General features: G+C 42.2%; 6 protein-coding genes and 1 long non-coding RNA gene across 7 annotated transcripts; 2 read left to right on the forward strand and 5 right to left on the reverse strand.

Annotated features, from left to right (window-relative positions):
- Positions 1-47,524: 47,524 nt before the first annotated feature.
- Positions 47,525-48,373, reverse strand: LOC137629210 (octapeptide-repeat protein T2-like). The gene has a single exon (XM_068360472.1). It carries the CDS (start codon positions 48,371-48,373, stop codon positions 47,525-47,527), a length of 849 nt encoding a protein of 282 aa, XP_068216573.1.
- Positions 48,374-53,985: 5,612 nt separating this feature from the next.
- LOC137629211 (octapeptide-repeat protein T2-like) lies at positions 53,986-54,396 on the reverse strand. The gene has a single exon (XM_068360473.1). The coding sequence runs from the start codon at positions 54,394-54,396 to the stop codon at positions 53,986-53,988; it is 411 nt and encodes a 136-aa protein (XP_068216574.1).
- Positions 54,397-55,617: 1,221 nt separating this feature from the next.
- Positions 55,618-55,986, reverse strand: LOC137629212 (high mobility group nucleosome-binding domain-containing protein 5-like). The gene has a single exon (XM_068360474.1). The coding sequence runs from the start codon at positions 55,984-55,986 to the stop codon at positions 55,618-55,620; it is 369 nt and encodes a 122-aa protein (XP_068216575.1).
- Positions 55,987-58,411: 2,425 nt separating this feature from the next.
- Positions 58,412-59,113, reverse strand: LOC137629213 (octapeptide-repeat protein T2-like). Its single transcript, XM_068360475.1, has one exon. It carries the CDS (start codon positions 59,111-59,113, stop codon positions 58,412-58,414), a length of 702 nt encoding a protein of 233 aa, XP_068216576.1.
- Positions 59,114-59,259: 146 nt separating this feature from the next.
- Positions 59,260-73,763, reverse strand: LOC137629214 (axoneme-associated protein mst101(2)-like). The gene is made up of 7 exons (XM_068360477.1): positions 73,622-73,763; positions 66,223-66,310; positions 65,379-65,490; positions 64,891-65,205; positions 62,129-62,477; positions 61,703-62,029; positions 59,260-59,471 (listed from the first exon to the last, which is right to left on the reverse strand). Exons 1-7 carry the CDS (start codon positions 73,761-73,763, stop codon positions 59,260-59,262), a joined length of 1,545 nt encoding a protein of 514 aa, XP_068216578.1.
- A 3,085-nt stretch (positions 73,764-76,848) lies between these two features.
- Positions 76,849-99,703, forward strand: LOC137628999 (uncharacterized). Its single transcript, XR_011041424.1, has 4 exons — positions 76,849-77,002; positions 86,603-86,840; positions 92,937-93,174; positions 99,595-99,703. It is a non-coding gene; the product is annotated as an uncharacterized lncRNA (long non-coding RNA).
- Positions 99,704-139,833: 40,130 nt separating this feature from the next.
- On the forward strand, positions 139,834-140,292 carry LOC137629215 (uncharacterized). Its single transcript, XM_068360478.1, has one exon. It carries the CDS (start codon positions 139,834-139,836, stop codon positions 140,290-140,292), a length of 459 nt encoding a protein of 152 aa, XP_068216579.1.
- The last annotated feature ends 3,887 nt before the right edge of the window (positions 140,293-144,179 follow it).

A 144,179-nucleotide genomic window follows, 5' to 3' on the forward strand; every position in this document is an offset into this window, starting at 1 on the left:
GGGGATTCAAAAGCCTCTGATAGCAGGTTAGTACATACAGCACATACCTGCGGATCCCAGTAACGATGTTCATCATTGGAGGCTGCACAAGCCGCGTGCCTCCTACACGAGGTATGTCCGCAAAAGTTCTTACTGCGGACATTGCAGAAGACACTATCACACTTCGGATGCTCCTCCTGTAAAAGAAGAAAATTTCCATGAATATCAAGTGAATTTTAATTCACATGTAACAAATGAGTATTCAACAAAAGAATAAGGGAAAGACACCTACTTGTGAAACCCACACAAACACCTGTGGAAGCCCACCGGCCAAGTCACATAGTTAGTCTTTACTAGAATAACCAGAGAACGTATTTCCAAAGGAAATTAGGTGTAGCTCACACCTAAGGTAAAATAATACCATTCTGGCCAGGAATAAAAGAATTATCTTTTATCCTTGTAAGGCGACACCAGGTGATTATACCAGTAACACAAGTAAGATAGAAAAGACAGTGTTGTAACCTACTACATCATGAACTCCCTTGGTTGAATATACCACCAAGAGAGGACTGATACAGTACCTGAGGGTGGTGTGCCAGCCGGCTATTGCCGCTCAGCACCCCCCCCCCCTTGTTTTCGAAAGGTAGATCTCAAGTACACAACATCAGATCACCTTTATTGGGGAGAACTCCAGAACCCATGCCTGAACCGGCCGGCAGTGGTTGCCAGACCGTAGCCACCCGGTTTGCACTGAGTTGCCGGCCATCATATTTAGTGGCCGGCTGACTGGGCAGTGTCGCGGGCCGGCCGGCAGCAGTAAACAAACCCTGCCGGCTGGCCCCCACACACTAGGCAGCGCTCGGCTGCCGGCCCCACTTGTAGTGGCCGGCAGATGAGCAATAGACCGGCCGGCAAAGGTATACACCCAACGCCGACCGACAGCAAGAGAACTGGAGAACACCCCTCCCCACCGACGGCCGGCAGACGGCAAAGACAACACATACTAAGACAAAAGAATGAGTGCCGGGTTAAGAGACTAAGTCTCTGGGCCCGGCACCCGAAAGAGTGCCGAAAGGAAGGGGAAGACACTAAGTCAAGCTTCCTAACCGCTGCCTACTGAATTTTCAGACGGCAGCGATAGAGGGACCAAGAAAGGACCGGGCAGCACTCACAGTAATGGTCTCTGCCGGTTGGCACACTTTGCCGGCCGACAGGAGACCACGTCAGTTTCTCATCCCAACCTAGGCTAGGCAAGGATGCAGACGACTGACACAATGAACGGAAAAAGAGAAGGGAAGGACAGAGGGTCCTATCCAACCTTACCTTGGTTAAGGGTCATTCCCAACTAAGACAGTTCATCTCAGTTAGAGAAAGACCCGAGATTGAGGCCGGCACTACTGGCTGCCTCCCACGAACCACGGCAAGGAAGGAATTGCCTTTCCAGAAAAGGGAACATATCCCGAGACCGGAACGGCAAGGACAGTCTGATGAGTCACCGAGTAAAGGGATCACTACTGGAACCCAACAAGGTGGACTAAGGGGGGAACCCTTAGTGCCCGAGTCAATCGGCAAGGGAGACTCTGCCCCATGCCAGACAAACCGGGCTCAGACTAAACACTGTTGTACTGTCACCCTCTGAACCAATACTGTTGGAACGGGAAAGTACAGTACTACTCCAGCATAGATATATTTGAAGATTAATTCAAATAAACCACTAGAGTTAAGCCTAAGGCTTAAACAGAGGGAAAGGGTTTGCCCCTTCCCCAAAGAGAAGGGAGCAAACGGGGAACAGATAATATTATAATGACCTAAGACAACCTAGCCTAGGCACTAAGAGAATCGATTACCTAATTCACCGAAACTCACATCAATACTATCTTGGAAGGTACTCGAAAAGGACTAATATGTATAACGTTGCCTAACGCTTAAAGCAATAATTTCACATTTGGAAGACTAATTATCATGCAGGAAGTACATAGGCCAACAACTAGCCTACGAAGACTAGTGTTGGTAGCCTTGGCAATTTCGCCAGGCACACTACTATCGCATCATAACAGAATTCCTAAATAAGCTAAGTAGCTAATATTTAAGCGCAAAGGGGGCTGGGAACGTCGCTCTTGCTAACAAATAAATCCTATTCTAGCGAGCGACAGCATCCATGATGCCTCCAGCAGGCAACAGCTCTTGTATCAAAGATAACTCTTTTAATAACTTTAATTTTAACCAAGAGCCTACATTTATACATAAAAGAAATAATACTCAACTTATCCGAGGCAGAAGAAGTTGGAGAAAGCATTATTAACGAGAAAATTCCAAGATTGGGTAGTAAACAGGGAAAATACACCGAGTCGTAGAGCTACGCAAAAAGGAATACAGATGGCGCCGTGAGCGGCGCAGGGCACGCTTTCGAAACGGGGAGGAGGGATGCCTTATGAACGGCTCCCCCCTTTCTTATCGTTTTCGTTTTCTTGCCATTTTACCCCTACGAAGTGTTAACTCTATTCGGGGTATAGATTGCTATGAGGCGTGTCAAGAATACGTCCACTGATATTTACGATATCCCTAAGGTCTTTTTTAGGGATACTCGCTCCAGGAGTTAGAATTCTGGGTACCTGAAGGTAAATTCTCTGGGAATATCGCTGTAGTTGTAATATACCCTAGGAAGCTGCCTTTAAGGAACTTCCATCAGGACGACATGGCTTGAGCCCAAAAAAGTCATCAACAAAGAATCCGATATAAAAAAAGAGTTCAAGGATTTGTGTGAAGAAAAACCCTGCACAGCGAAAGCTCAAAACTATAATATAGTACTTCACCAATTAGATGTGAAAAACTCCAGTTTAGCAACAGCGAGTAAAGTACGTCTTGTCGACACGTCGACAGAGAGAAAATTGAGTCTTTGTTTACATGAGAACTGGGTATCTGGTCGACAGATGGCGCTGTTGGGCACACCCGCAACCTGTGTAGCGATCGCTGGCGAGTTTTTCCGTAGAGTTGTCTGTCGAGCAACAGAGTTGCAGCTATATATTCACCGGCTAAGTTAAATATTGAAAAATACAAATTATCTACGAATTTGTCATTTTTGTTATGGAGTCCTTACCTTCGAGACAGACGGTAGAGGCTAACAGCGGTATATGGGGAGGAGGAAGAGGGGAAGTAAAGTACATTTTTTACTTTTAAATATCTTAGCTCTTTTTGCCTCACTTTCACCTTTGCTGCAAGCTTTTCAAGAAAACCTACTGTATCTAAGGAGCATTGTTTCTGCCTCCCTTTCAAAATGAGAAAATGAGTCGGGCAAGTGTTGTTAAATAAGAGCTGAAGCACGACCAATACATAATTTATCAGGGTGTTTCTTTTCGATGTAATCTGAAAAATCCTGCCACTTAACCACCACTTACGTAACCTCCCTTGAAGAAATAAATTCCTCTGGTTCAACCTCCTCCTTGCTACTGATCACTTACAAAACCTCCCAATGTTGTATCATCTGTAGCTTGATGAACTTCACAGTAGTGAGTTCTTCTTGATGCTTTTTGACGAGATCATTCACATCTACCTCCAGACCCTAGGACTCTGCCTCATCTACCTCCAGTGCCTTGGACTTTCCTAGAGAGACAATCTCTTCCAACACAGCAGGCTCGGTCTAAGGCTGCAGATCGAACCCTTTAAAATCCCTTTCAGCTACAAAATCTGGCCACAATTTCTTCCATGCTGAATTTAAGGTTCTTCGCGTTACAACCTGCCATGCATCATCAATAATTTTCAAACAATATGACAAATTCGGAGATAATTTGTATTTTTCCTAATGATACAAACCTTTAGCTATTCATTAAGGGTATTACTTACAGCGAAGCTGAAAGGACAAGCCATTAAGATTTGGCAAAGGCTATCTACCCATTTCGCTAGTTACTGAGATTAGGGGGTGGGAGGGTTAGCTTGCTACTTCCCACACCTGTGATTTAGCTCACTTTGCTTGGAGGTAAGACTTCGAGGGGGATAGAGCTGGCAGGTAAGTTTGTATAAATAGCTAAAGGTTTGTATCGTTAGGAAAAATACAAATTATCTACGAATTTGTGATTTGTTCCCTAACTGGAATAAAAACCTATGCTATTTATTAGGGGTGATTTAGCACTTCGCTAATCCTGCTACGCAAGGTCCGCACCCTATGCAAGCTGTGTGTTGAGATATTTTGTAATGTAAGTGTCCAGGTGAAAGTTATTCCAAGTCTTTGTAGGAAAAACTTTTGTTACCAAGACTTTCCCAATATCACCTCGCTAGGATATGGGGGACATAGCAGTATTAGCTTAATATGACAAATTCGAAGATAATTTGTATTTTTCCTAACCATACAAACCTTAGCTATTTACACAGGGTTTACCTTTTAGCGCAGCTGAAATGGCGAGCCATTAGAATTTAACGAGGGTGTATTACCCCCGCGCTAGTTAGTGGGGGGGGGTAGGGGAGTGGTAGCTAGCTACCCCTCCCCTCCCTCACACACAGATGAATGCTCACTTTCACTTAGAGGTAGGACTTGTCTTGGGGGACAGGGCTGGCGGGCAAATGTGTGTAAATAGCTAAGGTTTGTATGGTTAGGAAAAATACAAATTATCTTCGAATTTGTCATTTGTTCCGTAACCGAAATACAAACCCACTATTTACACAGGGTGACTTACCCCTTTGGTAGGGTGGAAAGTCCCCAGCCATACTGGCTTTGGCTTTACCCGGGGACTCAGAATCCGAGTGAGTAGCACTCGATAAAAGGAGTCCCTGCACCTCACAAGTTCCTTGCTTCGCAAGGAACCATGTGGCCTACGTAAGCTTGTGTGTGAAGGAAAAATGTGACCCGTCCTAGGCAGTTGACCTGGAGTTCCAGAAGGAACTCTGGGTTAGGACGTTCCCAATACCACCTCGTCAGGGTATGGGGGACGCGACAGTATTGACTCAATACTCGGAACACAAGGAAGCATGGTTTACCTGCAGAGGTTCGAGGTCAGCTATGCAGAGACCAGGATGCTGCTTCCCCGTAGAGGGGATGATGAAGAAAGAAGAAAGGGCCAGATATACTTCTTTCGTTCATGCAGACTAAAACCTGATAACAACGCCCTCAACCTTCTGCTACCTGTCCAAAAAGGAGCCTGAGGTTAGACCAGCTGTTGTGTAGCCACCACAGAGCGATAGAAAACGTATCGAGACTCCTGTGGGTCACGCCCTGCAGGAAGCGGGCTGCGAAGGTCATTAGACGCTTCCAGACTCCAGCTCGTAGCACCTGCGTCACAGAGTAGTATTACTCGAAGGCAAGGGACGTTGCGATGTATCCAACATCGTGCTGTAGGGCGACGTGACGGGGGAGGGTCTGGAGACAGGTCGAGATGAATGTCCTTGAGTTCGGGCTGAAGAGGTATACTGGTGACTCTCCCCCATGTCCTCCTTGTGCTCCCAAATCGGCTGCAACTGAGGACAATCTGCAGCTGTTCCCAGCGCTAACCTCTCGATTCCTTTACTGGCAAGAAAGAGAAGGTCTTGGGACATCAGATACAGAATGGAGACTCGAAATCTTGAATGAATCGGACCGAAGGGCCGGGACCCCCAGATTCTGAGTCTAGCCAACAACTCAGAAGTGAGCCTGAATGTTGCCTTCCCCTCTTCCTTAGAAGGGGGGAGTCGTAAGAGACCAAGAAGATTGCTTACACACTGGCCGTGGCCAGAGTGAGCAGGAGACCCAAGGCGGAATACAATCCGAGGCCTGTCGTAAAGGGTCTTGAGAAGATCTCTTAAAGGACTAAAAGTCCGAACCATGTTCCAAGTTGGAGGTCTTCCTCCGACTAGGGCAGGGACGATCGTAGCTTCGCATGAGCGAGGATAGATCCAGCAGGCAGGAAAAAGTTATTCCTTTAAGCCTGAAGATCAGGGAAAGGCTGAGCGACAGGCTTCATTGCCGAGAGCGGAAAGGAGTTACCTCCCGCCGAAAGGCAATAAGACCGTTATTGCTGGAGAAGAGGCCTCAAGGGAAGAGGTATATCTCCCACGGCACCAACCACCTTAGACTCTTCACTTTGCCTGGGAGACCCCTGTGGATGACTATCGCAGATGACGCGACCTCCGTACCGCGACTGTAGCAGGTTGTCTCTTCTTGAGGAGGAGGCGTAGTGTCTCCAGGCATGAAGCCGAAGCGACGTCCAGGTTCGGGAGAGATGTCGCAGTGTGGTTGCTTGAGTAGTCTGCGCCGTGGGAGAAGCTCTCCCGGGAGTTCCGTCAGGGGAAGCAGAGGGTCCAGAAACCATTCTGCGCAAGGTCCCAGTGGAGCTCTCCCATTGAAAGGTTGACAGACAACCTGGTCTTGTTGAGACCCATTGTCCACAGACAAAAGGGAGGGAAGACGCAGGTGTCGAAGTTGTCCCACCATCACCGGAATGCATCTTGCCAGAGTTTCGGGGTCTGAGACTGGGGGGAAGAATAGCAGAAGCTTGAGGTTCCAAGCTGTCACGATCAGGTCCCCCAGACCAGTACTTGCTGGTTACCCAAGGTCAAAGACCCCCAGGTACACTCTCTCTACGAGGATCTGCTCGGATAGTCTGAGAGAACATTCCCCTGCCTGGAATGAGAGAGCCGATGGTGGTATTGAGAGAATCTCAATCATCCCGGTATCTCTACTGCAAGATGTGAAGGTGTGAAAATGCGTCCCCTGCTGGTTAGAATACGCCAGAATCATGAAGTCGACGCGCACGGGGCGACTCGGCAGGAGCTGTAGGATCTGTAGAGGGGCCAGACCAAGGCCCCTAAGCCTGCCTGAATGATGGAGAGGTATCCTTCAGGTCTTGACCATAGGCCTGGACCGGAACATGCCCCCCTCTTTCCTTTGACGAGTCCGAGAACCGCATCAAGAATGTGGGGAAAGGACGAGAATATCCACTACCATCAAGAGGCTCCATAGATCAACACCCATTGCAGGTCTAATAGTTCCGCTGGTCCCATAGGGGCCAGGAAGTCCGGTTAAACATTGCCTGAAGCCACCGGAACTTGGATCGCCCCACATGGACCTTATCCTGAGGCGACCGTTCGGACTATAGATGGGTCAATGAGGAAAGGAGAACTAGGAAACGTTCCAAGGTAGGGCTGAAAGCTCTGCTTGACTGAGAACAGGTACTGCGACTCTCCTCAGTCTTGCCACAGTCAACCGAAAGGAAGGCTCGGAGGATGTGGTAACAGAATCTGGCGTCACCCGGTGGTCACCCATCCAAGTACCGACGTTGCTTAACCTCGCTGGACGGACGAGAAGCGGGGTTTCCAACGTGGTAAGGCCGTTGACTCAATATCATGGCCAGATACTCCAGATGTTGAGGCAGAGGAAGAGAAGGCTCCAAGCAAAATACCATGAGCCCACACTCGTGGTAAGCATCCGGAAGCTTGTCCCGGCGCTGAAGAAGGTCGAACCCGAGCCTACCGAGTTGACCAGCCCTCCAAACAACAGAGGAGGCGGAAGCCTGCACCTGAGCGGCCAAGAGGAAGGCAGGGAGAGTTCTCCGGGCAAACAAACCTGCTATGCCACGGCGGGATAGCCACACTGCATCATAAGCAGGAATACTTGCAGTCTAGGCTGAATTCGACGAGCACCCTGGAAGATGGAAGGAATGGAAACTGAAAGTACCCGTCCTTCCGATCCAGTGTTTAAGGAGTCCTGTCGCCTCGTTACCAGTCTGATCGATTCTGCTGGTCTACGCCGGCCGAAGTTTGTTCGACAAACTTGATCAGGGCTGAGAGGTCGACTAAGGACATCCCCTCTCAGATCCTTTCTTACAAGAAAGGATCGACTGAGGAGGCCGGGGGTGAAGCCGTCGATGATCCTAAGGAAGACCTTCGCCTAAGGTATGGATCATTCTGCCCAACCGGGCAACTCTGCTGACGCTATGGCATAGAGGTTCAGAGACACTGAATTCGCTGACAGAGACGGCAGGCGCGATATCCTTGGCTGATCACAGAGATTGTGCGGGAATGGGCATCGGGAAGCTGTCATTCGGAGGAGTAACCTTAAGCATCCTCCCAGAGAAAAACCTGCAATCCTAGAGTTCGTGAACTCCTTTTAGGACTATGCCCCCCCGGGGGAGTCTCCCGTGCCATCTGTTCCTGACAGGAGGAAACTGCAATTGGACACCTTGTCCCAGTTGTCGTAGCCGATAACTTAGGCCGACGTGATTGAAAGAAAAGGGCGCTGGAGCCCTGCAGAGTCTGGAAGAAAGCGCCTTGGAGGAGTGAAAACGGAAGTCGATTTCCTCTGCACAGCCGCTGTCTAAGTCTCTGTCCTTGGGCACAAACAAACTCTTCTCAAGGATGGAAGGGTGTCTGAGGTCGTCGACCTCCACAGATGAGACACCCGAAGGAAGCCCTCAGTCAGCGCGTCCAGGTGGTACAACATCGAGCTTGTCCCCAAGTTAGATACTTAACGATGAAAGGCCAAGGTGCCTGAGCTCGAGAGGAGGAAAGTACCCATGCTCTTCCTGTAGCTTCCTTGAACCAACCCTCGGGCCGTAACCGAGGAGGGAAAGAACCTGGTAAGCTCCCAGAGGAAGGGGTAAGCAGTCACCCCTTGTCCGATGGAGAAATCTCGAACGGAGATCCCCCCCGCCAAAAATCCTTCCAGGGAATGACGGGGAAGGGCTAACCAGGTTCAGGAAAGAGGAGTGTTGCTCAGATCTCCCTTAAGTTTCTCCTATTCTTGCAAGTGCCATGCTCTGCGTTTACAGGGTGAGGCCGTGTTCTGGAAATATGCTCCAGAAGAACTCGCCAGGCTGGCCATGCTGCGAAAACCCCATAGGGAATCGTGGTCGCAATCGCCCTGGAGCTCGCGCGACGGTAATTCAAAGATTTTTCGCGTGGGCGAACGTGGAAGGGCCCATGCGCGGTAACGCAAACGAAGGTGAGCGAAGGAGCGCAGAAGGAGGGCGAGCGTGGTAGGAAGGGCGAGAGCTGGTGGTCGGCGAGCGATAACCCATAGACGAGCAATGGATACTGCAAGAAATAAGCCGACGTTTGTGCGAAGAAACACTGTAGGTTCGCGCGACGGAACACCATCCGTCCGCGTGATGGAAAACCGTTGGTTCGCGCGTGGGCGAACATTGGAGAGCATGGGCGCGGACGCGCATGAGCGTAGACGTGCAGGCACGTGGGCGTGTGGGCGCGCAGGCGAATGGTCGCGCGGGCGCACAAGCAAGCGGTCGCGCGGGCGAGCGGTCGCGCGGGCGAGCGGTCGCGCGGGCGAGCGGTCGCGCGGGCGAGCGGTCGCGCGGGCGAGCGGTCGCGCGGGCGAGCGGTCGCGCGGGCGAGCGGTCGCGCGGGGCGCGCGGGCGCGCAGGCGAGCGGTCGCGCGGGCCCGCAGGCGAGCGGGCGCGCAGGCGAGCGGTCGCGCGGTCGCGCGGGCGCGCAGGCGCGCAGGCGAGCAGTCGCGCGGGCGCGCAGGCGAGCGGTCGCGCGGGCGCGCAGGCGAGCGGGCACGCAGGCGAGCGGGCGCGCAGGCGAGCGGGCACGCAGGCGAGCGGGCGCGCAGGCGAGCAGTCGTGAGGGTGGGCAGGTGGATGAGCGCGAGTCCGAGGCGGCGAACGCAAGCGGTAGCGCGATGGCGAGGAAACGCGCTGCCGCGTGGGCGAGGAAGACCGCTGGCGATATGGATCAACAAGCGATCGGTGGTGAGCTGGTGAGCGCTGACGCGCAGGTTGGCGATGGCGCGTTGTGTTATGCCGACGCGATGGTCGAGCAGCATGCGTAGGTGAGCGATCGTGCGTTGGCGAGCAATATGCGAAGGTGAGCGATCGCGAGCAGCATGTGCAGGAGGGCGATCGCGCGATAGTGATCAGCATGCGCAGATGGGCGGTTGCGCGATGGCGAGCAGCCTCTGCAGGTGGGCGATCGCGCGATGGCGATCAGCATGCGCAGGGTCGCGCGATGGCGATCAGCATCCGCAGTTGAGGGTCGCGCGATGGCGATCAGCATCCGCAGTTGAGGGTCGCGCGATGGCGATCAGCATCCGCAGTTGAGGGTCGCGCGATGGCGATCAGCATCCGCAGTTGAGGGTCGCGCGATGGCGATCAGCATCCGCAGTTGAGGGTCGCGCGATGGCGATCAGCATCCGCAGTTGAGGGTCGCGCGATGGCGATCAGCATCCGCAGTTGAGGGTCGCGCGATGGCGATCAGCATGCGCAGGTGAGCTAGTAGCTGGCGAACCATGTTCCTTCAGAAGAGTTGGAGAACGTTGGCGTGCCGGCTGTAACACACGTGGGCGAACCGGAGATCGCCGAGAGACAGGTAATCGCTGGCGAGCTGATGATCGCTGGCGAGCTGATGATCGCTGACGAGCAGAAGGCTACGCGTGGAAGCCTGCGTATAGAAGAAGAGTCCTTGGCCCTGACCTGAACCGAAGTTCTAGATCGCGAGGGCGAACGTGGGCGCACAGGGCGCGTAACAGGAACCAACAGGAACAGCAGGGATGATCATCATGAAAGCGCTGACGAACAGGAGAGCGCTGATGAGCAGAAGAGCGCCTGTGCGTTAACACTGAGCAGGAGCAGGAGAGAACACAGCAGAAGGGCGCGCAGGGAAACCCTGACACGCAAGGGAAGAACCCCCGTGGGAGGCAACCCTTTGCCCCGAAGGGATCGTTGTCCGCCGGGAGACTGATGTCCGTCGGAAGACCGCTGTCCGTCGGGAAGACCGTTGTCCGTCGGGAAGACCGTTGCCCGTCGGAAGACGAGATCAGACTGCTGTCCATTTGCACCAAGGCGGAAGATCGAGAAAAAGGAGTTGTAGGCTGCAAACGGAGATTCAAAAAGGCGCCTCAAGCACCCTTATAGGGAGATGAGAGGCCCTTACGACGAGGCGGACGGTGGGCCTTACGGGGAGGGAGGCCAACAGCAACAGCAACAGAAGAAACCTCCGAAGAGGAGTCTCTATGAGTGTACTCTCTCGCGAACGAAAGAGAAACACTTCGTAGAAGAGACTGGTCAGCAGTGACCTAAAAGGAGGAATCCTCCGAAGAGGAGCTCCTGCAGTTGCCCAGCCCCATGAGCGAAACTGCAGGTGTGACCGCTCAGCACCAAGAGCATAGTCCCACGAAAAAAAGGCAAGAGGAGAACCCTCCATAAGGGGAAAAACTCAAGCCTGGACAGGAAAAACTTCCCTCGGAAGGAAAGTTACCTGCCCAAGGAGGCAAGCCTCCTGAGAGTTCTAAAATGAACTGGAGAGCTGTCCGTCGTCACGGGAGTACTTCCAGTAGAAGGAGACACGCCCCTGACGAAAACACAAGGGGGGAGGCAGCAACAGCCGAATCCCCAGGACTCAACAAGACAGCTCACACCGTTGCCATATTACAGAAACAAACTAGATCGGTAACTGTAAAAAAAAATAAAACAAAAAAAACATTAGTACACATTCATTCCCCGGGAAGGCTCCGAAGAGGAATCCCGAGGGAAAGGAAACAAGAATTACACAACAGGCACGTGCCCTCACAACCACTTATACTCATGGAAGGAGAGCTGTAACCAAAACAGAATTATAACAATTATAATTATGTAACTATGTAATTATGTAATTTAAAAATGAATGAACACTAAAGAAAGAACGAAAACCCCGAAAGGAATCGTTCTACAAAGCTGAAAAATCAACAAATACAATTAGATTCATAAACTAATTGAGACAAACGTACGGCGTAGCAACCCCCCCACACGGAATGGAAGCTACAAGGGCGTAGTAACACGTAGTAAAAGGGTGAACGACCTCAAGAGAGAGAGAGAGAGAGAAAGACATAAGTCAAACTCGATCGCCACCCATAACGCCGTGGCGGCCAACTGCCGAGGACACCACGCGGATAAGTACACTACACACAAAAATCTGAAAAGGAAACTTACTGATTTCTATACTCAAATATGTATACAAACATGAAAACATGTTTACATATATATTGAGTAAATGAAAAGTAAGCGATTAAGTAAAGACAAAACAAACAATGGCTGCCAAGAGAGGACCAAGACAGAGACGTCTGTCACAGTCCGAGCCAAAAGTGAAAGTGAGCATTCATCTGTGTGTGAGGGAGGGGAGGGGTAGCTAGCTACCACTCCCCTACCCCCCCGCTAACTAGCGTGGGGGTAATACACCCTCGTTAAATTCTAATGGCTCGCCCTTTCAGCTGCGCTAAAAGGTAAACCCTGTGTAAATAGCGTGGTTTGTATTTCGGTTACGGAACAAACTAGGTACACAACGAAGCATGGTTTAACTGCAGTGGTATGAGGTCAGCTTGTGCAGAAAACCCAAGATGTTGCTTTCCCCAAGAGATCGGAGGATGAAGAAAAGAATAAGAGCCAGTCAAATCTTTTCATTCACGCAGATTAAAACTTGGTAACACTGCCTTCAACTTTCTGCTACTTGTCCAATAAGGAGCTTGACGTATTATACCAGCCGTTGTGCAGACACCAAAGGGCCAATAGAGAATGTATCGAGCCTCCTGTGGATCCCGTCCTACAGGTAGTGGGCTGTGAACATGTGCTGACGTTTCCAAACCCCAGCCAGTAGAACCTGTGTCACCGAGAAATTTCTCTTGATGGCCAGGGACGTAGCTACACTCCTGACATCGTGAGCTCTGAGGTGACATGAAGGAGGATGATCTGGATTCAGCACATGGTCTATGACCTTGCAAATCCAAGCAGAGATGGCGTTCTTGGTAACCCTACTCGTTCCTCCCTGTGCTGACAAAAAGTGCAGGTACACAGGGACGGGCTGCAGCTGTTCTCTTGAGATACACCCTCAAATTCCTCACTGGACAGAGTAAGGGATGATCAGGGTCATCTGTTACGGAGTGGAGACTCAAAATCCGGAAAGAGTTGAATCAGGGATCCGCCACTCCCGGATTCAGTCTTGGCAATAAACTCAGGGACGAAGCTGAACGTTAACTCTCCCCATTCCCTTGAATGGGCAATGTCATATGAGAGACAATGAAACTCACTGACTCACTTGGCCGAAACCAAAGCTAGTAGGAACACGGTCTTCAGAGTCAGGTGGCGATCAGTTGCCTGGCGTAATGGTTCATAGGGAGGTTTCTTTAGAGACCTGAGAACTCAAACTAAAAGTTCCACAGGGGAGACCTCACTTCAGACTCAGGACAGGTAAGTTTGTAACTCCGTATGAGTAAAGAAAGTTCTAGAGATGAAGAAATGCCCATTCTGTTCATTCTAAGGGCGAGGATTAAGGCTGAGCAACAGCCTTTTAACGGCGAGACTGAATGGCGCATTCCTTCACAAAAATACACGAGGAACTCCGCTATTGCCAGAATAGTGGCATCAAAAGGAGAGATACCCCTTCCACGACACCAACCACAGAAGACTTTCCACTTTGCCTGGTAGACTGCTGCTGGTGATTTCCGCAAGTATCCAGACATCCTGCTTGTAACTTGTGAAAATCCTCTCTGAGTGAGGAAGTGCTGGATAGTCTCCAGGCGTGAAGTTGTAGCGAAGCTAGCTTTGTGGAATATGTTGGCATGTGGTTGTCTGAGTAGATCGTGTTGTGGAGGAAGCTCTCTTGGAGACTCCGTCAGGAGTTGCAGAAAGTCTGAGAAACATTCCGCATGATGCCATAGCGGAGCTATGAGAGTCGTTGAGAGGTTGACCGATGTTCTGGCCTTGTTGAGTACACTCCTCATCAGACAGAACGGGGAAAGGCATAAATGTCGATGTTGTCCCACCATTGTTGTTGGAGTCTGGGACTGGGGAGCAGTACAATAGAAGCCTGAAGTTCAGGTCCATTGCGGAGAGATCCAGAGTCGGAGAACCCCACAAAGTCAGGACTTTGTTGGCTACTAGATAAACCATAGACCACTCAGTACTCACTATTTGATATGCTCTGCTCAGACTGTCGGCGAGTACATTCATTTTGCCTGGAATAAAGTGCGCCAATAGTAGTATCGAGTGAATCTCGGCCCATTTCAGTATGTCTACTGCTAGATGGGATAGGGGCTGCGAAAAAGTACCACCTTGTTTAATGATGAGAGCCACTACCGTGGTGTTGTTGCTCATCACTACCACTGAGTGGCCCGCCAGGAACTGAGTGGCCCACCAGTTCCTGGAGGAACTGTTGAAGAGCAAGAAAGATGGCCTCCATCTCTAGGAGATTTACGTGGAGGTACCCTTCTGACTCTGACCAGAGGCCTGAGGTCAAGTGGTGCAGCACGTAGGCCCCCAAACCTTTTTGTGAAGTGTCTGAAAACAGCATCAAATCTGGGAGGAGGACGAGACGATCCCCTCTCTTTCATGGATTCTCCTCTGACACCCATCATTCGAGGTTCGTCTGTTCCACTGCTCCCAGGGGGATCCAGATGTCCGGGGAGTCGAAGACCTGATTCCACCTGGACTTGAGTCGCTACTGGAAAGATCAAATCCTGAGGCAACCGTTGGGAACTAGACGGGCCAGAGATGAAAGGTGCCCGAGGAGACGTAGCCACGTTTGGGCTGGAAGTTCTTCTCGTCTAAGAAAGTGTCTTGCAACCTTTCTCAGCCTCATTATCCTCTTGTCTGATGGTAAGGGTTTGTGGAGATTGGTGTCTATTATCATGCCTAGGTATACCAGTCTTTGCGTAGGAAGCAGAGAGTACTCCTCAAGGTTTACCATGATCCCCAGATCTTGGCAAAGCCTCGGAAGTTTGTCTCGGTGTTGAATTGGATTTGTTATACGGTACTGTAAAAAATGTATTCTGTTGGCATGACCCCAGACTGACACTAGGGTGAATCCCCTATTGAAAACCTGAGGTACTGTCGACAGACCGAAACAAAGTACCTTGAATTTGAAGACTGTTCTGTACTACAAACTGGAGGTACTTCCTGGAGAAAGGATGTACAGGAACATGAAAGTATGCATCCTTCAGATATAATGGCATCCTAAGTCCAACGGCTCGATCGCCTTCCTGACCGTGGCTATGGTCTCCATCTTGAATGGAGTTTCCAGAACAAACTCATTCAAGAATGAGAGGTCTATTATGGGTCTCCAGACTGCAGATGCCTTTTTAACAAGAATGAATTGACTGAAGAAACCTGGGGCCCTTTGACAACCACCTTAGAAAGCATCCTTCTCTATCATGGTCTGGATTTCCGCGGCTCCTTCGTCAACCCCTGACGAGAGGACAATGACTTGGTCACTGTAGGAATTAGAGGAGGGAGAGAGCTGATGAATGGGACGCAGAACCCATAATATACAGTAGTACGTTTACTTCCTATTGTCCTGCCCCATGATGTAACCACCTCGTCCATCTGGGTTGCAGGCATCCCCCCCTTCCCCCCCGTTGGTACTTTGGAGGGACTGACCTCCCCTTGCGGGGACATAGACCTCGCTTTTTTCCTCCACTCTCTCGACTCTGTCTAATAAAAAAAAAATAGGAGCTTGCTTTTGTGGTCCCTGTCTAGGGGAAGACTGAACAGGATGGGAATCTTCTTTTATTGTCACATTATATGCCTGCCTTACTACAGGTGAAGGTTTCTGATGGCAAGAAGTTGAAGTAGCCTGTGGTTTTCAGAATGAGATTGCTCGGAGCAGGAGGGAGTCTTGACTCACCTTCTTTCACTTTTCTGCTACTGCCACTTCAGAGGAGAACAAGGAACCTCACCACAGTCGTTCACCTTCCGAATGGAGACGAGAACCTGCAGGAAGGTGGACTTGGATATTCACCCCCCCCCCCCTGGGCCAGCTTAGGGTTCTCTTCAACCTCAACCAAGATAGTTTCCTTGCGTGACCTGAGAGACCTGAAGCCTGTAGTTAGATGCATGTATCATAGTCAGATCTAGACATCTGTGGCAGAAAACTCAGGTGTTGACAACCTGACTCATGATAAGAGTCAGCTGAAGTATAACACACAGTAGGTGAGCACGCTGTAACAGCGATTGCTGCAGGTGCCTGCATCGATATAGCACGCTGATGGATGACGTGCGTCACAGCGCATCCCTTTCCTTCCGAGTCAGAGGACTGAGGAAGTGCTGAGATACCTGGTGCATGAGCATATTTAGACAGGTGCGCTCATGAGCATAAGCGCTACTATAATCCAGAGAGTGTTAACAACTCTTGTATAGCTCACACTAGCTAGAGAATTAGGGAAGAGTGTGCACTGGTAAACTTGTTCTAGGTGATGATAGTGAGACAGCTTCGAATAAATAGGGGGTCTCAAGCACAGGTGGGCACTGATGCTTCTAAGCTTCTTGTGAAACAGCCGAGATTCCCATGGGTGAGGACAGGTACGCATATTTGTATTTCTGTCATCCATCCGGCACCGAAAGGCCGACTAGAGGAGCATTGTGCAGAGAGAGCACTACCGAGGGAGACTCCTGTAAGAGGCTCTACAGGAAAAGCTCCAGCTGAGGATGATCCCGGCTCTAGGAACAAGAGACCAAGGAGAGACTGTTCCTCCATGAATAGACACCTACACTAGCCTATTCATGAAGGGAAAACCCTTCAGGCACAATGAAGGCCTCTAAGGTAAATTAATGTAATAAACTTTGTACATATACAGTGGTTTGTTAAGCTTTAACTTTCTATTTGTTTTTCCCATGCTCTAATAGTTTGAAATAGTTCAGTTATATGTACCATTGTTTGTCTAGGAAAGCATGGGTGATTACCATCCTACTTTATAGGCAGATAAATAATCTTATAAGGTATCACCTATTTAAAAAGATGTGGAGAGACATCTCCATCAGTTTCTCAATCAAATCATATGAATTTGCCGATTGTTCAAAGTACTACAAAAGACTTCAACAAAGTTAGAAGCGTATATTTAGTATGACCCACGAAAATACTCTTTTCTTTTATCCATCATTAGACATTAGAACATTCTATAGAATACAAGATTGAAATCAATGATAGGTGAAACAGTCCAGTTTATTGATTTCAGGAAACATCTACTTTACAAATGGTTTACAAATGGTTCTAACAGCAAACATGAATAAAGGAGCAAAGGTTTTTTTTTTCATTTATATAAGTGTATTCTATGGGACAAATGAATTTTGTGACCAAGCAATGGTGGCTGAAATAGCTATACAAAAGTGATTGGCATTCTCTGTAGAGTAATGCAAATATAACAGGGGTAAAAGGAAAGCATGCAGGGGTAAATATATTGTACTGAAGTGCAAATAGCGGATCTCGTACGTATCGAGGATTAGACTTTGGATGGGAACAAATACACCCTCTAACTAATACTATGTGTATGCTCTAGCTGAGGAGTGAGAAATTATATGCTTATTGACTTAAATGACAGTGAGGGAGATGAAGGATTAGAAATTGATGAGGAATTTATTTGACTAGGGGTGCAAGCAGATAATGGAAGAATTGCACTGATATGCATAAAAATTACTGCTAGAGTGATTTTGATAGGTTACCTCATCTCTTAAAAAAAGATGAGGGGGGCTGTAAGTTTCATATTCAGATTATTTTCCCTAGATATTAAAAGACAGCGACAAAGAGTGACATGAAAGACTATCGAGGTTTAGTATATGCACATTCCCTGTCAATAATCATATTATGAAAAGGGATATAATTTAGGAATAAGAAAAAAATACTTAAAACTTACAATGACTAACATCAGCTACTTGAGGACTTACCTCATGAGGGCAGAAAGAATAATTTCCCAAAAACAGGTTACTGTACTGTGCAATGCATGACAATTCCAGATCAAAACTCAAGCTTAGAAATCTTAGTTAGTAATTACAAACCTGGAAAAAAGGAAGAACACAACTTGTAAGGATATTTGTAAATGATATTCTTAAATTCATCTCTATCTATCTCTCTCTCACACACACACAAAATCAATAAAATTTGTGAGTAGTCTGGCATTTTAGAAGTAAAGTTATTAGTTTAGTTCATTTAAAAACATCACACATTTTTAAAATCAATTTGTATTTATCCCATCCATAAAAATTTGAGATCTTTAATAAGGAGTATGACTTCAAAAAATATGGAATCTCCATTTAAGCTTTCAACAAGGTAGTAGCAGTAGCTGGCAGGTGGAGGGTAGGCCCCGCCTGCCAGCCAGATAGCGTAACCTTCACTATAACCTTAACCTAGAACTTGGCGAGTGGTTGAGGCAGGCAGCATAAATTAAAGGTCTCAGCTTTGTATGACTGGGAATAAATGACAAATTTGGAAATAATTTGTATTTTTCCTAACCATACAAACCTGAAGCTCTTTACTATGGGGATATATTTTGGTGACAGCTGAAACCATCCGTAAAACTTTTAGCGAGGTGCAACTACCCTCTGCTAGTTAGTATGGACGGTAGCGGTGGGTAGGACCAACCATCCCGCTCACACACGTAGTAGCCAAAACAAGCCACTTTGCAATTGCAGGAAGGACTTCCGAGGATAGGTGATGGAGGGCCAGTATGTGCAAAGAGCTTCCGGTTTGTATGGTTAGAAAAATAAAAATCATTTCCAAAAAGGTGACACAGTACTGAACCTCCTTGTTGGTTTATGTAGGCCACCACAGTGGGAGTTGCTGCTCCTGAATACCACTGAGTGACCTGCTAGAAGAAGGCAAAAATGCTGAAGAGCTAGGAAGGTTGTTTTCAGTTCTAAGACATTCATAGGGTCTTGGCACTCCTGCTAGGACTAGAGATCTGACACCAAATGTTAATAGAAGTGAGCTCCCCAACTTTTCTTGGATGCGTCGTGAATAAACTTTCTGGAGGTTTAAATCATCCAACCACCATCGTAGATCCCTTACGGCATCTTATCCTATCGGCTCTAGTGAAAGAGGATGGTCAAAATGTTGGGACCACTGCCATTTCAACTCCTACTGAGGCGACTGAAGGCGAAGATGACTGCCAAGTATAGGCACTACATGGTTATAAGGTGCCCTAAAAGTTTCTGCCACCTTTTGTAGTCGGGATAACCTTTCCTGAGAATCTTCTTGAGGACTGTGTCTATATCCATTCCAAGGTATGTTAAGTCTTTGCATGGGCACTAGCACAGACTTTCGATCCATCATGAACCCTACATTGAGACAAGAAAAGGAGCCTGTCTCGGTAGAGAAGAAAGGTTTCCTCCGAGTCTAGAATCAGCCAGTTGTTCAGGTAACAAAAGAGATGAATGCTGTTGGCCTGTTCCCATACTGCAAATAGAGTGAAGACTCTTGTAAAGATTTAAGAAACTGTTGAAAAGATTTACTAAAGTATTTTACCAGGAACTGGAATACTCTGATAGCTTTTACTACTTGTTGGTACTTCCTGGAGGATGGATGGATCGGGATCTTGAAAGCTGATGTTCAGGAGGTATCTGGCTCGAAGGACATCCACAGGCCATCTTCCCTGTCTGAGATACTACCACCTCCCCCAATTGGACTACAGGCATCCCCCCAAAGGTGGTGTAGTGGAAGGAATGAGTCCCCCTAAGGGGGTCGTTGTCTTCGAAGCCTTCTTGAGGATTGATCCCTCAGGTCAAATGTTTCCCCTCGGAGCTTACTTATGAGGTTGTGGTGGCTGCGATTTTCCTCTAACTTGACGTGAGGTGGAGGCGGCCTTTGGTTGTTGAAAGGAAATGGCTCAATACAGCAAGGAGTTCTGACTGATCTTCCTCCAATTCTCAATTGTCGCTTCTACCTGTAAGGGGAGAGTTACGAAGGTTTAATACCTTCCAGCGACTGGTTTGCTTGTGAAATTTGGAAGTCACGGCAGTAGAGTTCCTAATGCATCAGCGGCTGATCGATGGGCCAATTTGGTGCCAAAGGGTCGCACTTTGGCACCTAATTCACCCATCGATTAGCCACTGATGCATTAGGAACTCTACCACCCTTTCCCTCGTCAGAACAATGTCTTTCACAGCTTGCCTCTTGTCTGGGTAGGGCAAATCATGTGTCAGCTAGGTACCTGACTGCTCCTGACCAGTGATCGATCCACAAAGCTACTTTACTTACACTGATGCTTCCATACTCAACACCTCTGTTGCTGAAAATGAAATGGATGCTGCTGCCAGCCACTGTCATTAAATCTGGCGTCAAAGTGGAAACCACATGATGCAGAGGAAGAGGGGAAGGGAGAGCCTCCTGCATACAGTACTAATTCTGCCTCGCAAAAACCATCGGAATCAAGCAGGAGTATCTCCCTGCCCTCAACGAGTCTCTCTCTCCAGAAACTTGCACATCTACCTTGTCCAAAGCTTCTTTGGCCAGGATCAACGAAGGAAGCTCAAGATGAGATCTAGAGTTAATTAGTGCTTGGCAAAGATGGTCAATAGCCTCCTTCCTTCCCTTTGGAGGAGACAATAAGGATTCTACTAGATCATTGACCCTTCGAATACATCAAAAGACCTGGAGGAGGGTTAAGTTGGACACGTTGTTTGTATCCTAAGGTTTCATTCTTGCTGGCTAGGGATGAATCCCCTCAGACTCTTACGAGTCATAATAGTGTTCACCCCTCTTGGAAACTGTTCCTGGGCAGCCCCGGGGAGAGGCTGTCCTCCAAAAACAATGTCTCTCCCCACCACCCTGACGCATGACTGAGAGGAGGGGAGGAAAAAATGAAGCATTCTTGGTGATCTCCCCTACGGAATGAGTGTCCTGGATCCATACATCAGGATGTCTTGGGATTGTCTTTCAGTCCATGCTCTCTTTGCCCCAAGAGACTACTACTAAAGGACATAAGTGACTAGAGAACCCTCTTGTTCCTTGGGGGATCTATAACCTGGCAAGACTGTCGGTCACCTTCAATGCTTTATTTATCTCTTGAGCAATGATGAGCGAACAGAAGTCTGAAAGTCAATGGGTGAGAGGCAATAGTTGTTTATTTGGAAGATCTCCTACTGAGAGAGAGATCCACCAAGTCCTACTTTGAGTATCTACTTTAGGCGGCATCTCCAGCGTCTTTCCCCTATAACATCTCCTAGTGTCCAACTTAGGGCATCGGATAATGGTCCATGTATCTGGCATTAACTCTGGAGGAACCGCTGGTCTGGTTGCTTTCAACTCTAGAGCTGGAGATGCAATAGGGGATGGACACCTGATGAGCTTTGATCCCTCGCGTCTTGTCAGCAAGGGTCCATGAGAAGTGTCTTCCAAAGAAAGTGAGGGTTCCAGTGAAGAACGTTCCTGTGAAACATGCCTAGAACATTCCGGTGTGCATTCCACTTAGGCACACTTAGCCCATTCAGAGGTAAAATATCTATTAATCCCATTCAGTCTAATAAGACTTGGCTCAAGGCTGAGCGATACACTTTACTGTTGAAACTGACTTGAGATTTCCTCTCGCAGTTCAAGTAAAATTATAACGATTAGGGGTATAGTGCTTCTGAATGAAGAGACTACTTACACGACAGTAACCACAAAAAATCACATACTTTGCTGGGAAAATTAGGTCGAGGACCTCTTGACGTAACCAAACATGACAAAGTCATAGATAATTTGTATTTATCGTATCGATACAAACCTTTATTTATTTATTAGGGGGTATCACTTTGGGCGAAGCTGAAATGACGAGCCATTAAAATTTAGCAGGGGTTAACTACCCATTCCTCTAGTTAGCAGGGGTAAGGGAGGTAGTTTGCTAGAGCTCCCACTCACACACTGGTGATTTAGCTCACTTTGCTTGGAGGTAGGACTTCATGGGGTATAGGGCTGGAGGGTAAGTTTGTATAAATAGCTAAAGGTTTGCATCGTTAGGAAAAATGACAAATTCGGAGATAATTTGTATTTTTCCTAACTATACAAACCTTAGCTATTTAATATGGGTATTACTTTCGGCGTAGCTGAAAAGACGAGCCATTAGAATTTTAACGAGGGTTTACTATCCCCTTCGCTAGTAGGGAGGGGTAGCTTGCTACCCCTCCCCCCTCACACACCTGTGTGCTGAGCTCACTTTGCTTAGAGGTAGGACTTCACGGGGGATAGGGCTGGCGGGCAAGTTTGATTAAATAGCTAAGGTTTGTATAGTTAGGAAAAATACAAATTATCTACGAATTTGTCATTTGTTCTGTAACTGAAATACAAACCACGCTATTTAATATGGGTGACTCAACCCTTAGGAAGGGTGGAAAAGTCCCAGCCATACTGGCTTTTGGCTTTGCCCAGGGACTCATTATCTGAGTGTGTCAGCACTCAACAATAAAGAGTCCCTGCATCTCGCTCGCACCTTGCTATGCTAGGGCTGCGGCCTACATAAGCTGTGTGTGAAGGATTATGTGTGACTCGTCCTAGGAAGTTGACCTGAAGTTCTTTAGATGGAAAACTTTAGGCAAGGACTTTCCCAATACCACCTTGTCAGGGTATGGGGACGTGACAGTATTAACTTAATACTAGGAACGCAAGGAAACATGGTTTACCCGCAGTGGTTTGAGGTCAGCTGTGCAGAGAACCCAGGATGCTGCTTTCCCCAAGAGAAGGGAGGATGAAGAAAAGAATATGGGTCAGACATAACTTTCCTTTCATGCAGACTGAAACCGGGTAACAATGCCCTCAACCCTCTGCTACTTGTCCATTAAGGAGCCTGAGGTTTAAACCAGCTGTTGTGCAGCCACCACAAACCCGATAGAGAACGAATCGAGCCTCCTGTGGGTCACGTCTTGCAGGTAGTGGGCTGTGAAGGTCGTCTGACGATTTCACACTCCTGCTTGTAGAACCTGCGTCACTGGGAAGTTCTTCTTGAAGGCCAGGGGCGTAGCTACGCCCCTGACATCATGCGCTCTAAGGCGACATGACGGAGAAGGGTCAGGATTCAGGGACAGATGGATCGCCCTACGAATCCATGCGGAGATGGTATTCTTGGTGACCCTCCTCTCTGTTCTCCCAGTGCTCACAAACAAAGCTTGCACTTGGGGACAAATGCAGCCGTTCTTTGAGATATAACCTCAGACTCCTTACTGGACACAGTAGGGGAAGGTCTGGGTCATCTGTTACAGAACGAAGACTCGAAATCCGGAAAGAGTCGAATCGAAGATCCGGCACAACCGGATTCTGTGTCTTAGCCACAAACTCAGAGATGAATATGAACGTTACCTCCCCTCATCCCCTTGCATGGGCGATGTCAACGAGAGACCATGAAGTTCACTGACTCGCTTGGCCGAGGCCAATGCTAGTAGGAACACCGCCTTCCACGTTAGGTGGCGATCTGAAGCCTAGCGAAACGGTTTGTAGGGAGGTCTCTTAAGAGGCCTGAGAAATCGAACCATATTCCATGGAGGAGGTCTCACTTCCGACTGAGGGCAGGTAAGATCATATCTTCGTCTGAGTAGGGAAAGTTCCAGCGAGGGAGAAATATCCACTCCTTTGAGCCTGAAGGCTAGACTTAAGGCTGAGCGATAGCCTTTCATTGCCGAGACTGAAAGGCGCATTCTTCCCGCAAATATACGAAGAACTCCGCTATTGCTGGAACAGTGGTATCGAGTGGAGAGATACCCCTTCACGACTCCAACCACAGGAACTCGCCACTTTGCCTGGTAGACCCCTGCGGATGATCTACGCAGGTGTCCAGACATCCCGTTCGCAACTCGTTGCGACAATCCTCTCTTAGCGAGGAGATGCTGGATAGTCTCCAGGCTTGAAGTCGAAGCGAAGCTACGGCTTTGTGAAAGATGTTGGCATGTGGTTGTTTGAGTAGGTTGTGCCGTAGAGGGAGTTCCCTCAGAAGTTCCGTTAGGAATTGCGGAAGGTCCGGAAACCATTCCGCGTGATGAGCCACAAAAGCGTCATCGAGAGATTGACCAATATTCTGGTCTTGTTGAGTATCCTCCTCATCAGACAGAACAAGGGAAAAGCTTACATGTCGGTGCTGTCCCACCGTTGTTGGAAGGCATCTTGCCAGAGTGCCTTGGGATCTGGGACTGGGGGGCAATACAGCGGGAGCTTGAAGGTCAGTGCTGTAGTGAACCGATCCACAGTCGGGTAACCCAACAAAGTCAGGATGTTGGCTACTGGATGATCTGAGGACCACCCGGTACTCATTATCTGAGAAGCTTTGCTCCGACCGTCGGCGAGCACATTCCCTTTGTCTGGGATGAAGCGAGCCGATAGAGGAATCGAGTGGACTTCGGTCTATCTCAGTATCTCTACTGAGAGATGGGATAGCTGCTTGAAAAGGTACCTCCTTGCTTGTTGATGTAAGCCACTATTGTGGTGAAGTAGCTCATCACACCACAGAGTGATCCGCCAGGTCCTTGTTGGAACTGTTGAATGGCCAGGAAGACAGCCTTCATCTCTAGCAGATTTATATGGAGGCACTTTTCCGATTCTGACCACAGGACAGGGGTCCTGTGGTACAGAACGTGGGCTCGCCCCCAAGACAGCCTTCATCTCTAGCAGATTTATATGGAGGCACTTTTCCAATTCTGACCACAGGCCAGGGGTCCTGTGGTACAGAACGTGGGCTCGCCCCCTTCCTTGAGGTGTCCGAAAACAGCATCCAAACCGGAGGAAGGAACGAGAAGATCCATTTTCCTTCGTAGGTTCTCGCTTATCACCCACCACTGGCGATTCGTCCATTCCGCAGGATCAATAGGGATCATGGTATCCGGGGAATTGCAGCCTTGATTCCACTAGGACCTGAGTCGCCCCTGGAGAGACCTCATCCTGAGGCGACCGTAGAGAACTAGACGAGCCAAGGGTGAAAGGTGACCGAGGAGACGTAACCATGATTGGGTTGGAAGCTCTTCTTGTCTGAGGAAAGGGCTTGCGACTCTTCTCAGACTTGCTATCCTGTCGTCTGATGGAAAGGCGTTATGGAGATTGGTGTCTATAATCATGCCCAGGTGAACCAGTCATTGATTGGGCAGCAGAGCGGACTTCTCGAGACTTACCATGATCCTTAGATCCTGGCAAAGTCGTAGAAGTTTGTCTCGGTGTCAAAGAGGGAATGACTCCGAGTCTGCTAGGATCAGGCAGTCATCCAGATAATGGAGGAGACGGAAGCCGATCCTGAGTGCCCATGATGAAATTAAGGTGAACAGTCCGGTGAAACCCTGTGGTGCTGTGGAGAGACCGAAACATGGCACCTTGAACTGGTACTCCTTGTAGTCTATGCTGAATCCTAAGTACTTCCTTGAAGACGGATGAACTGGGATCTGGAAGTACAGGGCCTTCAGGTCCAGAATACACAAGAAGTCTTGCGGTTTACTGCCAGACTGACTGTGTCTGCGGTCTCCATGCTGACTGAAGTATGCTTTAGTCTGGACCTCTGCCCACAGAGTTCGCCGCCTTGCTGATCCCATGACAAGGGTATTAAATGACATCGGATTCGTCCTCAGGGGAGGTAGAGATAATGTGAACAGGATGCGATATCCCTGACTGATTACGGAAATCGTCCAGGAAACGGCCCTGAGTTGCTGCAACCTGTCTGCGCAACCTTGTAGGTATCCTGCCACTGGCAGACATGCAGGGAAACTGCCAATCCTAGCATTTGCGGCCTCGGTTGCTCCTTCTAGGATTCTTCCCTCCCCTGGGGGACTTCTTGCCTTTCTTGTCCTTGACCGGAAAGGGCTTAGACCCCACTGTCTTACCTTCCTTTGATTTGGTAGGACGTGGCTGCTGATTGATTGATTGATTTAAAGTTTTCAGGCATCCTGACATCTAAGGTCATTGATGCCAGTAACATTTAATTTATGTATACAAAAATAAAAAATAAAATGAAATAAAAATTAAAAGAGTATTTAATTAAAATCATAAAAGTTGAATGTCATAAAAGTTAAATAGTTTTCAGAAGACCTGCTTCTGAAATAAATCTAAAAATGCCACTTGCATGGTAGGACACATCATTTCCAAGAATCTTGGCAAGGATGAACCTGCCACCCTCACCTCGAGCCTCAAACAAATATCTATTCCTTAAGTTGTTATAATTGGGGCATTCGGTCAACAAATGCCTCACTGTTAGAGGTACTAAACAGTCATCACAATACGGTTGGTGTTGGCCCTTCAGCAGAAACTCGTGTGTCAACAGTGTGACCAATACGGAGACGACAAAGAGACGTCTCCCATTTTCGGGGCATCATATTATACCTCCAAGGAGATATGACATTTGTTACCTCTTGCATTTTATTCCCATCTAGGCTATCCCATTGCTGTTGCCATTTATTGCAAACCAATTTCTTGATGTCAGGTAAGAAATCATTACAGGGAATGGGATACCTTCTTGGCAGCAACTCGGATGCAGCCTTCTTAGCCAGTGAATCTGCCTTCTCATTCCCACACACACCTACATGTGCTGGAACCCAACAAAATTAAACTGTTATACCTCTCCGTCCAATAATAAAAAGCCATTCTAAAATCTTTAAAACTAGAGGGTTATTAGAATTAAAAACTTCTATAGCTTGAAGGACACTCCTTGCATCACTAAAAATTGTAAAATTACCCTCCTTCTCCAATGCTATTTTCTCAATAGCGGTTAATATGCTATACAGTTCGGCAGTAAATATGGAAGCGGTCAGAGGAAGTGCACCTCTACAATTAAAACCATTACTATGTACTCCAAATCCAACGCCAGCATCAGATTTGGAGCCATCAGTATAGATAAAAGTTGATCCTCTATGTTCTTTAACATGTTCAATAAAAAGAGACCTGGCTTCTAGGTCTGACATATTCTTCTTATCTCCAATAAAATATTTACAAAAAGATATCTCTGGTAACTTCCATGGAGGCATTGATGATACCTTGAATGGAAGTACCTTATTTCTAATTATATCCAGACTATTTAATAATCGTTTCACCCAAAAGCCATAAGGTTGAGGAGATTTTGGGTGCAACTCAAAGTATGATGCGTGTCTTACAAGGCTTGCAGTCTGAAAGGCTAGAGAGTTGGGGAGTCTTTGCAATCTAAACCAATACTGAATAATGGAAGACATTCGGTAAAGGTCTAGAGGTAACTCTCCAGCATCAACAAGGAGACTTGGTATAGGCGAGGTTTTAAAAGCTCCTGTAGACAATCTAATACCTGCATGATGTATCGAGTCTAATATTTTTAACCGGCTTGGGGTGGCTGAAGAATATATTTCACATCCATAACTAATTTTGGAAAAAATCAAGGCCTTGTATACTGTAATTTTAAAATAGTATTGCGGTCTGCCCCCCATGATGTATGGGACAATACTTCTAAGATATTCAGAGCTTCAACACATTTAGCTTTTAACGCTTTTAAGTGATAAACCCATGTAAGCCTACAATCAAATATCAAACCTAAAAATTTAGCTTCACTTGCACATGGTATCCGTTGACCTTTAATGTATATATCCGGGTCTGGATGTACTCCCCGGATACGACAAAAATGTTATTTTGATAATAAAATAAATTTTTGAATATACTTACCCGGTGATTATATAGCTGCAACTCTGTTGCCCGACAGACAACTCTACGGTAAAAACTCGCCAGCGATCGCTACACAGGTTGCGGGTGTGCCCAACAGCGCCATCTGTCGTCCAGATACCCAGTACTCAATGTAAACAAAGACTCAATTTTCTCCTCGTCCCACTGCGTCTCTATTGGGGAGGAAGGGAGGGTCCTTTAATTTACAATCACCGGGTAAGTATATTCAAAAATTTATTTTATTATCAAAATAACATTTTTCAATATTTAACTTACCCGGTGATTATATAGCTGATTCACACCCAGGGGGGTGGGTAGAGACCAGCAATATATGTTTACACTTTTATGAGCTAAGAGTTTTTATTTCATTTTAGAAGTTATCAAAATAACAAAAACAAAATAAATAGGTACCTGGTAAGGAAGTCGACTTGAACAATTTCTCTGCCTTTTAAGTACGTCTTCCTTACGGAGCCTCGCGATCCTCTTAGGATGCTGATCGACCCCTAGGATCTGAAGTATCAAGGGTTGCAACCCATACAACAGGACCTCATCAAAACCCCTAATCTAGGCGCTCTCAAGAAATGACTTTGACCACCCGCCAAATCAACCAGGATGCGAAAGGCTTCTTAGCCTTCCAGACAACCCAGAAAACAACAATAAAAACATTTCAAGAGAAAGATTAAAAGGGTATGGAATTAGGGAATTGTAGTGGTTGAGCCCTCACCCACTACTGCACTCGCTGCTACGAATGGTCCCAGTGTGTAGTAGTTCTTGTAAAGAGACTGGACATCTTTCAAGTAAAATGACGCGAACACTGACTTGCTTCTCCAATAGGTTGCGTCCATTATACTTTGCAGAGATATATTTTGCTTAAAGGCCACGGAATTTGTTACAGCTCTAACTTCGTGCGTCTTCACCTTAAGCAAAGTTCGGTCTTCCTCACTCAGATGTGAATGAGCTTCTCGTATTAACAATCTGATAAAGTCTGACCAAGCATTCTTTGACAAAGGCAAGGATGGTTTCTTAACTGAACACCATAAAGCTTCAGATTGGCCTTGTAAAGGTTTAGTACGCTTTAAATAGAACTTAAGAGCTCTAACAGGGCATAAGACTCTTTCTAGTTCATTGCCTACGATCTCCGATAAGCTGGGGATATCGAAAGATTTAGGCCAAGGCCGAGAAGGCAGCTCATTTTTGGCTAGAAAACCAAGTTGTAGCGAACAAGTGGCTTTTTCTGACGAAAATCCTATGTTCTTGCTGAAGGCATGAATCTCACTGACTCTTTTAGCCGAGGCTAAGCATACCAGGAAAAGAGTCTTAAGAGTGAGATCTTTCAGGGAGGCTGATTGTAACGGCTCCAACCTGTCTGATATGAAGAATCTTAGTACCACGTCTAAATTCCATCCAGGGGTAGCCAAACGACGCTCCTTCGTGGTCTCAAAAGACTTAAGGAGGTCTTGCAGATCTTTATGTTTGGAAAGATCTAAGCCTCTATGCCGGAAGACCGATGCCAACATGCTTCTGTAGCCCTTGATAGTGGGAGCTGAAAGGGATCGTCCTTTTCTCAGGTATAAGAGAAAAACAGCTATTTGAGCTACAGAGGTACTGGTCGAGGATACAGAAACTGACTTGCACCAGTCTCGGAAGACTTCCCACTTCGATTGGTAGACTCTAATGGAAGAAGCTCTCCTTGCTCTAGCAATCGCACTGGCTGCTTCCTTCGAAAAGCCTCTAGCTCTCTCGAGTCTTTCGATAGTCTGAAGGCAGTCAGACGAAGAGCGTGGAGGCTTTGGAGTACTGTACCTTCTTTACGTGTGGCTAACGTAGAAGGTCTACCCTTAGAGGAAGACTACTGGGAACGTCTACTAACCATCGAAGTATCTCGGTGAACCATTCTCTCGCGGGCCAGAGGGAAGCAACTAACGTCAACCTTGTCCCTTCGTGAGACGCGAACTTCTGCAGTACCTTGTTGACAATCTTGAACGGTGGGAATGCGTAGAGATCCAGATGTGACCAATCTAGGAGGAAAGCATCTATATGTATTGCTGCTGGGTCCGGGACTGGAGAGCAATAGATTGGAAGCCTCTTGGTCAGCGAGGTTGCAAAGAGATCTATGGATGGTTTTACCCAAAGTGGCCCAAAGTCTCTTGCACACATCCTTGTGGAGGGTCCATTCGGTTGGAATTACTTGCCCTTTCCGACTGAGACAATCTGCTATGACGTTCAAGTCGCCTTGGATGAACCTCGTTACTAGGGAGATGTCTTGACCTTTTGACCAGATGAGCAGGTCCCTTGTGATCTCGTACAACGTCAGTGAGTGGGTACCTCCTTGTTTGGAGAAGTACGCCAAGGCCGTGGTGATGTCCGAGTTAACTTCCACCACTTTGCCTCGAAGGAGAGACTTGAAGCTTTTCAAGGCCAGATGTACTGCCAACAGCTCCTTGCAGTTGATATGCATGCTCCTCTGACTCGAGTTCCACAGTCCTGAGCATTCCCGACCGTCTAGTGTCGCGCCCCAGCCCACGTCCGATGCGTCCGAGAAGAGAACGTGGTTGGGAGTCTGAACAGCCAGGGGAAGACCCTCTCTTAGGTTGATATTGTCCTTCCACCAAGTCAGACAAGACTTTATCTTTTCAGAAACCGGGATCGAGACCGCTTCTAGCGTCTTGTCCTTTTTCCAGTGAAAAGCTAGATGGTATTGAAGAGGACGGAGGTGTAGTCTTCCTAGTGACACAAATTGTTCCACGGATGACAGCGTCCCTACCAGACTCATCCACAGCCTGACTGAGCAGCGTTCCTTCTTCAGCATCTTCTGGATGGATAGCAGGGCTTGATCTATTCTGGGGGCTGATCGTCTTGCTGTTCAGCAACGTCCTCATCAGAGGGTTCCTCATCCGAAAACTGATGAGGAAAACGGCAACGGAGTGGGCAACGTCTGGCTCGCTGAGTCCGGTCGCACTGGTGGATGCGTGACGGAGCCGGACGCAATATCATGGAACTGCTGCACAGTCTGAGAACTGTCAACAACCATGGGTGCGCGAGGAAGCACAGCGTCAACCCGAGACTGTCTAGACCGTCTGGGTTGTGCAGTCAACACCCTACCGGGTTGCTGAGGTTGACGCACTGCGTCAAAACAAGTCACCTCTGCTGGTTGTTGAACGTCCTGAACGTCAACAACCACCTCCGAGCGTCGCTTAACGTCAACGTGCGGCTGGCAACCCACACTGGGTCGCATCGGTGGAGGAACCACCTCAACTGGCAGACGCGAGTAGGTTACCTCAGCGTCAACAGGGCGCACAACCGACCGGTTGGAAGGTTGTTGGCCAGAAGGTTCGGTAGCAACCTTCTCCGCATTAAAGTCCTCTATCAAGGACGCAAGCTTGGACTGCATGTCTTGCAGCAAAGCCCATTTAGGGTCTACGGGAGCAGGTGTGGCAACAGACGGGGTTAGCGACTGAGGCGGTACTGTTTACCATCCCTGAAAGCCTTGTTATGCGTGACATAATTGTACAGCAAAACTTCAAAGGCTCGAAAACAGCTGTGAAGTTGACCTGTAAACAACTTGGAGCGTCTCCTGGCCAGGCGCCAGGGAGAGTCTACGAGAATTGAGAAGTCTATCTGGGCAGAGGCATGAACTCCCAAGCCGAGAACTTCTCTCGTGTCATATCAGACTCTCGCTCTATAAACCAGTTTAAAAGAAGGGAAAGCAAAGGCTGTATCCCCCAAACTCCTCCTGGTGAAAAACCAGTCGCCTAGCCAACGTAAAGCTCTCTAGGAGAGCGAGAGAGCACTAGCTTAAAAACAACGGCTTCGAAATAGCTAGGCCTAGTGTAAGCTCTGACGTTTAGGCGAACGAGGAGCAGCAGTTACAAAAAGATTAAATCATCATGATTTAATTAAAGTCCATAGGAGGCTAAGCAGCTTTAGGCTCCTCTTCATCTGACAGAGTCCTCAAGGGAATATCAGTAGGAGGGGGAACAGCAACTTCCTCATCTACAGGAACCTTGTCCGATAAAAGCTGAGTCTCAAGCAAGGGAGAGACCTACCGTGGTGGCAATGCTTTACAAGCAGAGTCCACACTCACTGGTGCATTAGTAGCGGACCAGAACGCAACGTCATGTAACTGCTTGACAGTCTGTGAACTGTCAACAACTGAACTGTCAACCACAACAGGTGCGTGAGGACGCACAGCGTCCACTCGAGACTGCTTTGACTGCCTAGACTGAGCAGTCAAAACAACTCTAGAATGCGGAGGTTGACGCACAGCGTCAAAACAAGTCAACTCCGATTGTTAGTGAACGTCTTGAACGTCAACAGGAGCCTCAGCAAGTGGCCTAACGTCCAAATGCGGCTGAAAAACCACACGAGACCGCATCGAGTGTGGTTCTAAACAACCTGACTGACGTGACTAAGCTACGCCAACGTCAACAGTAAGCACAAAGGAACGTTAGGTTGGCTGAAAGCCAGGATATCGATGAGATAAACGGCTAGACTCAACGGACTAATCGGCAGAATAGTCTTCCATAAGGGAGGCAAGCATATACTGCATGTCTTGCCATACAACCCATTAAGGATCAACGGAAATGGTTGTGGTAAGAGACGAGGGTAACGTCTGTGACCGCAACACTTTGCCTACAAAAAAAGACTCTCGGAGTCTGTGTTACGCTTTTGTTAGGCGGCGAGCAGTTATCCGACGACTGCATAGGGTCAGAGCTGTCCTAATGGTTGTAACCAGGACGCTGGACCTGTCCTGAAAGGACTGACTTTCGCTTAAGGGCTTCGAAACCTTGTGACAGGTTTCTTATGCGAAAAGCCTTCGGATGACGAGGAGAAACAACGTCTCTCTCGTCTTATGGTAGGGGAGATCTTGGTAAGATACACCCGATACCATAGAGGGAAAACGTCTGTTCGTTGGTCAAGGCCTCTCGAACCCATAAGTCGTTTGACATTACTTCTCCCCTGGGCTTGGGAGCATGTAAGAGGTCCCGGACTAGGTGAACGACAGGCACAAACAGACGAACCCTCGGACGCAACACTGTAACACTTTGCGCATATCACTTTATCACTTCGATTTTCTGTTTTGCACTTATTTCACTGAAATCGAAACTTTTACTGATTTCTACCTGAAACACGCAATTCTACCCTTCATTAAAAGGTAGTAATTGCGAAATCAGTCGTATAATGCAAGCTCATTAATACCAGCAAAAAACAGAAAACATATTTTAAGATAAAAAAATCAGTGGCTGGGAAAGAGACTAAACACTAGTTCATATAAGTACGTTTTCAATCTCTCACCGCACATAGCCTGGGGACGAGAATAAAAAACTAAAACGATTTATCCTTCCTCCCCGTACAGCGACTAGGGACGAGAGTAACACGAGAACAACGTTACCCGCTTGAACGGAACGTTTTCTCTCCTCTCTCTCCCTCCGTCTCTATCTCTCTCTCTCTTTCTCTTGATTTCGCACCTAAGAGAAGAGCCCAATTATATTTCGTCAAAAAAACATGTTATTTGACTAAAGGAAAAAACTGAAAGGTTTTTCAAATAAAAAGTTCCTTTAAAATAGAATTTAAAACATTTAAGCTAAGAAAGAATGAACAAAACGTCAGAATCGATTTACTCTTACTGCAAAGTGAAACCGTGATACACTCTCTCTCTATCGTAACGATAGAGCGCATGTTGAACGTCCTGAACGTCAACAACTGCGTAGCATAAATAAACTAAACATTAGTTCATCTTTGAAAACAGTACGAAGACTATCAAAGAAATTCTTTCATAAAATATTACATTTAAAAAGTTTTAAATCCTTAGCTCTTTAAAAGCTACGATATAAAGGGCTCAACGTTGATTAACTTCGGTTTCCAAGTTAGGACCGCCTACTCTCAGGAAAGGTCTATATAAACAAAACATTAAAATTATTTCTATATGTTTATAATAAATGGAAAGTTAATCGAAGAGGCCTAATATAGGCGGAGAGATATAAAATATATAGAGGAAAATCTATAACGTGATATAATTACTAAAAGCCTAAACACACTTCCGTCTAAGGGAAGGGTCGGCCATTTAAAAGTGAAAGAAAGTCCATACTCTCTTTGTCACCATAATTAAATCTATCCAAAACGAGTTCAAGATTTAAGATGAAGATAAAACACCTGCATAGCGAAAGCTCAAAACTAGAATAAAGTACTTCACCAATTAGTTGTGAAAAAACTCCAGTTTAGCAACAGCGAGTAAGTACGTCTTGTCGATAGCTCGACAGAGAGAAAATTGAGTCTTTGTTTACATTGAGTACTGGGTATCTGGACGACAGATGGCGCTGTTGGGCACACCCGCAACTTGTGTAGCGATCGCTGGCGAGTTTTTACCGTAGAGTTGTCTGTCGGGCAACAGAGTTGCAGCTATATAATCACCGGCTAAGTTAAATATTGAAAAATGGACAATGGTAGTTTTACTTGTCGAGAACTTAAATCCATTCATGTCAGCCCACTGGATAATTTTATCAATAGAGTGTTGGATTTTTCTCTCAACCATTGCCATTCTAGTGCCAGCAAATGATATTGAGAGATCATCCACAAATAATGTTGAGAGAACATCCTGGGGAATGACTGAGGATATCCCATTAATTACTAGTGCAAACAGGGTTACACTCAGCACACTCCCCTGAGGAACTTCTTCTTCCTGACACTTACTCTCTGATAGAGTTTCCCCCACTCTCACTTGAAAAACTCTATGCGAAAGAAATGACTGAATAAATAGTGGTAGTTCTCCTTTTAATCCTAGTTCATGATTTGTTTTAAGTATACCATATCTCCATGTGGTATCATATGCCTTTTCAAGGTCGAAAAAAACTGTCACATGGTGCTGTTTGGAAGCAAAGGCTTCACAAATAGAGGACTCAAGTCTTATTAACACATCAGTTGTTGAGTGCATTTTTCTGAATCCACATTGAATCGGTGATAAAATACCCTTCTTTTCAAAGTACCACATCAACCTTACATTGACCATCTTCTCCATGATTTTACATAAACACGAAGTCAATGCAATAGGTCGATAGCTTGCTGCTAAAAACTTCTCCTTACCGGGTTTTAAAAAGGCTAAAATAATGGCTAGTTCCCAAACACTTGGGTAACTATAATCATGCCATATTCTATAAATAATACTTGTGCGGAATCAAGTTCTCTTTCAGTAAAAGGAGAATTATACGATTCTTCCCTTCCTGTTGCAAAATTTAAAATTTTCTTTTCTTCAATGCTCCTGTACTGGTGACCAGGAGCTACTACACTCTTGTACGATACATTTGAAAAATGGTCAGCCAGGGCATTGCTAACTTCATATCCTTCAGTCACAAACTGACCATTCACTTTCAACACTGGTGGTGGGTTTGGGGTAAATTTGCCTGCAATTTTTTTTATTTTCCTCCATACAGAAGATGGTGGTGTTCTACTATTAATGGAGGAAACAAAAGCCACCCAAGGTTGGCGTCTAGCTTCTTTCATGGCACGACGGAACTGTGCTCTACACTTTTTGTATGATATCAAATTTTCATCAGTACGGTGTCTACGCAATCCTGTTAATTCTGTGGACCACCACGGGACTGGTCGTCTTTTGAATAGTCCTGTGGTTTTGGGAATTGAATTGATTCCTGCTGTATGAAGAGTTCCATTCAGTAGGTCTATGGCATCATCAATACTTTCAAACTGTTCTGCTCTCCCTTCGATTTCACTTAGCTCAGAAAATTTAACCCAAAGATTCCAACGTGGCGATCTTTGCAAAGGCGGACCCTTGTTGGTGTTTATAATGATTGGTGCATGATCACTAGCATGCCAATCATCTAATGTCCTCCAATCAAAATCAAGAAGGCAGTTAGAGCTTGCAATTGAAAGGTCAATGCATGACAAAGTACCTGTCTGAACATGGAAGTGCGTGGGCTCTCCTGTATTAAGGAGTCCCACACCCTCATTCTCCACAATTGATGAGATAATATTGCCCCTTGTGTTGGCCAAAACATCCCCCCATAAAGGATGTCTACCATTCATATCTCCCAGTAAGAGAAAAGGTTGAGGGAGTTGTTGAATGACCTCTGCTAAATCATCATATAAAATATTATCATTTGGAGGTAAGTACAGAGACCATATTGTATATTTTCTCCCAATATCAATTTGTACAACAACTGCCTGCAGGGTTGTACGTATAGACATAGGTATTTGGGGAACATCTTGACGAATGTACATGAGACTTCCGCCATGGCTCCCTGCTTGTTGATTATATGGTGTTCTATAGCTAATATACTCTCGAGGACTAGGAGTGTTAGAATCAAGCATACTTTCCTGTAGACATACAATTATGGGGGAATGCTCATGAATTAGGAGCTTAAGTTCTTCATATTTCGCCCTCAAACCCTGACAGTTCCATTGCAAAATGGAGGAGAAAACTATGGATTATTTCTGGAAGACATCTTGGATGAGGTCTTCCCATTAGCAGTTTTTATTCTAACATTATTACCTGTAGGTTTCTTCAGAGGTGGTCTTGTTATGTTGGGTTTTACGTTTGTGTTTTTCTTCTTATCCTTTTGATCTATTTGTTGAGGTGGATTGTGGACCTCAACTTGAATTTCTGATTTATTCAGTTTCTCTTCTGGTTCATTAGAAACATCAACAGACAAAACATCAAATTTATTTGATGTCATAACCTTAACGTTTCTAATGGAGGGTGGAGAGAGAGATGGAGGTCTCTCTCTTTTACGATTAATAGATGGTGGGATTCGAGGTTTTTGCACCTTTCCCACTACAGGTGCATCAGGTAAGTTAGTCTTAAGTGGAACCTCCATCAGATCAGGCAAGGACATGGCCTGAGAGAGGTTTGTATTATTTTTTGTAATGGCGGCTGAAGGCTGTACAGCAATGGGCAATGACCTAGTGTTAATGCACTGTGGTAAAGCCTCGGGCGGTAATATGGTTACCTCGTTATTTGACATTTTGTCAGATGGTATACTTTTTTTTTAGCTATTGGCAGCGCTAGGTTGGTTTGATTTTAATGCCTTAGCATATGTATTTGATTTATTTAATAGTCTTTTGGCATGGGTCACACTTATATGTTCTAAGTTTGATTTGTTGAGGGCAGCTTCCTCCAACTTATATAGCTCGCAGCTCTTGTCTGTGGATTTGTGATTCGAGCTGCAATTTAAACACCTGGCTCCAAGTGCACACTCTCCATGGTAAGATTTGGAGCAAATACCACACATCTCATTTTTGCAAACTTTGGACGGGTGCCCAAATTTAAAACAATTAAAACATTGCAATGGCTTCTGCTTGAAGGGTCTTACTTTAATCCTTTCGTTCTCGATAATAATATGAAAAGGTACATCAGCATCCTGGAATGTAAGGATTATCATTGATGTACCTGGGACTTTGTGAACTTTCCATACATTTAATGGACACATGGCCAGTATCTCCTCCTCTGTAAAATCATATAGATCTCTGTTAAAAACTACGCCCCTTCCGTAGCTAAAATTTAGGTGGGGTTTGACATCTAACTTAATGTCATCATTACTCATTTTCATATTGGACAATATTACCGACTGTGTACTGGATTTGGCATGGATAAGGAAACTATTTTTTCCAAAACGAGATATATCGCCTGGTGCAATAGTTCCTACTTTTTTCTGAATCAATTTGCATATTTTAAAATAATTCCCTGTAACCCCCTTTGATTCACCTATAAGCCACATCGGTGGTTTTGGATTTCTCTGGGAGGGCACAACTAAATCTGCATCTTTTTCCAACCAATCGGCAGACCTATACACATCCAAATCTTTTGGTACCTCATCGCAGAGAGCAGCCGCGACATTCAAGTTATTAATTTTAATATTATTAAAGTTACTTATTGCACTAAATGCTTCATCATAACTACTATAAGATATCCATGAATCCCAAGTTTCAGCTTCAAGTTTCATCCTTATCTCTTTTATGCATCCATAGCATTCAAATGCTTTACAAAGATTATCATAATTTGTCTCTATTGAAATTTGTGTAACATGAAGGATTCGAAGTTTCCTCGTGTTACCTAAATTACTTGATTTTGAAATATTAGTAGAATGGTCCTTTCCCGTTCCGAGGTCATCAACAGAACTTTCCCTTATCACATTAGCAGAGGTCGTCAACAGTACCGGGGGAGAGTCAGCGTATCCAGGGGATGGGAGTTCGTTACTTAAAGAATCCATTAGACGAGAGAGAGAGAAAAGGGTTAGTTTGATGTACCTGCTCGAGAATGTTAGGCCATCACACGTCAGAGAGGAAATTTGCACTCTCCACTATCGGCACAATGAGAGTATACTTCCCAGATGGTCCACTCCATATCCTACCTATCGCGGCCGGGTCTGGAACCTATCTACCGCAATAAACGAGGGTTCACTGTACTAACGTTACCATAACGTGAGTGAAGTGATATAACAGAGGCCATTATATTGGGTTTGTGACCTGAGAACTACTAGGTTAGGTTAGGTGGGTTTGTTAGGTTCTGTACCCATTTTGTACATTTTTATATATTGTGTAAATGGTATATGGAAAAATTCTTTAAAATACACACGATAATACTGTATCATTGCTAACATTAGTAATTCCACCGTAACGTTGGTAACGCTGTGTATCACCGTAACGTTGATAATGCTGTGTACCGTTGGTAACATTGCTAATGTTATCGTTCACAGTACTACGTGTGTGAAGTGACACCGAATTTAAACAAGTCATTATATTTAAGTATCTTAACAAAATATATATAATAAAAGACATTATATTTAATCATTTTAATAGAAAATATGTTTTCCTGTAGAAAATAACGCGGTAAATGTGTAGGAGAGCTCCGCGGAAGATCTTGAAGAATTTAAACACCTACAATTCACTATTATATCATATAGAACGCTTATATAATAGTCAATATATGAGCAGCTTCTATTTAACGAAGATATTCGTGTGTATAGTTATGTTTCACCTGGATTTTTTCTAAGTGTTTGTTTTTGTTTACTGTGTGATGTCTTGGCTAAAATGAGCTGTTTCACCGCCTTACTGCGTATGGCAAACTATTTCTCAATGCTATTCTAACCAATAACAGGTGTTTTCTTGACGTCACACTGTTTGAAAACCAATCATGGCGGTTTTTACAAATCTAGCCAATGCTGACACTTATTACTTCACTTATCCCTGCTATTTTTCCACCAGTTACCACAGTTTACGTGAAGTTCCGCGGAGGAATATTTTTGCACGTCTCGGATCTCCCTTCAAACTAAAAAGCTCATTTTGCCGTAAAGTATGGAGTAGTTAGCAGGACCTTCATCCCGTTCCGACTGTGTCACTTGTGACAATTGCTTTATTTCTTATGGGGATTTTTGTGTACATTATTCAGGGAAAGTTGATTTGCTAATTGCATTTGCTCAACGTCATGGTTTGATTTTGGCAGAGAAAAAGTGCCCTAATTGTGAAAATGTGTGCCGTATAGATTACAACAAATTAGCATTCCGGTGTGATCGTAGTGTGGTTACTCGTGGGAAAAGGAAGAGGAGGTGCAATTTTTTCGTGTCTTGTTTCAAAGGTAAGTTAGATATTGAGACTAATTTGAAGTTTGTGTTCCTTTTTTTGCAAAAGGCGTTTTCATTTGAATTTGTTTCGTTTGAACTGAAACTTAATGTGGCCTTAAGGGGGGGTCGCAGGGGGGGCGGAGCCCCCCCCCCCCTCCCGGTAGGCCTAGGTAGGGGTACAGGGCCCCATAGGCTAGGTTAGGTGGGTGTCTTAGGTTCGGTGGTGTCCTGAAAATTACTGTGGCCTTAAGGGGGGGTCGCAGGGGGGGCGGAGCCCCCCCCCCGGTAGGCCTAGGTAGGGGTACATGGCCTCCAGGGTAGGGTAGGTAGTTGTATTAGGTTCGGTAGTGCCCAGAAAAATCACTTTTCTCCTCCTCCCCCCACCCAAAAACCCCGCTTCCCACTGGGGTCCCCCATAATTGTAGTAGTAGGTTTATGCTTACATTTTCTGTGTAAGAGTTAGGTGGTTGTAGGAGGATTATCTCACAGTTTCAAGGTAACTGTAGCTCTAATTTACTGTTTTCTTTCGTTTTCTACTTTTAGAAACTTTTAAATCGAGCGCGGAGCTCTCCTACACATTTACCAATAACGCGATTTAACCGGTTTTCACTTTCATTTCATCCGTAATAACAGCAACCAGTCCGGATTGATTGTTCTGTTGGTTTACAGTTGAAATGAAGGTCAAATTCTGTCAAATCACGTTATTTACTACAGAAAAACATATATTTTCTGTTCGAAATCAGAACCTGTAATACAGTACAATTTTACCAAAATCGATTTGTTTGCAGGTAATTGTCACTTAGCCTATAGCTTTTCAATAATGTAATATAGAGGTGTCATTCCCCACACTCCTTATTAGGGACAGTGTGTTGTAAACATTCAAACCCATTAATATACAGCATATATGGCTCATTGTAACCACACAGCTATTTTCTGCTGCGCACCTTTTGGTGCATGGGGCGTGGACCTGCTGGTATTGACATATATATCACTATTAACTCAATTGCTATTTTGTGCATAATAACCAGATTACAATCTATGTACAAAGATATTTAAGGTAAGTGGAAATCATAAGGGATACATAATTGTACGTCAATGTGACAGGCACCCACCGTTAAGTATGGAAACGGACTCAGTCCCTAAGTTAGATTAAGCAGGTGGGTAAATTTTTAGTTTCAGCCAAATTTGGAAAAATGCAATAAAAATATATTTGTTGCATCAGAAATAGTGTGGTTTCAATGAATTTAACGTTTATTTTGACTGCAAACCAACCGATTTAGAGATTTACTATGTATACCCTAGTTCATCCCACCAATTATGGGGGACACCCTTTGGGAACCGGGGTTTTGGGTGGGGGAAGGGGGGGGAGGGTGTTGGGGCATTGAATGATATTTGCAATAAATGAATAATTAATGTTCCAGCACCCCTCCCCCATACCCCTAACTAGGCCTACCGGGGGGAGGGGGGTAGGGCCCCCCAGCGACCCCCCCTTAAAGCCACAGTAATTTTCAGGGCACCACAGAACCTAACAAACCCACCTAACCTAACCTAGGGGCCCTGTACCCCTACCGGGGGGGCTTCGCCCCCCCTGCGACCCCCCCTTATGGCCACAGTAATTTTCAAGGCACCACAGAACCTAACAAACCCACCTAACCTAACCTAGGGGCCCTGTACCCCTACCGGGGGGGGGGCTTCGCCCCCCCTGCGACCCCCCCTTAAGGCCACAGTAATTTTCAGGGCACCACAGAACCTAACAAACCCACCTAACCTAACCTAGGGGCCCTGTACCCCTACCGGGGGGGGGGGCTTCGCCCCCCCTGCGACCCCCCCTTTAACCAGGGGTAAATTTGAATATATATATTTTGTTAAATCACTTCTTACCTTAAACGGAAGATGACGATGAAGATGTGGAAGGTTGTGGTTGACCCTCCTTTACAGATTTGGTACAATACCACACGTCTATCCTCACGAAAATGTAAAGCCGAATCACATTTACCACACTGGACACTTAAAGGTAATACGGAATGCTCCCTTAGAAAACGATTCACTACTTCAGGAGTTCCATTATAATTCCCATGAAATCTGCCGATCACATCAAAATAGGAATAACGACATATTTCACACAACCGTACCGGAGGATCCATGACAGTCAAGTGACGTGTGATGAAAATATAGAAACCGGAACTTTTGAAAACCGAAAACAAACGACAATCACGGGTTTCTCCCATAATGAAATAGGGAAAAAAACAAAATACTATCGTTTACAATGTTATATTGCACGAAAAACAGATCCTTGAAACAAGACTGAGAGACCAATGAATCGTCCAATAATAACCCTTGAAAAGAACCCAGTAGTATTTAGATTGGAGGAGCGACATTAGTGGGAGGAGCAAATGCGCATTCAAGCAAATATTGTCACATTGCGCAATGGGGAGGAGCCAAGTAAGATGAAAACAGATATACAAACGAACAAGAGCTACCTTGCGTGCCCATGGAAAGATATACACTAAACTTAGAAAAAGTCAAGACCTTCAATTCCTGAAATATTTTTTTTCTCTGTAAGTATGCATTAGCGACAATAATGTATTGAGAAGAAGTGTTTTGTTATCACGTGCTTTACTAGGAAAATATATTAATATAATACATTTCCCAATTTGGTTGAATCCAAAACTTTACCGATTTCCCATGCAAGACACAAACCTAGACCTATGTATTTTTCATACTGTTTCAGCCGAGGTTTGTACAATTTCATTAAAAGTGCATGGCGTAATCCACTTATCTATAGTTTCCCAAACACAAACAAACTGATTTCCCTAAATAATAAACTAATATTTTACATAGTTGAATGATTTGCACAATATATAATTGTCATAGATACTTAATGCACAGGTTAGGTTAGGTTAGATTGGGAATCACATAATTGAATGTTTTGCACAATAAATAATTGTCATGGATGCTTAATGCACAGGTTAGGTTAGGTTAAGTCAGGTCAAGATAATCTAGGCAAAAAAAATATATGGTAGCGTTCGTTTACCTTGAAAACTGTCGTAAATAGCTGACTCCTTTCCTATACGTTTAAGTGGCTTTTCACATTTCTTGCGTATTTGCCCCTGCCTTCATGACACTAATGTAGATCCGGTTTAATTCAAGGCTTGTGTTGATTGTAAAATGCATCACGGTAAACTTGCGCATCAATATTATGCAACTTTGATTACAACGATTCACTGCACATACAAATAAGACTTCAGGCGGTACAGCAACTAGTCTTGTTTGACTTTCACTGTCACACAGTGTTACCAATGGGAACATTCACGACGTATCCCAAATTATTATTATTATTATTATTATTATTATTATTATTATTATTATTATTATTATTATTATTATCATCATCTCTTGCTAAGCAGCCTAAGCTACAACCCTAGTTAGAAAAACAGGATGCTATAAGCCCAAGGGCTCCAAAAGTTCAAAATAACCCAGTGAAGAAAGGAAATAAATAAACTACGAGAGAGTCAATGAACAATTGAAATAAAATATCTTAAGAACGGTAACAACATTGAAAAAAATCTTTCATATTTAATCTACAAAAACTTAGAAAATTAGAGGGAAGAGAAAATATAAGTGTCAAGCAATGGACATATGTTAGGCATTGGAGTTTTTGGCTCCTTTGATTTTAAAGATATTAGTCCAAAGTGATATTATGTAATGGCAAAGGAATCATCAGAAATAAATTGATTAATGTAATAAAAAGACAAGAGGTATAATGGTGTGGTACAGAGACAGTAAACTCGACAAAAAACTTGCGGAAAAAAGGTAAAAACCAAACAAATAGTATCCTAAATCATACTATTTTGCCATTTCGTATCCATTTTCTCGGTCTCGTAAGAGAGTACTGTCAAAAAGTATACAAAGGATATATTCGTTTTCATACTGGGAACACTGTCACTTGCATAAGTAGGCTTGGTAGTGGTAGGTGGGAGATTTAATCAATCTGGAAGTATCCGGCAACTTTTCGTTACGTGAGCGCAAGGTTACAATTCAAAGACAATAAATAGGCTTAAATATAGTACCTTTATATCGGTACTCTAGGCTTAAATGTTTTCCAATTTATCTACAAAGGCGATTTGGCATTTATCTGTGTTGGTATTAAGAGTTATATTAAGTGACTGGTGCATGCAATCTTTCAACGTGAAGATGACAACGATAAAATCGTGTTGGTTGCAATCATTTTCCCATGTATGTTTTAATGGTGAATAGAAAAACGACTGCATTGATAACAGCCTGTGGCAAGACAGACGTTTGTGGTTAGAGCTGATTGACATCAAGGAACGATGATTGATGCCCTTCTATTTGTGTGTGTTATTGCGTGTACAGAGTGAAGGTGTTGCTCTGGTAGTTACCAAAGATGCTGGTGAATCATTGCAGAGAGGGATAAGATCGACAGGAATCTCTCCAATCACGTGGTACAAAGGTGGGTTATGTGTGGGTGAAACCGAGATTGTCTAGCTAGCAGGGAAGGGATATAAGATATAAGAGGACTTGATTTTAAACAATTCTTCTTCACTCAGGGGGTTTAACTATTGCACGGTAGTTGTTCAGTGGCTACTTTCTCTTGGTGAGGGTAGAAGAAACTCTTTAGGTATGGGAAGCACCTCTTCTAGGAGGACACTCCAAAATCAAACCATTGTTCTTTAGTCTTTTGGTAGTGCCATAGCCTCTGTACAGTGGCCTTCCACTGCTGGATTAGAGTTCTCTGGCTTGAGGTTACACTCGGGCATACTATTCTATCTTATTTCTCTCCTCTTGTTTTTTTCTTTTTTTTCTTATAGTTTATATATGAATTTATTCTATTGTACACTGTTATATTTAATAGTTAATTACTTCTTTCCTTTCCTCACCTCTATACTCCTCCCTCCACACTCCTTCTGCCTTCCACACTCCTCCCCTCCACACTCTTTCTCCCTCTCACACCCCTTCTCCCCTCCACACTCATTTTCCCTTCCAAACTCTTTTTCCCTCTCACACTTCTTCTCCCTTCCACACTCCTTCTCCCCTCCACATTCTTTCTCCCTCTCACACTCTTTCTCCCCTCCACACTCCTTCTACCCTCCATACTTCATCTCCCTTTCAAACTCCTTCTCCCTTCCACACTCCTTCTCCCCTCCACACTCTTTCTCCCTCTCACACCTTCTCCCTCCACGCTCCTCATCTCCACATTCTTTCTCCCCTCCACACTCCTTCTCCTCTCCACACTCCTTCTCCTCTCCACACTCCTTCTCCTCTCCACACTCCTTCTCCCCTCCACACTCCTTCTCCCCTCCACACTCCTTCTCCCCTCCACACTCCTTCTCCTCTCCACACTCCTTCTCCCCTCCACACTCCTTCTCCTCTCCACACTCCTTCTCCCCTCCACACTCCTTCTCCTCTCCACACTCCTTCTCCTCTCCACACTCCTTCTCCCCTCCACACTCCTTCTCCTCTCCACACTCCTTCTCCCCTCCACACTCCTTCTCCTCTCCACACTCCTTCTCCCCTCCACACTCCTTCTCCTCTCCACACTCCTTCTCCTCTCCACACTCCTTCTCCCCTCCACACTCCTTCTCCCCTCCACACTCCTTCTCCTCTCCACACTCCTTCTCCCCTCCACACTCCTTCTCCTCTCCACACTCCTTCTCCTCTCCACACTCCTTCTCCTCTCCACACTCCTTCTCCCCTCCACACTCCTTCTCCTCTCCACACTCCTTCTCCCCTCCACACTCCTTCTCCTCTCCACACTCCTTCTCCCTCCACACTCCTTCTCCTCTCCACACTCCTTCTCCTCTCCACACTCCTTCTCCCCTCCACACTCCTTCTCCTCTCCACACTCCTTCTCCCCTCCACACTCCTTCTCCTCTCCACACTCCTTCTCCCCTCCAAACTCCTCCCTCCACACTCCTTCTCCTCTCCACACTCCTTCTACCCTCCATACTTCATCTCCCTTTCAAACTCCTTCTCCCTTCCACACTCCTTCTCCCCTCCACACTCTTTCTCCCTCTCACACCTTCTCCCTCCACGCTCCTCATCTCCACATTCTTTCTCCCCTCCACACTCCTTCTCCTCTCCACACTCCTTCTCCTCTCCACACTCCTTCTCCTCTCCACACTCCTTCTCCCCTCCACACTCCTTCTCCTCTCCACACTCCTTCTCCCCTCCACACTCCTTCTCCTCTCCACACTCCTTCTCCTCTCCACACTCCTTCTCCCCTCCACACTCCTTCTCCTCTCCACACTCCTTCTCCTCTCCACACTCCTTCTCCCCTCCACACTCCTTCTCCTCTCCACACTCCTTCTCCCCTCCACACTCCTTCTCCTCTCCACACTCCTTCTCCCCTCCAAACTCCTCCCTCCACACTCCTTCTCCTCTCCACACTCCTTCTACCCTCCATACTTCATCTCCCTTTCAAACTCCTTCTCCCTTCCACACTCCTTCTCCCCTCCACACTCTTTCTCCCTCTCACACCTTCTCCCTCCACGCTCCTCATCTCCACATTCTTTCTCCCCTCCACACTCCTTCTCCTCTCCACACTCCTTCTCCTCTCCACACTCCTTCTCCTCTCCACACTCCTTCTCCTCTCCACACTCCTTCTCCCCTCCACACTCCTTCTCCTCTCCACACTCCTTCTCCTCTCCACACTCCTTCTCCCCTCCACACTCCTTCTCCTCTCCACACTCCTTCTCCCTCCACACTCCTTCTCCCCTCCACACTCCTTCTCCCTCCTCTCACACTCCTTCTCCCCTCCAAACTCCTCCCTCCACGCTCCTTCTCCTCTCCACACTCCTTCTCCCCTCCAAACTCCTCCCTCCACACTCCTCATATCCAAATTCCTTCTTTCCTTCACACTCTTTCTCCCTCTCACACTCCTTCTCCCCTCCACACTCCTTTTCCCCTCCACATTCTTTCTCCCTCTCACACTCCTCCCCTCCACATTCTTTCTCCCTCTCAAACTCCTTCCCCCTTCCACACTCCTTCTCTCCTCCACACTCTTTCTCTCTCCCACACTCCTTCTCCCTCCACACTCCTCATCTCCACATTCTTTCTCCTTCACACTCTTTCTCCCTCTCACACTCCTTTTCCCCTCCACATTCTTTCTCCCTATCACACTCCTCCCCTCCACACTTCTTTCTCCCTCTCACACTCCTTCTCCCCTCCACATTCTTTCTCCTCTCACATTCTTTCTCCCCTCCACACTTTTTCTCCCCTCCACACTCGTTTTCCCTCTCACACTCCTCCCCCTCCACATTCTTTCTCCCTCTCACACTCCTTCTTCCCTCCCCGCTCCTTCTCCCCTCAACATTCTTTCTCACCTCCACACTTTTTCTCCCCTCCACACTCGTTTTTCCTCTCACACTCCTTCTCCCCCTCCACATTCTTTCTCCCTCTCACACTCCTTCTCCCCACCACACTTCATCTCCCTCTCAAACTCCTTCTCCCCTCCACACTCCTTCTCCCTCTCACACTCCTTCTCCCCTCCACACTCCTTCTCCCTCTCACACTCCTTCTCCCCTCCACACTCTTTCTCCCTCTCACACTCCTTCGCCCCTCCACACTCTTTCTCCCTCTCACACTCCTTCTCCCCTCTACACTCCTTCTCTCCTCCACATTTATCTCCCTCTCACACTCCTCCGCTCCACACTCTTTCTCCCCTCACATCCCTTTTCCCCTCCACACTCATTTTCCCTTCCACACTCCTCCCTTCCACACTCTTACCTTCCACACACTTTCTCCCTCTCCCACTTCTACTCCCCTCCACACCCATTCTCCCCTCCACACTCCTTCTCCCTCTCACATTCCTTCTCCCCTCCACACTCCTTCTGACACTCCTTCTCCCCTCCACACTCTTTCTCCCTCTCACACTCCTTCTCCCCTCCACACTCTTTCTCCCCTTCACACTCCTTCCCTTCACGCACTTTCTCTCTTCCACTCTCCTCCCCTCCACACTCTTTCTCCCTCTCACACTCCTTCTCCCCTCCACACTCCTTCCTCTCGCACTTCCTCTCCCCTCCACACTTTTTCTCCCTCTCACACTCTTTCTCCCCTCCACACTCTCTCTCCCTCTCATACTCCTTCTCCCCTCCACACTCCTTTTCCCTTCCACACTCTTTCCCCTCTCACACTCCTTCTCCCTCTCACACTCCTTCTCCCCTCCACATCCTTTCTCCCTTCCACACTCCTTCTCCTCTCACACTCCTTTTCATTCCCTCCTTCTCCCCTCCACTCATTCTCCCTTCCACATCTTTTCTCCCTCTCACACTCCTCCCCTCCCCATTCCTTCTCCCCTTCACATTCTTTCTCCCTCTCACACTCCTTCTCCCCTCCACACTTCTTCTCCCCTCCACACTTCATCTCCCCTCACACTCCTCCCTCCACATTCTTTCTCCCTCTCACACTTTCTCCCCTCCACACTTCTTCTCCCTCTCACACTCCTTCTCCCCTCCACACTTCTTCTCCCCTCCACACTCCTTCTCCCTCCACACTCCTCTCTCCACATTCCTTCTTTTCTTCACGCTCTTTCTCCCTCTCACACTCCTCCCCTCCCACTCCTTCTCCCCTCACATTCTTTCTCCCTCTCACACTCTTTTCCCCTCCACACTTCTTCTTCCCTCCACACTTCATCTCCCTCTCACACTCATTCTCCCCTCCACACTCCTTCTCCCCTCCACACTTCATCTCCCTCTCACACTCCTCTCCCCTCCACACTCCTTCTCCCTCTCACACTCCTCCCCTCCACACTCCTTCTCCCCTCCACACTCTTTCTCCCCTTCACACTCCTTCCCTTCACACTTTCTCTCTTCCACTCTCCTCCCCTCCACACTCTTTCTCCCTCTCACACTCCTTCTCCCCTCTACACTCCTTCTCTCCTCCACACTTTTTCTCCCTCTCACACTCCTCCGCTCCACACTCTTTCTCCCCCTCACATCCCTTTTCCCCTCCACACTCATTTTCCCTTCCACACTCCTCCCTTCCACACACTTTCTCCCTCTCCCACTTCTCTCCCCTCCACACTCATTCTCCCCTCCACACTCATTCTCCCCTCCACACTCCTTCTCCCTCTCACATTCCTTCTCCCCTCCACACTCCTTCTGACACTCCTTCTCCCCTTCACACTCTTTCTCCCTCTCACACTCCTTCTCCCCATCACACTCCTTTTCCCCTCCACACTCTTTCTCCCCTTCACACTCCTTTTCCCCTCCACACTCTTTCTCCCCTTCACACTCCTTCCCTTCACACTTTCTCTCTTCCACTCTCCTCCCCTCCACACTCTTTCTCCCTCTCACACTCCTTCTCCCCTCCACACTCCTTCCTCTCGCACTTCCTCTCCCCTCCACACTTTTTCTCCCTCTCACACTCTTTCTCCCTCCACACTCTCTCTCCCTCTCATACTCCTCCCCGCCACACTCCTTTCCCTTCCACACTCTTTCCCCTCTCACACTCCTTCTCCCTCTCACACTCCTTCTCCCCTCCACATTCTTTCTCCCTTCCACACTCCTTCTGCCTCTCACACTCCTTTTCATTCCCAAAATCCTTCTCCCCTCCACACTCCTTCTCCCTTCCACATCTTTCTCCCTCTCACACTCCTCCCCTCCCCTTCCTTCTCCCCTTCACATTCTTTCTCCCTCTCACACTCCTTCTCCCCTCCACACTTCTTCTCCCCTCCACACTTCATCTCCCCTCACACTCCTCCCTTCCACATTCTTTCTCCCTCTCACACTTTCTCCCCTCCACACTTCTTTTCCCTCTCACACTCCTTCTCCCCTCCACACTCCTTCTCCCCTCCACACTCCTTCTCCCTCCACACTCCTCATCTCCACATTCCTTCTTTTCTTCACGCTCTTTCTCCCTCTCACACTCCTCCCCTCCCCACTCCTTCTCCCCTTCACATTCTTTCTCCCTCTCACACTGCTTTTCCCTCCACACTTCTTCTTCCCTCCATACTTCATCTCCCTCTCACACTCATTCTCCCCTCCACATTCTTTCTCCCTCTCACACCCTTCTCCCCTCCACACTCCTTCTCCCCTCCACACTTCTTCTCCCCTCCACACTTCATCTCCCCTTCACACTCCTTCTCCCCTCCAAACTCCTTCTCCCCTCCACACTTCATCTCCCCTTCACACTCCTTCTCCCCTCCACACTCCTTCTCCCCTCCACACTTCATCTCCCTCTCACACTCCTTCTCCCCTCCACACTCCTTCTCCCCTGCACACTTCATCTCCCTCTCACACTCCTTCTCCCTCCACACTCCTCCCCTCACACTTCATCTCCCTCTCACACTCCTTCTCCCCTCCACACTCCTTCTCCCCTCACACTTCATCCCCTCTCACACTCCTTCTCCCCTCCACACTCCTTCTCCCTCCACACTTCTCATCTCCACATTCCTTCTTTTCTTCACGCTCTTTCTCCCTCTCACACTCCTTTTCCCCTCCACACTTCTTCTTCCCTCCACACTTCATCTCCCTCTCACACTCATTCTCCCCTCCACATTCTTTCTCCCTCTCACACTCCTTCTCCCCTCCACACTCCTTCTCCTCTCTACATTCTTTCTCCCCTCACACTCATCCCCTCCACACTCCTTCTCCCCTCCACACTTCTTCCCTCCACACTTCTTCCCTCCACACTTATCTCCCTCTCACACTCCTTCTCCCCTCCACATTCTTTCTCCTCTCTCACACTCCTTCTCCCCTCCACACTCCTTCTCCCCTCCACATTCTTTCTCCTCTCACACTCCTTCTCCCCTCCACATTCTTTCTCCCTCTCATACCCTTTTCTCCCCTCCACACTCCTTCTCCCCTCCACACTTCATCTCCCTCTCGCACTCCTTCTCCCCCTCCACATTCTTTCTCCCTCTCATACCCTTTTCTCCCCTCCACACTCCTTCTCCCCTCCACACTTCATCTCCCTCTCGCACTCCTTCTCCCCTCCACATTCTTTCTCCCTCTCATACCCTTTTCTCCCCTCCACACTCCTTCTCCCCTCCACACTTCATCTCCCTCTCACACTCCTTTCCCCTCCACATACTTCTCTCCTCCACACTCTTTCTCCCTCTCACACTCCTTCTCCCCTCCACACTCCTTCTCCCTCCACACTTCTCATCTCCACATTCCTTCTTTTCTTCACGCTCTTTCTCCCTCTCACACTCCTTTCCCCTCCACACTTCTTCTCCCTCCATACTTCATCTCCCTCTCACACTCATTCTCCCCTCCACATTCTTTCTCCCTCTCACACTCCTTCTCCCCTCCACACTCCTTCTCCTCTCCACATTCTTTCTCCCGCTCACACTCATCCCCTCCACACTCCTTCTCCCCTCCACACTTCTTCCCTCCACACTTCTTCCCTCCACACTTTCTCCCTCTCACACTCCTTCTCCCCTCCACATTCTTTCTCCTCTCACACTCCTTCTCCCCTCCACACTCCTTCTCCCCTCCACATTCTTTCTCCCTCTCACACTCCTTCTCCCCTCCACATTCTTTCTCCCTCTCATACCCTTTTCTCCCCTCCACACTCCTTCTCCCCTCCACACTTCATCTCCCTCTCACACTCCTTTTCCCCTCCACAATACTTCTCTCCTCCACACTCTTTCTCCCTCTCACACTCCTTCTCCCCTCCACATTCTGACTTCCTCTCAAACTCCTTCTCCCCTCCTCATTCTTTCTCCCTCTCACACTCCTTCTTCTCTCCACACTCCTTCTCCCCTCCACACTCCTTCTCCCTCTCACACTCCTTCTTCCCTTCACACTCTCTCTCCCTCTCAACTCCTTCTCCCCTCCACATTCTTCCTCCCTCTCACACTCCTTCTCCCCTCCACATCCTTCTCCCTCCACACTCTCTTCTTCCCTTCACACTCTCTCTCCCTCTCACACTCTTTTCCCCTCCACATTCTTCCTCCCTCTCACACTCCTTCTCCCCTCCACAGTCCTTCTCCCTCTCACACTCCTTCTTCCCTTCACACTCTCTCTCCCTCTCACACTCCTTCTCCCCTCCACATTCTTCCTCCCTCTCACACTCCTTCTCCCCTCCACATCCTTCTCCCTCTCACACTCCTTCTTCCCTTCACACTCTCTCTCCCTCTCACACTCCTTCTCCCTTCACACTCCTTCTCCCCTCCATATTCTTTCTCCCTCTCACACTCCTTCTCCCCTCCACACTCCTTCTCCCCTCCACACTCTTTCTCTCTCTCACACTCCTTTCCCCTCCACACTCCTCCTCTCCACACTCTTTATCCCTGTCACACTCCTTCTCCCCTCCACACTTCTTCTCCCTTCCACACTCCTCTCCCTCTCACATTCCTCCCCTCCACACCTTCTCCCCTCCCCACTCTTTCCCCTCTCACACTCATTCTCCCCTCCACACTCCTTCTCCCTCTCCACTCCTTCTCCCCTCCACATTCTTTCTCCCTTCCCCACTCCTGCCTCTCACATTCCTTTTCTTCCCTCCTTCTCCCCTACCCACTCCTTCTCCCTTCCACATTCTTTCTCCTCTCACACTCCTTCTCCCCTCCAACTCTTCTTCCCTCCACATTTCATCTCCCTCTCACATTCCTTCTCCCTTCCACACTCCTTCTCCCCTCCACACTCTTTCTCCCTCTCACATTCCTTCTCCCCTCCACACTCCTTCTCCCCTCCACACTCTTTCTCCCTCTCACACTCTTCCCCTCTACACTCCATCTCCCCTCCACACTCCTTCTCCCTCTCACACTCCTCCCCTCCACACTCCTTCTCCCCTCCACACTCTTTCTCCCCTCACACTCCTTCCCTTCACACTTTCTCTCTTCCACTCTCCTCCCCTCCACACTCTTTCTCCCTCTCACACTCCTTCTCCCTCCACACTTTTTCTCCCCTCACACTCCTTTTCCCCTCCACACTCTTTTCCCTTCCACACTCCTCCCTTCCACACACTTTCTCCCTCTCCCACTTCTACTCCCCTCCACACTCCCTCTCCCACTTCTACTCCCCTCCACACTCCCTCTCCCCTCCACACTTTTTCTCCCTCTCACACTCTTTCTCCCTCCACACTCTCTCTCCCTCTCATACTCCTCCCCCCACACTCCTTTTCCCTTCCACACTCTTTCCCCTCTCACACTCCTTCTCCCTCTCACACTCCTTCTCCCCTCCACATTCTTTCTCCCTTCACACTCCTTCTCCTCTCACACTCCTTTTCATTCCCAAAATCCTTCTCCCCCTCCACGCTCATTCTCCCTTCCACATCTTTTCTCCCTCTCACACTCCTCCCCTCCCCATTCCTTCTCCCCTCACATTCTTTCTCCCTCTTACACTCCTTCTCCCCTCCACACTTCTTCTCCCCTCCACACTTCATCTCCCTCTCACACTCATTCTCCCCTCCACATTCTTTCTCCCTCTCACACCCTTCTCCCCTCCACACTCCTTCTCCCCTCCACACTTCATCTCCCTCTCACACTCCTTCTCCCTTCCACACTCCTTCTCCCCTCCACACTTCATCTCCCCTTCACACTCCTTCTCCCCTCCACACTCCTTCTCCCTCCACACTTCATCTCCCTCTCACACTCCTTCTCCCCTCCACACTCCTTCTCCCCTCACACTTCATCTCCCTCTCACACTCCTTCTCCCTCCACACTCCTCCCCTCACACTTCATCTCCCTCTCACACTCCTTCTCCCCTCCACACTCCTTCTCCCCTGCACACTTCATCTCCCTCTCACACTCCTTCTCCCCTCCACACTCCTTCTCCCTCCACACTTCTCATCTCCACATTCCTTCTTTTCTTCACGCTCTTTCTCCCTCTCACACTCCTTTTCCCCTCCACACTTCTTCTTCCCTCCATACTTTATCTCCCTCTCACACTCCTTCTCCCCTCCACATTCTTTCTCCCTCTCACACTCCTTCTCCCCTCCACACTCCTTCTCCCCTCCACACTTCTTCCCTCCACACTTATCTCCCTCTCACACTCCTTCTCCCCTCCACATTCTTTCTCCTCTCACACTCCTTCTCCCCTCCACACTCCTTCTCCCCTCCACATTCTTTCTACCTCTCACACTCCTTCTCCCCTCCACATTCTTTCTCCCTCTCATACCCTTTTCTCCCCTCCACACTCCTTCTCCCCTCCACACTTCATCTCCCTCTCACACTCCTTCTCCCCCTCCACATTCCTTCTCCCTCTTACACTCCTTCTCCCCTCCACATTCTTCTCCCTCTCACACTCCTTCTCCCCTCCACATTCTTTCTCCCTATCATACCCTTTTCTCCCCTCCACACTCCTTCTCCCCTCCACACTTCATCTCCCTCTCACACTCCTTCTCCCCTCCACATTCTTTCTCCCTATCATACCCTTTTCTCCCCTCCACACTCCTTCTCCCCTCCACACTTCATCTCCCTCTCACACTCCTTCTCCCCTCCACATACTTCTCTCCTCCACACTCTTTCTCTCTCTCACACTCCTTCTCCCCCTCCACATTCTTCTTCCTCTCAACTCCTTCTCCCCTCCTCATTCTTTCTCCCTCTCACACTCCTTCTTCCCTCCACACTCCTTCTCCCCTCCACACTCCTTCTCCCTCTCACACTCCTTCTCCCTTCACACTCTCTCTCCCTCTCACACTTCTTTTCCCCTCCACACTTCTTCTCCCTCCACATTTCTCTCCCTCTCACATTCCTTCTCCCTTCCACACACCTTCTCCCCTCCACACTCTTTTCTCTCTCACACTCCTTCTCCCCTCCACACTCCTTCGCCCCTCCACACTCTTTCTCCCTCTCACAGTCCTCCCCTCTACACTCCTCTCCTCCACACTTTTTCTCCCTCTCACACTCCTCCCTCCACACTCTTTCTCTCTCTCATACCCCTTCTCCCCTCCACACTCATTTTCCCCTCCACACTCCTCCCTTCCACACTCTTCCTTCCACACACTTTCTCCCTCTCCCACTTCTACTCCCCTCCACACTCCTTCTCCCCTCCACACTCTTTTTCCCTCTCACACTCCTTCTCCCCTCCACACTCCTTCCTCTCACCTCCTTCTCCCCTCCACACTTTTTTCCCTCTCACACTCCTTCTCCCTCACACTCCTTCTCCCTCTACACTCTTTCTCCCCTTCACACTTCTTCCCTTCACACACTTTGTCTCTTCCTATCTCCTCCCCTCCACACTCTTTCTCCCTCTCACACTCATTTCCCCTCCACACTTCTCCCTTCTACACCCTTCTTCCCTTCACACTCTTTCTCCCTTTCACACTCCTTCTCCCCTTCACATTCTTTCTCTCTCTCACACTCCTTTTCCTTTCCACACTCCTTCTCCCCTCCACACTCTTTCTCCCTCTCACACTCCTTCTCCCTCCACACTCCTCTCTCCACATTCCTTCTTCCTTCACACTCATTCTCCCCTCCACACTCCTTCTCCCCTCCACACTCCTTCTCCCCTCCACACTCCTTCTCCCCTCCACACTTCGTCTTCACTCCACACTTAATATCCCTCTCACGCTGCTTCTTGCCTCCATATTCTTTCTCCCTCTCACACTCCTCCCCTCCACATTCTTTCTCTGTCTCACATTCTTTCTCCCCTCCACACTTGTTTTCCATCTCACACTCCTTCTCCCCCTACACATTCTTTCTCCCTCTCACACTCCTTCTCCCCTCCACATTCTTTCTCCCTCTCACACTCCTTCTCCCCTCCACACTCCTTCTCCCCTCCACATTCTTTCTCCCTCTCACATTCTTTCTCCCCTCCACACTTGTTTTCCATCTCACACTCCTTCTCCCCCTACACATTCTTTCTCCCTCTCACACTCCTTCTCCCCTCCACATTCTTTCTCTGTCTCACATTCTTTCTCCCCTCCACACTTGTTTTCCATCTCACACTCCTTCTCCCCCTACACATTCTTTCTCCCTCTCACACTCCTTCTCCCCTCCACACTCTTTCTCCCTCTCACACTCCTTCTCCCCTCCACATTCTTTCTCCCTCTCACATTCTTTCTCCCCTCCACACTTGTTTTCCATCTCACACTCCTTCTCCCCCTACACATTCTTTCTCCCTCTCACACTCCTTCTCCCCTCCACATTCTTTCTCTGTCTCACATTTTTTCTCCCCTCCACACTTGTTTTCCATCTCACACTCCTTCTCCCCCTACACATTCTTTCTCCCTCTCACACTCCTTCTCCCCTCCACACTCTTTCTCCCTCTCACACTCCTTCTCCCCTCCACATTCTTTCTCCCTCTCACATTCTTTCTCCCCTCCACACTTGTTTTCCATCTCACACTCCTTCTCCCCCTACACATTCTTTCTCCCTCTCACACTCCTTCTCCCCTCCACACTCTTTCTCCCTCTCACACTCCTTCTCCCCTCCACACTCCTTCTCCCCTCCACATTCTTTTTCCCTCTCACTTTCCTTCTCCCCTCCACACTCTTTCTCCCCTCCACATTCTCTCCCCCTTTCACACTCCTTCTCCCCTCCACACTCCTCCCCTCCACATTTTTCTCCCTCTCACACTCCTTCTTCCCTTCACACTCTTTCTCCCTCTCACACTCCTTCTCCCCTTCACACTCTTTCTCCATCTCACACTTCTTCCTTTCATACTCCTTCGCCCTTTCACACTCCTCCCCTCCACACTGCTTCTTGCCTCCACATTCTTTCTCCCTCTCACACTCCTTCTCCCCTCCACACTGTTTCTTGCCTCCACATTCTTTCTCCCTCTCACACTCCTTCTCCACTCCACAGTCCTTCTCCCTCTCACACTCCTTCTCCCCTTCACACTCTTTCTCCCTCTCACACTCCTTCCTCCCTTCACATTCTTTCTCCCTCTCACACTCCTTCTCCCTTCACATTCTTTCTCCCTCTCACACTCCTTCTCCCTCCACACTCCTCATCTCCACATTCCTTCTTTCCTTCACACTCTTTCTCCCTCTCACACTCATTCTCCCCTCCACACTTCTTCTTCCCTCCACACTTCATCGCCCTCTCACACTCCTTTTCCCCTCCATATTCTTTCTCCCTCTCACACTCCTTCTCCCCTCCACACTCCTTCTCCCCTCCACACTTCGTCTTCACTCCACACTTCATATCCCTCTCACGCTGCTTCTTGCCTCCATATTCTTTCTCCCTCTCACACTCCTCCCCTCCACATTCTTTCTCTGTCTCACATTCTTTCTCCCCTCCACACTTGTTTTCCATCTCACACTCCTTCTCCCCCTACACATTCTTTCTCCCTCTCACACTCCTTCTCCCCTCCACACTCTTTCTCCCTCTCACACTCCTTCTCCCCTCCACATTCTTTCTCCCTCTCACATTCTTTCTCCCCTCCACACTTGTTTTCCATCTCACACTCCTTCTCCCCCTACACATTCTTTCTCCCTCTCACACTCCTTCTCCCCTCCACACTCCTTCTCCCCTCCACATTCTTTTTCCCTCTCACTTTCCTTCTCCCCTCCACACTCTTTCTCCCCTCCACATTCTCTCCCCCTTTCACACTCCTTCTCCCCTCCACACTCCTCCCCTCCACATTTTTCTCCCTCTCACACTCCTTCTTCCCTTCACACTCTTTCTCCCTCTCACACTTCTTCCTTTCATACTCCTTCTTCCCTTCACACTCCTTCGCCCTTTCACACTCCTCCCCTCCACACTGCTTCTTGCCTCCACATTCTTTCTCCCTCTCACACTCCTTCTCCCCTCCACACTGTTTCTTGCCTCCACATTCTTTCTCCCTCTCACACTCCTTCTCCCCTCCACACTGTTTCTTGCCTCCACATTCTTTCTCCCTCTCACACTCCTTCTCCCCTCCACACTGCTTCTTGCCTCCACTTTCTTTCTCCCTCTCACACTCCTTCTCCCTCTCACACTCCTTCTCCCCTCCACATTCTTTCTCCCTCTCACACTCCTTCTCCCCTCCACACTGTTTCTTGCCTCCACATTCTTTCTCCCTCTCACACTCCTTCTCCCCTCCACACTGCTTCTTGCCTCCACATTCTTTCTCCCTCTCACACTCCTTCTCCCCTCCACACGGTTTCTTGCCTCCACATTCTTTCTCTCTCTCACACTCCTTCTCCCCTCCACACTGCTTCTTGACTCCACATTCTTTCTCCCTCTCACACTCCTTCTCCCCTCCACACGGTTTCTTGCCTCCACATTCTTTCTCCCTCTCACACTCCTTCTCCCCTCCACACTGTTTCTTGCCTCCACATTCTTTCTCCCTCTCACACTCCTTCTCCCCTCCACACTGTTTCTTGCCTCCACATTCTTTCTCCCTCTCACACTCCTTCTCCCCTCCACACTGTTTCTTGCCTCCACATTCTTTCTCCCTCTCACACTCCTTCTCCCCTCCACACTGTTTCTTGCCTCCACATTCTTTCTCCCTCTCACACTCCTTCTCCCCTCCACACGGTTTCTTGCCTCCACATTCTTTCTCTCTCTCACACTCCTTCTCCCCTCCACACTGCTTCTTGACTCCACATTCTTTCTCCCTCTCACACTCCTTCTCCCCTCCACACTGTTTCTTGCCTCCACATTCTTTCTCCCTCTCAAACTCCTTCTCCCCTCCACACTGCTTCTTGACTCCACATTCTTTCTCTCTCTCACACTCCTTCTCCCCCTACACATTCTTTCTCCCTCTCACACTCCTTCTCCCCTCCACATTCTTTCTCTGTCTCACATTCTTTCTCCCCTCCACACTTGTTTTCCATCTCACACTCCTTCTCCCCCTACACATTCTTTCTCCCTCTCACACTCCTTCTCCCCTCCACACTCTTTCTCCCTCTCACACTCCTTCTCCACTCCACATTCTTTCTCCCTCTCACATTCTTTCTCCCCTCCACACTTGTTTTCCATCTCACACTCCTTCTCCCCCTACACATTCTTTCTCCCTCTCACACTCTTTCTCCCCTCCACATTCTTTCTCTGTCTCACATTCTTTCTCCCCTCCACACTTGTTTTCCATCTCACACTCCTTCTCCCCCTACACATTCTTTCTCCCTCTCACACTCCTTCTCCCCTCCACACTCTTTCTCCCTCTCACACTCCTTCTCCCCTCCACATTCTTTCTCCCTCTCACATTCTTTCTCCCCTCCACACTTGTTTTCCATCTCACACTCCTTCTCCCCTTACACATTCTTTCTCCCTCTCACACTCCTTCTCCCCTCCACACTCTTTCTCCCTCTCACACTCCTTCTCCCCTCCACACTCCTTCTCCCCTCCACATTCTTTTTCCCTCTCACTTTCCTTCTCCCCTCCACACTCTTTCTCCCCTCCACATTCTCTCCCCCTTTCACACTCCTTCTCCCCTCCACACTCCTCCCCTCCACATTTTTCTCCCTCTCACACTCCTTCTTCCCTTCACACTCTTTCTCCCTCTCACACTCCTTCTCCCCTTCACACTCTTTCTCCATCTCACATTCTTTCTCCCCTCCACACTTGTTTTCCATCTCACACTCCTTCTCCCCCTACACATTCTTTCTCCCTCTCACACTCCTTCTCCCCTCCACACTCTTTCTCCCTCTCACACTCCTTCTCCCCTCCACACTCCTTCTCCCCTCCACATTCTTTTTCCCTCTCACTTTCCTTCTCCCCTCCACACTCTTTCTCCCCTCCACATTCTCTCCCCCTTTCACACTCCTTCTCCCCTCCACACTCCTCCCCTCCACATTTTTCTCCCTCTCACACTCCTTCTCCCCTTCACACTCTTTCTCCATCTCACACTTCTTCCTTTCATACTCCTTCGCCCTTTCACACTCCTCCCCTCCACACTGCTTCTTGCCTCCACATTCTTTCTCCCTCTCACACTCCTTCTCCCCTCCACACTGTTTCTTGCCTCCACATTCTTTCTCCCTCTCACACTCCTTCTCCACTCCACAGTCCTTCTCCCTCTCACACTCCTTCTCCCCTTCACACTCTTTCTCCCTCTCACACTCCTTCCTCCCTTCACATTCTTTCTCCCTCTCACACTCCTTCCTCCCTTCACATTCTTTCTCCCTCTCACACTCCTTCTCCCTCCACACTCCTCATCTCCACATTCCTTCTTTCCTTCACACTCTTTCTCCCTCTCACACTCATTCTCCCCTCCACACTTCTTCTTCCCTCCACACTTCATCGCCCTCTCACACTCCTTTTCCCCTCCATATTCTTTCTCCCTCTCACACTCCTTCTCCCCTCCACACTCCTTCTCCCCTCCACACTTCGTCTTCACTCCACACTTCATATCCCTCTCACGCTGCTTCTTGCCTCCATATTCTTTCTCCCTCTCACACTCCTCCCCTCCACATTCTTTCTCTGTCTCACATTCTTTCTCCCCTCCACACTTGTTTTCCATCTCACACTCCTTCTCCCCCTACACATTCTTTCTCCCTCTCACACTCCTTCTCCCCTCCACACTCTTTCTCCCTCTCACACTCCTTCTCCCCTCCACATTCTTTCTCCCTCTCACATTCTTTCTCCCCTCCACACTTGTTTTCCATCTCACACTCCTTCTCCCCCTACACATTCTTTCTCCCTCTCACACTCCTTCTCCCCTCCACACTCTTTCTCCCTCTCACACTCCTTCTCCCCTCCACACTCCTTCTCCCCTCCACATTCTTTTTCCCTCTCACTTTCCTTCTCCCCTCCACACTCTTTCTCCCCTCCACATTCTCTCCCCCTTTCACACTCCTTCTCCCCTCCACACTCCTCCCCTCCACATTTTTCTCCCTCTCACACTCCTTCTTCCCTTCACACTCTTTCTCCCTCTCACACTTCTTCCTTTCATACTCCTTCTTCCCTTCACACTCCTTCGCCCTTTCACACTCCTCCCCTCCACACTGCTTCTTGCCTCCACATTCTTTCTCCCTCTCACACTCCTTCTCCCCTCCACACTGTTTCTTGCCTCCACATTCTTTCTCCCTCTCACACTCCTTCTCCCCTCCACACTGTTTCTTGCCTCCACATTCTTTCTCCCTCTCACACTCCTTCTCCCCTCCACACTGCTTCTTGCCTCCACTTTCTTTCTCCCTCTCACACTCCTTCTCCCTCTCACACTCCTTCTCCCCTCCACATTCTTTCTCCCTCTCACACTCCTTCTCCCCTCCACACTGTTTCTTGCCTCCACATTCTTTCTCCCTCTCACACTCCTTCTCCCCTCCACACTGCTTCTTGCCTCCACATTCTTTCTCCCTCTCACACTCCTTCTCCCCTCCACACGGTTTCTTGCCTCCACATTCTTTCTCTCTCTCACACTCCTTCTCCCCTCCACACTGCTTCTTGACTCCACATTCTTTCTCCCTCTCACACTCCTTCTCCCCTCCACACGGTTTCTTGCCTCCACATTCTTTCTCCCTCTCACACTCCTTCTCCCCTCCACACTGTTTCTTGCCTCCACATTCTTTCTCCCTCTCACACTCCTTCTCCCCTCCACACTGTTTCTTGCCTCCACATTCTTTCTCCCTCTCACACTCCTTCTCCCCTCCACACTGTTTCTTGCCTCCACATTCTTTCTCCCTCTCACACTCCTTCTCCCCTCCACACTGTTTCTTGCCTCCACATTCTTTCTCCCTCTCACACTCCTTCTCCCCTCCACACGGTTTCTTGCCTCCACATTCTTTCTCTCTCTCACACTCCTTCTCCCCTCCACACTGCTTCTTGACTCCACATTCTTTCTCCCTCTCACACTCCTTCTCCCCTCCACACTGTTTCTTGCCTCCACATTCTTTCTCCCTCTCACACTCCTTCTCCCCTCCACACTGCTTCTTGACTCCACATTCTTTCTCTCTCTCACACTCCTTCTCCCCCCCACACTGCTTCTTGACTCCACATTCTTTCTCCCTCTCACACTCCTTCTCCCCTCCACACTGTTTCTTGCCTCCACATTCTTTCTCCCTCTCACACTCCTTCTCCCCTCCACACTGTTTCTTGCCTCCACATTCTTTCTCTCTCTCACACTCCTTCTCCCCTCCACACTGCTTCTTGACTCTACATTCTTTCTCCCTATCACACTCCTTCTCCCCTCCACACGGTTTCTTGCCTCCACATTCTTTCTCCCTCTCACACTCCTTCTCCCCTCCACACTGTTTCTTGCCTCCACATTCTTTCTCCCTCTCACACTCCTTCTCCCCTCCACACTGTTTCTTGCCTCCACATTCTTTCTCCCTCTCACACTCCTTCTCCCCTCCACACTGTTTCTTGCCTCCACATTCTTTCTCCCTCTCACACTCCTTCTCCCCTCCACACTGTTTCTTGCCTCCACATTCTTTCTCCCTCTCACACTCCTTCTCCCCTCCACACGGTTTCTTGCCTCCACATTCTTTCTCTCTCTCACACTCCTTCTCCCCTCCACACTGCTTCTTGACTCCACATTCTTTCTCCCTCTCACACTCCTTCTCCCCTCCACACTGTTTCTTGCCTCCACATTCTTTCTCCCTCTCACACTCCTTCTCCCCTCCACACTGTTTCTTGCCTCCACATTCTTTCTCCCTCTCACACTCCTTCTCCCCTCCACACTGCTTCTTGCCTTCACATTCTTTCTCCCTCTCACACTCCTTCTCCCCTCCACACTGTTTTTTGCCTCCACATTCTTTTTCCCTCTCACACTCCTTCTCCACTCCACAGTCCTTCTCCCTCTCACACTCCTTCTCCCCTTCACATTCTTTCTCCCTCTCACACTCCTTCTCCCCTCCACACTGCTTCTTGCCTCCACATTCTTTTTCCCTCTCACACTCCTTCTCCCCTCCACACTGTTTCTTGCCTCCACATTCTTTCTCCCTCTCACACTCCTTCTCCCCTCCACACTGTTTCTTGCCTCCACATTCTTTCTCCCTCTCACACTCCTTCTCCCCTCCACACTGTTTCTTGCCTCCACATTCTTTCTCCCTCTCACACTCCTTCTCCCCTCCACACTGTTTCTTGCCTCCACATTCTTTCTCTCTCTCACACTCCTTCTCCCCTCCACACTGCTTCTTGACTCCACATTCTTTCTCCCTCTCACACTCCTTCTCCCCTCCACACTGTTTCTTGCCTCCACATTCTTTCTCCCTCTCACACTCCTTCTCCACTCCACAGTCCTTCTCCCTCTCACACTCCTTCTCCCCTTCACATTCTTTCTCCCACTCACACTCCTTCTCCCCTCCACACTGCTTCTTGCCTCCACATTCTTTTTCCCTCTCACACTCCTTCTCCCCTCCACACTGCTTCTTGCCTTCACATTCTTTTTCCCTCTCACACTCCTTCTCCCCTCCACACTGCTTCTTGCCTCCACATTCTTTTTCCCTCTCACACTCCTTCTCCCCTCCACACTGCTTCTTGCCTCCACATTCTTTTTCCCTCTCACACTCCTTCTCCCCTCCACACTGCTTCTTGCCTCCACATTCTTTTTCCCTCTCACACTCCTTCTCCCCTCCACACTGCTTCTTGCCTTCACATTCTTTCTCCCTCTCACACTCCTTCTCCCCTCCACACTGTTTCTTGCCTCCACATTCTTTTTCCCTCTCACACTCCTTCTCCACTCCACAGTCCTTCTCCCTCTCACACTCCTTCTCCCCTTCACATTCTTTCTCCCTCTCACACTCCTTCTCCCCTCCACACTGTTTCTTGCCTCCACATTCTTTTTCCCTCTCACACTCCTTCTCCACTCCACAGTCCTTCTCCCTCTCACACTCCTTCTCCCCTTCACATTCTTTCTCCCTCTCACACTCCTTCTCCCCTCCACACTGCTTCTTGCCTCCACATTCTTTTTCCCTCTCACACTCCTTCTCCCCTCCACACTGTTTCTTGCCTCCACATTCTTTCTCCCTCTCACACTCCTTCTCCCCTCCACACTGTTTCTTGCCTCCACATTCTTTCTCCCTCTCACACTCCTTCTCCCCTCCACACTGTTTCTTGCCTCCACATTCTTTCTCCCTCTCACACTCCTTCTCCCCTCCACACTGTTTCTTGCCTCCACATTCTTTCTCTCTCTCACACTCCTTCTCCCCTCCACACTGCTTCTTGACTCCACATTCTTTCTCCCTCTCACACTCCTTCTCCCCTCCACACTGTTTCTTGCCTCCACATTCTTTCTCCCTCTCACACTCCTTCTCCCCTCCACACTGTTTCTTGCCTCCACATTCTTTCTCTCTCTCACACTCCTTCTCCCCTCCACACTGCTTCTTGCCTCCACATTCTTTCTCCCTCTCACACTCCTTCTCCCCTCCACACTGTTTCTTGCCTCCACATTCTTTCTCCCTCTCACACTCCTTCTCCCCTCCACACTGTTTCTTGCCTCCACATTCTTTCTCCCTCTCACACTCCTTCTCCCCTCCACACTGTTTCTTGCCTCCACATTCTTTCTCCCTCTCACACGCCTTCTCCCCTCCACACTGCTTCTTGCCTTCACATTCTTTCTCCCTCTCACACTCCTTCTCCCCTCCACACTGTTTCTTGCCTCCACATTCTTTTTCCCTCTCACACTCCTTCTCCACTCCACAGTCCTTCTCCCTCTCACACTCCTTCTCCCCTTCACATTCTTTCTCCCTCTCACACTCCTTCTCCCCTCCACACTGCTTCTTGCCTCCACATTCTTTTTCCCTCTCACACTCCTTCTCCCCTCCACACTGTTTCTTGCCTCCACATTCTTTCTCCCTCTCACACTCCTTCTCCCCTCCACACTGTTTCTTGCCTCCACATTCTTTCTCCCTCTCACACTCCTTCTCCCCTCCACACTGTTTCTTGCCTCCACATTCTTTCTCCCTCTCACACTCCTTCTCCCCTCCACACTGTTTCTTGCCTCCACATTCTTTCTCTCTCTCACACTCCTTCTCCCCTCCACACTGCTTCTTGACTCCACATTCTTTCTCCCTCTCACACTCCTTCTCCCCTCCACACGGTTTCTTGCCTCCACATTCTTTCTCCCTCTCACACTCCTTCTCCCCTCCACACTGTTTCTTGCCTCCACATTCTTTCTCCCTCTCACACTCCTTCTCCCCTCCACACTGTTTCTTGCCTCCACATTCTTTCTCCCTCTCACACTCCTTCTCCCCTCCACACTGTTTCTTGCCTCCACATTCTTTCTCCCTCTCACACTCCTTCTCCCCTCCACACTGTTTCTTGCCTCCACATTCTTTCTCCCTCTCACACTCCTTCTCCCCTCCACACGGTTTCTTGCCTCCACATTCTTTCTCCCTCTCACACTCCTTCTCCCCTCCACACGGTTTCTTGCCTCCACATTCTTTCTCTCTCTCACACTCCTTCTCCCCTCCACACTGTTTCTTGCCTCCACATTCTTTCTCCCTCTCACACTCCTTCTCCCCTCCACACTGTTTCTTGCCTCCACATTCTTTCTCCCTCTCACACTCCTTCTCCCCTCCACACTGTTTCTTGCCTCCACATTCTTTCTCCCTCTCACACTCCTTCTCCCCTCCACACTGTTTCTTGCCTCCACATTCTTTCTCCCTCTCACACTCCTTCTCCCCTCCACACGGTTTCTTGCCTCCACATTCTTTCTCTCTCTCACACTCCTTCTCCCCTCCACACTGCTTCTTGACTCCACATTCTTTCTCCCTCTCACACTCCTTCTCCCCTCCACACTGTTTCTTGCCTCCACATTCTTTCTCCCTCTCACACTCCTTCTCCCCTCCACACTGTTTCTTGCCTCCACATTCTTTCTCCCTCTCACACTCCTTCTCCCCTCCACACTGCTTCTTGCCTTCACATTCTTTCTCCCTCTCACACTCCTTCTCCCCTCCACACTGTTTCTTGCCTCCACATTCTTTTTCCCTCTCACACTCCTTCTCCACTCCACAGTCCTTCTCCCTCTCACACTCCTTCTCCCCTTCACATTCTTTCTCCCTCTCACACTCCTTCTCCCCTCCACACTGCTTCTTGCCTCCACATTCTTTCTCCCTCTCACACTCCTTCTCCCCTCCACACTGTTTCTTGCCTCCACATTCTTTCTCCCTCTCACAATCCTTCTCCCCTCCACACTGTCTCTTGCCTCCACATTCTTTCTCCCTCTCACACTCCTTGTCCCCTCCACACTGTTTCTTGCCTCCACATTCTTTCTCCCTCTCACACTCCTTCTCCCCTCCACACTGTTTCTTGCCTCCACATTCTTTCTCCCTCTCACACTCCTTCTCCCTTCCACACTGCTTCTTGCTTCTTGCCTCCATATTCTTTCTCCCTCTCACACTCCTTCTCCCCTCCACACTGTTTCTTGCCTCCACATTCTTTCTCCCTCTCACACTCCTTCTCCCCTTCACACTCTTTCTCCCTCTCACACTCCTTCTCCACTCCACAGTCCTTCTCCCTCTCACACTCCTTCTCCCCTTCACACTCTTTCTCCCTCTCACACTCCTTCCTCCCTTCACACTCTTTCTCCCTCTCACACTCCTCCCCTCCACACTGCTTCTTGCCTCCACATTCTTTCTCTCTCTCACACTCCTTCTCCCCTCCACACTGCTTCTTGCCTCCACATTCTTTCTCCCTCTCACACTCCTTCTCCCCTCCACACTGTTTCTTGCCTCCACATTCTTTCTCCCTCTCACGCTCCTTCTCCCCTCCACACTGCTTCTTGCCTCCACATTCTTTCTCCCTCTCACACTCCTTCTCCCCTCCACAGTCCTTTTCCATCTCACACTCCTTCCTTTCACACTCTTTCTTCCTTTCACACTCCTTTTCCCTCCACACTCCTTCTTTCCTTCACACTCCTTTTCCCCTCCCTCACTCTTTCTTCCCTCTACATTCTTTCTATGGAAATAAGAACTATTTTCATCGTTATAGGTACAATTATTTCTCAAAATTTCAGTTTCATGTCTTTTTTTCTAAGCGTCTTATAAAGATAAAGCTCAAATTAAAAAGTAGCAAAATGTTACTTTCGTAAACGCCACCGGGACCTAACCTTGTATTAAAGGCAGCTAGCTTGGGAAAACAAGTGAGTAATGTTGCAGTACAGTTTGGCCGCCAGTAAGTTTATTCAACACCACTACTGCTTCACGAGGCTGATACATGAACCATAAGCTCTGCTTCGTATAGGTAATCATATACATTAGAACTTTATCAGATATTTTAAGTAAAATCAATGAGAATTTAATTTGTGTAACTTCTCGTTTACTTTCGTAAAAAACATTAAACAAATAAAGATGGTTCTTTTGTTCCTTATTTTGGGGAACTGTACTGTACGTCATTGCCATAACTTGTTTCCCAGAATTATTAGCAACACCGCAATTTTCTGATCCATAAGGCACAATTTGTTGTTGAATAATTTACTGCTCAATAGAACTTTTTATCGTAACTCAGTAGATGAAGGAACTACTTTTTCTTCATTTATTTACTTATTAGAAAACAAAAGTTTTTGGTTTTTAGAATTTGTGCTATTCGTTTCCAGTTATTATTTTTCATAATCTATTGCTATACTGGTCACCCAATAGATGGCGGTAAATGCTCTATTTATTGTCCTTGTTTCGTATTTTATAGACTTACATTATATACGACGGGGGTGTAAAGGTTTCAGGTGAATTATATAAGCGTCTTCTTATAACTGGAATCCCGTTTTTGGTATATTCCTCTTCTTACAGAAATATTTTAGATTAAACTCCACTTTATATTACAATGACCATAATGGACTTGCCGGAAGAAAACATACAATTTCACGTTTTCTTTGAAGCAATGATTATGAATGTCGTTTTCGTACAGGAGCGATTTGGATTTTTCTTTTGATATTGAACATGTTCAGGAAAATCATGATAAGATGTTCCTTCTATAATGATCTTTCACGAAATCTAATTTTCATAATATTGATGACAATTGGAAGGAGGCTTGTACCCTGATCATTATTTTATTGAAACTGAAAACAAAGACACAACATCGTGGCAATGGAATCAGGATATCAAGTATTAGTATTCGTAACAATTTTTGTTTTTATTGTCAGTTAATCTGTTCCGTATCTGATATGTCAGTGGAATTTTCTGAAAGTAGGCCTATGTCTTAATTTCAGTTTTAGTTTTTGAGCTTTGAAGTGTTGATGACTTCCGAATATTTAGTTTAAACCATAATACAAAGTTTGATGGTAATAAGTGAATACTTCCTCAATCCCCATGACAACAGTTTCAAGGATTTTAAGGTTCCCATGAATGATCTCACAACTTTATTAATATTCTAAATATATTGGAGTATATGATTTAATGTGATAGGAGTATGTATCAGCCTACTGTTCTAAGAGATAGGTTTAAATCTATAGTTCTAGTGTGACAGGAAGTAAGCAAAGGCTTTTCTGTATCGTAAATTTTAAGCCTAGATATGAAAAAGGACTCAAAAGAGTTCATGTAAATTGAAAGAAATGCTAAGTTGTCGTCTGCTTCTGCTCAGAATGGCCAACTCTGAAAGCTTCTTTAAGCCCAAGAATACGTTAAAAGCTGTGCTTCGTATAGGTAATCATATACATTAGAACTCTATCAGTTAGTTTAAAGTAAAACTAATGGGAATTTCGTTAGTGTAACTTCTCATTTACTTTTTCATTTTTTTATCTTAATCGAATAAAAATGGTACTTCTGTTCCTCTTTTTGGTGAACTGTGCGTCATTGCCATAACTTGTTTCCCAGAATTCTTTGCAACACTCCAATTTTCTGATGCAGACGGCATAATTTGTTGTTTAACAATTTATAACAAAATAGAACTTTCATCTTAACTCAGTCGATAGAGAAATTACAGTTTTCCTATTAATTTTAATATTAGCAAAACAAAAGTTTTTGTTAACTAGAAGCCATGCAGTTAGTTTCCAGTTATTATATTTTATTATCCATTGTTATATGGGTCAACCAATAGATGGCGTTAAATGTTCTTTTTCTTGTCCTTGTTTCGCATTTTACAGTTACATTATTTGCGGCGGGGGTGGAAGGGTTGTAGATGAATCATATACTCGTCTTTTTTTTACTGTTATCTGGATTTTTTATATATCCCACTTTTTACAGAAATGTTTTAGATTAAATTCTACATTATATGTAGCATGATGAATCCATTGATATATGTTTTAAGCATTTAGAACACTTGTTCACTTTAATTTTCACCCTCAACCATAATGGACTTGCCGAAAGAAAACGTGCGTTTTCACGTTTTCTTTGAAGGAATAATTAGGGGATTCTTCTTTATATGCTAGCGATTTTTTTATTCCGTTAGAATGTACTAATTTCTCATTTTATGGAGTCCTTTGATGTTCAATGTGTTCATAAAATCCATGCTGAATTGTTGCTTCAACACTGCACTTATATGAATTATAATTTTCTTGAATTGAATGCTATTGGCAGGAGGTTTATAACTATTTTTTTTTCTTTTTTCAATGCAAACTGATGTTACCTTGCCGCATGAACACAGCAACGGGGTTATTGGATCAGGAAAATTGCCTTGTCTCTGTGAGAATATTTGCATGTATCGACAATTAGAATGTCCTGTGTTCGATATTTCACCAAAAATTTCTAAAGGGATTACTTTATATCAGAGATTCAATCAGAATTTGACTTTGCGTAGATACTTATCATTTATTTCTGTGATTTTAAGTTTTGATTGCTGGTTTGAAAAATATGTCTGAGTAAAACGAGTGACACTTTAGTATACTACATCTGGTACAGAACGTGATCATTTGATGGACAAAGAAAGATTTCTGTATAAACGGCATAACTCGAGTTTAAGCTTCATAAAAGTTGTACACCAATATACAATTGTACATTATAGAGCTGATTCCTAAAGACAGTCTTTCTGTGTCAATGTATGCTGTGTTTCTATTTAATATCTATAGTAGACTCCAACAGACTTTTGTGTTCGACAAATATATATTCTCTCACTAAACATTAACCTCACCCATTCCTAAATGACCAACATTTCAACGGAATAGTGATAAACTAAGCGTTTGATTTACTAAGGAAATAGTGGACACAAACATATGTTATTGCTTTTATACATAAACCTCCGAATATTTTGTATATTCTTTAAGAATAAGTTTATTGGTGATAAGTGAATAATTCGTTAATTTTCATAACATCAGCTTAAGGGATGTTAGATGCCTGTGAAAGGCGGTGCCTTATTAATCTAAATATCATCGTATTTATAGCGTAATAAGATATGGGTATGTTTACTGTTATAAGATATATTATTATTATTATTATTATTATTATTATTATTATTGTTATTATTATTATTATTATTATTACTTGCTAAGCTACAACCCTAGTTAGGAAAAGCAGTAAGGAAATAACTAGAAGAGAAGCAACTAACGATCAAAATGAAATATTCCAAGAACAGTAACATTAAAATAAATCTTTCAGATATAAGCAAGCTACAACCCTAGTAGGAAAAGCAGGATACTATTTATATTATCCATAGTAGAAGGATATAAGCAAAGGATTTTATGTATTAACCATTTCAATTCTGGATATGAAAAAGAAATCGAAAGAAATCTGGTAAACTGAAAGAAATGTTTAGTTGTCTGCTTCTGCTTTGAATGGCCAACACTGAAATCATGTAAAGACTAAAAATACATCATAATCTGGCTTCATATAAAGCTTGGTACATTGAAAAGTTATCAGATAGTTAAAGCAAACACAAATAGGAATTTCGTTCGTTTAACTTCTTCATTTGCTTTCTTTTTTCATAATTCCATAAACAAATAATGATGCTACTTCAGATCCTCTTTTGGTAATACTGTGCGCCATTGCCCTAACACGTTTCTCAGAATTCTTTATGATATCACCAATTTTCAGATTAAAAGGCATAAGGTGTTGTTCAAAATATATAAATCGGTAGAGTTTTATCATCACTTAAAACATTTGAAAATTGGAGTTGTTTTTGTGTATGTTCTAATTAGTAAAACAATAGTTTTTTTTTTTTTTCATTATTCAGACGGCATTCCAACAGTTACTAGTTTCACTGACCAACCAATAGATGGCGTTAAACTCTAGTTTCGCTGGTCAACCAATAGATGGCATTAAATACCTCCTACATAGTCATTGTTTGTACTTAATAGACGTATTATGCCACGTGTGTGGAAATGTTGTAAATGAATGATATAGGCCCCTTCTTTTAAATAAACTCCTGTCCTCAGTATATCCCATTCTTTATACGAATATTTAAGATGAAAATCCACATTATATGTACTACGATGAATCCATCATTATACGCATTAACGCTTTAGAATACTCGTTGATTTTTTATTTCCACTTTTGTCCATAATGAATTTCACGAAGGAAACCATAGAATTTAATTAAGTTTTTCTTTGAAGAATAGATCATGGGGTCTATTCTATATGGGAGGTAATTTTTCTATATAATAATGTACTCATTTCCATCTTATGGAGTCGTATAATGTTCAATGTGTTCATAAAATTCATGATAAATTGTTACTTCAACAAAGAATCTTTTACGAATTCATGTGTCCTACATATTTATCACTATTCAAAGGAAGCTCGTAACTACTATTACCCTTCCATAAAGATTCAACATCGTGGTTATAGAACCAAGAATTTAACCCTTTGCTTTTATGAGAATATTTGTATGTATTGTCTATAAATCTGTCCTGTATTCGACAGTTCTCCGGTATTTTGTGAAGGGACTCCCGTATTTCAGAAATTTAAACAAAATTCAACGTTTCACATATATTTATCATTAGTTTTTTTATGTTTAAGTTTTAATGACCCGATAGATGCATTGTGTGAGTAAAATCCAGTGATATTTTATAATACTTCACTGTTGAAAAAACGTAACTTTATTTTGAAATTCTCCGTAAAAACATAGTTCTCAGCCGTATTTCGTAAAATACAGGTGGCCGTAATTTTTACCCTACTTTGTTATCTTTTATGGGATGGTGACCGTATATCAATCCTTAACGTCAATATATTCGTTTTTAAAACGTTAAATTCCCGGCAACATTATTCCAGGATTTTTACCGTTTTTACGGCAAAATTTTAACGGTGTAACCTACATGGGGGTAAAGAACGTGTAATAAATTGATGGTTACAGAAAGAGTTCTGTGTAAACTACATAACTTACTCGATTTTAAGCATCTTAAAAGTCGTACACCCATATCAATCAAATGTACGGGGTTTCAAGACAGGCATAGTGTCAATGTATAATGCATTGTCATTCAAAATTGACCCCAATAAACTTTGTGTTCGTCAAAATATGTATTCTATTATTGAAGAATAAACCACAGAAAACCCCAAATGGCTGAAATTTCAACGGAATAATGAGAAACATCCTCAGTTCGGACGCATTCTAATGCTGAGTTTTGAATATCAATATTTAGGAATGCAGGTGAATCTGGCTTAACTTACAATGAAGGAAACCCACTAACACATGCCATTGCTAATGAAAATAAATTTAACGCATTGCAGGGCCATTAGACATTGTTTGGGAACACCAATTGGAATTTGGGCATAAAGATTATAGATATTATGGGCATAAACGCCAATATGATCTGACGGTGAATAGCTCTGTCACCGAGACCAAAAATCTCATGTGCCTGTCGGAAACGTCCATGCCTGGTGTTCTGCTGGACTGGGGTTCGAGACAAGTTCAAGAGCTATAGTTTCTTTTAGTGTCTACAACCACACCATCCTTGTGAGCTAAGGGTGGATTGGTTGGGGGAGCCTATAGGTTTACATGTGAGTCATCAACAGTCATTGCCCGGGCCTCCCTGGTCCTAGCTTGGGTGGAGAGGGGCTTATAAGCTGATTGAGCTGATAGTGTGCGTATATATACATATATATATATACGTATATATATATATATATATATATATATATATATATATATATATATATATATATATATATATATACAGTATATATATGCGTAAAAATCACAGGAAAACGTGATGCTCAGATGCAGAAGAACCACAGGGAAAATGAAAATACAAAATATACGATTAAGTCTTGACTAGTTTCGTGATACTTCTTCAGAGGACTGATCAGTCCTCTGAAGAAGTATCACGAAACTAGTCAGGACTTAATCGTATATTTCGTATTTTCATTTTCCCTGTGGTTCTTCTGCATATATATATATATATATATATATATATATATATATATATATATATATATATATATATATATATATATATATATATGTGTGTGTGTGTGTGTGTGTGTGTGTGTGTGGTCAGTTTCTAGGGCATTGTCATTGCCCTGTGCTTCTGTAGTTCATAAGCGACCTTTAAAGTGTCCAAACTCCCATATCATCTAAAGTTTTGAACGTCTTTAGGCAAAACGTCTAAACAGCTATGCTGAAAGCAATAATATGTTTGCCAATCTGCAGTTTGGCTTTCACAAAGACCTTCGCATATTGATGCCCTTCTTGCAATCTCCAACGCTGTACAGAATATTCTTCGTATGATTGACCTCGATTTTTGTACAGTACTGCCTTTGATTGTGTTAATCATAAGGCCATTGTTTTCATACTTAAATAGATAGGGATAGGTGGGTGTTTTCTTGGCATCATCGCTGAATGTGTAAGAAATGGAATGCGAGATTAGTTGTTGATGGACACCATATTGACTAAAGGACTGTGATATTTAGTGTCCGTCATGGCAGTGTTCTTGGTCCACTACTGTTCATACCATATACGCATGATATGTGGTTTGCCCTAGAAAACAAGCTTGTTGCATATGCAGATGATGCTACTCTCTTTGCATCAATTCCATCTCCTGAATGTAGATTTGAGGTTTCCGAGTCCATTAATAGAGATCTAGCTTAAATTAGTGCATGGTGCTAGTTATGGGGCATGAAGTTGAACTGTAACAAAACTCTAAGTATTATTAGAAGTAGGTCAAGAACGTTGACTCCACATGTAGATCTACATTGATAATGTCTTTAACTATATAAAATTCATTTAAAATTCTAGTTGGGATTCTTGATTACAAATTTACTTTTGAGAAACAAATCTGATCAGTTTCTTCATCAATTTAAAATATGGCTAATTGAGAAAGACTTTTAAGATTTTCGGAGATCAATCCATTCTGAAGAAGTGTTTTAATTTTTTTTAAATCTACCTTGTTTCGAGTGTTTTCTCCTGTCTGGTCTTCAGCTGCTGATTCTCATCTTGCTTAACTTTTTAAGCAGGAACTTACGGTCTATTAAATTCCTCATTCCTGATCTGGATATTAATCTCAGACACCGTTCTTCAGTTAGTTTTTTATGCATTTTGCATATTCTTCTTTTTTAATTGAGGCCATCCTTTAAATTCAGATCTTTCTAGAATATACTGTACCATTATGTGCGTACTAGGTATGCAGTTAATTCTAATAGTCAAGCTTTCTCCATTATGAAACACAATACTACACAGTATTCTAGAATTTTTTATTCCAACTGAGACCAGAATTTTTATTCATGACTAGTATAAAGTTTGCCTTTTCCTTATTTCCTTTCCTCACTGAGCTCCTTTCCCTGTTTGAGCCCCTGGCCTTGTTAAAGTCTGCTTTTCCAACCACGGTTGTAACTTGGCTAATAATAATAATAATAATAATAATAATAATAATAATAATAATAATAATCAATGCGTCTTCACACTTTTGACTCGAACGATGAATCAATATACCTGATAACTGCTTTCCTATAAGATACTTTTTTTTTTCTTTACTCCTATCAACGCAATGTGTCCATGCATATAAAGTTAACTTGCCAAAGACAACATTTTAGGTCATCCGCTTGTTTTCATCAGCATTTCAGTTTGGTGAAATAAACCACAATTTCATCATTATCGTCATCATCTCCTCCTATACCTAATGACAAGGTCTAAAGAATACCTTGCCTAATGACGCAAAGGGCCTCGGTTAGATTTCGCCAGTCGTCTCTATCTTGAGCTTTTAATTAAATACTTCTCCATTCATTAGCTCTTACTTTGCGCTTGATAGTCCTCAGCGATGTAGGCCTGGGTCTTGCAACGTGTTTCCCCACCGTTTGAAATAGTAAGTGTAACTGCCGTTACATACCACCATTCGATTATTCCGCTAAGGCGATTATAGGCATCATTCTTGTTCATTTTTGTAAGCTATGCTTTTGGAAATCGCTTTGGCAATCATGCAGGTCCAATTTGCTTCTATGTTAATCTGTATTTAATCCAGAAAAGGGTTCATTCAAGTCTATTGATGCGTTCTGTCGTAGGTTATACTTATGTAAGCGGTCTTTTAGATGTTTCTCTATCTTATTCCTCATTGTGATGAACCTCAGTACATACATATTAAACTGAATTTTGTAGGTATCAAAGGAGGTTTACTTATGATGGAAGAGACCATAGTATGTATTAACTGTCAATTGAATTGCTTTGTTGATTAGATAATGCAGCTTCCTGGGTAGGTATGTATTAGAGCGACCTGCACAGAAAGTGCAGGCCACTGGCTCTTGCGCTAAAGCAGTCCGTAATGCATCTTCCTTGGTAAATGACTTTGTATAGCATTTCAGACCGTGATGCAATAATTCAGTAATTAGATGACTTAGTAATGCTACCAGACAAGCAGATACACTATGGAATTTTACAACAGACAGATACAGTATCGGAGTCAATCACGTTTATTTCTTCCCATTTTTGTTTCAGAATTAAATCTCCACTATATCATTATTATTATTATTATTATTATTATTATTATTATTATTATTATTATTATTATTATTATTATAGCAGCGCACAGCGTTATATCTTGTAGTCACTTAAATAATAATAATAATAATAATAATAATAATAATAATAATAATAATAATAATAATTTTTACCAAGGGCAGAAGGAGGGCTAGGAATGATGAATATTGTACATAAATCGAAAGCTATTATGTTCAGAACTTTTAACAAGATTTCTATGAGTAAGTGTTATGGTTTTGAGATTATGTATTATTATTGTAAAATAAAAGCTAGTGTTTTAATGGAAGCTGACAAAACTTATAGAGATTGTACTATTTTTATCACATCATATTATAGTGAGATGACAGATGTTTTAAGGAAAGTATATGGTTTAAAGAATTATCCTAAGGTGTCTGTTAAAGAAATATACTGGTTACTAATGAACTGTAAAGACTATAAACCAAAGATAGAGTTATTGTACCCGCTTTTTAATTGGAAACAGATTTGGAAGCATGTAAATAATAAGTATATTGATAAGAACAGCAGAGATATAGTTTATAGATACGTTAATGAAATACTTAATACCAAAGATAGGCTTCATATGATGAAAATCTCGAATGAAGATAAATGTCTCTTTTGTGGATGTATTGAAAATAATATGCACATATTTTATTTTTGTCCCTCGTCAAAAAACATTCTGATTTGGTTAAAGTCAATACTAAATAGCTGTTGTAAAATTGAAACAGATAGTTTACTAAGAATTCTTAAGTTTGATTTTAAGACACCTTCGAAGAAAGACGAAAACACTGCAATGGTGTTACTATCAGATTTTGTAGCAGGAGTGTGGTTGGGTCGATCTTTGGGTCTTTTGGCAGACGACCCAAACCTAATAACTTATATAGTGAATAAAATGTCAGAAACCAAGTTTATATTGAGTAAAGTTTATGTGAATAAATTAGACAAGCTCTTTACCAAAGATTATGTACTTAATGCTATTGTAAAATAAAGAATAAAAAGAAACATAAGTTACTCTATAGGATATAAGGCTTACTTACTTTGTTATTTGTAAAGGATGTAATTTATTATTATTTTATATTGTATATAGGAAGTCATTGTATTGATCCTTTTGTAAAATTTAATAATAAAAAGATAAAAAAAAAAAAAAAAAATAATAATAATAATAATAATAATAATAATGTATTACTTTCATGGACTTAAGGTTGCTAATTCCTTTAGTATCCCAGCTTCCTTTTTGATACATATCTTGATTTCCGTTAAACTACACTTATAGACACTTAGGCCTGTATTGTAAATGAGTTGCAGTTTTTCATGCCAAAGACACGTGCATTCTTTGAACATAAAACGACTAGATAATTATGTAATTATCCGTTAATCGTATATGGTATTTACTTTTCCTCTTATATAATACAATGAGCCTTCTTTGCTTGAATTGTTTGACATTTTATTGAAAACTGCATTATTAGGCTTTGCTGTATTTAAGATTTTGGTCGACCTTTTTCTGGATGTATTACTAAACATTGGAAAAATACATTGATTTATTTCTACAAATGGTTTTGCTATCATTGTTATTTGTAGTCACACCATGAAATAAATTTTATTAATTTGTGCGATATTCGGACATACTACTTTTTGGGGTAATTTATTAAAACACTTGCAAAACTTTGTTGAATTAAATTTGACTTTTATTTGATATATAAGTTATTTCCTTTCAATAATAATCCTCCGTGGGCTTATGTGAAGAATATATTTTCCTATCGTCGTGCAATACTTGAAATTTCTGCCTAAACACTGTCTGTGTGTATAGTATATGAATTTCACGAGTTATATATATATATATATATATATATATATATATATATATATATATATATATATATATATATATGTATATATATATTTATATTTGTGAGAAGCAAGATTTTCTTATATTGTGATATTTACGCTGATTCATATATGAGACATTCTACCCTTCAGAGAGGCTTTCTTAATTATGTATCCAAATGGTTTTCTGGAGAGTCTTAAATCTATCTTTATATGATGTTTCCATCTTACACTTGGTATAGGAATAAACTAATTGATTAGTGGAGAATTATTCATCATCTCCTCTTACGCCTATTAATGCAAAGGGCCTTGGTTAGATTTTTATCATCTCTCTCTCTCTCTCTCTCTCTCTCTCTCTCTCTCTCTCTCTCTCTCTCTCTGATTTAATTTTTTTCTCATTGCATAATCGACTAATTTATTTGGAATAAGCCCACGACAAAGACTAATAATAATTAAAACAGAGTTTCAGAATGAGCGAAACTATTGCCCGCTTGTTAAATGGGTTATTGGTGCTTGGAATGATGATGGAGGCTACTCGTGACTGCTTCCCTCAGCCAATCAGGAGCCATTTCTCCAGTTTTCTTCGCCTGAACTGATTTGGACCTTTGTGATTGGCTGAAAATCAGTTTGGAGTTGTTACTGGCAAAACTCAAAACTGACTTTGAAAGTGGGCGCAACTTTCCGCTGTTTGGTCTGTGGTGTCCGTGGGTGAACGTCAGAATGATCTTTGATGTTAAGATTGCATTTCGTATTTGAAACCAATTTTTGAGTATCTTTGGTTGAATATCGGGGTAAAAGTTTTTCATCACTAGCCATGGTTAAAGGTAAGGAATTTGTGCTTCCACTTTTTTTGTGTATATTTTGTCGCAAGTGCGTAGTCATTAAAGTTTTTTTTTTTTTTTTTTTACTGCAAAGATTATTCGCGATCGCGAGTCGAAAAATTGTTACGCTCTTAAGATTACTTCATTATTTGAACGTCGATATATTACCTTCCATCCTTTTACTATTTTCCCCTGTTGGAACCCTTAATCTCTAATAATTCTGGTTTTCCAACATTGGTATTAGCTTGGCTAGTAATACTTAATTGGCTGCGTCGACAAGCCTGTTTCATTGGGCTTTATTATAAAAGCCAAGCTTTATACATGGAGGATCCCGAAAGAATATACCGAAGTATTTGTGCGTGACTGCGTGTTGCTGTGATCCAACTGTTAAAACAATAATTGAGTCTCTTGACTGTTTCCAAGGTAGTTAAAATTTTGTACTAGACTTAAACTGCAGGATGTCATTGACTAGGGACAATTGGTATTTTGCAACAGGAAAATCACTTACGCCTTATTCTCACCAACGTCTGTAGTTATATAATTCTCCACTAAAAATTTTAAATTTACATAGTTTATATACTTACTTACTTTTACTTTTACTTTTAGGGGTTTATTTCTCGCCCTCCACCAAACACTAAAGGTCTGTTCAGGCGGGCCTTGGTGTGTGAAAAAATTATTTCTTTCCAGTTAATATTTTGCTCTGTATCGTTATCAGTTATTTCGCTAGCATTTGTATTCAGGCTTAATAGTTTTCAGGTCACTATTATAACACTTTCTAAAAAGATAAGTCTTCAGCTTTTTCTCGAAAGCTGCCACATTATTGCTATTCTTGACGTCGAGTGGAAGGTCGTTAAAGAGTCTCGGTGCAGCATAGCTGAACGTTCTTCCTCCTATTGCATGATTCACACTAATTTCGAATAGTCTATGCGGGTCATCAGCATGTCTAACTCTTACAGTGGCGCTGGTAGCTTCAGGGTAGGGGACCAAGCAATCACTTACTTTCTTTTACGGGTTTATTTCTCGCCCTCCATATAACACTAAAGGTCTGTTCAGGCGGGCCTTGGTGTGTGAAAAAATAATTTCTTACCAGTTGACATTTTGCTCTGTATTGTTATCAGTTATTTCGCTAGCATTTGTATTCAGGCTTAATAGTTTTCAGGTTACTATTATAACACTTTCTAAAAAGATAAGTCTTCAGGTTTTGTTTGAAAGCTGCCACATTATTGCTATTCTTGATATCGAGTGGAAGGTCGTTAAAGAGTCTCGGTGCAGCATAGCTGAACGTTCTTCCTCTTATTGCATGATTCACACTAATTTCGAATAGTCTATGCGGGTCATCAGCATGTCTAACTCTTACAGCGGCGCTGGTAGCTTCAGGGTAGGGGACCAAGCAATCACTTACTTTTACTTTTACAGGTTTATTTCTCGCCCTCCATCTAACACTAAAGGTCTGTTCAGGCGGGCCTTGGTGTGTGAAAAAAATTTCTTACCAGTTTATATTTTGCTCTGTATCGTTATCAGTTATTTCGCTAGCATTTGTATTCAGGCTTAATAGTTTTCAGGTCACTATTATAACACTTTCTAAAAAGATAATTCTTCAGGTTTTGTTTGAAAGCTGCCACATTATTGCTATTCTTGATATCGAGTGGAAGGTCGTTAAAGAGTCTCGGTGCAGCATAGCTGAACGTTCTTCCTCCTATTGCATGATTCACACTAATTTCGAATAGTCTATGCGGGTCATCAGCATGTCTAACTCTTACAGCGGCGCTGGTAGCTTCAGGGTAGGGGACCAAGCAATCACTTATTTTACTTTTACTTTTACGGGTTTATTTCTCGCCCTCCATCTAACACTAAAGGTCTGTTCAGGCGGGCCTTGGTGTGTGAAAAAAATAATTTCTTACCAGTTGATATTTTACTCTGTATCGTTATCAGTTATTTCGCTAGCATTTGTATTCAGGCTTAATAGTTTTCAGGTCACTATTATAACACTTTCTAAAAAGATAAGTCTTCAGGTTTTGTTTGAAAGCTGCCACATTATTGCTATTCTTGATATCGAGTGGAAGGTCGTTAAAGAGTCTCGGTGCAGCATAGCTGAACGTTCTTCCTCCTATTGCATGATTCACACTAATTTCGAATAGTCTATGCGGGTCATCTGCATGTCTAACTCTTACAGTGGCGCTGGTAGCTTCAGGGTAGGGGACCAAGCAATCACGAAGATATTTAGGCTTATCACTTGTAAGTGCTTTGTGAGTCAACAAGCAAATTTTAAATTCAATTCTAGCCTTAACAGGTAACCAATGTAGATCGATCAGTGCAGGAGTTATTCTCTCCCGAAATTTAATGCCTTTTATCAGTCTAGCCGCCCGGTTTTGCACATTTTGAAGCTTTCTTAGTAGTGTATTGGGCAATTTGTAGTACAGAGAATTGCAATAATAAAGCCTTGATATTACATGACTCATCACTAAAATTTTTGTACTGCCCTCTGTTAAATATTTTCTAATAAATGCTGTTTCTCAGGTGATAGTTACACACTTTCACTGTTCACAATTTGGTCCTTCATTGACAAATTACAGTATCAGTACACCCAAATTTTTCACAACAGGCACAATCCCAACATCAGCATCACCAATTTTTATACTTTGAATTAACTGGTAATTCTTCAAAGCCACCTTTGTGCCAAAGAACATACATTGTTTTATCATCATTTAATTTGAGCTTTTTCCTCTGCATCCATGTTTTTATTTCAGTCATTATCTCATCAATTTTCTTCTTTGTATCTTGTGGTGTTGAAATTGAGAGGTAAAACTGAGTATCGTCTGCATATAGTTTAAAACCCACTTTTTGTTTTTTCAAGATGTGTGATAGCTCAATAGTATATATGTTAAACAAGATAGGGCCCAGGACACTACCCTGTGGTACACCCTTCATAAGAATTCTCTCATTGGATCGGTTTCCAGAAACTTCTACAATAGTCTTCCTGTTCACTAAGTAACTTCGCAAAAATTTCAGTGCTTCCTCAGTCACCCCAATAGACTTTAAGTCGTCAAGTAAGTACTCGTGCACAACAGTGTCAAAAGCAGCACTAAGATCTAACAATTAAAATTCCACACTTTCCCCCATCAAGAAGACCTATCATATCATTCATTATTGAGCACAAAGTAGTTTCTGTAGAATGATTAGCTCTGTAGGCCGATTGATTTTCCGGGAATACTTCTAACTCGTCAATATGCGCCCATAATTGCTCACTTATGACTTTTTCAATAAGCTTTGACATGTAGGATAAATTTGAAATGGGCCTATATGAATTTAGCTCGTTTACATCACCTTTCCCTTTGTAAATTGGTTTGATCAACGCAGTTTTTTCACAGCTAGGAAAACAGAATTGTGATATACTTAGGTTAATTATGTTCAGGTAAATATTATATACAACTTGCTTGTTTGGAGCTTCACTTATTGAACTGTTTGGGAAAGGGTCGTTTCCACAATGTATTCTTCATCTCTCTCATAACCTTTAACAAGTCGCACATATTTATTTCCTTAAATTTTATTAACTTCTTTCCTTCCTTCACTGGCATAGCTGACTGTCCTTCCAAGTGATTTTGGGGGAAGCCTCTATAGATTTTATCAATTTTTTCACTAAAGAATAGAGCAAAACTCTCTGCACAAACATTATCAGGCAAGACATCGTAGATTTGATTAACCAATAATCCACAATTTTTAGTTTGGATAATTGTTCAAGGTTTATTGGTTTTAATATAGGTAGGCTATTGGTTATGGCAGACTCGTAGCCCTGCTGTTACAGTACTCTCGATGGTATAAAAGCATGGTAAGTTTATATGTAAACTTGCAAGAATACCTTGTGAATCAGTTACCATTAAGTGTAAAAATTAACTGTCCTACAGGGTGATCTTAGAGCGCAAACTTGGAACCTGAAAAGAGTACTTGAATTCAGATTTCATTTAAATTTGAGGGTAGAGGGTTATTCAAATATTCCTGCTTCTATGCGATGGCCTTTTCAGCATCCGGAAAAATGGTAAAATACAGCTACAGATGCTAGTTAGGACACTCCTAATGTCAAACAAAAGTCATTGAGAAATTTCTGCGCTGTCTGTTCTTGTATACTCAGATTATCATCCATTCTGTAATTTCTACAAAGCAGCAACTTTGAATTTGAGTTGATTGAAGAATTCATTATGCTGTCCCCTGGTTAGATGGGACGTTTGTGCGATTAGTTTTGTTTGCTCGAGGAAATGCTTTCTAATAAGTAGAAAATTTCCACTTAAATTTTAGTTACTTTCATGAATTTTCGGTAGGTACTAAGTTTTTTCCTAATCTTCAACTATAACTTTTAGTCTAATTAGATATATAGAAATGGAACTAGTGTAATTAATTGGCATCTGATTTGATGATGAAATTGGCTATGGAACGGTAACAAGTCACTCCGGCCCCTAGTTTTTCCGGCTCCGGTCACTGTCCTCCCCCGCTTTCGACCCAGGTCACTCCGGCCTCCCTCGTGTGTAGTTAGCAATATATATTGTTGGGTTGTTTGAGTGTGTGTTTATATATTCATATGTAATTATACTTGTTTACAACTTTGATTGTTCATTTATGTCCACGGAGGCTAGAGCGAACAATAAACACCGTGTTATTTCACAACACGACTCTAGGTCAGTTCCCACTTCCCCTAACTCCCTCATTATCTTATCTCCCCTACTCTTATCACGTATGTCCTATAATCTCTCTCTCTCTCTCTCTCTCTCTCTCTCTCTCTCTCTCTCTCTCTCTCTCTCTCTCTCTCTCTCTCTCTCTCTCTCTCTTGGTGGACAGAAGGGTGTTGCCTTAATTATCACTTTTTGATCACCTTGAATCACGCCTTCCTGCTGGCCTAATTAAAGATTTAACGTACATGAGAAACCTGGATAAGTTGGTTTTGGTCACCAAGTGAGTGGACAGTTTGGCTAGAGTATTCGCACGAATAATGTAGGTTATCACAGACGTTTCAATGGTAGTCCAGGCTTTTCCCATATTCCTTTTTATGTGCTGGTTCCCTTACTTTTCAAAGAAGCCAAAAATGTACAGGTTCAAGTGCGTCTGGTCAAGGACGGCCAACTTGCTCGTTGTCAGACGAAAATACCTATCTCTACAGGGACGAATATTTTCACTATGGAACAAATATGAACAACATGACCTTACCACTGACCAATTATTAAAAGGATGTTCCAGGCTAAGCGGACCTAGTGCTTAGTTTGTAATGAGTTTTTTTTTTTTTTTTTTTTTTTACTTAGACGCATACTTTTGTAAACAAATATTTTAGTATCAGTAGGCTGCCTGATTTTTTTTTTACTTAGACGCATACCTTTGTATACAGTTAATTTTTCATATTTAAAGTATTATATTGTATTTAGTATTTTATTTATGGACATTAATAATGTAGCGTATTTTAACTTAGTTCACTATGTTAAGGAAGTGTTTTGTAGTATTTCTGTATCTGTCGCAAATGCCTAGTTCTTATAAAAATCAAGAAAAACGTTAGCGAGTTCACCTGAATGTTCTTTTCATGGGCACGGGCAGCTCTGTAAATCTCATTCTACTAGGTAGAAGCTTCGTAAATCTCATTCTAGTAGGTGGTAAATTTCTTCTCAATGCGTACGCATAGAACCAATCTGTTGGCTCCACCTTTCAACTTATTGGAAGTAATTTTATGAAGTCTTAATATTTGCCTTCTACTCCAATCATCAGTATTAAGAGTTTGTTCGTGTGTTTATTTGTTATCGACAACCACTCAAATCACCTGTTTCATCTCTTGTGGCTTAACACTTATTGATTTCAGCCAAAAACAAACTTTTTTGGAATTACGTAATACTTTTAACGTTTTGCCATTCGAAGACAGGTGCTTCAGGACAGTTTTTCGACAATTAGCCAATCTACAACTGCTATCTACAAACATACCTGATTCTCTCCAAAATACTATGGTTTGGTTGGTCCTCGTTAAAGAGATGATGACTTTAATTGTCACACTTTATTTAACTGGCTGTCAATTTATGACGTTTTCATTGTTAACCAATCAGAAAACAATACGGTTTCAACAGACCAAGGAATTTTTTTCCGCCATCAGTTTATAGGTATGGATAGTTTAATTCAGTTGTGACTTGTGAGCTAGTTTATTTTTGGGTAATAGGCAGATATCATGGTGGTGCATATCCCGAACATGCAAAATATGCATATGATTTTTGCTGTTAACATTGTTACTTTTGAGTGTTCAGTGTCCTAAGTGTCCTTTTTAGGGAAGATAAGCATATTTGGCATTGTAGTTCTACTGGGGTGATTGCTAAAACAAAGAAACGCCGGCGATGTGGGTATAAAGTTTCAGATTATAAAGGTGCCTTTTTAGATGGTACTCATCTTCCTGCTTGAAAACTTATTATTTAATAATCATTTGGTCTATAAATTATGGAACCATCATACTGTAATATTCTCTTGAAATTAGTAGAACCAGTGTTGATTGGCGTAGTTTTTGTTGTGGAGTTGCTGAATATTATTTTGATAATCAAGAACCAATTGGATGTGGGGGGGCAAGGCCCCCACCTAAAAGGGGGTGGGTGGCGAAGCCCCGCCATCCAGATGCAGATATATTCAGTGACAGGTTAGGTTGGTGCACAACTACAATGTGACTTGCAATAACTGGTCATATAGTGCATTTGTATGCCATTTTCTCATGTAAAATTCTTGGCTCGGGTTTTCCCATTTCCAGTGTTATGTATTTCGAATTCTGTGTATACCTGTATACTGATCCAGTTTTATGTTTTGAGTGTTATATTTAGGTTTTTTCCTCCATTTTGCCCTGTTTTTACCTACTTTGTCTCCCCCACCCTAAACCCCGCTTCCCAAGGAGGCTCCCCCGGATTGTTATCTATAGGGGGAGGGATGGTGGAAGGATAAGTATTCATTTGCTATGGAAATAAACCTCAAAATCATTAAAATCACATCATAATACATCAGAAAAACCTATATTTTATGTTGAAAGCAATTAATATCCATAAGTGAAATAATACCTTGTATTTTATATAATGTTAATAGCAATGTATTGAAAAAGTAAAGAGAAGGCAAAACTAATTTACTATATTATCAGGGAGCAGAGTTGTTTACATCGCGATAAAGCCAGTCAGTGCTCCCATGTTGTGGTCAGGGTGTGGTGACCCTTGTTTGGTTATTTATCATATATTCTTTCTAGATTACATAGTATTACGTAGGTATTGTTTATTTGTATGACTATACTGCGTAAATATTTAATAAAAGAGCCTGTTATTATATATTTCTAGATAGCATTATAATTAGTGGGTTGTAGTGACTAGGGGGGTAGGCCGGAGTGACTAGGGGGGTAGGCCGGAGTGACTAGGGGGGTAGGCCGGAGTGACTAGGGGGGTAGGCCGGAGTGACTAGGGGGGTAGGCCGGAGTGACTAGGGGGGTAGGCCGGAGTGACTTATTAATGTTTCACAAGTTCTTACAGTCCAAGTTAGAGAAATTTACTGACAGATTCATAATCTAATTTGAAGATTTTCTCAAATCTTCGTTGTAGAACCCCCTCAAATGATTTTACGGACAGTTCTTAGAAAACAATCTTGTGTGTGTAGGACGTGCCCCGCGAGTTTGACATTGGAATGATTGTTTCGTCGAATTTCTTAAAACGCAAGACAATATATGTATATGGTAAAGCCGCAGCTACCGGTTAAACTTCAGATGTACTAAAGTACTATTCGTGGTGCTTTTCTTTAGCGTTGCCGCTTCATTCTTGAATTTTGTAAGTTTCCAAACTTGCAGGATCACCTGATTGAACTTTTGGATCAGTTACCACGTGTATAGTTCGACCTTTGCAGTGATTTTCAAAATCTAAATTTCCATGTTTTGCACATCACTTTAAAATCTTATACAAATAAAAGGGGCATTGGCCTTCCTTTCGATCTTGTAGACAAAATTTTCCATTTTTAAGTTGCTTAATCCGAAAGAGTAGTTTTTCTCCATAAAAATATACTGTTCTCACTTATTTCAGAAAATTACAGGCGACCGTAATTTTAACTTTCTTTTTCGGGTTGGTGACCGTAAGATCACTCTTGCGTCAATATGTTTTTAAAACTGTTAAAAAAAATCCTTTTGAATGTTGCCACAGTTTTTTTTTAATGCAAACTTTGTGTACACACCCTTAAAATTTTTTGAAGAAGTGTTTACAAACACCATAATAAAGACCTTGTAGGGATATTTTAACTTAAATAACAGCTACTGTAATTACTCACCGGCTGCGATGGTATGCAAAAACCACGCCAAATATGTCCAAGCCAAGGCTCTGCCCATAAATTGAGAAATCCAATCCGGGATATCGGCTTTACTCGTGTACGCCGGCGTATAAATTTGGCTTATTTCTCTCCGCTACAAAATTAAAAATTTCAAATATTGGATATTTTCCATATGTGGGAAACCAGATAAGTTACCATTTTATTACTTTTATAGTACTGATGCAATTGTGCTCTCAATATTGATTACTGATCGGATCTGATCATTCTTAGTACGATCTTTTTTAAAGGGTTTAAGGTCTCTCATGAATGGCAGAGGCGAGGGAAAGCACATTGCCTTAAGCAGGACAATATCCTAGAGACTGACCATATATATGATCAGCGCCCAAGCCCCCTCTCCACCCCAAGGGCGGCAGTGTTTTTACTCCATCAATCAAGGGTACAAATATTAGCGGTTGAACTTTAATTACAATAAGATTCTTGCTAGCTATAGTCAAACAGTATTTTATATTTCATTACAATTCTGTCCCCTAATAAGTTTTACTCTGTAATTCACTTTGCGGGAAACCCTGAATCCTATAGAATTAACTATCTAAATGTTATTACGGTCAGCTAAAAAAATTCAATTAAATTCTCAAAACCAAAATATCGCTATACTTAATGAATCACTAGAAAGTATTAACACAAGACAATATGTAGGCAATTTATTTAAAGTTGACCATAACCAGGAAATGAATATTCTTTTTTAAATAGCCTACAGTGGTGTAATAGTTACGCTGTACCCATGTTCTATACGGATGCGTTCCACATCCAGGGGTTTGTAATTTATCTAATTCATAAGGTTAATTTTTGAGTTGGATAATTCAGTAACTTACTATGCCTTCTCATACAGCGCAAAAGGTTCAGCTCACAAGTTAGGATAAAAATGTCAGATATCAATGGGAGTTACTAAAAATTTAATCTTAGCAGAGATACTTTTCATGATACTTTTGATGAAAAAAATCCGCTTGTCAATTTTGCAAATGCACATTCTTTAGTGATTCACTAAATACAATATCGCTGAAGATTTCCTTCTCAAAGCTATCAGGGACTGGTAGTGGGTAATTCCTCAAACACGACTTGGCCTTTTCAGAAAGTAATCAGATAAATGAGTTAAGTGTAGTATGAATTATAAATTGGAATTTTTACAACTCCAATAGGAGATATGTAAAGATTTCAAATCGGTATCAAGATAGTATTTTTTTAGTACATTAAAGTAAGTTTATCTAATGTCCAGTCATATTTTGTTGAATGTGTAATATTTTTTTCTTTGCGCAGGTGGAGCATGAAGTTGAAGCTTAGATTGAGAACGAATGAACAGTCAAGAATGAACAGCTGATGAGGCCTGGCTCCAGGTTCCTCATTCCTCTCCACAACAGTGATTTTGGGCGCACTACTAGAAGCGTAGGAGGTGCAAAGCGCTGCAGTCTGCAGAAAATTGTTACCTCCTACACACAGCACAGCTTGCAACTGAGGGAAACTCCGAAAACCTGCCAAATCGCCCGAAGCTCTCAAAGTAAGAAATCTAAGAATAAAAGGTTACCTTGAAGTATTTTGAATTTCAAATATTGGTAGTATACATTTTATTTCCAATGATCTAAGCTAGTGTTCATAGGTTACCTTGGAGTATTTTATTTGATTTTCAAATATTGGTTGTATACAATAGTTTTATTTCCAATTATCTAAGTGTTGGTAAGTTACCTTGTAGTATTTTGAATTTCAAATATTGGTAGTATATATACAATGCTGTTTTATTTCAAATGATCTAAGATAGGTTTGGCAATTTAGATTCTGGTGTAGCTGACATAAAAATGAATTAAGTTTGTCCGGTCAGCTGACAGTCCCATTCCAAAAGATTATTGGTATGGCAGGTTGTGTAAACAATACCTTATTCTATTGGTTATTAATCCTAACTAGACCTAAAGCGGCTCTCCGGTCATTAAGTACAGTGAAGGTAATCACAAGAAAGTTTTCTAGTTTATATTTAAGGAAATAGGCGAGTTATTTGTGGAAGCTATAAGATTAGATAATGAATTTTAAGATTTATTAGCAAATCTAAAGTTAAATGATGTCAAAATAGTTTGGGCATTCTCATTGCAATCCCCAAGAGATTAGTTCAAACATTTAACTGGCTCCACAAGCCACTAGAAGTTGAAGCCCCAGGCCTACATGGCTGGGGACTATGAAGCGCGAAGAGATGATGAATTGAGAAGTATTGAATTAAAAGCTCTAGCTAGAAGACTAGCTAGGCTGTTTGCGTCAATAGGCGTTGATGGCGAAATGTAGGTTTTGACTAGCGTATGCTGACTGACAAGTTCCACTTTTAAAACATGATTGGTGTTTATGCTTTTTATTTGCCCTTTACATAGGATGGCATTCTTTATATACAGATGTTAGTAGCAGGTCATAGTTTTGTAGAATTTATTGTAGATAACATGCTTTCTCAATCTTTAAAATCAAGAATCTTAAAGTGGTTCACAAAACTTTATATGCTACATTTTTCATTAATCTTAAGTAGGGATATAGATGCATAAAGGTAGCGCTAACAAATTGATATAATTAAGATTGGTTAGTAAATTTTAAATTCAATCTTATGTTGTCAGTTTATTGGAATAATAGATTAGTTATCTAGTAAAGCAAGATGGTAGCATGAATAGTGAAGCTGGTCACGGTTTACAAATATTAAGCATGACCTCAGCTAGCGGAAATGGACCTCTTAGAGGTAGATGATTTTCTTGAAGTATTATGGTAGAATTTGTATTGTACACACATGATAATAGATTGGGATTTTCCTCTTGGTGAGATTGGATTGGTGGATGAAATAGAATGGGCAAAAAAGGATTTGCTTTGTTGTAGAATTTTGAAAAGGCTGTAATTGCTATATAAATGAATTCTGATATGAGAATTAGAATGTTTATGCTTTCAGTGAATTAAGGTAGGGATTGCCTAGTAAGTGAATTACTGAATATTTTGATTTGCTTTCATCGAAATAGGTTATATTTGCCTTTTCAGTGTCTCTGGTCAAGTTTGATTTATTGATTGTCTAAACATGCCAAGATATTTTTTGTCACTGTAGATTAAGGTTGGTTTTGCATCGAAGTTATGAAAAATGGTGACTTGAATTGGCAATGATTCTTGGTAAGACTAGACTAGATTTCTTCGATCATTTATGACAGTCTGATTGTCATTGTATTTGATCAAGATTGGATTTGTTGGTCAATGAATTAGGGCAAGGCTAGACTCGCAATGTAGCCTATTATGGTAAGAAATTGTTTGCTCTGTAAAGAATGAAGATAAAATTGGATTTGCTTTATGAATTAGCATAGCATAGGATTGGATTTGCGCAGTCAAAAATTAGGAAAAGTATGTAATTTAAGGATTTGGATAAAGATGGAATTGCTTTGTCAAAAATTGGATAATAGGAAATAAGAAAAGAATGCACCTTGTCAAGAATAGGGATAAAAACGGATTTGCTTTGTCAATCATTTGGATAAAAAGATTTTAGTTATCAATAATTTGAATAAAAATGTTAGCTTTGTCAATAATTTGGATAAAACGGATTGGCTTTGTCGAAAATTTGAATAAAAAAAATTTGCTTTGCCAAGAACCTGGATGATAACTGATTTGCTTTGCCAAAAACCTGGATAAAAAATGGATTTGCTTTGTCAAGAACCTGGATGAAAAGATTTGCTTTGTCTAGAATTTGGATATATCCATTTCTTGTCTAGAATTTGGATATAAAGATTTTGTCCAGAATATGGTTATAAAGATTTGCATTGTCTAGAATTTGATTATGAAGATTGACTTTGTCTAGAATTTGATTATGAAGATTGGCTTTGTCTAGAATTTGATTATGAAGATTGGCTTTGTCTAGAATTTGATTATGAAGATTGGCTTTGTCTAGAATTTGATTATGAAGATTGGCTTTGTCTAGAATTTGATTATGAAGATTGGCTTTGTCTAGAATTTGATTATGAAGAGTGGCTTTGTCTAGAATTTGATTATGAAGAGTGGCTTTGTCTAGAATTTGATTATGAAGTGGCTTTGTCTAGAATTTGATTATGAAGTGGCTTTGTCTAGAATTTGATTATGAAGATTGGCTTTGTCTAGAATTTGATTATGAAGATAGGCTTTGTCTAGAATTTGATTATGAAGATTGGCTTTGTCTAGAATTTGATTATGAAGATTGGCTTTGTCTAGAATTTGATTATGAAGATTGGCTTTGTCTAGAAATTGATTATGAAGATTGGCTTTGTCTAGAATTTGATTATGAAGATTGGCTTTGTCTAGAATTTGATTATGAAGATTGGCTTTGTCTAGAATTTAATTATGAAGATTGGCTTTATTTAGAATTTGATTATGAAGATTTGCTTTGTCTTGAATTTGATTATGAAGATTTGCTTTGTCTTGAATTTGATTATGAAGATTTGCTTTGTCTTGAATTTGATTATGAAGATTTGCTTTGTCTTGAATTTGATTATGAAGATTTGGTTTGTCTAGAATTTGATTATGAAGATTTGCTTTGTCTAGAATTTGATTATGAAGATTTGCTTTGTCTAGAATTTGGATATAAGGATTTGCTTTGTCTATAATTTGGTTATAAAGATTTGCTTTGTCTAGAATTTGGATAAAAATACTTTGCTTTCGCAAGAATCTGGATAAAAAGAGGATTTGCTTTGACAAGAATCAGTTTACTTGCTTTGTCTGGAATTTGGATAAAAATTAATTTGCTTTTAGAATTTGGATGGAAATTAATTTGCATTGTCTAGAATTTGGATAAAAATTCATTTGCCTAGTCAAGAAATAGGGTTCAGATGGACTTGCCTTGGATAAAGTTTTGTCAATGCATTCAGGGTGGTTGGTTAGTCAATGAATTAGGGGAAGGATCAGGATGGATATACTATTATGGATTAGTAGGAGATTGGATTTGGTATCATGGACGTTTTATTTGCTTCGTAAACTATACTAAAGTTTTAATGTATGACTTAGCGTAATACAGATATATACCCTTATTAAATTAGCTGGAGAAAATCCCAATTTTAGTAAATTTGGGTAGTTTGAAATTTTTAAGTTTGATTCAGTTTGTTAATGCTAGTTTAATTTTTCATTAAATGCGGGTAGTTATTACAACCAGGAAATATTTCACTAAATTTTTCATTTCAGTTATACTAAAATGTATCCGCATTCAATATTTTTGGCTATTTCCACATCTAGAGCTTTGCAATTTGTGTATTTGACAAATAACTTTTTTTTTTGGTCCGATTTCAAGATAAAAGCTGTAGTCTTTCCAAACTTTAGCGTCACAAAAGGTTCGGCTCTGAAATACCCACTCTTCCACGGGAGAGAGAGGATAAATAAAACTCCCAAATGCCAGTGATATTTGATGGTATTACTAAAAATTTTCTTGGCTCGGAAAAATTTGCTTGAAAAATTCTTTAGACCTCAGGTGCATTAGGTTTGCAAATGCACATTCTTTGGTAATTAGTTTCTACAAATATCACTTTTTTTTTCCAAGCTATTTGGGATATTTGGTTAATCCTTGAATATGACTGGGTATTTGTAGTCTTAACAGTGCAATATATTTTATACATAGGACTATTGTAAAATACTCCAATACAGTACAGTATATATGGTATGTAATTAAGATCCAAAATAGCTATCAAGCTAGTAAAATATTTAAATGCATTTAAGTACCGAAATGTTAATAAACTGTCTCAACGATTAGTTAGTTTTGTTACACATTTAAAATTTTTCTTTACCCAGGTGTCATGAAGTTGAAGCTTATATTTAAGAATGAACTGTCCAGTGGGTTACTGTTGCTCTCTGAGGAAAACTGAAAAATTTCCAAAATGCCAGAACTTCCCAAGTAAGAAAGTAGATTTTAAAAATTTCAGGAATTTGAAATCCAAATATTGGGCGTACAATTTTGTAGAACAAATCTAATTATGGTTTGTTAGATTTGACAATCATGGCTATTTTCTTCAGCTGATAGTTTTGGGTTATATAGTATATGGTCAGTGGACAGACCCCTTCGATTAGATTATTGTACTGGCAGGTAGTAAAGAATACTTTCTAATGGTAGTTAATCCTAACTAGCCCAGAAGCAGCTCGCCGGAACGTTATTTACAGTAAAGGTAATAAGAAAATTTACTTTGCAAAGGAGTTAAAATAGATGTCGGTAGGATATGTGAAAAATTTACTCGTGGAAGCTAATAAGATTGATTAATAGAATGTAAGATTGCTTTATTAGTGGACGTTAAAATTAGTTGAATGAGGACAAAACGTAGGTTTTTTCTAGCCAATGCATTTGGGTAGGATTATCTGGTCAGTGAAAGTTTTAAAACTGTGGGAGAACTGACATTCCACTTTAAACCAGGTAAGTTTTGTTTTTGCGTTTAACTGCTCTTAAGGTTCATCAGTGGGCCATCTGATAGATCTAGGTTGACTGCTGCCTATTTTACATTGAGTGGCACTTTTTTCTCTCATCTGAGCTAATATCAACTGCAAGTCATGCAGTTTAAAGTCTTAAGCTGCGTTTACAGGTATGAACGGTTCGTCGAACCTGCTTGTCAAACAGTTCGAAGAGGTGTTGTAGACAATGAAACCCCGCCCACAAAAGTCAGGAGAGAACTCTCAAACTTTAGACGAACGTGTTCGACAAGCAAATACCCTGTTCACACATTCGAACATAACTTCAAACACTTGTCTGTCGAACCGCGTTCGACGAACCGTTCGACCGTGTAAACACACCTTTACGGTAGATGAAATATGAATGCTTTCTCAACTTTGAAAGTCTGAAAAATTCATTATTTGGTGGACAAAAATAATTATGCTAGATTTTTTTTAGATGTTAGGCAGGAATATCTATACTTGAAGATAAAAAGATAACAAGTTGATTGGCCAGTATATATAAATTCAAATAGTTAAAGATGCTATCAGTTCATTAGAATAAGACAGACTAGTAATCTAGCTAAAGCAAGAAGGTAGCATGAATAGTGAAGCTGGTCACACTGACGGAAATGTCAAGAATTTTTTTTTTTTTAAATAGGCTAGTGGAATAGGCTAGTGGTGTAATAGTTACGCTGTATCCATGTTCTAGAGGTTTGTAACTTATCTAATCCATAAGGTTAATTTTTGAGTTGGATAATTTAATAACTTACTATGCCTTCTCATACCGCGCAAAAGGTTCGGCTCGGAAGTTGGGATATAAATGTCATTGATATCAATGGGAGTTACTAGAAAATTAATCTTAGCTGAGATATTTTTCATGATACTTTTGATGAAAAAAATCAGTTTGTCAATTTTGCAAATGCACATTCTTAAATGATTCGCTAAATACAATATTACTAAAGATTTCCTTCTCAAAGCTATCAGGGACTGGGAGTAGGTTATTCCTCAAATATGACTTGGCTTTTTCAGAAAGTAATCAGATAAATGAGTTAAGTGTAGTATGAATTATAAATTGGACATGGTATAACTCCAATATGAGATGTAATAAAGATTTCAAATCTGTATCAAGATAGTAATTTTTTAGTACATGAAAGTACGACAGTTTATCTACTTATGTCCAATCATATTTTGTTGAATGTGTAATATTTTTTTCTTTGCGCAGGTGGAGCATGAAGTTGAAGCTTAGATTGAGAATGAATGAACAATCAAGAATGAACAGCTGATGAGGCCTGGCTCCAGGTTCCTCATTCCTCTCCACAACAGTGATTTTGGGCGCACTACTAGAAGCGTAGGAGGTGCAAAGCGCTGCAGTCTGCAGAAAATTGTTACCTCCTACACACAGCACAGCTTGCAACTGAGGGAAACTCCGAAAACCTGCCAAATCGCCCGAAGCTCTCAAAGTAAGAAATCTAAGAATAAAAGGTTACCTTGGAGTATTTTGAATTTCAAATATTGGTAGTATACAATAGTTTTATTTCCAATGATCTAAGTGTTCATAGGTTACTGTGGATTTCAAATATTGGTAGTATACAATATTGTTTTATTTAGAATGATCCAAGATAGTTTTGGTAATTTAGATTCTGGTGTAGCTGACATAAAAGGTGAAATAAGTTTGTCCGGTCAGCTGACAGTCCCATTCCAAAAGATTATTGGGATGGCAGGTCGTGTAGACAATAGCTTATTCTATTGGTCATTAATCCTAACTAGTCCCAAAGCGGCTCTCCGGTCATTAAGTACAGTGAAGATAATCACAAGAAAATTTTCTTAGTTTATATTTAAGGAAATAGTTATTCGTGGAGGCTATAAGATTAGATAATGAATTTTAAGATTTATTAGCAAATCTATAGTTAAATAATGTCAAAATAGTTTGGGCATTCTCATTGCAATCCCCAAGAGATTAGTTCAAACATTTAACTGGCTCCACAAGCCACTAGAAGTTGAAGCCCCAGGCCTACATGGCTGGGGACTATGAAGCGCGAAGAGATGATGAATTGAGAAGTATTGAATTAAAAGCTCTAGCTAGAAGACTAGCTAGGCCGTTTGCGTCAATAGGCGTTGATGGCGAAATGTAGGTTTTGACTAGCGTATGCTGACTGACAAGTTCCACTTTTAAAACATCCTTTACATAGGATGGCATTCTTTATATACAGATGTTAGTAGCAGGTCATAGTTTTGTAGAATTTATTGTAGATAACATGCTTTCTCAATCTTTAAAATCAAGAATCTTAAAGTGGTTCACAAAACTTTATATGCTACATTTTTCATTAATCTTAAGTAGGGATATAGATGCATAAGGGTAGCGCTAACAAATTGATATAATTAAGATTGGTTAGTAAATTTGAGATTGTCTTGTCAGATTATTGGAATAATAGGCTAGTTATCTAGTAAAGCAAAATGGTAGCATGTATAGTAAAGCTGGTCACTCGGTTTACAAATACAGTATAAAGCATGACCTCAGCTAGCGGAAATAGATCAGAGGTAAATCATTTTCTTAAAGGATTATGGTAGAATTTGTATTGTACACCTGTAAGAGGTTGGGATTTTCCACTTGGTTAGATTGGATTGTTCGATGAAATAGAATTGGCAAAAAAGGATTTGCCTGATAGAATTTTGGGTATGAGAATTAGAATGTTTGATATGCTTTCAGTGAATTAAGGTAGGGATTGCCTATTAAGTGATTTACTGAAAATTTTGATTAGCTTTCACTGAGATGGGTTAAATTTGCCTTTTCAGTGCCTCTGGTCTATTTTGATTTATATTTATATCTAAATATTATGCCAATACTGTCATTGTGGATAAAGGATGGTTTTTCATCAACAAATTATGAAAAACTTGGCCTTGTATTGGCAATGATTCTTGGTAAGACTAGACTAGATTTTTTCATCATTTATGGCAGTCTGATTGTCATTGTATTTGATTAAGGTTGGATTTTTAATAAGTTAGGGCAAGGCTACTCTCTCAATGTAGCCTATTGTGGTAAGAAATTGTTTGCTCTGTAAAGAATGAAGATAAGATGAGATTTGCTTTATGAATTAGTATAGGATTGGATTTACACAGTCAAGAATTAGGAAAAGAATGCAATTTAAGAATTTGGATGAAAATGGAGTGTCTGTCAAGAATTGGATAATAGGTAATAGGAAAAGATTGTGCCTTGTCAAGAATGTGGATAATAGGTAATAGGAAAAGATTGCACTTTGTCAAGAATGTGGATAAAAACTGATTTGCTGTCAATCTCTATAAAAAGATTTGCGATGTCAATTTGAATAAAAAGATTTGCTTTGTCTATATTTTGGATAAAACGGATTGGCTTTGTCAAGAACCTGGATAAAAATGGATATGCGTTGAATAAAAGGATTTGCCAATAATTTGGATAAAAAGATTTGCCTTGTTAATTTGGATAAAACGGATTGGCTTTGTCAAGAACCTGGATAAAAAAACTAATTTGCTTTTACTAGAATTTGGCTATAAAGATTTGCTTTGACTAGAATTTGGCTATAAAGATTTGCGTTGTCTAGAATTTGGCTATGAAGATTTGCTTTGTCTAGAATTTGGCTATGAAGATTTGCTTTGTCTAGAATTTGGCTATGAAGATTTGCTTTGTCTAGAATTTGGCTATGAAGATTTGCTTTGTCTAGAATTTGGCTATGAAGATTTGCTTTGTCTAGAATTTGGCTATGAAGATTTGCTTTGTCTAGAATTTGGCTATGAAGATTTGCTTTGTCTAGAATTTGGCTATGAAAATTTGCTTTCGCAAGAATTAATTTGCTTTGTCAAGAAATAGGGTTCAGATGGACTTGCCTTGGATTAAATTTTGTCAATGCATTCAGGGTGGTTGGTTAGTCAATGAATTAGGGGAAGGATCAGGATGGATATACTATTATGGATTAGTACGAGATTGGATTTGGTATCATGGACGTTTTATTTGCTTCGTAAACTATACTAAAGTTTTAATGTATGACTTAGCGTAATAGTTATATACCCTTATTAAATTAGCTGGAGAAAATCCCAATTATAGTAAATTTGGGTTTAGTTTGAATTTTTTAAGTTTGATTTAGTCTGTTAATGCTAGTTTAATTTTTCATTAAATGCGGGTAGTTATTACAACCAGGAAATATTTCACTAAATTTTTCATTTCATTAAGACTAAAATGTATCCGCATTCAATATTTTGAGCTATTTCCACATCTAGAGCTTTGCAATTTGTGTATTTGACAAATAACATTTTTTTGGGTCCGGTTTCAAGGTAAAAGCTGTAGTCTTTCCAAACTTTAGCGTCACAAAAGGTTCGGCTCTGAAATACCCACTCTTCCACGGGAGAGAGGGGATAAATAAAACTCCCAAATGCCAGTGATATTTGATGGTATTACTAAAAATTTTCTTGGCAAGGAAAAAATTTGCTTGAAAAATTCTTTAGACCTCAGTGCATTAGGTTTGCAAATGCACATTCTTTGGTAATTAGTTTCTACAAATATCACTTTTCAAGCTATTTGGGACAGTTGATTAATCCTTGAATATGACTGGGTATTTGTAGTCTTATCAGTGCAATATCTTTTATACATTGGACTATTGTACAATACTTCAATACAATACTGTATATATGGTATGTAATTAAGATCTAAAATAGCTATCAAGCTAGTAAAATATTTAAATGCATTTAAGTACCGAAATGTTAATAAACTGTCTCAACGATTAGTTAGTTTTGTTACACATTTAAAATTTTTCTTTACCCATGTGTCATGAAGTTGAAGCTTATATTTAAGAATGAACTGTCCAGTGGGTTACTGTTGCCCTCTGAGGAAAACTGAAAAATTTCCAAAATGCCAGAACTTCCCAGAGTAAGAAAGTAGATTTAAAAATTTTCAGGGATTTGAAATCCAAATATTGGGCGTACAATTTTGTAGAACAAATTTATGGTTTGTTAGAGTTGACAATCATGGCTACTTTCTTCAGCTGATAGTTTTGGGTTATATAGTATATGGTCAGTGGACAGACCCCTTCGATTAGATTATTGTACTGGCAGGTAGTAAAGAATACTTTCTAATGGTAGTTAATCCTAACTAGCCCAGAAGCAGCTCGCCGGAACGTTATTTACAGTAAAGGTAATAAGAAAATTTACTTTGCAAAGGAGTTAAAATAGATGTCGGTAGGATATGTGAAAAATTTACTCGTGGAAGCTAATAAGATTGATTAATAGAATGTAAGATTGCTTTATTAGTGGACGTTAAAATTAGTTGAATTAGGACAAAATGTAGGTTTTTCTAGCCAATGCATTTAGGTAGGATTATCTGGTCAGTGAAAGTTTTAAAACTGTGGGAGAACTGACATTCCACTTTAAACCAGGTAAGTTTTGTTTTTGCCTTTAACTGCTCTTAAGGTTCATCAGTGGGCCATCTGATAGATCTAGGTTGATTGCTGCCTATTTTACATTGAGTGGCACTTTTTTCTCTCATCTGAGCTAATATCAACTGCAAGTCATGCAGTTTCAAGGCTAAAGCTGAGTTTACAGGTATGAACGGTTCGTTGAACCTGCTGGTCAAACAGTTCGAAGAGGTGTTGTGGACAATGAGGCCCCGCCCACAAAAGTCAGGCGAGAACTTTGAAACGTTCGAACGTGTTCGACAAGCAAATACCCTCACACATTCGAACACAACTTCAAACACTTGTCTGTCGAACCACGTTCGACGAACTGTTCGACTGTGTAAACCCACCTTTACGGTAGATGAAATTTGAATGCTTTCTCAACTTTAAGTCTGAAAAATTCATTATTTGGTGGACAAAAATAATTATACTAGATTTTTTAGATATGTTAGGCAGGAATATTTATACTTGAAGATAAAAAGCTAACAATTCGAGATATGATTGGCTAGTAAATATAGAATTCAAATAGTTAATGCTATCAGTTCATTGGAATAAGGCAGTCTAGTAATCTAGCTAAAGCAAGAAGGTAGCATGAATAGTGAAGCTGGTCATACTAATTGACGGAAATTAAGCAGATGTTGAACGGATGACCTAAGCTAGCGGAAAAAGAAAGGTAGACTAAAGGTAGAAAATATAATTTAGAGAATTATGGTCCGATTTGGATTGTAAATGTTTGATCATGGAAACTGGGACTATTTGGTGATTAAAAAATGTCAATGAATTGGCACAAATTTATTTGCTTTATTCAAATTAGGCTCAGGTTAGATTTGCCTTATCCGTGAGTTGGACTAAGGTTTGATTTGCTTTCAGTGAATTGGGTTAAAGTTGGATTTGCCTATTAGTATTGTTAATGCTTCTTTGTAAGAAAAGACTAGATTTAATTTTAATCTTTTAGGAGTTTTAAACATAAGCTGTCTAAGCATAGATCTGGCAGTAATTTTAGTCTTCTGAAAGCTTTTTAAACGTGATCATTAAATGCAGTCTTGATTTAATAATAATTGTATTAGGATAATCAGTGAATTAGGGCAAGACCATAATTTCCTTGTCATGGAATAGGTTAAGACTAGATACTCAATGTAGCCTATTAAGGTACGAAATTTCTTGCGCTGTCATGAATTAGGATTAGATTGGTTATTCTTTGTAAAGAATTGGGATAAGGTTGGATTTGCTTTGTAAATAATTAGGATAAGATTGGATTGGCTTTGTTAGAAATTAAGGAAAGTATTTTGCCATAAGAATTCATCATCTCCTACGCCTATTGAGGCAAAAGGCTTCGGTTAGATTTCACCGGTAGTCTCCATCTTGAGCTTTTAATTCAATACTTCTCCCTTCATCATCTACTTCGTACTTAGTCCCAGCCATGTAGGTCTGGGTTTTACAACTCTTTAGTGCCTTGGGGACCCCAGCTGAAAGTTTGGTGAACTAATCTTAGGACAAAAATTTAAATTTCCTTCAATACTTAGGATAACAATAACTAGGATAATAAATTGGCTTTATAAAAAATTAGGGTAAGAATTTTTAGTCAATAATTAGGACAAGAATTTACTTTGTGAATAATTAGGATAAGAATGAACTTGCTTTGTGAACAAATAGGATAAGCATGTATTGGCTTTGCTGAGAATTAGGGTTTGAGTGTACTTTCTTTAGGAATTAAATTTGGTCAATGAATAGGGATACTTAGGATTGATTACTCAATGAATTAGGGTAGTTTGATTTTTCATTAGTTTGATTTGCTTTGTAAACAATTATAAAGATTTCAATTAGCGTAAGACTGATATACCCTAATCCTTAAATTAGCGGGTGACTGAAATTGCCTTTTCAGTAGATTTGGGGTAGTCTGATATTTTTTTTTTTTTTATTTTAGTGTTAAATTGGAATTTGTCAATCTGGGAAGGTTAAAATTTTCAGTAAATGTAATAGTTAAGGATTAGGTACATCAATATTTTCTTGTTTCCTCATCCAGAGCTTTGTAATATAGCAGACAATAAAACACTATAAGATAGCAACAATAGTGAGACAAAGGTTGAGTCTGAAATACCCACGCATCCAAGGAAGTTACGATAAAAGAATAAATTATAAATGCCAGTGGTATCATACTGCGTCTTAGCCGAGATACTATTGCTTGAAAAAATTCAAATTTATACTTTTCCATCAGTTTTACAAATGCTCATTGATTTGTTAATTGTAACTATATAAATATCACGATAGATTCTTTTACAAGCTCTGGGACTGGGGCTAGATTAGGTAGTCCTTATATATGATTGTGCATTTGCAGCAAGTAATAAGGGAAATTATTACTTATATAACTAATGTAAGATTTTGAAGTAAATTGTTGTGTAATATTTCTCGATTATTGTTCTACCCATATTGGTTAAATATATATTTGATTTTTTCTTTAAACAGGAGTATGGGGTTGAAGCTTCGATTAAGAATAAATTATCAAGAATGAACATTAGATTACTGGTCTCCTGAGGAAAACTTTAAAACTGCCAAAATGCCGGAACCTGTCAAAGGTAAGTTTAGTTGTACCTTTTAACCTTTTAAGAGTACTGTACCAGTGTTTTGAATTCCAAATGTTGGTGGTATACAATACAGTAAACAAAATTATTTCTAATCATGGTGTAAGCTAGATTTGATCATAGCAATAGTATTTCGAATTTAGATACAGTATATTGGTTTGTCAGCTGACACTCCTTCCAAAAGACTTGTACTAGCTGGTAGATAATCATATATTTTATACTAGTTAATCCTAACTCGCCAGCAGCAGCTCGCAAGAACATTATGCTACAATAAATGTAATTGAAAGAAAATTAACTTTCTGAAGAATTGAGTTAGATAAGGCAGTAGATGAAAAAAAGTTACTTGGAGCTACTAACTAATGGGTGTTTTTCTGGTCCTATATAGCAGGGCAACCCTACTCTACAGGACCTTAATCATTATCATTCCAAGGTTTTAAGCATTTCACAGATGATAATGCTTGTCAAATCCGCACTATCGAAGCACTTAGTGTCTTCGGTTTCCTCTTGAAAGCCTTAAAATCAATCGTTCGGATGTCTAGTGGGAGCTTGTTCCGGGCCACATTCTTAAATGCTTTGGAGCCTACAGTAGACATTTAGATTTCAATAATTTGAAACAACTAATTAGTCTTGTCAACACGATTTGATGGCTGCACAATGTGTAGCAATTCATAAGGCGTTTTGGACATCCAATTCTGATAACTAGACGTGTTATTGTACATATTTAACCAAATTCTTGTTTTGATAGGCAACCAGTGTAAATCAATTAGTGTAGAAGTGATCCTTTCTCGGGGTGAGACTCCTTTTATTAGTCTTGCTCTGTTCTATAATTTTAGTTGCACTTAATTGCAGTAGATGGAGTTTTAGGTCGTCAATCCTAGTAATAGTTTATCAAGTTTCTTTACAGAATGTTCATCTAGGTATGTCTTTATAAGTTACAGTGATAGCAGCCAGCAGTTTTTATTTTGGGCATTGAAAGAAAAGTTAGTTAGGGTAACATTTTTATTATGATTACATATTTACTAAGGTGATTTGATTTGGTTTATCAAAAGATAGGGAATTTTGTTATAAATCGGGTTAATGATTTAAGAACTGAAAATTTAGTGACTTAGTGACTAGACTAGGGCAAGAATGAGTTCATTTTATTTATTTATTTTTTTTTTTACAATTTTTCTTATAGATTTCAAGTGGAATATTAAGTCATTATCAGTGCAGTCTTTGACTATTGTAATCTGATTACTACTGGTTTAGCTGAGATGTCTTATTCTTTTTATTCCCTGCATTTAATCAAAGTACTGTAGCAATTATGACTACCTATTTAATGGATAGTATTTGAAGGCCTTGTTTTTTGTAAACTGATCCCGCAGGGACATTTTCTAAGGCTGGTGAATCTTAGGACTTATAAAATATGGAATTCTGTGTTTTTGTTAAGGTAGACTAATCTATGGATCAAATTTTTGTTAATTGAGACATGTTAGATGGTCCTTACAATATGCTAATCAGTCAAGGTAGGAGAAGCAAGTTAATAGATTAAACTTGGATGGGTCAAATGGTCTAACGTAAGATTAACACAAGTTACATTAATAAAGACCAATAAGGTAGGACTGATTGATTAGTTCTTAGAATAGTATAGTTTGAGAAGTTTTATAGGATGTCAAGGGAACTAAATTAATAAATTGCATTGGAAATTTTTTTATGCTTAAGCAAAGGCTGCTCAGTATTTTGGTCTGGTTATTTTTAAAATAAGCTCGGCCTTCTGTGGACTTGGGTTAAATTTGCAAATAATGACTTCAAATTATATTTTTCTTTTCACAGGCTTGCCCATTGCAGCTAAGGAAATATTGGCCTATGGTGCAACATCTACTTAAAATTCTTGTGGGGAAACTACAGCAATGAAGGATTTTCTCATTGACTACGCATCTGAACTACTATGAATCAGTTTTTGAAATTGTATACTGCTCCTTAGTTCATAATATGCTTACTATAAGCAAATAACAAGTTTGCCATCTATACTGCAATTGAGCAAAGCTTAGGTTATTTACAAGTTAGCAAACCTTCATATTTACTGATTTAGATTTTAATTTTATTACAAATATGGTTAACGTAATTGCTGCAAAGTTAATTTGGCCACATTTTTAGTGAAGCTTTTGGAATATAGTTCCTTGTTAGTCTTAATCCTATTTCTAACTTTAGAACGAAATATGCAATTAAGTGCTTGATGTTGGACAATAGCATTGAACCATAATTAATGTATAGGTTTCTTAAATAATTCAACAATAATTAACTGGAAAATGTGGCTTGAGTCTAGGCTACAGTGAACTTATTTTTGTTGTTGTGCACAAGTGATGCAATTAGCTATGCCATTTATTTTTAGGGTTAACTGAAGTTGCAAGAATGAAAATTGCCTTTTCTTAAATCTGGAGCATGTAAAGCTGTTATGTAGTTTAAGAATTATTTGCTTTAGCACGTGTTTGACGGCAAAAATTAGTTAAATTTACCTTTGCTTCATAAAATAAAAAAAATATCGTCGAAATATACCGTGATTGTTTATGGTATTCTCTGGCGATTAGACACTGAAAATTAAGTGATAGTTTAGTGTAGAAGTGGTCTGATATTCCGTAGCTTTTTACAGGTTTTCACTAGAGGCAATATTAATTACCTTGGCATTAATTTTCTAAATCTATTATAAGTGGCTATGTAACTTGCTTTTCCCCCCATTCTATTGCTGTTGAGTCATACCGCTGTATTTGTTCTTTATTAAACTCGCAGAAAATTCAGTCTTAAATTGTGCACTGTAAGCTCATCTTTAGTTCATTCTCTCTTTTGGCAGATTTTAAAGTTTCATCTTCGTAAATTCCTTAATTCTTAGCTGTATGATAAATTTTGTCCCAAGTTTATATATATAAAACAGATCGCAAATTTAATCAAATAAGATTTAGCACATGATCTTTCTTAGTCACATGTTTTTTTACTAGTTTTCAATAGAGGCAGTTAGTTTCCTTGAGACATTTATTCTTTAAAATGTACTACTTTGAACAAGTTACCTTACGTAAGCCTTTGAAATACAGTAATAACTCATTTTTACGGTAGTCTCTTTTGTTAATTGTCCTGTTTGAGTTGCTATACCACTGTTTTTTTCTTAAGCTCTTGCTGAAAATAGTTTTCAAACTTCATATTTTGTGTAAACACGAGATTAAGGTCTCCATGGACAGGTTCACACATCCCACATGACTAGATAAGAATTTAATTTTCTCAAAGTAAATTTGTCGTAGCTAGTCATATTTGAAAATCTTTCAATCTTTTTGGTTTCTAGTAATATCAACGTAATACATAACCAAGACACTAAATCATGATTTAAGCAAAATAGGTAGATTTGCCTTTTTTTTTTTTTTTTTTTTTTTTTTTTTTTTTTTTTAACCTGTGCGATTATACTATAAATTCTTGTATCAAATAGATGTGACTAATAATCTTTGGCAAGTGAAAATGTTAAGTGAAGTTATAAAATCCTGTAACCTGTTTTGGTTTTATTGATAATGTTGCTATTTATATGCTAGGGAAATATCTGTCCATTGTAATTAGTTTAATCTAATAAACTAGAAACTGCAGTATGTTCTTTCTTTTCCAAGATCTTTGAAGAATTTAACTTCTCTAGAGATCCAGTGGTATAGTTATTCGATGTGAACTATTAAAAGCGTTTCCAGTAAGTCCCACATAAAAATAAGGACTTGTTCAAAGTAACTGGCTGTTCAATGAAACCAATGTGAATTTAAATGGCCTTCAGATGACAAAACCATTATGATGGTGGTATAACCATAATTTTTACACCTAAAGTGTAACACAAGTGTAATTTATAAGCTTTATCCGTAGTTACTTTTGATCTAGTGATATGGAATAGAACCCTCAAAGAAACATTAAGTGAAATTGATTTGGAAAAATAAGGGTATTTATAGAAATGTTAACTACTTGAACTAGTTTGAAGGGCAAAATTGATTGAATGATTGATCTTTGAGGGGCACTTGACTTTAGATTAAATAATGAAAAGTATTCTTTAGGATTAGACATTTGAGCGTAAAGGTTGATTGAACAAAGGTTTTAATTTTAATTTATTCTTGTACGAGTTTAAGGAATGGAAAGTTTTAAAAATTTAAGGAAAGGGAAAAATTCTTAAAAGGTAACTAAATTTGATACCTGTAGTACTGTGTAGACGAGATTATAAGCGAGAGACTGTATTTATCAAGATTAGAGGTCTTTTAAGTTTTAGTAGTAGTATTTCCTAATATTTTATAAGGCTGCAACTAGGACAGAAATGTTACTTTCTTGGACAAAATAGGGTTTTATTTCTAAATATGGGTTAAAATTTAATTTGAAACTGTACACCAGATCTGAGAATAGCTGATACTTCCAGCAGCAGAAATTTTTGGTTTTGTCATCTTGAAGGTTATTCTATTGGAAATGAATAATGCTGTGAATATCTACATATTCAATAATTTTAGTAAGCCCCTCTGAAAAGGCATATATTAAGACATTGATATTATTAAATGTTCAATACTTTCCATAAATGGCTTATTCAAAGTTGGTTTAAAGCTTTGTCAAAACACAGGAATGTCATATGATCTGAGTATTTTCCTCAAGTGTATTGAGGGTCTTAGTTAGTAAATATTTCAAATGACCAAGGTTCTGCAAGAAGCTTTATACAATGTAAAGGATATGCTTAGGACTTAATGGCAGTGTTTTATCAATTGGGCATTACCAATACACTACAAAGTAGCTACAAATTTGCTAGATTTTTATACAATTGTACTCAAAAGTTTTACTATACATAGATTTAGCAAGTCATTTAAAAGCACACATGAACAGCGAGAACTTGCTTCTAGATTAACAGGAAATTCTTGGATACATTAAGAACTCATAGTATGGTAGTCAATAACCTCCATAGTACCAGTTTTTAACATATGAATTTTCTTTAATATAGATCTGTTCTCCCTGTTTAAGTGTACTTGAATCTCGCTATGTATGCCTCTGTAAGGTTTAACTTATTGAAATCTTGCAAATAATTTAGCTACTTTGTAAGGTGTATCTGTATTGGTAATGACCGATTGATAAAATACTGTGAAGACCTAAGCACGTCCTTGCCATTGAATAAACTTTGAAAGTATTTACTAACAAAGACCCTCAATATAAGAGGAAAATACACTATGATGTGAATGTTTTTAAGTGTTAACCTCTGAAAGCTTCAAAACCTCTACTTAAATATGCTGTTTATTGCAGGTATTCAAGAAAGATAGTCTTTACAGCATTCATCATTTTATATATATATATCCAGTCATGATTGTTGCAATTGTGTAGCTATATATTTCCTATGTAATGAAAGTAGTATATCTGGAAAATTTTTGCAAACTAGATAATGTAAAACATAAGAAATAAGGCAAAATAAAACTTGGACAATAATTTCACTTATTAAAAAACCTAGTAGAAAACATTAAAGAAATAAAAAAATAAAGAAAAACCTATATAGCATGGAGTGTTCTCCTTAGTCTGGCGTTCATATGCCTGAGTGTTCTCCGTAAACGCCCCCTCACTCTTCTGGCACCAATAAGATGCCTAACAGATCCTTGCCAGAAAAAGGGTCCAAAGGCATCATGAAATATACCTTGCTTTTAACTCTGTAGAGCCACGTGTTCATTTAGGTTGCTCTTCCATCCCAACGTTCTGAGCTTTTTCACTCCCTTATTGATAGAACAAGAGCAGTAACAGAGTTTTAGACCGACCAATACTGTATCAAAATGGGCAGTGTGACAGCCGATTATTCATGATAGTTATTTACGTACACTTTTCAAAACCAGTAGTCTTCAAAGTTAGTTTACTTCTTGACCAACTAAGTCATGAATAATACTGTCTTGCTATATATGTAAATTTTGTTACTTAAAGCCTCACTCTTGATTTTCCAAGCTTCAAAGTAATAATTTCAGCTAAAAAAATTACTTTTTTTATGAATGCACTTGTATACAAAATGGCTGAAGTAAAACAGGAAATCCATTTAAATCTTTTATTGTAGAAGATTGAATGCTAAACATAAGACAGATTTCAGTAATTAATTTTGTTACACAGTATAAACATGAATACACACCAAGATCAATGACAAGGAAAAAGTTATCCAATTTCTTAAATCCCATTTTCTCCAAACACAAACCAGCCAGCACTAGCCAGAGAAAATGGGGGTTTCAATCCCCTAATATATACACACTTCAAGACAGATATGACCTCTCTGCCTCAAAATATGGCATATATATAGGGTAAATCCCAATTCTATTTCTCTGAACTACTGACATGAGTTTTCACCTTGAGCAATGAGATCACATGTCATGACTGTGTATATAAGTAGTGTTGAAAAAAAAAAAAAGGAAAAGGAAAGCCCACCAAGGCCATCCCCTTTCCCACCTGGTAACAAAATTACAAGCTATTTTCTTTTGAACAAAGTCACCAGGCCCTTGAATGCTTTCCTTATCCTTCTTTTTTTATATTTTATTATAAATCTTACAATGATTCAGACTCTAAATTCAGACTCTAAGGCTGTATGAAGATATTTTGAAAGCTAATGCTGCAGCATTGTAAAATAATAATTATAACTTTACAATAGGATAACGTGACCAGCAAGTCATTTTCCTTCTCAAATGAATTTTTAAATGAAGCAAGAAAAAATTAAAGAAATTTTACATTTAGACGGGAGGAACTCATTACACTTTTGAGTTAACTGTTGATGAGTACACTAAATACCAAGGAAAATAAGGTCATCATTCCAATATGCAATTTCAGCACAATCTATTATACACACTACCTGAAGCTCCCTCAAAAGCATAAAAGAACAATAAATAGCCAATCATGCTCTTTATTTCTTCCCATTTCAAGTATATGACAGAGTCGGGAAAAAGAGAAGAGACGTGCAAGCCTACTGCCCTGACTACCCTAACTTCTTCTCCAACAGATAGCCAGATCGGACCGAGGTACACATTCATCTTACACGTGGACCACTATATTACTTTAGATTTTGCCGTGTAATAACTCTCAAATGAGGAGCCATAAGAAAGCAACATGGAGGAACAAACCTAACGAAAATTAAATGAAGTAAGACAATACCTTTTTAAATTAATCTTTTTTTAAATATATCACTTTCAAAACATAAAAACCTATAGTAAAGAGGCTCTGTCACACATTTTGGCTTTCCAAATTGAAGTTGTTAGATGGCACCTAAAATCCCAATATATTTAATAACCATACAAAATCAGCCTCATTAAGAAGATTATTACACCAGGCTATATTTTCTTGAGAAAATGGGTACACAGGAACTGCAGTTAATTAAATCAAACCATTGCCAAATGGATAAATCAAAGGCACTCTTAAAGTATCCAAATATCTCATAATCTACCATAATGATTCATATCAACCTACCTACCATAATGATTCATATTAACCTATGTATCTATAAAAGCCTTCATCAAAGAGAGAGAGAGAGAGAGAGAGAGAGAGAGAGAGAGAGAGAGAGAGAGAGAGAATGAATTTATATGATTGTGTACTGTATAGAAAATCTGAGTCCATAATGCATAAAATTTTGTGGTTTATAATTCCCAGTGCAACAGATTTACCTCGTCATATAAAGCTAAATAAAAACGACATTAAACAGAAATGGAAAAGCGTTTCCAAAATAACTTAAAATTGACCAGAGACTAATAAATATCTTATCAAGTTTTATTCTTAGCAGTTCACCATACCTTCTATGGTATGCTAACCAAAAAATTATGATGTGATACGTACCAAATTTTAATTAATTTTCTTACTGTTTGAAAGAGCTCTTGGGGAGTTAAGGATATACGAGGCAGACTGTTCTTGCTTTGGAGGTGGTTTATACTGTCCTCAAAAATGAATTAAAAACTAGGAAAAGACAAAATATTTCCCACTGTTAATTTCTCCTTGATATCACGGTTAGTAAATGATTCTTGTTAAGATGCCCCAAAAAATCTCATATTTCTCATTGAGATATGATAAAGGATTTACTTTTAAGTGAAGACCACATTATTAAACTAAACTCTGTTAAAAATTTTAAAAAACTTATGTTCATAGAAATTTTACTTGAAGATTTGATATCATGACTTAATATCATCAACTACTGAAGTTTCAATCTTTAAAATGGCCACACCATAGGATTTACTTTTTTATCTGAGAAAAATAATTACATATCAAATAATCAACTACAGAAACATTAAAAAATGTTCATGATGATAAAGTACTTTACTGTATATAAGTATTGCCTTTTGAACAATCTTGGATGTCAATGGTTAAGTAAAAGAAAAAAAACTAGAGAGAATTGTCTCTGTAACGCCACTTAAAGGCATCTCCTCAATTTTAGTATATATGTTCTAAAAAATTACTATTTTCTATGCAAAAATAAATTACTAGAAAATGCGTCAATTTTTTTTCTTTGCAAATATAAAAGGTACGAACAAATTTCCTTGATTACCTATGCATAGAAAAATATGTAAAAGAAAGAAAATATAGGGAGAAAAAAATTAAGCAGAGTAGAAATAAGAAAAAAAAACCCCTAAACTTAATGTAAGGTATAACCTCTTTTCAAGATAAAGTTAGGCCGATCACATAAAACAGCTCACAATTTCTCATCTACTTTGGATAGAAGAGACACAAGTAACCAACAAGCACACTGTTAAATAGTCTATAATAAACCATAAAAACTTCAAAATACAGCATGCACACAAGACAAGTCCCAAATGAACCTAACTTTTGAAAGTGCTTTACTGATGTACATAGAATAACCATTTACAAAAAGTAACATGAGAGATTTACAAAAATTATGGATTTAATAACTATAATTGTTTAATAAAACGACTGATACTTGCCAAGACCCTATCTCTAAATGCCCTTTGACTACTACCAGCTCTGACATCATATTCAAACATTGTTTCTAAAACACATAAGCACACACAGAGAGAGAGAGAGAGAGAGAGAGAGAGAGAGAGAGAGAGAGAGAGAGAGAGAGAGAGAGAGAGAGAGAGAGAGAGAGAGACCCTAACTTACATGAAAAAAAATATTTCAAAATGTTTGGTCCAAACTATTGTGTACTCTAGCAACGTTAGGTCTATCTGCATGCAAAATGCTAAGTCTATGAATACCAAACAAATGGGGCTCTTCAAATGAGAAAATTGAAAGGATTTATGTCTTTTAAATCTCTTTATGAGATAAAATTTAAGTGGCTGTTAATGGATTTGGTTGGATTTATGTACTAATGGTTAACATTTAATAATTATCAGTAATTTCTAAATTACTTTCATCCGACATATTTTTTATTCTTTTTATTTTAAACTGACCATTTCATAAGGTTACCAATTTGGATATCATTCAAGACATTTTCATAATTTTGATAGTATGCATATCATACACAAATGTCAAACTGAATTATTAATACTGTATATTTAAGACAAATACTGAATATTAAGGGTGAAAATATTACAGTACTGTAGTACTTATTAACTTGAGTTGATGTGCATTACTTAATATTCTGTTAGAGCTCCTATTTTTTACTTTAAAATTCTCATTTGTCTTGGCAAGTTCTTTTTACTTTAGAATTCTCTTTGTCTTAGCGTGTAATTCAAAGATAAACAAAAACTGGTTATCATGAGATATCACTGAAGAACAATAAGTTAGTAATTTGTTACATCAACTGCCTAAGCTTTAGAAGTTATCAAACACTTAATAATGAATATTTTCTGACTGCATACAATATTTTTTGAGATTAAATATTTGGAAAATAATAAACTTATACCTAATCAGATATGTTCTTTTAAAAGTCCCTATATGTGGTATATTCCTGTACATTAGTATCACACCTAAATTGGTTGATCAAGTTGAATCCCATAAAGTTAACCTCAAATATGGACACCTTCCAATATATCCAGGACAAGCTATGAAATTCCCTCAGGGTAACAGAAGATGGATTATTCACTCCTCAAGTTGGGACAACTTTATATCATTTAAAACACACAGCTATAGTTTGGATACCCCAGTTAAAGGAAATATGTTATTTTCCTTAGTAAAATAAATTTTTGAATATACTTACCCGATGATCATATAGCTGCATCCCTGCTGCCCGACAGAAAAAACCTACGGGCGGAATACGCCAGCGATCGCTATACAGGTGGGGGTGTACATCAACAGCGCCACCTGTCAAGTAGGTACTCAAGTACTCGATGTCAACAAAGAACCAATTTTCTCCTCTGTCCCACTGGTTCTCTATTGGGGAGGAAGGGTGGGTCCTTTAATTTATGATCATCGGGTAAGTATATTCAAAAATTTATTTTACTAAGGAAAATAACATTTTTCAATATCAAACTTACCCGATGATCATATAGCTGATTCACACCCAGGGGGGTGGGTAGAGACCAGCATTACAAGTTGACATTATGAGCTAAGTATTCCGTATTTCATTTTAGCAGTTATTCAAAATAACAAGCATAAAATAAATAAGTACCTGGTAAGGAAGACGACTTGAACAATTACTCTGCCTTTTTAAGTACGTCTTCCTTACTGAGCCTCGCGATCCTCATAGGATGCTGAGCGACTCCTAGGAGCTGAAGTATGAAGGGTTGCAACCCATACTAAAAGGTCCTCATCAAAACCTCTAATCTAGGCGCTTCTCAAGAAAAGATTTTGACCACCCGCCAAATCAAGTAGGATGCGGAAGGCTTCTTAGCCTTCCGGACAACCCAAAAATATTTCAAGAGAAAGATTAAAAAGGTTCTGGAATTAGGGAATTGTAGTGGTGGAGCCCCCACCACTACTGCACTCGTTGCTACGAATGGTCCCAGAGTGTAGCAGTTCTCGTAAAGAGACTGGACATTCTTAAGATAAAAGACGCGAACACTGATTTGCTTTTCCAATAGGTTGCGTCGAATATATTTTGCAGAGATCTATTTTGTTTAAAGGCCACGGAAGTTGTGACAGCTCTAACTTCGTGTGTCCTTACCTTCAGCCAAGCTTGGTCTTCCTCATTCAGAAGGGAATGAGCTTCTCGTATTAACAGTCTGATAAAATAGGATAAAGAATTCTCTGACATAGGCAAAGATGGATTCTTAACTGAACACCATAAAGCTTCAGACGGGCCTCGTAAAGGTTTTAAAATAGAACTTAAGAGCTCTTACAGGACATAATACTCTTTCTAGTTCATTTCCAACCATACGATAAGTTTGAAATATCGAACGATATTGGTCAAGGCCGAGAAGGCAGCTCGTGTTTGGCTAGAAAACCAAGATGTAGAACATGTAGCCGTTTCGGATGAGAATCCGATGTTCTTGCTGAAGGCATGAATCTCACTGACTCTTTTAGCTGTGGTTAAGCATATCAGGAAAAGAGTCTTAAAGGTGAGATCTTTCAGGGAGGCTGATTGAAGTGGTTCGAACCTGTCTGACATAAGGAATCTTAGAACCACGTCTAAATTCCAACCAGGTGTAACCAAACGACGCTCCTTCGTGGTCTCAAAAGACTTAAGGAGGTCCTGTAGATCTTTATTGTTGGAAAGATCTAAGCCTCTGTGACGGAAGACTGATGCCAACATGCTTCTGTAACCCTTGATAGTGGGAGCTGAAAGAGATCGCTCTTTCCTCAGATAAAAGAGGAAGTCAGCTATTTGAGTTACAGAGGTACTGGTCGAGGATACGGATACTGACTTGCACCAGTTTCGGAAGATTTCCCACTTCGATTGGTAGACTCTAAGGGTGGATGTTCTCCTTGCTCTAGCAATCGCTCTGGTTGCCTCCTTCGAAAAACCTCTAGTTCTCGAGAGTCTTTCGATATTCTGAAGGCAGTCAGACGAAGAGCGTGGAGGCCTTGGAGTACCTTCTTTACGCGTGGCAGACGTAGCAGGTCCACCCTTAGGGGAAGTGTTCTGGGAACGTCTACTAGCCATCGAAGTACCTCGGTAAGTTATTCTCTCGCGGGCCAGAGGGAAGCAACTAGCGTCAACTTTGTCCCTTCGTGAGAGGCGAACTTCTGCAGTACCTTGTTGACAATCTAGAACGGAGGGAATGCATATAGATCTAGATGAGACCAATCTAGTAGAAAGGCATCTATAAGAACTACTGCTGGGTCCGGGATAGGTGAGCAAAGTATTGGGAGCCTCTTGGACATCGAGGTTGCGAAGAGATCTATGGTTGGCTGGCCCCAGGTGACCCAAAGTCTCTTGCATACATCCTTGTGGAGGGTCCAATATGTTGGAATTATTGTCCCTTCCTACTGAGACAATCTGCTAAGACATTCAAGTTGCCTTGGATGAAACTCGTTACTAGTGAAAAGTCTAGACCTGTTGAACAGGAGAGGAGGTCACTTGCGAACTCGTACCATGTCAGAGAGTAGGTCCCTCCTTGCTAGGAGATGTACATCAAAGCAGGGAGTTGACCGTGTTCACCTCCACCACTTTGCCTTGAAGGAGAGACCTGAAGCTTTTCCAGGTCAGACGTACTGCCAGAAGCTTCTTGCAGTTGAAGTGCATTGTCCTTTGACTCGAGTTCCATAATCCCGAGCATTCCCTACCGCCTAAGGTCGCACCCCAGCCTACGTCCGATGCGTCTGAGAAGAGAACGTGGTTGGGAGTCTGAACAGTCAGGGGAAGACCCTTTCAAAGGTTGATAAAGTCCTTTCATCAAGTCAGACCAGACTTATCTTTCCGGAAACCGGGATCGAGACCACTTCTAGCGTCTTGTCCTTTTCCAGTGAAGAGCTAGATGATACCGAAGAGGACGGAGGAGTAGTCTTCCAAGTGACACCAATTGAACCACGGATGACAGTGTCCTAACCAGACTCATCCACAGCCTGACAGGGCCGTGTTCCTTCTTCAGCATCTTCTGGATGGATAGCAGGGCTGGGGGTTGATCGTCTTGTTCAGCCATGTCCTCATCAGAGGGTTCCTCATCCGAAACTGATGAGGAAACGGCAACGGAGTGGGCAACGTCTGACTCGCGGAATCCGGTCGCACTGGTGGATGCGTAACGGAGCCGGACACAAGATCATGGTACTGCTGCACAGTCTGTGAACTGTCAACCATGGGGACGCGAGGAAGTACAGCGACAACCCGAAACTGTCTAGACTGTCTGGGTTGTGCAGACAACCCCCTACCGGGTTGCTGAGGTTGCCGCACTGCGTCACAATAAGTCACCTCTGCTGGTTGTTGAACGTCTTCCTAGTGACACAATGAACGTCCACAACCACCTCCGAGAGTCGCTTAACGTCAACGTGCGACTGGCAACCCACACTGGGTCGCACCGGTGGAGGAACCATCTCAACTGGCGGACGTGAGTAGGATACCTCAGCGTCAACAGGGCGTACAACCAACCGGTAGGAAGGTTGTTGGCTAGAAGGTTCTTCTCCGTAAAAAATCCTCTATCAAGGACTAAGCTTGGACTGCATGTCTTGCAACAAAGCCCATTAGGGTCTATGGGAGCAGGTGTGGCAACAGACGGGGTTAGCGACTGAAGCGGAACCATTCACCATCCCTGGAAGCATGTTATGCTTTAATTAAAGTCCATAGGAGGCTAAGCAGCTAAGGCTCCTCTCCAAATGACAGAGTCCTCAAGGGAATATCAGAAGGAGGGAGAACAGCACTTTCTCATCTACAGGAACCATGTCCGAGAAAAGCTAGGTTATCTCAGTGAGGGTTTCACTGGTGCATAAGCAGCAGACCAGAAGGCAACGTTATGTAACTGCTTGACAGTCTGTGAACTGTCAAAAACTGAACTGTCAACCACAACAGGTGCGTGAGGACATACAGCACTGGTGCATTAGTAGCAGACCAGAAGGCAACGTCATGTAACTGCTTGACAGTCTGTGAGCTGGCAACAACCAAAGCTGTGTGGGGAAGCCTCAACTCCTGACTGACTAGTCTGCTGCGGGCGAGTGGCGGTAACCACAGTGGGTTGCGGAGGCTGACACACCGTGTCAAAACACGGCAGCTTGTGGTAGCTCACGCACGGCAACGGAGTGCTCCGTGTGTCTGTGGGAGTCAGCATGCGTCTGGCAGGGTCGACTGCGCATGGGTGGAGGAGCTCTCACAACAAGAGTGTGGGAGCAGGCAGCCATGCTGGGCGCACAACCGTGGCAGGCTGTAGGCCAACGGGTGCATCGTCAACCTTCTCCGCAGCCGGAGTGTGGGAGCAGGCAACAACCAAAGCGGAGTGGTGGTGCGTGGTGGGGACTGCCGTGGGTTGCGGAAACTAACGCATCGCGTCAAAACACGGCAGCTTGACTCCACCTTCCCACTGCTGATGCGGTAGCTCACGCATGTTAACGGAGGGAGCCGCACGTCGGCTAACGTTAACATGCGTCTGGCAGGGTCGATCGCGCATCGGAGGTGGAGCTCTCCGCAGCCTGAGTGTGGGAGCAGGCAGCCTCAGCGTGAGCTGGGCGCACAACCGTGGCAGGTTGTAGGCTAACGAGAGCAGTGTAAACCTTCTCCGTACGAAACTCCTGCATAACCGCAGCTAACCGAGTCTGCATAGACTGCAGTAAAGACCACTAGGGTCTACAAAAAAACGGCAGCAAACGGAGCTACTGTCCGTTGTGACTGAGGGTCTAAAACAGCTGGTGCGGCAACAGACGGAGTTACTGCCTGTTGCGGTACCACCTTGCCTCTCTTGGGAGGTGTGCAGTCGTCGGATGACTGCAGCGAGTCCGAACTGACCCAGTGGCTACACCTAGGCCGTTGGACTTGCGCGGAAGGGACCGACTTGCACTTAAAAAGCTGCAAGATTTGGTCCATGGTTTCTACGAGAAACCTCTTCCGCAGACGAGGAATAAATGGGCTCTCTCGTCTTTGTGTGGGTGGGGCGATCTCATCGGCAACGTGTGTAGATACACCCGAAACCACGGAGGGAAACGTCTGTTCGTCGATCAAGGCCTGTGGAACCCATAAGTCGTTCGACATTACTTCTCCCCTGGGCTTGGGAGCTTGTAAGAGGTCCCGGACTAGGTGAACAACTGGCACGAACAGACGAACCCTCGAACGCAACACTGTAACACTTTGCGCATATCACTTTATCACTTTTGATTTTCTGTTTGCACTTATTTCACTGAAATCGAAACTTTAACTGATTTCTACCTGAAACACGCAATCCTATCCTTCATTAAAAGGTAGTAATTGCGAAAACAGTTTTACAATGCAACAGAAAAACATAATTAAAGATAAAGAATTCAGTGGCTGGAAGAGACTAAACACTAGATCAAATAAACTACGTTTAAAATCTCTCACCGCATAAAGCCTGGGAACAAGAATAAAACTCTAGAAACGTTTTACCTTCTTCCCCTACAGCGACTAGGGAGAAGAGTAAAAAACGAGAACAACGTTACCCGCTTGAACGAAACGTTTATTCTCCTCTCTCTCCCTCCGTCTCTATCTCTCTCTCTCTTCTCTCTTGACTTAGAACCTGAGAGAAGAGCCCAATTATATATCGTTAAAACATATTATTTGCTAAAGGAAAAAACTGAAAGGTTTCCCAAATAAAAAGTTCCTTTATTTAGAATTTAAACCATTTAAGCTAAGAAAGAATGAACGAAACGCTAGAATCGGTTTACTCTTACTGCAACGTGAAACCGTGAAATACTCTCTCTCTATCGTAACGATAGAGCGCATGTTGAACGTTCTGAACGTCAACAACTGCGGAGACTAAACTAAACGTTAGTTCATCTTTGAAAACAGTACGAGACTATCAAAGAAATTCTTTCATAAAACATTAAAATTAAAAAAGTATTAAATTCTTAAAAGGTAAATACGATATGACGGGCTCAATGTTAATTAACTTCGGTTCCAAGTAAGGACCGCCTACTATTAGGAAAGGTCGCATATAAACAAACATAAAAATTAATTTTTATAAGTTTATAATAAATGGAAAGTTAATCGAAGAGGCCTATAAAGGCGGAGAGATATAAAATAAATAGATCTATAACTTGTTAAGCAAAATTACCAAAAACCTAAACACACTTCCGTCTAAGGGAAGGGTCGGCCATTAAAAGTGAAAGAGAGTCCATACTCTCTTCGTCACCAACACTTCCGTCTAAGGGAAGGGTCGGCCATTTAAAAGTGAAAGAGAGTCCATACTCTCTTCGTCACCATAATTAAATCTATCCAAAACGAGTTCAAGTTTTGAAATGAAGATAAAACCCCTGCATAGCGAAAGCTCAAAACTGGAATAGTGTACTTCACCAAATCGTTGTGAAAACAAATCCAGTTAGGGACGGCGTATTTAGTAGGTCTTGCCTGTGGCACGAAAGAGGGAAAATTGGTTCTTTGTTGACATCGAGTACTTGAGTACCTACTTGACAGGTGGCGCTGTTGATGTACACCCCCACCTGTATAGCGATCGCTGGCGTATTCCGCCCGTAGGTTTTTTCTGTCGGGCAGCAGGGATGCAGCTATATGATCATCGGGTAAGTTTGATATTGAAAAAAATAAATTATTATATGCAAAGCAATCATACACACACCTGAACATCTTTCACACCAAAGACTCAACATCATAAAAGTTATTACACAGCTTTTCTAAAGATGACAGTTCTTTAACCTTTCTCTATGTCAGGGATACAAATGGTGAAATAAAGAGACAAAAATGACATTTAAAATCCTAGCTAGACCTCTTTTCAGACAGCCCAGGTACCTCAAGTGTAATAGAAAGCACTGAAATGCAAGACTTCAGAATGATATTTCATCATAATCTTTAAGACATTAACATTGAACTAATAATTATTAGCTTCTAAAATCAAATATCAAAGTTTTAATTTTGACATTTTCAAGAATCTTTATCAGAAACCATTACAATGCTTCAGCAAATAATTTTCATTTACTGTATTTCACATTAGCTTTAAATAATCATACCTTCTTGAGTGCATTTAAAATTACAATCTCTTTTCATTACTTGAAAAATACACTACTTATATTACATTGTACATGACAAATTGGATAACAATGTCATTGAAATTGAAATGCATACATATTCACACTAAAAACAAAATTATACCACAACCTGTTTCATTTGACATTACAATCTCCTACAATAAAATATCTATGAATTAAAAAAATTACTTGATACCATATTCCTAATTTTTGACAAATCAGGAAAATCTTTGAATATTAGAGGCTTTTTAACAATTTACAAAACATAACAAGAGTTATTCCTCATGACTTGTCAAGAAGAAAACCTCCTCTAAAAAGACTACCAGTAAAGAAAGTGAACTATGCTCTAACATGTTTAACAAGACATGTTTTCTGCCTTTCGACAAAAACAATATTTTCCAGTCCACACATTAGGTTACTGCTCTTATAACACCATCAAAAGAATGAACAAGTTCAGTACATAGGAAATTTAAAAACAGCCTAAATTAACACCGGTTCCTCTAGTTAAAAGCAAGATGTACTTCATGAAACCCTTGGACCCTTAAGTGGCAGGAAATGAAATGGCAAATATTGATGATAGAAGAGGGAGGGGGCAAGAGAAACTCAGTCATATGAACGCAGACTGATAGCGAGTTGTTTAAATCTTTCCAAATTTGGGAGAGGGCAGGATTAAGGAGAGGGAATGGGAGATCTGAAAGTGGAGTTAGGTCTTAAAGGGTTAAGAACTTCTGTAACATTTGAATACATGGAAAATTTGGGGAAATCTCATGATTACTTATGATTTAAGGGCTAGAAAATTCTACAGTTAAATGTTCATATAGCCCGATAGAATCTATATTATATGAATATTTAGAAAAATAGCATTTATTATTTTCATACTTCTCAATCATTCATTATGCTATACATTTGCAAACACAGCTTTTGGTTGACAAACTCAAAATTAGCAGATTACTAATGGGTTTGTATGACTAGCCCTCCTAGCTAATACCTCGAGAACTATTCATACGCTAAAATTGTGCTAGGGATCACCATCTTGAAACCATCAATTTATCAGTGACTAAGTTGCAAGAATAAAAATTCTGGCTTCTGTCCTGCATAGAAGTTCCTGAGATAACAGGCAGAGAACTAACTTGGTGGCTCCCTTATCTATTACAATTACAGTACTAGATCCTATACCAATGAAAATGCTTTTAGAATAACTAGTAGCCCAGAAAATTGAAGTTGAGCCTCTTTTTGGCAGAATTCCACATACTGGATAACAAAAAGTTGTCCAAATTTGCTTCTTACTCTTCTGTACTATGGATAATTCTCTAAATAATGGGAGGTCTGGGACTGACGGCTTGAGGCTGATCCCAGAGAAGAAATTCTCTATTTTTCCACAACTTTAGTACCTGATCTAACACTCCATAAGGTGGAATTAAAACTTTTTTGGGAGCATCTAATCCCCTGTCCCAAAACTGCTTTAGGTAAAACTATAAAGGACTCATTCTCAATTGGACATAAAGATGAAACTTCTCTAGAGAAGACTAAATGCTAGGAGACTTGACCACTTGTAGGGTATTGTTTGTTGAACACCTCAGAAATCTTCCATAAGCTTGAGTAAGATGATTACCCTCTACTCTTGAGGGAAAAGCCAGAAAAGGATTAATGCGATCGTCAACCCAAATTTTTAAATAAATTTTTTAGGAGAGCAGGCCACCCTGAGACCAAAATAAAGGCACCTGAACTGAAGTCTTTTCCTTGAACACAAAATTCAGAATCTGTCTGGACTACACTGGGTCACAAAGGTGAGCATCTGAAAGAAATATTGAGAACATCCAATTGTTCAAAGGACTAAATTGGATTTATGCATTTGAGCTATATAGCCTGGTACTATGGCCTATTAGGTCATTCAGCGCTTAAATACAATTAGGGAAAACCCCAGCAGTTATACTATGAAGTACAGATTAAACAACAAAATCAAGAAAGAAAGCAAGACTGGATACACTGCAAGTGCTGCAAAAACACTCGAGTAATTCTTATAATTTAATGCGAGATGTGCACTGATGGCACTACACCACTACAAGGTCCTTAGAAATGGGAGCTAAAGGAGGTTGTCTCAATGGAAACCCTTGTGATATGTTATTTTCATTAGTAAAATAAATTTTTGAATATACTTACCCGATGATCATGTAGCTGTCAACTCTGTTGCCCGACAGAAATCTACGGTCGGGATACGCCAGCGATCGCTATACAGGTGGGGGTGTACACAACAGCGCCATCTGTGAGCAGGTACTCAAGTACTTCTTGTCAACAAGAACTCAATTTTCTCCTCGGTCCACTGGTTCTCTATGGGGAGGAAGGGCGGGTTCTTAAATTCATGATCATCGGGTAAGTATATTCAAAAATTTATTTTACTAATGAAAATAACATTTTTCAATATTAATCTTACCCGATGATCATGTAGCTGATTCACACCCAGGGTGGTGGGTGGAGACCAGCATACATGTTAACAAAGAAGCTAAGTATCCCGTATCTTATTTTAGCCGTTATTAAAATAACAAACATAAAATAAATAAGTACCTGGTAAGGAAGTCGACTTGAACCATTACTCTGCCTTTTTAAGTACGTCTTCCTTACTGAGCCTAGCGATCCTCTTAGGATGCTGAGCGACTCCTAGGTGCTGAAGTATTAAGGGCTGCAACCCATACTAAAGGACCTCAACACAACCTCTAATCTAGGCGCTTCTCAAGAAAGAATTTGACCACCCGCCAAATCAACCAGGATGCGGAAGGCTTCTCAGCCTTCCGGACAACCCAGAAATATTTCAAGAGAAAGATTAAAAAGGTTCTGGAATTAGGGAATTGTAGTGGTGGAGCCCCCACCACTACTGCACTCGTTGCTACGAATGGTCCCAGAGTGTAGCAGTTCTCGTAAAGAGACTGGACATTCTTAAGATAAAAGACGCGAACACTGACTAGCTTTTCCAAAAGGTTGCGTCGAAAATATTTTGCAGAGATCTATTTTATTAAAAGGTCACGGAGGTTGTGATAGCTCTAACTTCGTGTGTCCTTACCTTCAGCCAAGCTTGGTCTTCCTCATTCAGAAGGGAATGAGCTTCTCGTATTAACAGTCTGAAAATAATAGGATAAAGAATTCTCTGACATAGGCAAAGATGAATTCTTAACTGAACACCATAAAGCTTCAGACGGGCCTCATAAAGGTTTTTAAAAAAGAACTTAAGAGCTCTACAGGACATAATACTCTTTCTAGTTCCTTTCCAACCATATCGATAAGTTTGGAATAACGAACGATATTGGTCAAGGCCGAGAAGGCAGCTCGTGTTTGGCTAGAAAACCAAGATGTAGAACATGTAGCCGTTTCGGATGAAAATCCGATGTTCTTGCTGAAGGCATGAATCTCACTGACTCTTTTAGCTGGTAAAGCATATCAGGAAAAGAGTCTTAAAGGTGAGATCTTTCAGGGAGGCTGATTGAAGTGGTTCGAACCTGTACATAAGGAATCTTAGAACCACGTCTAAATTCCAACCAGGTGTAACCAAACGACGCTCCTTCGTGGTCTCAAAAGACTTAAGGAGGTCCTGTAGATCTTTTATTGTTAAAAAGATCTAAGCCTCTGTGACGGAAGACTGATGCCAACAAGCTTCTGTAACCCTTGAAAGTGGGAGCTGAAAGAGATCGCTCTTTTCTCAGATATAAGAGGAAGTCAGCTATTTGAGTTACAGAGGTACTGGTCGAGGATACGGATACTGACTTGCACCAGTTTAGGAAGCTTCCCCACTTCGATTGGTAGACTCTAAGGGTGGATGTTCTCCTTGCTCTAACAATCGCTCTGGTTGCCTCCTTCGAAAAACCTCTAGTTCTTGAGAGTCTTTCGATACTCTGAAGGCAGTGAGACGAAGAGCGTGGAGGCCTTGGAGTACCTTCTTACGCGTGGCAGACGTAGCAGGTCCACCCTTAGGGGAAGAGTTGTGGGAACGTCTACTAGCCATCGAAGTACCTCGGTAAGTTATTCTCTCGCGGGCCAACTTTGTCCCAACGTGAGAGGCGAACTTCTGCAGTACCTTGTTGACAAACTAGAACGGAGGGAATGCATATAGATCTAGATGAGACTAATCTAGTAGAAAGGCATCTAAAAGAACCACTGCTGGGTCTGTTGAGAGCCTCTTGGACATCGAGGTTGCGAAGAGATCCATGGTTGGATGGCCCCAAGTGACCCAAAGTCTCTTGCATACATCTCTGTGGAGGGTCCAATATGTTGGAATTATTGTCCCTTCCTACTGAGACAAACTGCTAAGACATTCAAGTTGCCTTGGAAGAAATTTGTTACTAGTGAAAAGTCAAGACCTGTTGAACAGGAGAGGAGGTCACTAGCGAACTCGCACCATGTCAGAGAGTAGGTCCCTCCTTGCTAGGAGATGAACATCAAAGCAGGGAGTTGTCCGTGTTGACCTCCATTACTTTGTCTTGAAGGAGAGACCTGAAGCTTTTCCAGGTCAGACTTACTGCCAGAAGCTTCTTGCAGTTAAAATGCATTGTCCTTTGACGCGAGTTCCATAATCCCGAGCATTCCCTACCGCCTAAGGTCGCACCCCAGCCTACGTCCGATGCGTCTGAGAAGAGAACGTGGTTGGGAGTCTGAACAGTCAGGGGAAGACCCTATAAAAGGTTGAAAAAGTCCTTTCCTCAGGTTAGACCAGACTTATCTTCCGGAAACCGGGATCGAGACCGCTTGTAGCGTCTTGTCCTTTTCCAGTGAAGAGCTAGATGAAACCGAAGAGGACGGAGGTGTAGTCTTCCAAGTGACACCAAATGCACCACAGATGACAGTGTCCTAACCAGACTCATCCACAGCCTGACAGGGCCGTATTCCTTCTTCAGCATCTTCTGGATGGATAGCAGGGCTGGGGATTGATCTTCTCGTTCAGCCATGTCCTCATCAGAGGGTTCCTCATCCGAAACTGATGAGGAAACGGCAACGGAGTGGGCAACGTCTGACTCGCTGAATCCGGTCGCACTGGTGGATGCGTGACGGAGCCGGACACAAGATCATGGTACTGCTGCACAGTCTGTGAACTGTCAACCATGGGGAAGCGAGGAAGTACAGCGACAACCCGAAACTGTCTAGACTGTCTGGGTAGTACAGACAACTCCTTATCGGGTTGCTGAGGTTGCCGCACTGCGTCACAACAAGTCACCTCTGCTGGTTGTTGAACGTCTTCCCAGTGACACACTGACTCCGTAAAAAAATCCTCTATCAAGGACTAAGCTTGGACTGCATGTCTTGCAACAAAGCCCAAGGTCTATGGGAGCAGGTGTGGCAACAGACGGGGTTAGCGACTGAAGCGGAACCATTTACCCTCCCTGGAAGCATGTTATGCTTAAATAAAAGTCCATAGGAGGCTAAGCAGCTTAAGGCTCCTCTCCAAATGACAGAGTCCTCAAGGGAATATCAGAAGGAGGGAGAACAGCACTTTCTCTTCTACAGGAACCATATCCGAGAAAAGCTAGGTTCTCTCAGTGAGGGTTTCACTGGTGCAAAAGCAGCAGACCAGAAGGCAACGTATGAAACTGCTTGACAGTCTGTGAACTGTCAAAAACTGAACTGTCAACCACAACAGGAGTGTGAGGACATACAGCACTGGTGTATAAGTAGCAGACCAGAAGGCAACGTCATGTAACTGTATGACAGTTTGTGAGTTGGCAACAACCAAAGTTGTGTGGGGAAGCCTCAACTCCTGACTGACTAGTTTGCTGCTGGCGAGTGGCGGTAACCACAGTGTGTTGCGGAGGCTGACACACCGTGTCAAAACACGGCAGCTTGTGGTAGCTCACGCACGGCAACGGAGTGCTCTGTGTGTGGGAGTCATCATACATCTGGCAGGGTTGACTTGTGCATGGGTGGAGGAGCTCTCACAACAAGAGTGTGAGAGCAGGAAGCCATGCCGGGCGCACAACCGTGGGAGTTGTAGGCCCACGGGTGCATCGTCAACCTTCTCCGCAGTCGGAGTGTGGGAGCTGGCAACAACAAAAGCAGAGTGCTGGAGCGAGGGAGGGGCTGCGGTGGGTTGAGGAGCATGCGGTATGGTATGCGGAGCATGCTGTAAGGTATGCGGCTCATGCTGCATGGTATGCGGAGCATGCTGTAAGGTATGCAGAGCATGCTGCATGGTATGCGGAGCATGCTGTAAGGTATGCAGAGCATGCTGCATGGGCTGCGGAGAATGCCGCATAGTGCTGGAACCCGGCAGCTCTACAGAACCTTCCCACTGCTGATGCGGTAGCTCACGCATGTTAGCAGATGGTGCAGCAAGAACATGCGTCTGGCAGGGTGGACTGCGCATCGGTGGTGGAGCTCTCACAGGTGGAGGGTGGGAGCAGGCAGCCGCAGTATCTGCTGAGCGCACAACCTCGGCGGGTTGTAGGTTAACAGGTGCATTGTCAACCTTCCAGCATGATACTCCTGCATGAAGGAGCAAGCTGAGACTGTATAGTCTGCAGCATGGACCACTAGGGTCTATGAAAGACAACAACAAACGGAGCTACTGTCCGTTGTGACTGAGGGTCTAAAACCGCTGGTGCGGCAACAGACGGAGTTACTGCCTGTTGCGGTACCACCTTGCCTCTCTTGGGAGGTGTGCAGTTGTCGTACTGCAGCAAGTCCGAACTGACCCAGTGGCTACACCTAGGCCGTTGGACTTGCGCGGAAGGGACCGACTTGCACTTAAAAGCTGCAAGATTTGGTCCATGGTTTCTGCGAGAAACCTCTTCCGCAGACGAGGAATAAATGGGCTCTCTCGTCTTTGTGTGGGTGGGGTGATCACGTCGGCAACGTGTGTAGATACACCCGAAACCACGGAGGGAAACGTCTGTTCGTTGATCAAGGCCTGTGGAACCCATAAGTCCTTCGACATTACTTCTCCCCTGGGCTTGGGAGCTTGTAAGAGGTATCGGACTAGGTGAACAACTGGCACGAACAGACGAACCCTCGAACGCAACACTGTAACACTTTGCGCATATCACTTTATCACTTTTGATTTTCTGTTTGCACTTATTTCACTGAACTCGAAACTTTAAGTGGTTTGTACCTGAAACACGCAATCCTATCCTTCATTAAAAGGTAGTAATTGCGAAAACAGTATTACAATGTAACAGAAAAACATAATGAAAGATAAAGAATTCAGTGGCTGGAAAAGAGACTAAACACTAGATCAAATAAACTACGTTTAAAATCTCTCACCGCATAAAGCCTGGGAACAAGAATAAAACTCTAGAAACGTTTTACCTTCTTCCCCTATAGCGACTAGGGAGAAGAGCAAAAAACGAGAACAACGTTACCCGCTTGAACGAAACGTTTATCCTCCTCTCTCTCCCTCCGTCTCTATCTCTCTCTCTCTCTCTCTCTTGACTTAGAACCTGAGAGATGAGCCCAATTATATATATCGTTAAAACATATTATTTGTTAAAGGAAAAAAACTGAAAGGTTTCCCAAATAAAAAGTTCCTTTATTAGAATTAAAACCATTTAAGCTAAGAAAGAATGAACGAAACGCTAGAATCGGTTTACTCTACTGCAACGTGAAACCGTGAAATACTCTCTCTCTATCGTAACGATAGAGCGCAAGTTGAACGTTCTGAACGTCAACAACTGCGGAGACTAAACAAAACGTTAGTTCAACTTTGAAAACAGTACGAGACTATCAAAGAAATTCTTTCAAAAACATTAAAATTAAAATAGCATAAATTCTTAACAGGAAAAACGATATGACGGGCTCAATGTTAATTAACTTCGGTTCCAAGTAAGGACCGCCTACTATTAGGAAAGGTCGCATATAAACAAACATAAAAATTAATTTTTATAAGTTTATAATAAATGGAAGTTAATCGAAGAGGCCTATAAATGGCGGAGAGATATAAAATAAATCTATAACTTTGTTAAGCAAAATTACCAAAAACCTAAACACACTTCCGTCTAAGGGAAGGGTGGGTATAAAAAGTGAAAGAGAGTCTATACTCTCTTCGACACCAACACTTCCGTCTAAGGGAAGGGTCGGCCATTTAAAAGTGAAAGAGAGTCCATACTCTCTTCGTCACCATAATTAAATCAAATTAATTCCAAAAGCTTGCTAAGCTAATGATAAAGCTTCCTGAATAGCGAAGGCTAAACTCTAGAGCAAATACATCACCAAATCGTGAACAATAACTCCAGAATCAACAGCGTATCCAAGTAGGTCTAGCCGGTGGCACGACAGAGGAAAAATTGAGTTCTTGTTGACAAGAAGTACTTGAGTACCTGCTCACAGATGGCGCTGTTGTGTACACCCCCACCTGTATAGCGATCGCTGGCGTATCCCGACCGTAGATTTCTGTCGGGCAACAGAGTTGACAGCTACATGATCATCGGGTAAGATTAATATTGAAAATTAAGAAACTAGTTAGGTTTGGGTATATCCAGAAATGGTGTCCATTCCCTCACAACTTGAGGATCTTGAACAGCTTTATATAAAGTTAAGAACAAATCGTTTCACCTCATCAATGGCCTTCCTTTCTATCAAACTTTCTACATCCTCCCATTGCTATTAAGGCTTTTCTTACATACATATGACTTTTGTGGAAAAACAGACAACTTTCCCTAGCAGGGTCTTACAGGTGGAGATAATTGTTCTTTAGCCTTAGTAACTGTCCAATTGTTTATGCCATTCTTCATCCTCTGTTCATACAAATGGGAAGTCTACTATGTGTTGACCTTGGGTAATGACATCAGTACTTACTGAGAGGGCACAAACCATTGTTGGAACATAACTGGGACAGTTACTGTCAGAGGTCTTAAACGTCTGAGCAAGGATACAAAATTTTCCCTTATTAATAACAGTGTTAAGCAGTATATCTTAGCAATCCATGTTTGCCAACGGTTATATAAGCAGATGAGCAAATTGGCGGCAAAACGAGAACTTTGAGTGTGGAGGAAATACCCCCCAAATCTCGATGAAGTCACTGGCAACAGGGTGATGGATTGGATTTAGGGCATTAGACAAGGTGTATTTTCAGCTTTTACCCCTGACGCCTAGTGGATGCTCTTACTGGAATTAGTATAGACCGGCAGGGATCACTTGCCTTAGTTTAGATAAGCACTACACATCACAAGGAACTGACAATCCTTTGATGAAATTAGCCAATTAATCGTCTGAGGCCCTTTGCGTCAATAGGCATAGGAGCTATCGACATGAGACTTCCAGGTGCTAGCAGAGTTTTTTCTGTCAGGTAACACTCCATGTAACACCCATTTCAGTAATTATTGCACAATGATAGTGGAAATTATCATTCATCAGACATTGTTTTTTGATCCCCTAAGAAAATGGGGCTTGGCATTTTTGTTTATATATTTTGAGCACCACTGTGTGAAACAAGATACACCACCAATGAAATGTTGAGTGAACAAGTAAAATTTAGCCCTTAGGAAGTGCCAGAATGTAAGTGAATAGTTTTATAGTTTTAAATTCTTTGCAAATTAGTTTTGAATGCTAAGCACAATAATTGATGAAGTTACTGAATTCTTAAGATAAGTAACCCTGTTGAAGTCGGTTATAATTTTGTTGATTTATGAGCTGTCACCTGCGTAACCCTGTAACTCAACGGATGATGACTTTAGCCGATGAAGAGATGTCTACTGACTTACAGCAGGCTCCTAACGTGGAAGAACCAATTGCCTCTTGGCATATGGATGTAGAATAGTCAAGGGAGCACTTACTAGTTCAGTGAATAATATACAAAAGGATATCCTGTTTGAGGCTGCTCATTGATGCAAGGTTACTCTAATGAAAGACTCAGATGCTATGGAAGAGGCTGCAATATACTGTAACAATGTTCTCACTGAAGCAGAGAAATTTGAACAAGCTCTCTACATGTGGATTACTGGAGAAGATGAGACAGGTGGACGAGAAGATGAAGAAGAGTTCACCAATGGCCTCTGACGTACTTATTACTGGCCCCTGATTTGAGAAAACTCGAGGAATGCTACAAGACTGTTCAGGTCCTGAAGGATATAAAAAGGGCCAGAGTATTCGAAGAAAAAATCCACAAGATGAAACTTAAAGCCAAACAGAGGCTGCAGGAGCTAAAAATTCAGAATGAAAGGCAGCTACAGAGTGAAGGACAAAGAAGTCTCTCAAGCCACCCTTTGAGATACTACCGCTAGTGTTATTGGATTCTTTGACTAGCTAGACAGTAATACATTGGATCCCTCTCTCTGGTTACAGCTTATGTTTTCTTTGCTTACACATATATAGTCTGGCCTATTCTTTACACATTCTTGTCCTTCTTCATACACCTGACAACACTGAGATTACCAAACAATTCTTTTATGCTCAAGGGGTTAACTACTGCAAGGTAATTGTTCAGGCTACTTTCCTCCTGGTAAGGGTAGAAGAGACTCTTTAGCTATGGTAAGGAGCTCTTGGTCTTGGGTAGTACCATAGCCTCTGTACAATGGCCTTCCACTGTTCTCTTGCTTGGAGGTACACTTGAGCATGCTGTTCTATCTCATTTCTCTTCCTCTTTATTTTTTTTAAGTTTTTAAAGTTTGTGTGTGAAAGAATAATATAATATTGTTACTGTTCTTGAAATATTTTATTTTTTATTGTCTATTCTGCTCTTCTCATTTGTTTTTTTCCTTGTTTCCTTTCCTCACAGGGCTATTTTTCCCTGTTGGAGCCCTTGGGCTTATAGCATCTTGCTTTTCTAACTAGGATTATAGCCTAGCTTTAATAATAATAATAATCATCATCATCATAATAAAGAAATTGGAAGCAACTTATGACAAATCACTCTGAAACCGAAAGCATGGGTCCCACTTTGAACAAATCCTTTCTATCTGCTCTGGGACACATTGATGGTGAAGGAACTATACCTGTTAGGAATACCACTCCAGAGGACTCCAACAGAAATTAAAAATTGTCATGGAATGAATGAATGATTGTTAATTGTCTGTCATCATAACATCAATGGTCACGGATACCAATTGGAGTATGAGTAATAAAGAACAATTCATTCAAGAGATTGTCAGGGAAACCTCTGGGAGTATCATCATCATCAGATCAACAAATGAATTTGATGAATGCAGTAATTACGGAAGTTGTTGGAGAAGTGTTTGAACGAGTCCTGAGTACAAGGGACCATAGTAGACTCACTTTAGCTATCCCTCTGAGAGTTACTGACATTTGATGGTGATTCTTTGTAATATTGATCCTTCATTACAAGTTTTCATACCACAGTCGATGCTAAAAACATAAGTCACTATCGAACCTGTTCTGTCTGTTGCATTACTATTAGGGTACTTCCTGGAGAATACTAAATTGTGAGACCATGGACCCAGTAGATGGATAAGTACAGGAATTGAAGATTTTAGAAGATAGATATGGAAACACTTATGAAATCTCACAAAAATGGATCAATAAGATCACAGACCGGCTAAACTTAAGGAAACCATTGGAATTAAGAGAATTTGCAGATGATTTGAAATGCTGTCAAACGACCTTAAAAAATATGGACCATGAGAGTGAGCTTGACAATGGAGCCAGTTTAAAAACCATCTGGAAGAAATTGCCACAGCACCTGCAGGACAGATATTCAGGCGAGTCATATCATGAAGCAAAAACAAAGGAGAGTGCCCAAGCTTAAGGATCTGGTTGACTTTGTTGTGGATGTGACAGAAGAAGCCACTGACCCTATCTTTTCTAGCACCTGCTCCAGTGATCCAAGAAGAGGCAAGTGAATAGACCAAAAGGGAACTGGTAAGAAAGGAGTTGGAAGCTTTGCAGGGAAGGCTAGCTCAACAAGTACAATGTCACATATACCAGAAAATAGACAACAGATACAAGATGGATGTCCTATATGACTCAATGCACAGGAGGCATGATAATCAAAGATCATAGGAGCCATGTAATGTCAAAGGAACTCGACTTATGTGTGAAGGGAGAATTCAGCAAGGACTGCCCTAAGAATTTTACATGTAACATTGAATGATGCAGTCTCAAGCATAACATATTTCTACATATGTCAACAAGACCACTGATAAACAATAGTGACACTTCAGTGAACCAAGTCCCACCAGTAGAACAGAGTACACCAGCTGTACCTTAATTGGTTTCGCAGAACTAGAGCATCTATTTTTTTCGTACTTGCGGTGACAAATCATCCATGCCAATTGTAAACTCTGATACGTATGACATGCTTGACCCTGGTGGTAATGCCACCTACTGTACTGAGGCTCTAGTTAGCCAGTTAGGAGCTCGAGGCACTGTACACCATTTGGAGATGACCATACCAACATAGTATAATATCAGTGAAAACAGCTGTGGTGACTCTTGATAGCCTCAAACATGGAAGTCAGCGACACTACACACTATTGAAGCAACTGTTAGACCAAATCTCAATATTGACTTATCAGAACAGTCAACTCAGTTTGATAATGAGAGGTGGCCACATCTCAGATATTTAGAGATACAGTACCAGAACTGAAGGCAGACCAAGTCCCCCTTTTGATTGCTATTAGAAGAGGTGGACCAGGAGAGCAATTCTCTGTTCTCACACCACTGGGCTGGACTATAAAGGGACCAGTGAATATCTTTGGTGAGCAAGTCCACATTTTATCTTTTGTACTGACAGATACACCATAGGTTGACCTGAAGAGGCTATGAGAGACAGAATATGCTCATGCCGAGGAGAGCAGATTCAGAAAACAGTTGATACCTGGAACAGCATACTTCAGGTAGTATGAGCATATCATTTAAGGCACAACCACTTAACTTACCAAAAAATAAACTGATGGCTGAGATGAGATTGCAATCCCTTGCTAGGCATCTCAACATGGATGAGACTCTGACGTGTAAGTATACTGAGGAAATTAAAAATAAACTACTGGAGAAAGATATGCTCAACTAGTTCCTGAGAAAGATTTACTCAGCTAGTAGGTTGGTCAGGGCACCAGCCACCCATTGAGATACTACCGCTAGAGTTATGGGGTCCTTTGACTGGCCAGACAGTACTACATTGGATCCTTCTTTCTGGTTACGGTTCTTTCCCTTTGCCTACACAGACACCGAATAGTCTGGCCTATTCTTTACAGATTCTCCTCTGTCCTCATACACCTAACACTGAGATTACCAAAACAATTTTTCTTCACCCAAGGGGTTAACTACTGCAATGGAATTGTTCAGTGGCTACTTTCCTCTTGGTAAGGGTAGAAGAGACTTTAGCAATGGTAAGCAGGTTTTCTAGAAGGACACTCCAAAATCAAACCATTGTTCTCTAGCCTTGGGTAGAGCCATAGCCTCTGTACCATGGTCTTCCACTGTCTTGGGTTAGAGTTCTCTTGCTGGAGGGTACACTCGGGCACACTGTTCTATCCTATTTCTCTTCCTCTTGATTTGTAAAGTTTTTATAGTTTATATAGGAAATATTTATTTTAATGTTACTGTCCTTAAAATATTTTATTTTTCGTTGTTTCCTTTCCTCACTGGGCTATTTTCCCTGTTGAGGCCCCTGGGCTTATAGCATTCTGCTTTTCCAACTAGATTTGTAGCTTAGCATTTAATAATAATAATAATAATGTTAGAATAACAAGGTGTGGTATCTGCCAAACCACCCTGTGCCTGAGAAGTGTCGCATTATCTCTGATTGTCCTGCAATGTACGGTGGATCATCGGTTAATGAATATGTGCACCAGGAACAAGATTTAGCTAACAGACTTATAATAGTGTTGCTACGTTTTTGTCTATTTATGGCCGACATAGAAGCTGTTCCACCAAGTACATGTGAAACCAGAGGATAGATATGTACTTCGGTTTTTATGGTTTAAGAAGGATCACATGGCACAACTGTTGAAGACTTTATGAATGACAGCTCATCTCTTAGATGGAGTATGGAGCCCAAGTTGTGCGAACTATGCTCTACAGCGAATGGTGGAGGAGCACCATAACACATGTTCTGAGGAAGTGCCAAATACTGTTTTATAACTTATATGTAGGTGTTTGCCTCAGATCTATGGATAAATTAGAATCAGCTGTAGTTTTGGCACAGTAAATGAAAGTGCTGTTAGCAAGAAGAGGATTTCACCTGAGTTTATCTTGGCATTGCCACAACTATCTTTCTGGGCTCGAACCTGTGCCGCCCAGTGAATAAGCTCCATTTAAGCACTTATTCTTAGGTAATTTACTGCTAAATATACCAGAGAAAAAATGTAAAGGAGTGCTAGGTTAACTAGCTCGCTCACCTAATGGTGTCGGTATAAAATTGGGCGTATAATCCAGAGGTCCCGCACTATTTAGATTAATCCACGACAGAGAACCCCAATAGAGGAGAGCCGTTCAACCTCACTCGGTACTACTACAATGCATCCGCTCAGAACCCAACTCCGTTTAGCACGACTTGTGCAGTAACCCGCTTTTTTCTTGTGCTCTCGATTTTTGGATATTTTCTAGTGAATTATGGCTTCTTCGTCGGTTTCCCAGGAGACACCGTCTAAGTTAAGTACCAAGCTGGGTTTTACTGTGTTTTGAGCAATCTAGATCGTTTAATATTTATATTATAGGAGTTATTCTCTTCGTTCATACCGATCTTGCTTGATTTCACTACAGTTGGTACTCCTGTTTTTGAGAGCTTTTAATTTTCACTTGCGATGTTACTATGTGTATTATTTTTATTATCAAATATTATTTGTTATTGTGAATATTCATTATTTAGCGTTTAGAATCCTCGTGGTTCAATTTTTGGGCCGATATCATTTACGTATCGCTATGGCTGCCGACCGTGCTAAGGCGGCAATGTTATTTTAGCCATCAGGTGTGTCTTTTGTGATTTAATTATTTATGTTGCATGCCTTGCCCAAAAATTTTCTATGTGTTTATTCATATATTTAACGCTATTATTATTATTATAATGAATATTTGTGCCATTACTCCGTTTGATCTGTCTGTTGGGGATCGTCAGTTGGTAGCCCTGCTGCCTCGTATCACGTGATCCTCCCCCACGCTCCCCCTCTAGCTAGGTGGGAGGCTAGGCTTCTCCCCCCCTCCACTAAGGGACCGTTGCCTTCCCTCCTTTTAGAGGGGGTAGTTAAGTGTTTATGGACTTTGTCCTCCGGGTGGCCCGGCGGTTTAGTCTCTGTCTAGTCTGGTTGGCCACCGGTCAACAGAGTTGGATCCCGGTGCACCCTATTTTATATTCACTTTTCATTCTGGCTTATGTTATACGAAACCCTCCGGGTTCGATTGGCAGTTCTTAGTTACAGTTCCGCCCCCCTATTATTTTATAACATTTCCTATGATGATTATATATATCAGATCACTACCCCGGAGTCTCTAAAAAGGAATTGGTATTGAATATACCTTTATTTCCCGGCCCGGGGTCTACCCCACCCCGGGAAATCAGACACTATGTGTCTTAATTCCTTGTTATTGCATCCTTTTTTATGCTCCCGGCTTGACCGGAATGGATGGCTATACTTTAGTTTCAAGTTAGACTTATGTTTAGGCCCGGGACCCCCGGTCCCGCCCCTATGTAAGAATATTACAGTTAAGCTCTAACCTTGCGTTAGACCTATGTTAGGCCCGGGTCCTCTGGACCCGCCCCTAAAAAAAAAAAAAAAAAAAAAAAAAAAAAAAAAAAAAAAAAAAAAAAAAAAAAAAAAAAAAAAATTTATTTTTTATTTTTTACAGTCTAATCTTGTGTTAGACCTACGTTAGGCCCGGGTCCTCCGGACCCGCCCCTACTTAACAGAATAGTACAGTTAAGCTCTTTTCTTGTGTTAGACCTATGTTAGGCCATTTAAAGAATAGTACAGTTAAGCTCTAATCTTGTGTTAGACCTATGTTAGGCCCGGGTCCTCCAGACCCGCCCCTAATTAAGAGAATTACAGTTTCTCATATACTATTCTTTTTACAGATGGTGCATTGTCTGACGCCGGCCTGTGCAGCTGTTCTGCACCAGCCTTGTGGCCACTCCGTCTGCCGATCTCACGCCCCTTGTGGGGTTCAACTGGAAGACGTTGTGGTATGGCACCCGGATAACTGTGTGATTTGCTTCGACCTCATCACTACCCTTGGATCTGACTCGGTGAGTCCCGTTGGCTATATTGCCTTCTTATTTTATTTACTATTAGTAAGATATCTATGGTCTTGAAGGACCATTGGGAGTCTCCCTTTTATAATTCCCCCTATTATTTCAGGCATCCCCGGAGCAAAAGTCTGCGGCTCGGGCCACACTGAAGGTGTGGATTGGTGGGTTTGCCCGGAATGTAAAGTCTAAGCGGCCGTACGTCCTATCTGAGGACTACTGCACCATGGTTTACCCCAACGCCAAGTCTTCAGCTGCTGTGGCTAGGCATGTGGCAGCTCCCATCATTGCCCACATTGATGCCACTATAACGGGTCTCATCGACCCAGAGCAAGATCCATCGGACGCCCCCGGAGGTCTGGAGGACAATGTTGCCTCCATGAACCTGGACGTCGAACCGATGTTGCTAGACGAGCCGGATACAGGTAGGGTGGTAAGTGAGGCAGGTGTGTCCGGCGCTGAGATTCCTATCCTCAGCCCCGCTCTTTCTTCTTCTTCTGATCGCTCTTCCTTTCTTGGATTTTCTGGGGACCGTGATTCGTCTCAACGTTCATACCCGGTTCCCCCTAAGGATAAGTCTACTTCAAGGACCTTACCCAAAGCTCGCAAGCCTCATAAGACTTCTCATGGCTCTAAGTCTCACGACCCGGGAGTTCCTTCCGCCCCTCCTGCTGCTAGCCCGGGCCTTTCCGAATCAGCTATGCTCCGCATCGTGTCGGAGATGCAGGAAAAGTTGGTTTCGGAGATGCAGTCGAGGATGGACACGATGTTCTCTAACTTCGGTCAGAGAATTGGGGCTTTAGAGCAAGGAGCTCCGGAGAGAGTCCAAAGCTCTCTCATACCGGATGCCTCTAAGCTCCCGCCGTTTGCCAAGAACAACCCCTGGCGGATGGCTCTTCATTCCCCGTTCTCAGACGGAATGTTGACTCTGGAGGGCCTTGGCACTCGTCCTCTAGAGGACTTTGAATTCTTTCCTCCGGGTCTGGCATTTCCATTTCATGGTTATGCCAGACTTACCGAGGAAGCTTTAGTCCGTTTAGACAAGGTCCCCAAAGAGACGGTCATCTTCCCGAAGGAGCAAGCCCAATCTGTTTGGGCCAGATTTTTGAATGACATCGGCTGCACTAACACCATGCTGACGCCTCATAAAAGCTCCTTTACGATGTTCTTAATGGACAAGACCACCTTGACTCCATGCGTCAATAAGGTGGCAGAGCTTGCCTTTCAATATGCTCTGGAGGAGAAGCCCTTGCCTCCCATCCGAGAGGTGGATCCAATCTCCCTCCTTCTTCCCTCAGGTATTGAGTGTTGGGACAACGTCCATACCACCTTTACCTCCGGCAAGCTTGCAGCAGACTGTGCCTCAGTCTTGTTTAGTGAGAAGCTTCCCCGTCTCCCGGAATCTCTCATTAAACAGGAATATGATTCCCGCCTACGTGTGGGCCGTACTCTAAACCTGGCCACATCCACGGAGTCGATAGCCTTGACTTACGATACGGAGAGTATTTTTAAGTCTCTCAACAAGGCTACGTTACAGTCGTTATATTATGATTTGTATGACTTTGCTACTGCTAAACGCAGATGTCGCAAGCATGTTCTAGCTGAGGCGACGATTAGGCATGAACCTAATAAACTCATCCGGTCCTCCTGTTGGGGTTCAAATCTCTTCCCCGAGGATCTCGTAAAGGAAGTCTTGGCGGAGGCCACTAGGGTTAATCAGAGCCTTAAAGCCCGTTGGGGTTTGACCCCTAAACGCAAGTATGACCCCGCAAATTATCAAGCCCGGGGTAGGAAGAAGCTTAGACCATATACCTCCACCCAGTTCAGGCAACAACAGAGTGCTTCATCCAACTTCCGGCTGCCTCTTCCTCCATCTTCTGTTGCCCCTGCGCAGCCCTCCACCTCTCGGGCTCCTTCGGATGACTATGTCACCGTTCTGCTACCTAAGAGCCAGCTTTCTGGTGCCTCCGCCACTTCCCCTGCCTTTAACCAGTCCTACGAGGCTCATAGCTCTTCCCAGAGTTATGGTAGAGGTAGAGGCTACCACCGTGGCTCTAACCGGAACAAAGGCAGGGGAAGAGCCTTTCGCAGAGGAAAGAACTTCCGAGGCGGACGTGGAGGCAACTCCTCAAACCAATACTGAGGTGCAGCAGGTAGGGGGGAGGCTCTATGCCTTCCGCAACAAATGGAGGTTCAGTCCCTGGGCGTTCAGTATCATCTCCAAGGGACTAGGGTGGAGTTGGATTCAAGGACCTCCTCCTCCGAACAAATTTCGTCAACATTCCACCCCAGACCTGGTCGAATTTGTCCAGGATCTTTTACAAAAGAATGCCATACAAGAAACGAAACATCTGAAGTTTCAAGGTCGGCTGTTCAGTGTCCCGAAGAAGGATTCAGACAAGAGAAGAGTGATTCTAGATCTATCCCTTCTCAACTTGTCCATTCAATGCGACAAGTTTCGAATGCTTACCGTCTCGCAGGTGCGGACCTTACTTCCCCGTGGGGCCGTCACCACCTCTATCGATCTTACAGACGCCTACTATCACGTCCCGATAGCGAGACACTTCCGTCCGTACCTAGGCTTTCGCTTAGGGGACAAAAGTTACTCCTTCAAGGTGATGCCTTTCGGGCTCAACATTGCCCCAAGGATCTTCACAAAGCTAGCAGAAGTCGCTGTTCAGGAACTCAGGAATCAAGGGATTCAAGTAGTAGCCTATCTGGACGACTGGCTCATTTGGTCAGACACCTCCCAAAATTGCCTAAAAGCCACTCACAAAGTCATCCATTATCTTCAATCTCTAGGCTTCCAGATCAACTTCAAGAAGTCCCGTCTTCTTCCAAAATCGAAGTTCCAATGGCTCGGCCTGCAATGGGATCTTATATCTCATACTCTGTGTCTTCCCAGACCCAAGAGGTTAGAGATTGCAAGGAACACCAAACGTTTTCTCAAAGACAAAGTAAGTTCCAGACGGCTTCAAGAGAAGATTCTGGGGTCCCTTCAGTTTGCCTCAGTGACGGATCTTCTTCTGAAGGCAAAATTGAAAGATATCAATCGTGTCTGGCGTTCGAGGGCGAACCGGAAGCTCCGGGACAGGAAAGTCCGCCTTCCTCCCATTCTACGGGAAAGACTTCTTCCTTGGACAAGAGCAAACAGTCTGTCAAAGTCAGTTCCCCTTCAATTTCCGCCCCCGGAATTAATCATTCACACAGACGCATCCCTATCAGGTTGGGGCGGCTATTCTCAGCTCAAGAAAGTTCAAGGTCTTTGGACTCCCTTGTTCCGCCATTTTCACATCAATGTGCTAGAGGCCATGGCAGTTCTTCTAACCCTGAAACGTCTCGCTCTTCCCAAGAAACAACACCTTCGTCTGGTCCTCGACAGCGAAGTGGTGGTCCGCTGCCTCAACAGAGGCGGGTCAAAGTCAGGGCCTCTGAACCATGTTCTAGTAGCCATATTCTCCCTAGCAGCCTCGAACCGTTGGCATCTTTCAGCTGTCCACCTGGCGGGAGTCCGGAATGTAGTGGCAGACGCCCTGTCCCGGACCTCCCCTCTAGAATCGGAATGGTCACTCGATCTAAAGTCATTTCGGTGGATTCTCTCTCAGGTTCCCGGCCTCCAAGTGGACCTCTTCGCCACAGAATCCAACCACAAATTGAGAGTATATGTGGCTCCCAATCTAGACCCTCAGGCTTACGCCACAGACGCCATGTCACAGAATTGGGACAACTGGGAAAAGATTTATCTCTTTCCCCCGGTGAATCTTTTGCTGAAAGTTCTAGACAAACTGAGATCCTTCAAGGGACAAGTAGCCTTGGTCGCACCCAACTGGCCCAAGAGCAACTGGTATCCTCTCCTGCGGGAGTTGAGACTATACCCTCACCCGATACCCAATCCGGTTCTGTCTCAGATAGTACAAACACGCGTTGTGTACGCTTTCTCAAACATTCAGAGCGCCCTAACTTTATGGACTTTATGAAGTTTGCGGCTATGCATGGTGCCAATATTGATCCTCAAAACACCTTGTTCCTAGAATCAGATAAACGGGATTCCACCATCCGTCAGTATGACTCTGCAGTTAAAAAGTTGGCAAAATTTTTAATAGACTCAGACGTGAACTGTATGAACTTGAACCTTACAGTCACTTTCTTTAGATCTTTATTAGAATCAGGTCTGGCAGCCAATACTATCACCACTATTAAATCGGCTCTGAAAAAGATCTTCCTAGTGGGTTTTAACATAGACTTAACCGACTCTTTGTTAGCTTCAATTCCGAAAGCTTGTGCCAGACTGAAACCGGTTACTCGTCCTACCCCGGTGACCTGGTTCCTTAATGACGTACTCAAATTGGCTTCTGATACCATTAACAGTTCTTGTGATTACATGCCCCTTCTCAGGAAAACACTTTTCCTAGTGAGCTTGGCTTCCGGGGCAAGAATTTCTGAATTGGCAGCCTTGTCGAGAGACCCGGGTCATATTGACTTTCTGCCTTCAGGAGAGGTCCTTCTTTCTCCTAACAAATTCTTTTTGGCTAAGAATGAAGACCCTCAAAACAGATGGACCTCCTGGAAAATTGTTCCCCTCACGCAAGATCCGTCGCTGTGCCCTGTCACTACTCTTAGGTCTTATCTATCCCGGACCTCCTCTAACTCCTCGGGGCCTCTATTCGTTAGAGAACAAGGCGGTACCATTACTATTAAAGGGATCAGGCAACAAATTTTGTATTTTATTAAACAAGCTAACCCTGACTCTTTTCCTCTTGCACATGATATCAGGGCGGTTGCCACCTCGGTGAACTTCTTTCACCACATGAATTTTACAGACCTTTCCAGGTATACAGGGTGGAGATCACCGTCAGTGTTCAAGAAACACTACCTTAAACATTTGGAAGCCCTAAAATTTTCTACAGTAGCCGCAGGGAGCGTAGTTACTCCCGAGTAACTCACAGGTTAATGCCTTGACTCTTTATCTCTCCCTCTTACCTGCCTCATTTATACCCTATTGTATTCGTTGGTCTCGCACCTGAATACTGTTATTATATTTGTAAATTTTTATGCTCCTGAGTATCTGTATATATTATCATTCACGGCATTATTATACCTACCTTATTGGATTTATGTTCATATTTAAGATACCCTTATAATTGTTTTTTGGTACTCATCTCTGATTAAAGCATCCTGTATTTCTCTTACGCTTATGTTTTTTCCTTTATTTTGCAAGTTTGGTGACATTTTTCTCTTGTATAGATTCACTGGGCGGCACAGGTTCGAGCCCAGAAAAGGGATTTTGACGTAGGAAAAATCTATTTCTGGGCGAAGGACCTGTGCCGCCCAGTGAACCCTCCCAGCTCCTCTCCCTTGGAGTCCCCAAACTTTGGGTGCTAAGGAGTTGGGTTCTGAGCGGATGCATTGTAGTAGTACCGAGTGAGGTTGAACGGCTCTCCTCTATTGGGGTTCTCTGTCGTGGATTAATCTAAATAGTGCGGGACCTCTGGATTATACGCCCAATTTTATACCGACACCATTAGGTGAGCGAGCTAGTTAACCTAGCACTCCTTTACATTTTTTCTCTGGTATATTTAGCAGTAAATTACCTAAGAATAAGTGCTTAAATGGAGCTTATTCACTGGGCGGCACAGGTCCTTCGCCCAGAAATAGATTTTTCCTACGTCAAAATCCCTTTATTGAACTGTACAGTACTATTAAAAGGAGATTAACCACCACAATAAGTCAAGCTCCACTCTTATAGAACTGGCCAAGAAATAATAAATCATATACCTAGAGAAGACTGGGGGAAATCTTTAAGACCCGAACTTAAACCTGGAGGATCTTCCCATAGAGAAAGCTTTGGGCATATTATGGAATGTGAATTAGAATGCTTTGGATTTAATATTCAAGTTGGCAGAGGTATTCAAGTTGGCAGAGGTGAACCAAAAACTAAGAGAGGAGTACTTAATACTCTTAGCACTGTTTATGACACCCTAGGGCAGGGGTCACCAACCTGTAGCTCAGGGCTCTTTCAAGCCACCTTTGCAGCTCTAAACACTGAGCTACTCTTTTTATCCATTTAAAACAAAGAAATTGTGTAACAAAATATTTAAAAATCTCATTAAATTTCAGACATATTATAAGCATCAATTTTATTGAATTAAGAAAAAAAAAGTGTAAATACTGTAGTTTCAAGTCTTAAATTATTAAAAAATTTCACATCAAAACCATTGTAACCTGAAATTATAAGGAAAGGGGAATACTGTTTTATGTCTGTTAAATGAGGTGCTGTCATTTGAAAGAAAGCTTGCTGTGTTTGTCAGACATTTTGAGGAAAGTGTGTTTACTCACTTTCCATCATTGAGGAAATGCAAAGAATCTTCAGATTTGTGAGCTTATTGATGCCATAAACACAGTTTTCTTGAAAATAGAAATGTGTTCTAAAGGATGTGCTCAAGAATTCAGAAAGAGGGAAACAACCCTGTCCTTTCATGTCAAACCATTTTTGACAGATATATCTGTACTAAGTTTGCCAGCTTTTACTAATGTGAACTAAACAGAATTGGAGCTTAAAATGGTTGGTTTACAGTAAAAAGTTAGGGCATCAAAATTTTTACACTGATCTCTAGTCTTTAGAAATGCATTAAGCTCCATTAGCTAGTTAACAAAAATGGGGAATATTACTAAATATGAAAAAAAAGCAAAATAACATTGTTATCGAAGTTTGGATTTGGATTACACTCGGGCAATCTATTCTATCTTATTTCTCTTCTTGTTCTTTTTTCCTTTTTGGAAGGTTTTAGTTTATAATTGAAAGACGTATTTTAATATTGTTATGCTCTTTAAATATTTTATTTCAATTGTTCATTACTTCAGTAGTTTGTTTATAGCCTTTCTTCACTGGGCTATTTTTCCCTGTTGAAGTCCTTGCTTTTCCAACTAAAGTTGTAGCTTAGCTAATGATGATGATAATAATAATAATAATGAACAATATTCTGTTATGTCCGAAGTACAGCAGATATTGATTTTAGACCTCAAGACACTTTTTGCCATTGCGGCTCTGACACTAATGAATTTTTAAGTTTCTTTGAAAAAATGGCTCTTCTAGCTAACAAGGTAAGTGACCCCTACCCTAAGGTAAGTACATTTACACTACAACCCAGAAGGATATTCCAGCAATTCTGTCAATTGGAGAAGAGTTGGGATGAACCACTACCCATGGAACTGGAAGAGCAATGGGGCCAACAGGTAGCCGATTTGCCAGAGATAAAGAAGTTTAAGATTCTGAGAAGCATAAAACCTATAGAAACACCTGTGAAGAATGCCCAACTGCACCACTTTGCTGATGCCTCCGAGTATGGAAATGGTACTGCATCATGCTTAAGAGTTGTCCTAAAAGATAATTCTGTGCATGTTAGTCTCATTATGGCGAAGTTGCATCTTACACCCCTGAAGGGATCTACTATTCTTAGACTGGAACTGGCCAGAGCCCTAGAAGCTGTGCAACTAGAAAAAAATTTGAGCATAGAACAACAGATACCACTGGATACTTAGGTAAGTTGACAATTATATAGTACTGTGGTAATTGAACAGATATGAAAACGCTTCCAGACTTATGTTGCCAACCCCATGGGTAAGATCCTGGATTACACTGATGTCAAACAGTGGAGATATGTACCTATTGAAGTAAACCCTGGTGACGACATAACTCACGGACTGCATTCCACCTGGTAAAAAATGATCGTTGGATACATGGTCTAGGATTCTTGCAATGTAAAGAAGATGGATAGCCTGATGTTCTGAATTAGAGAAACGAATGGATTTAAAAGCAACTCAAGTGGCATACAGCACTAAGAAGGATATCTATCATACCAACACACTGCTGAATTACTGCTCTTCATGGTTTAAATTGAGGAAGGCTGTGGTGTGTTATAGAAAATTTAAGGATTACTCAACGAAGAAACATCATGTTAGCCCTATTGCTGTCAATGAACTTTGTAAAGCAGAGAGAGATATAATCTTGTATGTTCAAAAGTCACTCCCAGTGGAGCTACCATATCTTAAGAAACTGAATGCCAGAAAGACAGAGGAAGGTTTGCTGAGAGTGGGAGGAACACTAATTTGCTCTCAGATTGAAAAAACTGCAAGGAACCCACCAATTCTTTCCTATGCACCATTGTATTAAAATTAATTATAGTTCTATCATCAAGCCATTGGACATGCTGGAGTGGAGCGTGTGTTAGCTGAAACTAGGAGAAACTTCTGGATTTCGAAGGGAAGAAGATTGGTTAAGTGTTGTTGCAAAAGATTGTTTGGCAAGACTGAAATCCAACAGATGGCTATTTCGAACCGTTAATGGTCAAGAGGAGACATTCAGAGGTGAAGAGATATGGCTGTGTGTTTACTTGTTTCACCTCATGTGCCACACACATTGAAGTTGCATATTTCATGGACACCAATAGTTTTATTCAAGCCTTAGAGAGCTTCATAGTCAGAAGAGGACAACCCAGTGAGATCTGGTCTAATAATGAAACCAACTTCATTGGATCACAGCAAGAACTGAAGAGAGCAGTTCAGCAGATCAAATTCATGCTCACCTGCTAAAATCACCCGACTGCCTCCCATGTAGATGGAGTTATGGAAAAGATAAGGACCATCAGAAGTGTACTCGCTGGCATCATCACAAAGCAGATATCGGATGATGCGGCCCTGTTAACTCTACTCACAGTGGTAGAGGGGATTATGAATAATTGACCCATCACAAAGCTGTCGGATGATATGCTAGACCCGACGCTGAACCACATATTGATGCTGTGCTCAGGGCCCTCTTTACCAACTAGATAGCTAGTGGAGCATGATAAATATAGATGACACAAACTACATGAAACCTTACTTTAGGTCACAACTTCAATATTAGGTTAAAAACTTGATAAAACCCACACTACTATTGAAAGCTGATTATCCCGTCAGTCCTCATTAAGTGTGTAGAACCACAATATCTAGTGCTTTCAAAACAAGATGAAATATCCTCTAGTGAAAGTACAGCACCTCTACTAATTAAGATGTTACCATAGTGACAAGCAAATGAAGAATGATAGTTTCTGGAAGGCAACCCTTTAGCGTATGAGTAATTCTTGAGGTATAAGATAGGAGGATTGGCCATACAATTCCCATTACTAATGATCTGATTTTGAGTTTTCAACTTAATTGTGCCTGTAAATGTATAGGATGATGAATATTGGGTAAAGCATATTGAAATTATTAGTCTTAGCAACATTGTCAAAGATTATGTCAATGGATATTGTAGGGGTTACATGAGAAATACATACAGTACCATCAAGGCAAAACTTACAGAAGTTCTATTTTAATACAATAAAAAAAATAATAGTGGTACCTAACTAAATATAAATCTTACTCTCAACAAATACAGGTATAAAGCTTTTGGCAGTAGACATTCAATTCCCTGTAACCTATTTTCATGATCCATTCAACATAATGCAGTCCTACTTTTATTTGGAAAATTTTCCCAACCTTCGCTTTTACTAGATTTGATTTAGTGGCTCTAAAAATTATAAATTTATAATAAAATGAACTACGAAAAAAGTATTGTGAGCAATACCCAAATCATATCAGTAATCTAAAATCTTCCTATGTCAAAATTGAAGATATAAAAAAAATGAAAGTAAAAAAATAAAAAAATGGCAAAGAAACTAATTTTCAAAAATACAATTTTAAAGATGGAAAAATTCAACAAGCCAAAAAATGCAACAACAAAAACAACCTCCTCCAATACATGAGGCTAAAGAGAGTAACATCAAACTACAATTGGAAACCATTTTAGAAGATTTCGACAACCTTTAGGACCAATGCTTGAAAATGTAATAAATAAGGAGGAAGAAACAGAGTCCTGCTCTAAATTTCTGTTCAAGAATTCCAGGAAACTCTTTCAGCTCTGGATACCGTAAACTATCATCATTACCTCTCTATCCCACCAACTGTTGAATTTACATTCAAACACTAATAGGCAACCCTCACCTACTAATGAGAAGAATTATATGCCTACATGAACAATAACTAGATGGTATCAGGATAACCGAGATTTAAGTATAGTATTAACATTTTGATCACCAATCAGGCAATATACTGCGGTTATTGTCAGAGACATTTAAGCTTTTGTAAAGGCCTAACAAAATCACTTTGACCATCTAGAAGACCAACTTGACTTGGATTAAGACGATGTAACATTAACTGGAGTTAAGTTAAAAAATACTCAATTAATATTGCAAGTAGTTTAACCACACCCAGGAGTCAATATGTATATCATGGTTTGCTAACCATCTAACTAGGAATATAAACAATGTTACAAGAGATTCTGGCAAAATTTCCTTATCTGATTTGTTCCAAAGGCCTCATATTTACTGCTGGCTAGACATGTGGACACATAAGTGATCTACTATCAATGCTAACCTGCAGTCTTTGCATACCGGCATTATTTCATGTGGGTTTTTCTCCTACTTTTCATGGGTCAAAAGATTAAGATATATTCAATTACACGTAAAGGATAGAATTTCTTCATCTTCCTTTTCAAGATCAGCTTTATCATCAGATTCAGCATTCCTCAAAATCTGATACTGAACTTGATAAAAATTGTGGGTTAATATATTTAAATCCTAATTGACAAGGATAGCTGCCATCTTTAATTTGAGCAAAATGTAACTGTATCATTAGATATTTTATCATAATCTTCATTTCTATTTGTGCCGACATAAGCTGGAAGGCCAAGGTTTGGGTGGATGGATGGTGTGAAGAAAGCTCTGGGTGATAGGAGGATAGATGTGAGAGAGGCAAGAGAGCGTGCTAGAAATAGGAATGAATGGCGAGCGATTGTGACGCAGTTCCAGTAGGCCCTGCTGCTTCCTCCGGTGCCTTAGATGACCGCGGAGGTAGCAGCAGTAGGGGAGTCAGCATTATGAAGCTTCATCTGTGGTGGAAATGTGGGAGGTTGGGCTGTGGCACCCTAGCAGTACCAGCTGAACTCGGTTGAGTCCCTGATTAGGCTGAAGGAACATAGAGAGTAGAGGTCCCCTTTTTGTTTTGTTTCATTGTTGGTGTCGGCTACCCCCCAAAATTGGGGGAAGTGCCTTGGTATATGGATGGATAAGCTGGAATTCTACATGTTCAAATATTTACGTTAACTTCTTAAACATGTATAGAAACCTTTTTCTTTTATATTAGAATTTTCTAGACAATAGTTTTGAAGGACTTTGATTGCATTTCTAGACCCTGATGATTACAAGCTTCTGAGTTGGTGTATTTTTGATACTATATTTAGCTAAACTTGTACTTAAGCAAATTTGTCATTGTTTAAAGTTTTTTGTTCATGAAAAGTCTTTATTGATTGGAAAGCTCTCCAAACTTTAATGCATTTTGTAAAATTTATG

Source organism: Palaemon carinicauda, chromosome 37 (assembly GCF_036898095.1).
Source record: "Palaemon carinicauda isolate YSFRI2023 chromosome 37, ASM3689809v2, whole genome shotgun sequence".
In the NCBI taxonomy this organism is placed as follows: domain Eukaryota; kingdom Metazoa; phylum Arthropoda; class Malacostraca; order Decapoda; family Palaemonidae; genus Palaemon; species Palaemon carinicauda.

What these genes read in the sequence shown, in the direction of transcription:
- LOC137629210 (XM_068360472.1), bottom strand. Translation starts at nt 48,373, where the DNA reads ATGAAAAGGAGTGTGAGAGGCAGAAGGAGTGTGGAAGGGAGAAAGAAT.
- LOC137629211 (XM_068360473.1), bottom strand. Translation starts at nt 54,396, where the DNA reads ATGGAAAACAAGTGTGGAGGGGAGAAAGAATGTGAGACAGAGAAAGAA.
- LOC137629212 (XM_068360474.1), bottom strand. Translation starts at nt 55,986, where the DNA reads ATGGAAAACAAGTGTGGAGGGGAGAAAGAATGTGAGACAGAGAAAGAA.
- LOC137629213 (XM_068360475.1), bottom strand. Translation starts at nt 59,113, where the DNA reads ATGGAAAACAAGTGTGGAGGGGAGAAAGAATGTGAGACAGAGAAAGAA.
- LOC137629214 (XM_068360477.1), bottom strand. Translation starts at nt 73,763, where the DNA reads ATGAACAAGAATGATGCCTATAATCGCCTTAGCGGAATAATCGAATGG. An exon ending in AGAGTGTGAAAGGAAGGAGT is followed by an intron (nt 65,206 to 65,378) that starts GTGAGATGGAAA and finishes TGTGGAGGCAAG; the next exon opens with AAGCAGTGTGGAGGGGAGAA. An exon ending in GTGTGGAGGGGAGAAGGAGT is followed by an intron (nt 59,472 to 61,702) that starts GTGAGAGAGAGA and finishes AAAAATGTGGAG; the next exon opens with GGGAGGAGTGTGGAGGGGAG.
- LOC137629215 (XM_068360478.1), top strand. Translation starts at nt 139,834, where the DNA reads ATGGCTCTTCTAGCTAACAAGGTAAGTGACCCCTACCCTAAGGTAAGT.